General features: G+C 46.0%; 2 protein-coding genes across 2 annotated transcripts; both read left to right on the top strand.

The window, feature by feature from the left end:
* Positions 1 to 39,284: 39,284 nt before the first annotated feature.
* On the top strand, positions 39,285 to 49,266 carry LOC117001677 (hypoxanthine-guanine phosphoribosyltransferase-like). Its single transcript, XM_033070140.1, has 9 exons — positions 39,285 to 39,302; positions 44,664 to 44,770; positions 45,197 to 45,374; positions 45,716 to 45,778; positions 46,330 to 46,347; positions 46,541 to 46,620; positions 47,612 to 47,661; positions 48,332 to 48,407; positions 49,218 to 49,266. The coding sequence occupies exons 1-9, from the start codon at positions 39,285 to 39,287 to the stop codon at positions 49,264 to 49,266; spliced, it is 639 nt and encodes a 212-aa protein (XP_032926031.1).
* LOC117001520 (hydrocephalus-inducing protein-like) lies at positions 49,132 to 129,691 on the top strand. Its single transcript, XM_033069935.1, has 67 exons — positions 49,132 to 49,182; positions 51,347 to 51,463; positions 52,209 to 52,307; positions 55,250 to 55,384; positions 56,741 to 56,940; positions 67,423 to 67,547; positions 68,850 to 69,054; positions 71,515 to 71,704; positions 72,785 to 72,884; positions 74,107 to 74,225; positions 75,422 to 75,645; positions 77,552 to 77,619; positions 80,729 to 80,961; positions 81,745 to 81,845; positions 83,835 to 83,970; positions 84,417 to 84,581; positions 85,444 to 85,596; positions 86,946 to 87,184; positions 88,292 to 88,532; positions 88,790 to 88,930; positions 90,252 to 90,392; positions 90,868 to 91,184; positions 92,692 to 92,854; positions 93,334 to 93,429; positions 94,132 to 94,341; positions 95,188 to 95,316; positions 97,612 to 97,789; positions 98,318 to 98,502; positions 99,226 to 99,359; positions 100,316 to 100,452; positions 101,092 to 101,213; positions 101,301 to 101,492; positions 101,890 to 102,042; positions 103,113 to 103,352; positions 103,605 to 103,797; positions 104,275 to 104,442; positions 104,742 to 104,906; positions 106,837 to 106,964; positions 107,408 to 107,536; positions 107,835 to 108,039; positions 109,093 to 109,234; positions 110,462 to 110,786; positions 111,030 to 112,328; positions 112,810 to 112,968; positions 113,397 to 113,584; positions 113,751 to 113,933; positions 114,169 to 114,288; positions 115,522 to 115,681; positions 115,787 to 115,959; positions 116,116 to 116,314; positions 116,980 to 117,079; positions 118,031 to 118,130; positions 118,620 to 118,788; positions 119,075 to 119,301; positions 119,607 to 119,664; positions 120,278 to 120,482; positions 120,856 to 121,088; positions 121,667 to 121,818; positions 122,743 to 122,935; positions 123,485 to 123,593; positions 124,145 to 124,435; positions 124,765 to 124,907; positions 125,248 to 125,469; positions 126,605 to 126,765; positions 127,275 to 127,375; positions 127,939 to 128,518; positions 129,318 to 129,691. Exons 2-67 carry the CDS (start codon positions 51,392 to 51,394, stop codon positions 129,481 to 129,483), a joined length of 12,489 nt encoding a protein of 4,162 aa, XP_032925826.1. The 5' UTR covers positions 49,132 to 49,182; positions 51,347 to 51,391; the 3' UTR covers positions 129,484 to 129,691.
* The last annotated feature ends 13,616 nt before the right edge of the window (positions 129,692 to 143,307 follow it).

The raw sequence follows: 143,307 nt of genomic DNA, 5'->3' as shown, positions 1-143,307 counted from the left end.
TCAGGAACTGGTCCCACCTTTTCCAGGAGTAATTTGGAAAGGGTCCCACCCTGACCAAATCTGACCTCTGACTGATTGCTTCAAAACCTACACACCCTGAATGGGAATTTCTGTCCAGGACATGTAATAATGATCTCACCTGACAGAAGGGGAATGATACAACTGAAGTACCAGCCAGAGCAGTGGAAACCCAAAAAGGATCGCTTTCTTCCTTGCAGTGCTCCCTTTCTTTGCCAAATACACTCACACAGGAAGGATAATGTAACAGATGATGGCCTCAACTGCAGAAGTTACAGACCAAAGTATGTGATTCATATACACTGCAACTAGTTAAGGAGAGACATATTAAGTAACTCTGGAAGGAAAGCAGCAGTTGTCACTATCATTTTAGTGTTGATATGAGAAACCCATAGCTCTGCTTAAAACAACTGCACCATAATTTGTGTGATACACCTTTCAGGCAACTAGATGTACCTTTTCAGCAACATGACCAGAAAGTGGTAGATATTTTTAGCATTTGGTTACAATTAAATTATGCTCCAACTATCCCAACATATCAGTAAATGTCAAGTCAAATAATATTTAACCAACTGGCTTAGCTGTAGCTAATATAAATACATTGATATTTTAATCTTGTCAAAGAATATTGAAGATCAAATATTATTGACCACTATTGGATCCCATTAATTCCAGTTTGATCACAGTGGTTTTACCTAAAATTGGGGTATATGCTAACATTCTTACCCAGTTGCAACTATATGAACTTTGCACATAAAATGTAAATATTAGTATCTGTGCATTCCTATGTTTTTTATCTTTACATGTGATCAAATCTGAGCTACAGCTGAACCACTTCAGGACATTAAGTAAACTTAAAATAATGTAAAGTAGTGTCATTTAGAAGAAAAATTCATACTCCAGTGAGCCTCAAGAACTTCACTGAACCTTCAGTGTTTTAGGGATCTTTCATCATAACAAATGTTTATGTTAAGCATGTTACCTACTCAGAGTATAATTTTTCATTTTGTCAAAAATTCTGCCCTTGACCTCTGAATTGCAGACAAAATTCTTAAGTTTAACATGGATCTTTAAACTAATTCTACTGAAATTTATTTTATTGACATCAGTTCAGCAAAAACCATGAATCTGCAAATCCACAGAAGAAATGCATGACAAAGGGAAGAAACTCTCTTCAGAATCTGATGTCAGCAGATCTAGATTCAATTTTAAAATGTATTTGAAGGAAAAGTTAAAAAACCTCAAGATGGTATTTTCCATACTGCCAGAATACAAGAACTCAACATTGCTCACACTCCACAGCTCCCATTTAGTGGAAGACTGATATTAATTAAGGCAAGAGTTGGATGGGTCCAAAGGATCAACTTTAATCGTATGATTGTACTTATTTCTCACTTATTTTCCACAGAGTAGATTTTTTCACAGCTAAATGCTTGTTTCAAAACTGTTTTAGGTAGTATTATAGCCCAGCTAAAACTTGGAATAGTTGTTAAGACTTAGACAAAGCTAAAAGCAACAGTACAGAACAGAATTTGGCTCTTTGTATCTTATTTACACACTTCTAACTTCTGGACTTGTCATTGTAAAGATTTCCTGAAGCATCTTCTTAAACAGCTGAGATCTGAACAAAATTCTTACACTAATGTAAAACACTGTATTGGTCACTTGGGACTTTTTCAAAATAACTATGTATCCTAAAGCAACAAAGATTCAGATAAAGCAACTTTCTTCCTCTTAGTGCTTGTTGCACTTAGAATGCAGATACTGGGATGATATATGGTGAGTAACTATGGATACTCAAACAAAACCCACCAACACTTTGTGGATATTAAGTTTTCAATTTATCAACTTCCCTCCAAATTTCAGTCTCATCTCCTCCAGCCCCTCCTCGGGAGCTATTTTCACCGAGCTTAGTGGAATTCCACAGATAGGATATGACCCAGCCGAGCATTCAGTTGTACTCCAAAAACTGGGTAAAAAGAAGCCAAAAGTTGTCATCCTCTTGCTGAGAACATCTCAGCTCAGCAGAAAGAAAAGCCATGGAGCAAGGAGGTATTTGAGTCAAGAATGATGGATTAATCTTTGTGTGTGGTTTTCTGTTTGTTTTGTAACACTTCCACTTCTCAGCTTAAAACTGCTCTTTTAATGGATTAAGAACTGCATTTAATCAGCCAGCCTTCCGGGGATGGGCTTCAGTTACTGTTCACCTTGCTTTTAAACATGCTAGTCTTAAGCTGCTCCCAAAACACGTTTGATGTGGTTGGACTCTGTAGATCAAACTGCGCGTGCCCTCGGGCATCCTGAGCAGAACACAGCACCACTCCTGAATGGAAAAGGGACTGACAGCTCATTTAGAATCAGGTTTGGGTTCGGGTCTTTTGGGGAGTTTTTCAGGCTCACTCTAAGAGCCAGACATTCCCATGGCTTGTCCCACACAGCTCTGTGAACAATTTTACTGCAATTACCTCAAATGCTGTCTGGTAAACTGGGAGCTAATACAAACTGCCACACATCTAAGTCTTCACATAGTTAACAGCTAGCAGGGACATTTCTGCTACTCCTTCAAAAAGTATCATATTGAGTTTGCTCTCTCTGTCTTCCACACACTGCAAAATTCAGATTAGTTGGTTGGTGCTTTGTTTGTTTTACAGTCCAGTATTCTACGATTCATTCACATTTACCTGCCACAGTCTCAAATATGAGAATATCACATTTGTCAAGAATCCCAAAACCACAGAAACACAGAATATGCCAAGTTGGAAGTGCCTTACAAGGATCATCAAGTCCACCTCTTGAGTGAATGGGTCATCCAAGGACTGAATCCACAACCTTGGCATTTTTAGCATAAAATATTGAAACTCACAAAAGTTCTGTAGATTTAGGACTCATTTTAGCAAATTCAAAATTACTAATACTATCTGCTCAATTTCTGGGTACATTTCACTTAAAAACAGAAAACAGGGTTTCACTTTCATAGCTCCTAAAACTTTTGTTAATTTTGTTGGCAAACGTTTAACACCTCAGTTGAAAGCATGCTCAGCACACACACTGAAAACTGAGATTATAAACCAGTTTGAATCAGCCTGATATGAGCTACCTCCACCACTGCACACTGTGATTAGGGGAGGTAATTAGTCTCTGCACTGAGAGGTCGGTGTGAGCTGAGCCTGTAGGGTTGTACAGCCTTGGCTGTCCCTTTCTCCCTGATGATTGCAGGTTTATAATCTTGGGTTACACAGTTTGCTTCTCAAAAAAAACCCTCAAATCACAAAACTGTTGTTAAATTTTAATTAGAAACAAAATTTCTATCATCTCTTCAACGGTTTTGGGAATGTAATTTTTTTCCATTTCCACCCAGAAAATTCAAAGATCTGATTACAAAGTCCTGACCCCGGACTCTTTTCAGCTGAGGAATGGAAACTGAGAAGCTTGTCTTGTTTTATTTAATTTTGTTATTTTTCCCTTCAGTACATACCTGGACACACACACACCCAAGGCTGTTTGAGTCTCCCAGTTCAGCTGGGCTTGAGCCTGGGTGGTTCAGCCTCACCCTGCATTGCTCCGTGTCCGCTGGTCGCATTGCTGAACCGGGCAGCACAGCCCGGGGTTGCCAGGACTAGCTCCCATCCTGGTCCTAGGCCGGGCTTAACTCCCGGGACGCGGTCGGACCCGTGCCCATCCCGGTCCTAGGCCGGGCTTAACTCCCGGGACGCGGTCGGACCCGGGCGCTTTGGCTCGGCCAACAGGGCCCCCTGGTGGCCACGGGGAGAACGGCCCCGCTGCTGTAGACAACGGACATGGCCAGGAAAGGGAGAAGGGGAGGGAGAAGGAAAGGGAGAAGGAAAGGAACAAAGAAAGGGAGGAGAGAGAGAAGGAAAGGGAGAAGGAAAGACGGAGAAGGCACGTTCCGTGCATTCCCAGCAGGAAGGACAAGGTGTCCCCTCCAAGGACAGTGTGGGGATGCAGTCACACTCTGTAAACACCCAGCCCCTCACACGTGTGTCCAGCTCTGAGCACCCACAGCAGCCACGGATTGCACACTCACTCTGTGACCCTGCTGGGGTATTGATACAATACAGTCTCTATTCTCACATTTCTAATAGGCAATTCTCTAACAGAGTTGCAAACAAAATAAATTCTCGTTGGATCATTGTAATATAATTTGGGAACTCAAAGCATTGTCTCTCTGTCTGTCCTGGCTGGCAAAGTTTACCGTGAGCTTGGGAGACTCCTAAAATTATGCTAACCAGAAATTGAGCCACAGATTTAAAATACCACTTGTGAAAATATGTCTGGGTTTGGAATTACCATCCAGTAGCTATTAAGCATAGCTGTGGCTGTGGCTGTCTATGACAAGCAGAGTGAAAAGGAATAAGCACAGGAGGACTGAAAATATGTTATTTTTGCTGCAGTGTAACCATACCTTCCTGTTTGATGTAATGGTCATTTCAAGAACTTAGAATGAAGACAACAGGAAAATTCAAAACTATCAAGACCAAGCCTCAGAATGCCCAGATAAATTAAACTAGGTAGAAAACAAAGCTTGAACAAAAGTATCCAGAACATTAATAAGCAACCAGAGATTCATCATAGACTTGTAAAAGGTATAAAACACAAGGGTCAGAAGAAGCTCATTTACATGTTATACCCATCTTTGAGAAGCTGAACAGCTTTATTCTCAAAGAGCAGCCATGAAGACCCTTTGTGTTTTCAAGGGGTTCCACTACAGATTTTACTGTTACCAGTAGCAAGAGCAGCCAAAAAAGAACCAGGGCAATATATTTAGTTTGTTTGCCTTTTGGATTTGATGACATGTAACATTTTTGACTTGCTGTATTATATCATAATTTTCCTCTTGACTTCAGCTCTCAGCATGTCATGTTCTGATCCCCTTTCAAGCTTTCATGACAAAAGTCCCCCAGAGATTAATTCTTTTCATTCATCGGGTTCTACTTTAAAGCCTTCCGTGCCTCAAGGGAAAGAGAGCAAACACTAGAGGGTCAGTAGGGGGTTAAACATTCTTTAACCATATGAAACAAATGTGCAGGCCTACTGGTTGTCTTAGGCTGGTAGTGGGGAAAATTGATTAGCAAATGAAAGAAACAAAATAGCTAACTAATTCTGCACATTTATCTGGAGAAGTTAACACTTGGAGCTACATGCTTCCTCATAAAACATTCCTACAAGCTGTTCTTGCTTTAACTGCTTTCATACAGTTTCCACCAGTGCTTTGATTTTCAGCTAAGTGATTTCCACTTAAGTGAAAAATCTATCCATATGTAGAAGCAGCAGGTGTTTGTTACTATTTTCCACGCCTTGGCCTGCTGGAGAGTTTTCTTTTGGCTTACCCAGTACAAATGCCTTAGAAGTCTAATGTTTCCCGCAGTGATACGCACATGGAAGGCAAAAAAAAAAAAAAAGGAAGCAGGATCCAGGAGTTCTTACAGTTAAAAAGATAAATTTTATGAAACAGATGATATTCTAACAACCCAAGTCCTACCTTAAACTTCTTTGAAGGTTTGACTTAGTGTGTGAAAGATTTCACACAATTTATTTGAGGAATGTAAAACAAGCTACAGTAGCTCAGAGCAAGAAAACTCAAGGGAATATACTTTACTGGCACTGCATTAAGAGCATTTTCTTTTCCAGATGGCTGCAAATGATAACAGCTTGTATTTGGTTTGAACTCCTGTACCAACTGAAAGGTTTTTTCAACTTAGCAGGATTTAATTCATCTCTAAGAAGTGGTGCCATTAAGGAATTCAGCTTCATGTTGGTTTCCACTTGATTTGCACTCGACTCAGGTTTAGATAAGATTGTTGCTCTGATCTAAAGAATAATTGACTCTCCAAAATCTCTCTTGAAACATATGATCTGAGAGATATGTTTAGTGCACAACAACCGAACACCCATTTCAAGATGAAATCTACTGCATAAATACTGTACATAAACTAATTTCAAAATAAAACTAAAGAGTGAAGGTGAAAAAAAAACCAAAAAAACCAACCAAACAAAAAAACCACACACACAATAAATGACAACAACAAAAAAATCCAAAAATGCAAAAGGCAGTAAACTGAAAATACAGATACAGTAATTTCACGACCATAAGGCGCACCGGATTATAAGGCGCACCCCCCGGGAGCCGTCACATTTTGCAACTTTGTAGATCAGATAAGGCGCACCGGTCTATAAGGCGCACCGGTCTATAAGGCGCACCGGTTTTTTTTTGCAGCGAGGCTCTGCCCCCAGCTCCTCCCGTGCGCTTGCTGGTCGAGGCCCCGCCTCAATCCGGCAGCCATTGGCTCCCGGGCCTGCCTGTACCCGGCAGGGCCGGGCTATGCCCACCGCCGCTCCGTGCAGCATCCCCAGGGCCCCGCTGTTCTGGGAGTTCCCTGGCGCTCCGGGTGACCCAATGCCGGCAGGCTTGCCCCGTGCCGCCGCTGCCCCGATTCCAGCTGCTTGCCCCCTCCCCGCGCGGCAGGCGCTCCGATTCCGGCGGCTTTCGCCCCCCTCGCGCAGCGGTCGCTGTGATTCCGGCGGCTTTCGCCCTTCCCGCATGGCAGCCGCTGTGATTCCGGCGGCTTTCGCCCCCCCCACGCGGCGACCGCTGTGATTCCGGCAGCTTTCGCCCTTCCCGCATGGCAGCCGCTGTGATTCCGGCGGCTTTCGCCCCCCCCGCACGGCGACCGCTGTGATTCCGGCAGCTTTCGCCCCTTCCCGCGCGGCAGCCGATCCGATTCCTGCGGCTTTCGCTCCCCCCGCGGGGCAGTCGATCCGATTCTGGCGGCTTTCCCCCTCTCCGCATGGCAGCCGCTGTGATTCCGGCGGCTTTCGCCCCCCCGCGCAGCGGCCGCTGTGATTCCGGCGGCTTTCGCCCTTCCCGCATGGCAGCCGATCCGATTCCGGCGGCTTTCGCCCCACCCTGCATGGCAGTCGCTGTGATTCCGGCGGCTTTCGCCCCCACCGCGCAGCGGCCACTGTGATTCCGGCGGCTTTCACCCCCCCCCGCACGGTGACCACTGTGATTCCGGCGGCTTTCGCCCCTTCCCGCGCGGCAGCCGATCCGATTCCTGCGGCTTTCACCCCCCCCGCACAGGGGCCGTCCCGATGTCGGCGGGCCGGCCCCGCGCGGGGGAGGCCCCGATGCCGGCGGGGACACCCCGATGCCGGCGGGCCCGCCCTGCGCAGGGGAGGCCCCGATGCAGGCGGGCCGGCCCCGCACGGGGGACGCCCCGATGCCGGCGGGCCGGCCCCGCGCGGGGGAGGCCCCGATGCCGGCGGACCCGCCCCGCGCGGGGGAGGCCCCGATGCCGGCGGGGACGCCCCGATGCCGGCGGGCCCGCCCCGCACGGGGGAGGCCCCGATGCCGGCGGGGATGCCCCGATGCCGGCGGGCCCGCCCCGCGCGGGGGAGGCCCCGATGCCGGCGGGCTCGCACTTCCGGGGTGGCAAATGTCGCAACTTTGTAGATCAGATAAGGCGCACCGGACTATAAGGCGCACTTCCGGGTTTAGGGAAAAATTTTAGTCATAAGGGTGCGCCTTATAGTCGTGAAATTACTGTAATTTAAGTTGCATGCATTATCCAACTTTTTCCCCACAATACCCACCCAAACAGTAACTCAGTATAAATACAGTTACATGCTTTTTAGGATTCTTCATATGTTCTGCTAAAACCATGCAAAACTGGTTTTGACCCTTTTCATGGTCATCTGGCATTTTTAAAGTGATCTTGGAGTGTAAACTCTTGGGAAAGCCAGTATCATTTTAGTTCCCAGTTCACCTGCATAATTAAGAAATAATAAGAGATAATTAAGGAATTTAAGTACCTAAACCTGTAGTCATGTAGGCAGTTAGATTCTCAAAATTATCAAGGTTCCTAATTTTCACTATAAATTTGGTATCTTAGGTGGTTTTGAAAATCCTGGTAAGCCTGTAACATCAATTTTAGGTTACTTTAAAAGCTGGGCCTTCAAAACTGTGCTTACTGTCGCACAGATATAATCCATGAACTTCACTCCCATCAGGGCTGATCTGCTCTGCTGTGAGCTGCTGTTGGCTGAATTTGTCCCCAGCTGCTTTCATGAAAGCATTCATCTGTTACCACCACTTTCCTTTTGATGTATATTTTAAGTGAGCCATTTCTGGTGGTTTGTGCAAACTTGCAAAACAAGAAATTCTTGAAGCAAACTGTGTAAACATTTCATATGTACAAAACTGGAAAGGCAAATGGTTACAATAAATGCTGACCTAGCTATCTGTATGGCAATGTGGTTTTCTTTTTGTTTTTTTTAATAAAAGAACTGGTGATAATGATAATCAATTAGTTTTAGGTTCCTAAGCACACATCTGACTTCAGGAATATTTGAATAAGAATACAAGCATGGACAAAAGCATAACTGAGTAATAAATGGGATGGAGCAGTTAGAGGCTAAACTCTGGTCTTCAAGCCAGACCAACCCCACAGACAATTTGTCTGACCTTAGGCATGTGTGCTGCTGCATTTCCTGACAGCATATCAGACATAAGAAAGAAATGGTTTCCAGCCTTTTGACAATGTCTTACAGCTCCTTCCCTGTTTTGTAACTCAGCTGCAAGCAGCCCTGCTATACAATGAAATAAATTCAAGCCATAGGCACAGGTACAAGCAGAGATGAGAAAAAGTCAGGGGTCACCAGTGTTGTGGAATCTCTCCTATGGGACATGCACATCCTGCCATGCAGGGGAATGGGTGCTGAGTCATTGGTCTGGGGGTTTCTGTGTTGTCTATGCTGATACTCCATGCACTGTGTTTTCAAATAAGAATTACAGCTCTGGTGACTGACATCAGTAAAATGTGTTTTGCTCCTGCAGGCTTCACCTGAGTCTGATGCACAGCAGTGAAGTGTTCCTGACTTGCCTCATCTGAGTTTGCAGGATGAACAAAATCTATGATTCCATGAAAGCAAAGCACTTTATTCAATATATCCTCATCATTATTATACGCATCCTTGTCTGCTTTATACTCTGGTACCTTACCTTGCCCTATTCCTGCTGATTTGGTTATCAAAAACTAGTATCATCCATGCAGATGGAAGTTTCACCTTGAGATGCAGCTGAAATTGCCTCACACTTCAAACTTAAGAAATAAATACCTTTAACTTAACAGTGTGTGTGTCATTCCTTCAAATTATAGGAAACTGCCACCAAAATTCTGTTTATTTGTTTCAAAAGTATTCCAGCTGAAAACTTGTACTGCACCACCAAGCACAAGGAATTAGAGTTAACCAGGGCTATGCACAGCTCAGCCATTGTGTGAATTTGTATGTTCTGAAGTAATTGCAAAGTCCTCACTGTATTTGAATGCACTTAATTGCAAACAAATGAGTTTTTTCATGGATGCCAAAGCCTGAATGTGTGCTGCACTGAGGCTTCCTTTGTCAGGTGAATCCTAGTTTTACTGGCAGAGAAGGAGGTGAGTATATAACTAAATTACTTTGCACAACAGAAGTAATCATAACATTTTAAGATGAGTGCAAAACAGCAGCAGGATGATTTTCTAATTACTGCTTTATAGAAACTCATATACCACTAAGAGCTAAATATAAGCAAACAAAAAACGATTTAGTTGTCACTACAGAACAGAGAGATGTGTGGAAAAGCAACAGGCACTCAAGTATGATGTTCTCCTTCAATTAGAAGCTCACCAAAATGGGCTCAAGTAACTTTTTCTATCCTTAAAAGATCCTTAAAATTCCAAGAAAGTTCAACTTGGCTAAATCTAATCTTTATCTCTGAGGAAGTCTGTTTTGCCTGTGTATATCCGTGTAAGTCAGAACGTTCTGTGCTCTCACGCACTTCAAACCTTGGAGGCTATCAGTCACTTAATTTTGTTATTTACAAGGATTCCTGGACAGGAAAAAAAAGATAGAGGTTCATTCCTTGGTTTGGAATAAATGATGAGCTAACCATTGCCAAAACCCTCTTGGTTCGTTCTGGGCAGAAAGGTTTGCAAATGGATGTTTTAGTGTATTTTTAGATTCTGCTTGAATGGCTGACAAAGACAAAATAATTGGGCGCAGATGCAAAGTTAAAGAGAGGCAGAACTGAAGGAATCAGTGAATGTCTGGAAAATGTCTAATGGCGATTGGAGGAGGATGGGCAAAATAGACAGAGTTTGATTCCTAGGACTGAATTTCACATGTATTTGATTGTTACATGACTCAACCTCCGACTAGTTTTATTTCCACTTAGCATCATGTGGAGTGCTGGAACTGTGATTTTTGCTTCTGATTGAGTAATCCTGAATGTTAAAAGGTTCAAATTCAAAGCCTCGAATCAATGCTCTGAGAAAACCAGAGATTTGACATATGTGGATCCAAGACATGTAGACATTTTCTTGAATTTAAGAGCAAGTCAGGCCGAGTAACACAATATAGATCAAGTGACCACTCTTGTTGTACGGCGCAAGTGTAGAAGACGCATTCAAGACAGACGGACTTCATTTACAGGAGGGGTTCAAATGGAATTACCATGGTTACTTTTAGTCTTGGGAAATTCCTCTTCTGCTATAAGCATTCATAGAGGAATATTCATAGAGTGATCTTCATTTTTAATATACTTTCTGGCAGATCAAAAATGAACTACATACTGCCTAAACATGTATAGGTTTCTAATAGCAAAGAGCCTATACAGATTGCCTGCAGCAGTCCTAACCACATGAAACAACTCCAGTAACCTTATTTTGCTGTAAATTAATTCATCAAATGTTAGATGTTAGGCCACAGATAAATAATGAACAGTTTGGCTGCATAACATTGTCTATTAGTACAAGTTTTACCCTCTACAGCAATAAAACCCTGCCCATAGGATGTATAAAGGAACTATCAGACTTGTTTTCTTGTGCTGCTATTGAATTTCACAAATTAAGAACATGTTAAGAACAGATTGTTGAAGGAAATGCCTTTATGTGGATTGATTTTCCAGTTTTTGTTCAACCAAATGACAAGACTCATCAATGCCCATTGGAGCAGACCTTAGCAAGTATATTGTCTATATATGGAAATTGACATTATCATGATTAGTTGGTAAATTAACAGCTTGTTTTGTTTGAATCTATGTAAATTTAATCTGAGCAAGAATTTTAACTGACTTTTTATAGAACTCTCTCAATTAGAGAAATGATTACTTCGTCTGGGACTTGAAAACATTTCCAGCAATTCAACATTTTCAGAGCCTCCAGTCAAAACCAAGAGCAAACTGAAAACCAAATTTATTCTGATGTAATTCAAATGGAGGATAAATATGGTCTCAAGATTCCAGTTCATGTTTTGTGCAAGTCTGGAAATGTCCCAAGTTCTTTTTACTTATATTTACTTATGGTGTGGAACAGGATAATGGGTGGCTATGGCTGTCACCTCTTTCACAAAATCTTGGGAGCCATTCTTAATACTTGCCAAACGTCACAGTCTTTCAGTGAGAGGTGGAATAAAACTCCATATTATTCTTGATCACTTTTCATACCAACTTTCACACAGAATACATAAGGCACAGAATGGACTATTTTACCCAGAGTCTGATTTACCATTTTTTCAGCAGATAAATTCTATGGTTGTCAAGTTTCACACTAATTTAAGAGTCACACTAGTGAGAAATGGTTATAGCAGAATGGGTTCCACCTGTATTAAATTGTTAAAACGGACTGGTGAAGTCACAGAAACATTGATATGGTAATTACGAACAGCTCTTAACAGCACCTACCTATGCAGACCTTTGTGTTTTTATGGTCGTTTTACAAATTTTAAATAAAAAGTCAAGAGCAATCTTTCTTTATGCAATTTTGAGCCTACTATTATGTGCATAACTATCTGCTGAATGGTTAAAAACACAAACATCTTTCTGAAGGTGAAGCAAACACCTTATAATGAAGGGATTGAAGACCAGTTTCTTTTACTGATTTCCAAAATTCATTTAAACAGCACTTCACACATGAATCTGAGTAATTCTGACTAAATTGCAGATAGTCTTGAACTTTTTTGATTAGACAGATGAAATTTCTGCTGTTATCAAAATGATTTTTAGGATTTTTGATCAAACTGGGGTGGCAATGAAAAAGGAAACTCCTCAGATATGGCACAATTAAAGATATATCATACCAACTAAATATCCCTGTGTCCCTAACAGCAAGTCACCTCCACTATGCATACCAACATCCCAGAAGAGAAACACAGTGGTTGGGGCAGTAGCAACCAAATACAGATTTTGAGAAGTAAATAAAAAAATCTGACAAGTGCTTTAAGGGAATTAAAAGCAGAGAAGGAAGACAATATATATAGGTTTTATAATGCTTCAAAGATTCTGAAAATCTGGAATATATGTTAACATCACATGTCATATCTAGAAAAGGTGTAGGATAGTCAGGGTTTACATTTACCCAAGGTAGGAAAATTACTGAGATGATTATATTCCAAATATAATCATAACAAGGTACCTGGAGATTAAAATTCTTTGTCATTCAATCAATATTTACAAATGTGAAAACTGGGTAGCATCACATTCTCAATTTTCATACATAGCACACTGAGAAAGGCCCTATTCATGTGATAATGTCTTTTTACCACTAAAGGTCACAATTCAGGGGTTTGGTCTATTTTTTTTCTTTCCAACTTTAGAAGTTGGAAGGGTTGAGTTGCTTATTTGTGGGTTTGTTTTTTGGTTTTTGGTTTTGTTTTTTTTTCTATTTTATTATCATTTGGTTGTAATTACAGTGGTAGAAAAATCTTGTGTTCTAGATGTAAGTCTGTTCCAGCACGTACATGACTTTGAAATATCACTGTTGTATTGTGCACTGGTGATCGCAGGAGCTTAAGATATGCCTCTCGTCATCAAGTGAGTCTTCCAAACGCACAATGTGTACACCTGGACATCCCACTTGGCAACTTAAATCACTCCAGCTTGCAGACTCATTCAATTTAGTAACTCAATCGATCACAGACATTCTTACATAGTCTAGATCTCAGTTTCAAGAGTGTCCTGCAGAGAGTGTTCAACAGTTTCAACAGCCACTCAGGGAGCAAATTTGATTTTCAAATGAAGACAAGCAGAGAACAGGTGTACAGTAATTTCACGATTAAGAGCTGCACCTGATTATAAGCCGCACATCCGGGTGTCGGCAAAATTTAGGTCTTCGTCCATATATAAGCTGCACCTGATTATAAGCCACGCTTTCATTCGCAGTGAGAATGCTTGCACAACTTTCACAAAGTTGCCAACTAGTAACAGAATCGTGGGATCACAGAGTTTACTGACTCGGCTCGGGACCGTGTGGGCTTGGATTGGCCCCCTTGCGGGGGCTGGGCGGGCTTGGATCAGCCCTGCTTTTACCCTGATGGGGCCGTGCAGGCTCGGATCAGCTCCGCTTTTCCCCTGCCGGGTCTGGGCAAGCTCAGATCAGCCCTGCTTTTCCCCTGCTGGGGCCATGCAGGTTCGGATCAGCCCCACCGCCCCCTCTGCTGGGGCGGTGGGGGCTTGGATCGGCCCCACTTTTCCCCTACCGGGGCCACGCAGGCTCGGATTGGCCCACCGCCTCCCCGCAGGGGCCGTGTGGGCTCGGATCGGTCCCACTTTTCCCCTGCCAGGGCCAGGTGAGCTCGGATAGGGGCTATGCAGACTCAGATTGGCCCCGCTTTTCCCCCACCTGGACCATGTGGGCTTGGATAAGCTCGGGGTCGTGTGGGCTCAAATTTCCGGGCTGGCAAATTTCTGAACCTCATCAATACATTGACCACACCTGATTATAAGCCGGACTTCTGGGTTTGGATGAAAATTTTAGTCAAAATTGTACGGCTTATAATCGTGAAATTACTGTAAAATCAGGCATAAGGACACCCAAAGAAATTACTGCAAAATCAGGCATAAGGGCACCCAAAGAAATATAACCATCCTCATATTCCCCATGTTTATAGGTGCCCCTATATGGACACAAGCTCCTAATCTAAAAGAAAAATGTTAGTTCCATCTAACTGGACAAATACACAGTGAATGTGTCAGGGTAGAGTAAAAGCAGAACTGAGCATTGCCAAACAGGCCCACAGTTATTGCACCTTTGTTCATACAGGTGAGATCTGCCTGTTCTGAGGCCTTAAATTTACCTTCTGTCTCAGCTTGCTTGCCCATCTATGCTGTGCTGATCTGGGTCCTTCATCCTGCATCTTTCATTTATGTGTTACTTTACCTCAAGGAAATCAGAAAGATCTCAAGGATACCAGAAGTAAAAAAGCAATTGTTTTATTCTGCAGAGTAAGACCTAGGCTTTGACACAAGGAATACTAACAAAGGAGTAGATCCATAGTGATCAATTTGGTAGTAAAGCAACATTGCTTAACAAGAGAATGATCCTGTTCCCCTCTCCTCTCCTCTCCTCTCCTCTCCTCTCCTCTCCTCTCCTCTCCTCTCCTCTACTCTCCTCTCCTCTCCTCTCCTCTCCTCTCCTCTCCTCTCCTCTCCTCTCCTCTCCTCTCCTCTCCTCTCCTCTCCTCTCCTCTCCTCTCCTCTCCTCTCCTCTCCTCTCCTCTCCTCTCCTCTCCTCTCCTCTCCTCTCCTCTCCTCTCCTCTCCTCTCCTCTCCTCTCCTCTCCTCTCCTCTCCTCTCCTCATCTCCCCCCAGTCTCCCTTCCCCTCCCCCTCCCCCTCCCCTCAAAGCAAGTCCCAACTGTCTGCACAGAACCCCAGAACGGCTGGGTGGAACCCCAGAATGGAAGGGACCTCTGGGAATCATCTTGTTCAGTCACAGAACTGCTGCTCACTGTTCTTTCTCATTACATTACCCACAGGCAATGCACACCCACAATGCAGCAATTTGTTTCAGTAGTTTGTGTCTTTTCCAAAGCCTGTGTAGTTTGATGAAGTAAGAAAGTAAATGAAAAATACATACTTTACTGTTGGGAGGATATTAAGGTGTCAGGAAAAAACTGCGTAACTGGTAAAATATCACTGATTTTATTTGAAACTTGTTCATTAAAAAAAATTTCCCCCTTCAAAACTGTTTTGCAGTCAACCGTAGTGAACATAGAAATCAAGGGTAGACAGGAAATTCTGAAGTCCAGCCTCATTGCCCTTTGAGGAAAATGGGAACTAGGACCTATAACACTAAAGAAATAAAGTCCAAAATATGTTCTCCTGAACCTCCAACCTGAAATCCAGACCATGCATTCCAGGAAAGAGAAGCTCCTAATTCCTAAAGCACATTTTGCCTCTATATTGTTCTTCCTAAGAGCAAAACAAGAGCATAACTCCGTCCTGTGCTTCCCTCCTGCCCTGCAGAGCACCCAGAGCCAGAGAGCACTGCAGGCTTCATGTGCCTCATTTTCCCTCTGCTCTAGAGGCTCCCAGAGTATTCTACAGGGAGAGAAACCCAGAGAAGACAGAGCAACTACAGAAGACAATTAAGGAAGACTAATGGAATTGAGTGGTAGATTATTATTAATTTTTTTAAAACCATATTAAAAATATCCTATTAGTTCTGAATGTGGTCAAACTTGGTTTGGAATGGAATACATGTGACTGGCTTTCCATTGTTTACTGAGTGCAATAATTGTTAAAAGAGCTGAATTTTTTTTCATAAAATTATTATGAGTTTAAAGAGGTGATATTTGAAGAAGGATATAAATTGTAGAACAAACATCTAAACATTTTCATAATGTTGAAAGGGTTATTGTAAAAATGTATTTGATATAATAAAAAGCATATGTTTCATTAGACTGAATCCACATAAAATGTTCTCTACAGAACTGCACAATCTTTCACATTGAATGCACACTATTCATCTCTCAAAATGTGTACTGTCATCTCTTCCACACAACAAACACTGCTGTTTTAAGGAGAAGGAACTTGGAGTCAGAATTTTTTTAAAAGCTTTTGACAGAGAGAGGGAATCTGCTATCTGTAATTTGCAAAGACATGAAATGTGGTGAAATAAAACTGTGGACAAATATAGATCACAGCATTTTGTATACTAGAAGCTCACTTAAGCCACTGAATTCCTCTCCAGTGTTTGGAATCCAGAACTGCACAAACGGAAACCTCATCAGTAAATTCACTGGACTCTGTGTAAGCAGCAGCTCAAGACAGGTAACACAGGTTTGAACTCACAGGGCAATAAACATGGAAGAAGGTTTTTTCCACAGCTCTCACACCAATCTGTCCCATTAGTGGAGCCGAGTGTTGCTTGCTCAGCCACGTAATACTCTTCTTGACATCACTGTATCAGATAACAGGATCTGACCTTTAAAGATGATTTAATGAGAGCAATGATGAAAGACGTTTTAATGACTTCATGGTATATACTCTTCAAGTTACAAACAAAGCATTTTAATAGCTTTTTAAAATATGCTGTCTCTAAAAATCATCATCCACAGAGACAGAAGTACACTACAACCATCATGGTTTGCTGTGCTTTATTAGCATATAGATTGGATGTGTACCAAAACCTTAAAAAAAACATATTAATCTTTATTTTTAAAGTGATACATCTCTGCAAACAGGAACATTAATGTAGGAAATGTATTTCCCCCTTGTGAAAAGGGAAAATAAGTGTCCACTATGCCTAGTACAACAAAATCACAAAACCTACAGAATTATACACCCATTTTAACTGTCCTAATGATCAATGCTAATGCAGCTATGGATGTACAGTAATTTCACGAATACAAGCCGCAGCAATTTGACAAAATTTTTGGTGGAAACCCGGAAGTGCGGCTAATACTTGGGGGTGGCTAATATGTGAATAATTTTCTGACATTTACAACCCCAGACGTGCCAGCCAGGGCACCGAGCCAAGGACCTGCCAGTAAAAGTCAGCATTTCGCAATTGTTACAAAGTGTTACTCTGTTGCCCTGGCTCCCTGCAGGCAGCACGGGGGGCGGGGAGAGAGGCAGGAGAGCTCTCTTCTCCCTGCCTCTGCCGCAGCCCGGGGGAGAGACCGGGGGAGCCCCCACCGCCATTGCCGCGGCTCGGGGAGGAGGGGGGGACCTGCACCGCCATTGCCATGGCTCTGGGAGGAGCGGGGGGCTCTGCCCCCACCCTCTGCCGCCATGGAGGGAGCAGGGGGTGCTCCGTGCCCGGCCGGTGCCGCGGCGTGAGCGGGGTGCGCTCTCCGTGCCCGGCCGGCGCCGCAGCGGGAGCAGGGCTGGGGCGAGCGAACCCAGAGGCGGCGGCCAACCCCGAGCGGCACCACCGAGCTGGGCCACCTGGTCCCGTCAGCAGCCCCTAGCGGGCCGAGCCTGCACAGCCTTAGTTGAGCCAGTAAACCCCCCGCCATGCCACGGTTCTGTTAGTATTTGGCAACTTTGTTGCACGCGGGTCCTCGCTGCGAACGACAGAGTGGCTTATATTCAGGTGCAGCTTATTTATGGACAAAGAATGAAATATTTGCCAACACCCAGAGATGCGGTTTATACTCAGTGCGGCTTGTATTCGTGAATTTACTGTAATCACTTGTATCACAAGTGATAAACTGACAGCAGGGACAGACAGGTTTTAGAAAAGGAAGAGAAATCAGCACAGAAATGGCAAATGTGTCAGCTGACGAAGGCTAGTCACAGTTTGAATAACTTTAATTTCAGCAGAGGTTCAAACAGTCATTCATGTCAAAAACATACTGAGAAATCAGGCCTTAAAAATCAGTACAGGACCATTTAGGGCACGTACAAAGTGTCAAAAATATACCAAAAGCATGCACATTTATGCAAGCAGGGAGAAATGTGGCTGCTGGCAAGGGTGGAGACCAACAGTGCTCAGAACACAGGAAGAGACACACAGGCTAAAGGCTGGGATTGTCTCAATTTTTCTGTGCCTAAAAGTTAAATATTAAAGTGGGAACCTGCATCCTTTTAAAATCATGCAGTCCCTCCTGTCTCTTACTGGTGCCTATTTTAGAGTAACAGAAACATGAAGGTTAGAAAAGACCTCCAGGACCACCAACTTTTGGCTCAATACCCACTAAATGAATACCACCATGTCCACTAAACCATGTGAAGAAAAATAGCACAGAATTAAGTTTCTGTGTCTAGTTAAGACTGAGCTTACACAAAGGCATTTTAAATCAATCCTTCCCCAATGAACTTCTGGGGATTCAAATCTGTTGAGACATATCCAGTCTAAGGTACTGCATTTGCAAAAACATCAAATTACCTTAAGATCAGTAGAAAAAAGAAAGGAATACTGGTTCTTAACACAAGAGAAAAATTAGGCTCTGCCCTTTTTTCTACATCTTTAAGACTTAAAATACCATAAAAAACAGAATTAAAAGTCCTGGTTGAAGTCATATTGACAGTTGGGGATGAGCTGAAACAAGCACGTAAACCTTGGTCTCCCAGCTCAGTGTTTCATCTATCTAACTGCATATCCTTCCAATTCATCCCTCAGAGCAAATGGAGACCTGAACTGAAGCAAGGATTACTGATTGTTGTGTTGTGTTCTGTTTGTGCTGTCCTTTGTAAGATGTATCCCCATTCTACCTCAGGTTGTTCGATATTCCATAGAATAAAATAAATTTTTTTTAAAAGTTCATTACTATGCACTTGTGTTCATTACTGAGGAAAAACCTGCACTGGAGACATGCAGAAAAGTAAAACTGTGGCTCACCCTGACATTCACTGTCTTGTGCCTGGGAAGAAATTTCTTATGAAATTTTGGACCTTTGAAAGTCCCAGTAAGAGTTTGTACTCAAAAATTAATTGAGTAAGAAAAAACTGATTGTCCAAACTGACAGCAGTGAACAATTACTGCTTTTCTTTGACAGGAGTGAGCAGAATTACAAATCTCAGCTCCAGTCTAGGAAGACTCTGCTTCTGCTCCAGTTCTTTGGCATTGCTTAGCCAGTAAGAGCTGCACAAAATTGCCAACTCAAGTCCCTGCCAAGGCTGATACTGCCCAGCAGAAGGGTTGGAGGTCTGCAGCATTGCCATTCAGAACATCACAATAACTGTAAGCTTTGTGAAGTGGCAGAATCACATCTATCATAAACTATTAAAAAATGAGCAGGTCTCAAACATAAAAATGCCATAAGGTAGAATGCAGAAGATAATGTCTTAAAAGAATAACACTCATATCCCACAGTGAGACAGTTTCAATGAAACAGTCTGAAAAGCAGAAGAGTCAGTTAATCATCCAACCTGTGCACATACAACAACTCAGACTAGAATGAAATGGCTCAGTGTCAGTCAGCCTGGAAATAAAACTATTTCAGTAACCACAGCTCTGCAGTGCTTAGGGACTAAAGTAGGCATATATAATTCTGCTTCCGCTGAAGCCAAAGGAAAGATTTTACAGGTATGTACAGGTAGTAAGTCTGCAGTGTTTTGCAGTCTGAGTTTGTTATTTATGCAAATAAAAGAAGGATAAGAGATTAAAGACTTCAAGTTCAGAGGTTTCAACAAAATAAATAAATACTGGATCTACCTAAGTATATCCTTTCATTTCTTATTACTGTCTCTCCACTTTAGCCAAATGGTCTCATCTATTCACAGCTCAGGTCTACATTCATGCTCTCTTCCCATGTTCCCTTGCTAACTCCTAAGACTGCTTTCTGACCCAGCTCTTCCCTGCCACCTTGATACCCTAATCGTCCCTCCAAAGAGCAAAGTCAGAATGCAGTGGACTAGGCATTACCCTTCCCACCTCTGTGATCCTCAGCAAGAGACAGAAGACAGTATTTCACTGGGGTATAATCTTGCTGAACTTCACAGGAAGAAGTAACAACACAGCTTGTGTGTACACTGGTATGGAGGGAGAATACAAACTGCTCATGAACATCTGAGACTGTGTCCCATCTCGTCAGACAGCACAAGAAGCATTCTGTACATCACCAAGTACCTGCATTTTTTCCCCTCTGCTATCATGCAGATGCCTTCCTCCAACTATTTTGTTTTCTTTGCATCTGAATAATAATACCATACTATTTTTCTTGAATTTACATAATTTAGGAATATTCATGATATATTAGGCCCCATATGGACAACTTCACAACTTCACCCAATTTTTATCCCTCCACCACTTAATAAAATACATATATCTGAAGAAGTTTAAGAAAGCTTTCACAAGATGGTTCCTCTCAGGTTATTCTGATTTTCAAAGCTCTTGTTATTGCATTATGAGTAAGAATGTCAGGATGCAACTATCATTAGAAATTCACCTCTATTAGACACACTCATTCAATACATCCAAGCAATTACTCTTGCAGCTCTGTGCCAATTGAATAATAGCTGATTTATTAGCTCATAATAAACAAAAATCTATTCTGCCATCAAAACATGTGCTTCTCATTATCATCACAACTAAGCTAGGCTAGATCAGTGAAATTAGAACAGGTAAAACTATTGTCAGTAACAGAAGATTCCCTGTTAATGGATTTGTGAAGTAAAAGAGCCCCACCTTCTCGTTGCTCCAAAAAGGTGACACTTCTAGCAGTGGAACCAATCAAGTGGGAAACAGAGGATTAATGAAGACTTTAATGAATGCTGTCCCCCAAAGATGACACTCACCCTGAAGATGCTGTCAGCAGGTGTTAATTGGTGAGGGGAGGCTTCAATCTCAGACTTGTCCTGTATATTTCTGAGCAGTCTGAACTGCATGAACATGCAGAGAACTGAGGAGATCCTGGACACTAATCAGAAGCACTCGGTAGCTTTCAGGTCTAACCCAGCCCTTTTTGAAGTAGAATACATTTTTAAGTCACATGGGAGAGTTGACCAGGACATTTAAGGGCATTTTGGCAAGTTCTAGAAGAATATATTGTGACTGTGCAGCACGGATAACCTCTTTGAAACTCCTTTAGCTGACAATCCCATGCACAAGTAAACCAGGACTGGCATACCATCACGTACACAATGTTACCGAGCACTCTGTGAGGGAGGGCATCCAAAGCCTCCACCCTGTCTGCCCCAGGAAGCATCACTAAAAGTGTCTGGAGTTGAATCTATTACCTGTTTCACAACAAGTACAAGTTATGATCATGAATGAGAGCCAAGTGATCATTTCAGTCCTCCAAAAGTCAGCACACATAGAACCTGACAGAGACATTTTCCAGTGGGGTAAACAACCCTTGATCTAAGTAAAAACAGAGCAACCCTTCAAGGGCAGGAATAAAATGGGATAGGTTCCTTACAGGGTACACACTTTTCACTTGTAACTTGGAAATGCTATGATTTTTTTTTTCCAGCAAATATCACCAGGAGTAGGTAATGAAAAACCAGATGCTATATGAAAACTCTTCCCACTAAACCCACAGCTTTGGAACAAAGCAAACCTCAAAGAGACAAAACCACCACTGACACCAAACAGTCTAAAATACGTTATCCTGAATCCTAAGGTTTCTTGTAAAATCATGCAAAAGTGCATGTCAGACCCTAAGATACAATAAATAATTAGTGTTGGGATAAACTTTAAAAGAACCACTTTTATAGATCAGACAAAGCCTGGAAAGTCTCTGGCCCTGCAGTAAACCACAGTAGGTTTCACTGAATTTGTTTCATCTTCTCAGATTTACTCCAGCTAATGTCTAGTTCACTTGTTTATTCAGACATCTTGATGTCTCTGTCTCTCCCCTTCCGTGCAAAACCAGGATGATTTTATGCTCTTCTGACCCTGTCATTCCAGGCCTGTGACTACCAAATGGTTCAGAGGGAAACCATTTCATCCAGCCAGCAGAATTCCTTTTCCCACCATCTCAGAAACTAAGGCAAGGTGTGATTTTGCTGAAAAAATACAAAATGCTGTCACTTATTCAGCACGGAACACTGTTGATACTGCTCAAAGCACAAATACCTGCTATTGTGATTTGACATTTAAATGGACTAACAAAGCCTTGATTCCACTGAAATCAAATAATCTTGCCACTGATTTCAGCAGAACCAGACTTGCATGCATAAAAAATGGTAGTTCTTATTATCCCAAAACAGATACTTCATGTGCTGTTGGAAATAAAACTATTTAATCAAAATGCAGCTGGACATGTATTGCTACACTGCAGATGAAAGACCCCTCTCTATAAAAAATAGTGGGTTTTATCCCTGAGGCCAAAGTTGACATTAGGGATTCTCATCCCATTCTAGTGGCTTGGCTGCTCACCATCTGCTGCAGAACTATGGTTAAGCAATTGAGCTCCTACACTCCTGGAAGCAATCACTTCCAACAAAGACATTTTTATCCAGTTACTCTTCCTTCAAATATGACTCGAACATTTAATGCAGACAATACCTTTGGGGCAGAGAGGACAACATAAATGCTGCACTACAAACCCATTTTGCAACTAATTTTATTAGGAGAATGATAAAATTGTATTGGTTTACATGAATTAGGGCAATGAGTTACTCAGTGGTGAAATCTACAGGCTAGACATCTTGTACTGGGGCTTGCCATACAACCAACAAAAGCATTATAATCTATTTACAGTAAATTCACGAATACAAGCCGCACGGACTATAAGCCGCATATCCGGTGTGTTGCCAACATTGTTGCCTTTGTTAACAGATAAGCCGCTCCCGGAATATTAGCCGCAATTTAGTTCGCTGCGAACTTTCACAAAGTTGTCATTTAGTAACACAATCGCGGGATCGCCGGGGCTTACTGGCTTACTGCCGACCTCGGAAACATTGTTTCCAAGTGAAAAAAGACACACCCTTTATTTACAAGCCGAAAAAGACAGGAACAATAGTGTGGTCATTTTGCGAGCATTCCCAATGGATCTGCATTGCCTTTAAACAGCTGCTCAGCCGCGCGGGCAGGCAGCTGAGCTCTGAGCGGAGCCACATCTCTGTGCTGGCACAAACATCCCGCTCAGCCCCGCGGGTGAGCGACCCCCCCAGCCCTGTCCCAGCAGGGCGAGCGGCTGCTCTGCCCCTCCCCCTGTGAGCTGAGCGGCCCCCCCCAGCCCTCTCCCAGCAGGGCGAGTGACTGCTCTACCCCTCTCCCAGCAGGGCGAGCGACTGCTCTACCCCTCTCCCAGCACGGTGAGCGACTGCTCTACCCCTCTCCCAGCAGGGCGAGCGGCTGCTCTACCCCTCTCCCAGCAGGGCGAGCGGCTGCTCTACCCCTCTCCCAGCACGGTGAGCGACTGCTCTACCCTTCTCCCATCAGGGCGAGCGGCTGCTCTACCCCTCTCCCAGCACGGTGAGCGACTGCTCTACCCCTCTCCCAGCAGGGCGAGCAGCCGCTTCATCCTTCTCCCTGCGAGCCTAGCAGCTCCCTCAGCCCTCTCCCTGCAAGCCCAGCCAGCCCCGCAGCCGCACAAGACTGAAAACACTTTAAAAAGTACAGAGAAATATCACACACTTTTATCGAACTGCCGAGGTAACTCGCCGAGGTAACTCACCCCGATAACAACCCCCGCCCCTCACTAACGCCGCCATCCACAGGCAGGCAATAAGCTGTTCTCTGATTGGTTCATCGTCCGAACAACGGGAAACCATGGATTTCAAAGTGTTTCGGCTCGGGACTGGACTGGTATGATACTAGGTAAGGGCAGATATCACATTTTTGTCCATAGATTAGCCGCACCCAAATATTAGCCGCACTTCCGGGTTTCCACCAAAATTTTTGTCTAATTACTGCGGCTTGTATTCATGAAATTACTGTAACCATACTCCATTTCCAACATTATTTTTAGGATCACATTTCCCCTGTGCTAATTAACTGCATTCACAGTTTTATCACTATACAATACTGTATAATTTATATTGCTTAATTTCCTACTTCTATACGCATTGAAACAAAACAAAAAGTGTATGCACAAAGTAGCTTCAATATTTTTTCTTGATACTTTGACAATAAGTTTCTTCCTTTGACTTGTAACCAATGCAGTACTTTAATCATCAGTTTTATCATTATGGCATAAGATTGATCACCTTACATTAAGATGATCTGCTCACTAGCCAAAGACAGCCCTCATTTAAGAAGCTCATATCATCTGAGAGAAGGAAAAAGGGGTTTCTTATAAAAAACTAAGACAGAGTACACAGTAATTTCACGATTATAAGCCGCACCATTTTGACTAAAATTTTGGTCCGAACCAGAAGTGCGGCTTATAATCAGGTGCGGCTTATATACGGACAAAGAACAAAAAGTTGTTGTTTTAGTTTGGAGGACAGGTGTCTGCTGAGAAAAGCAGGAACTTCTCTTTGAAATGGTGAATGTAAACCCCCTCCCTCCAAATTATTATAATTTTGAAATCAAGGGGCTTTCAGGCAAAAATATGGGAATTAGGAATAACAGTTCTTTTCTAGGGAAATTAAAATAGAAATACAGTATTACAAAGAAACAAACTCCAAATCCTGACAAAGTCAGAGTACAACCTGACACCCCATCAGGCAGGGTGTTGGTAGCAGTCCCATTCAATGGTGGCTGCATCCTCCTGCAGTGACAGATGTGATTCAGCTGAAGCAGTGCTCTTGCAGAAGGTGCAGTTTCCCTCCAGAGGTCCAGCGGTGATGTGGAGAAATCTGATTTTCCTCTGGAGTCCAGTGGAGAAAAGGGACTCCCTTCGTGTCCTAAAACCTCTGTTTTTATCTTGGTAAGAAATGTTGGGCTCTTCCCCCTGGTTGGAGCAACTTCCAATGGGATGAAGTAATTTTATCAGTCTGTCCTGTAAGCCCAGCACTGAGTCCATGCATACATATTGTTACACAGGCAGAGGAACTCCTTATTAAATGAGACATGTTAATGGAACTGTAATGTCACTTACAGCAAGGTATCACAACATGGGCTAAAGTTATCGCCAGCTATGACTAAGAGGAATTAGGTCAATCCTTGTATCACATTCAGATGTATCAAACAGGTTTCTCCTCCCTTTGGATGGCAAGTAAGGAAGTTTATCCAGAGATGTTCAATAAAACACACATATTACTATATATACAGCAAGCCTGAGAATCAGATGTATTATTCAAAAAGGCAAAGAGTCCCACTAGCACTGAAGAAAACCATAGAAAGGGAATAAAAAAATCAATATCATCCCATATATGACAATATATACAGTGTCATACAACATACAAGTTACGTTTAGTACTGACAGAAAAATTGGTCACCACATAAATTATTTGTTGGATACCAATTGCTACTCTTGTCTCTTAGATACTGGTATTGAAATTCCCTTTTGCAGCTATGATCTCCCATTTCTCAGGGAGGTGCTTACATGAAGTTTCTCTTACAGGACTATTTCAGTTTTGAAGTTGCCACTGTTCCAGTAAGTCCTGGGAGCTATGGGAAACCTGCCTCGTCTCTTTTAAAAGGTTGTTGAACACAGGTACCAGATGCAAAAGTACAGTAAATTCACGAATACAAGTCGCACTGAGTATAAACCGCACCTCTGGGTGTTGGCAAATATTTCGTTCTTTGTCCATAAATAAGCTGCACCTGAATATAAGCCGCTCTGTCGTTCGCAGCGAGGACCCGCGTGCAACAAAGTTGCCCAATACTAACAGAACCGTGGCATGGCGGGGGGTTTACTGGCTCAACTAAGGCTGTGCAGGCTCGGCCCGCTAGGGGCTGCTGACGGTGGTGCCGCTCGGGGCTGGCCACCGCCTCTGGGTTCGCTCGCCCCAGCCCCGCTCCCGCCGCGGTGCTGACCGGGCACAGAGAGCACGCCCCGCTCCCGCCGCGGCGCCGGCCGGGCAGGGAGAGCACGCCCCGCTCCCGCCGCAGCGCCGGCCGGGCACGGAGTACCCCCTGCTCCCGCCATGGCAGCGGAGGGGGGGGCAGAGTCCCCTTCCTCCTCCCCAAGCCACGGCAATGGCGGCGCGGGCCCCTCCCCTCCTCCCCGAGCCACGGCAATGGCGGCGCGGGGCCCCCGTCGGCTCCCCGAGCCGCAGTAATGGCGGTGCTGGGCCCCCGTCGGCTCCCCGGGCCTCGGCAGTGGCGGCACGGGGTCCCCCCATCTCTCCCCCAGGTTGCAGCAGAGGAGGAAAGAAGAGAGCTCTCCTGCCTCTCTCCCCGCCCCCCGTGCTGCCTGCAGGGAACCAGGGCAACAGAGTAACACTGTAACAATTGCGAAATGCGGGCTTTTACTGGCAGGTGCTTGGCTCGGCGCCCTGGCTGGCACGTCTGGGGTTGTAAATGTCAGAAAATTATTCACATATTAGCCGCCCCCGAGTATTAGCCGCAATTCTGGGTTTCCACCAAAAATTTTGTCAAATTGCTGCGGCTTGTATTCGTGAAATTACTGTACACATAAAAGACCTGTCATAATCCAAGTTAGCAGGGAAAAACTCGGGAATGAAAGACTAAGTTGATCTTTTTTAATTTCTTTCTGAAAAAAAATTCACATAGAAATATAAATGACCTCTCTGACAATGTCTGGGAGGTATGTAGTTCCACACATTTGAGAGCTACATCTGCTTTCTGTCAACCTTATTATGGTGGGCTGTCTGAATATGCCTACACAGGAATAATTGCTCTAGTGTTCTTCCAGCATATATGGGCACAAAGATCCAAACCAGCTGCCCTGTGCTACGCCATGGCATTCATCTTCTCACTTCCTCTAAAGATACATTGCTGTGGAAGTATTTCGTGGAAACAAATTAAGATTGTTAATTACCTCACTGCCTCAGTGCTAAACCTGAATGGTTAATGTCAGATGTCAGTTTTTGGGAATTACTATTTCCTCTAGGTTTGAACAGATCTTGTGTGATCTTGTAACTCTCTAGGTAAATAAAACTGTTTGCTATTTTTTTCAGTCTTTCCGACATGCACAAGTATAATGTTAAAAACCATGAAAGGTTTATTTTTTATTTTTTCTTCTGACTGACTGTAAGTCTGACTCTTCAGGGCTTCTTTAAAGAGAAAACCTGCTGTGAGGGACCCCTGTGTGCCCCACCAGCCTCACTGGCCATGGTCAGTATCATGTGGGATGCAGTGGATCCTTTCAAGCTCAGGACTGGACTCCCATCCTTGTCAGAGCCCTGTCCATGTGCACCTGTCCCCAGCCTGGAGGAATCTGTCTTGCGGCTGTGGACTGGCCTGGTGAGAACTAAACCTGAATTGTGGATTGACTTTCCAGCTTGATCTTGGACCTGCAGCATCACCATGGCCATTCTTCGTCTCCTGGTTGATCCCAGTCCCCTCCCCAGACCTCTTCAGCTCACCTCAGCCCATATGTTACCCTGTTTGGCTGCTTTGGGCAGTAGCTGTCCCCTGCTGCTCCCTGGCAGCCTATTCCTCAACTGTTTCTAGCTTCCAGATTAAAGAAACAGCTTGAAATGATGGATTTTTTCTTTTTTAAATACACTTAAACATAACAATATACTGTGTGTTTTAAGTCACAAAGCCTTTGCTTTGAGTCCATTGACACAGCTGTGACAGGACTATTATACCCCCCAGCTGTCCAAAACTTACTTTTCTTTTAAGGGTTTGTCGTGTTTTTCCTGAGCAGACTCGTGGTATGCACTGTATTATCCATACAAAAACTCTGCTGTTACAGTCTCTCATTGACAGCATGTGTGTGGAATTTTTTGAACTGGAAAAGGGAAGTTCTCAATCTCCCAGTTTCCAGTTATGACACCTGGACAGGTCTCCCTTGTGTCACTCTCACACATATCCCACCAGGAGATGAGAGGCAGTAAACCTGCATATGAGAGGTTTTCAGTTCCAGTTTATTCTGGAACTTCAATCATTTGAGCTTCTTTATCACCATGAGTCAAGCTAGACTGAAACCTCAGCATAGGCCTGAAGTTTCAGCTGCCTTCAAGGGGGATAGTACCTAATGCAGAGTTCTGTGTTTTCCCAAACTGGACCCCTACTGATTAAAAGGCATTTTTGAAAAGCTAGTCATGGTGGATGATGTTTTACAATGGAAGATGTTTAAAAACATAATTAAAAGAATAATTACTATAATGAAAATTTAACATGCTTAAAAATGACCAAAATTATCACAGCTGTTTTCCAAAACTTTAAGTTTCTTCTTTTATTAAAAGCCAAGATATTAAAGGTTTTCCAGCTTTACCACACAGTGCTGCATTTTTAGATTTGTGGACAAACTGAGTGATTGTCAACCAGCATCTGAACCTACGGCCTTCCATCCTGGTTTCTCCTCATTACCACTACAGCATATCTTCTACAAAGTCAGATTTTTCCAGTCAGTGCTGCAGGACCCTTTTTGAAATGCGTGTTTACAGCAGCAGCAATGCACGAAGACAAGTAAATTGACATGTCACATAAGGGCATTGCACGGTGTTACGTAAGGGGGCTCCCTCCGAGTTATTAGTTTTATGTCAGTTCTGGCACATGCTCAAATGAAATGTGGAAACGACTGGATAAGGAGTGAAGAATGAATTGCCTTCATTAATATTCAACCACAGTTTCAGCTTCATTATGGCCTACTCTTGTGAAGAGCTGAACAGAGCGAAAGCCAGTCAATGTGTCCACTGTGCCATGACAACTTACGTGGCTCTGATTAACAGGCCTGGAAGATCCTTCTGGGGACACACAAGGTCTCTGCTCTGAGCCAGAGTGCCTCAAGGAGATCTGGAAACAAACTTAACTTGTTCACATTGAATAACACACTCACTGTCATCATGACAGTGAATAGGGAATTAATTTTGCTAAGTTTGGGGCACACAAGAGCAGTGCAAGTACAGCAGAATTTCAGACTGGAAAACGGGATAAACATTTTTAGATTAAACAAGACTGTTTATAAATTAAAAATGTGGATTTTATAAATCTCTTTCAAGCAAAACAATTTAACATAAACAAGCACAAACCTTAACTATTAGATTTTAAATATTAGTATCATTTGAGGGTTAAAATTTAGATAACATTAATTGGACTCTTTAAACGGACTATCCCATAAGTTTAACTACCAGTGAATACACATCTCAAACTAGATGTGGGTTAACTACAGTAGAACTGCATTAATTTTCAACCATTCAGATTTGGGTTTTATTACAGTAATTTCATTATTATAAGCTGCACCCTTTTGACTAAAATTTTAGTCCCCACCTGGAAGTGTGGTTTATAATCCGGAGTGGCCAATATATGGACGAAAGTCAGAAATTTACCAACCCGGTAGTGCGAGCAGCAAGCCAATGGGGAGCGGGAGCGGGTGGTCACAGGCAGCTCCAGCCAGCAGGAGCCATGTGGGGAGGGCGAGACTGGGCAGCCATGGGCAGCCCCGGCCAGCAGGAGGGTGGGAGTGGGCAGCCACAGGCAGCCCTGGTCGGCAGGAGCTGCGCAGGGAGGGCGGAGCGGGCGGCCGCAGGAGCCTCAAACCACAAGCTGTGGCCACCCTGAGCCAACCCAGAAGTGCGAACTGCGAGCCGCAGCCACACCGTGGCAGCTGTGAACCGCAGCAGCCCCAAGCCGCAGCCGCCCAGAGATGGGGTCACCCTGAGCCAACCCAGAAGTGTGAGTTGTGGCCGCAGCAGCCCCGAGCTGAGCCGCAAGGGGGAGGCAGCCCCGCAGTAGTGCCAAGCTGTGAGGGGCAGTGCCGAGTCGAGCCCACACGGTCCCGAGCCAAGTCAGTAAACCCCGCGATCCCACAATTCTGTTACTAATTGGCAACTTTGTGAAAGTTGCATGTGGATCCTTGCTGCAAACTAAAGTGCAGCTTATAATCCGGTGCGGCTTATATATGGACAAAGAACGAAAAGTTGCCAACACCCAGAAGTGCGGCTTATAATCATGGAATTACAGTAATTTCACGAATACAAGCTGCACGGAGTATAAACCGCACTTCCGGTGCGTCAACAATGTTGATGTCTTTGTCAATAAAAAAGTCGCACCCACATATTAGCCGCACTTTCATTTGCAGCGAAATTTAACAAAGTCGTCATTTAGTAACACAATCGCGGATCGCTGGGGCTTACTGGTTTACTGCCGAGCTTGGAAATATTATTTCCAAGTGAAAAAGGACACAAACAATAGCTGCCGCAGCGTTCCCTGCAAGTTTTATTTATAAGCCGAAAAAGACACGAACAACAGTGTGGTCATTTTGCCAGCATTCCCAACGGATCAGCGTTGCCTTTAAACAGCTGCTCAGCCGTGCGGGTGGGTAGCCGAGCTCCGAGCGGAACCGCATCTCCCCTCGTTCATCTGCTCGAGCCCAGGGCCCCGCCCCCCGTGTGAACTCAGCGCCCCCCGCCCCCCCATGTGAGCTCAGCGCCGCCCACCCCCCGTGTGAGCTCAGCGCCCCCCCCAAACCATGTGTGAGCTCAGCCAGCCACGCAGTCGCACAAGGAGGGCCAGCTGCGCAGTCGCACAAGACTGAAAACACTTTAAAAATACAGAGAAATATCACACACTTTTATTAAACTTTTAAACAGCTTCATTTTTCATTCATCAGCCGCTTCATCGGTGGCTTCATCTTCCATGAAACCTTCGAACTCTTCGTCCTCCATATCGGAAATCAGCAGTTGGGCAATGGTGGGATCCAGCGAACCCAAATCAGTATCGCCCATTTCTTCACCGTCAAGAGTTATCACTTTCAATACTCTCGATGGCATTGCTGGTCATTCCAGGAATTATGTCAGCTTTGGCGAACCCTCGGATGATAGTTGTGGCAGTTACTTCAGCCCAGGCATCCAGTATCCACTGGCAGACTGTAGCATAACTCGCTCTGCGCAGCCTCCCGGTGTTGGTGTAGGAATGCTCCCCTTCCATCATCCACTTTTCCCACAGAAGTCACACTTTAGCCTTGAAGGAACGAATAATACCTATGTCCAGAGGCTGCAGTTCTTTGGTCAAACCACCCGGCATTACAGCAAGTTCCTAGTTCTTCTTTTTCACAATTTCTTTCACACTTTCCGTCATGTGGGCAGGCATGGAATCAAAAATTAGCAGTCCCGGCAACTGATTAAAGAACCTATCCGGTGTGTCACCATAAACTTCCGTTAGCCAAGTCTGCATTACGTCTTCATCCATCCAACCTTTTGAATTAACAGCAACCTTTATTCCATTTGGAAATTTGTCTTTAGGGAGGGTTTTTCTTTTAAAAATTACCATGGGGCGGGTAATTTCTGCCCATCTGACGAAACGCCGAGGATGACTGTAAATGACGTCTTTTCGTTCCCTGTGGTTCTTATTGGTACCGTCAGTGTTCCGGTGTGCTCCACGGTTCTCGTAAACAGCAATATTGAACGTGAGGGGGACTTCGTCCTTATTGATTATACAATGTGGCTGTATATTTTTTTCAGAGATCTTGTTTTTGCAGTAACTCTGGAAGGTGGTTAACTTTTCCTCGTAGTCCGCCGGCAACTGCTGACACACTGTGGTCTTCATACGAATGGAGAACTGCCGTCGCTTCAGGAAGCGGAAGTACCAAGATGCTCCTGCTTTAAATTCTTCTATATGCAATTGATTTGTAATTGCTTTGGCTTGTATCCGAATGGCAACAGTTGATAAGCTTCGGCCAGCTGCCCTTCGCTCAGAAATCCAGTGGTAAAGTCTGTCTTCCAGCTGTGGCCATCTTGCTTTACGGCCACGGGAACTTTTCTTTGTCTTTCTTGTAAGATAAGTTCGTCCTCCTGCTGTCTCCATCTGCGTACCATGCAATCATTAATGCTGAATTCTCTAGCTGCAGGTCTATTCCCATATTCTTTTGCATAGTCAATCGCTTTCAATTTAAACTCAGCATCGTACGCTAGTCTCTTCTCCGCAGTCATGCAGAGGGAAGAACTTGCCAAGGGGAGAACACGTCAAGGGGAGAACGTGCCGAGAAAAGAACACGCTGAGAAGAGAATGCGCCGCGGGAACTCACCCTGATAAAATACCCCCCCGCCCCTCAGTAAAACCGTCATCCACAGGCAGGCAATAAGCTGTTCTCTGATTGGTTCATCGTCGGAACAACGGGAAACCATGGATTTCAAACCATTTTGGCTCGGGACAGGACCAGTATGGTACCAGGTAAGGGCAGATATCACATTTTTGTTAATAAATTAGCCGCCCCAGAGTATTAGCCGCACTTCCGGGTTTCCACCAAAATTTTGGTCAAAATTATGCGGCTTGTATTCATGAAATTACTGTACTGTACTTTTCCCACAGATTAAGACCCCCATGAAACAATGTGTTTCATTAGGAATCTTTTATATAACCTACTCTCTGTGTGTAATCACAAAACTACATAATCATTTTTCAAATTGTGGTCACAGTAAAGGTGATACAAAAGTCATTCCAAGACTTAGGCCTTAAAACCTGGGGCATACTGGCTGGAGAATAGGAACTGGCTGTCAGTGGAAGGCAAATGAATTCAGAAATGCTGAGAGGCATGCTCTAATTTGGTTAAATCCCTTAAAAAAACAACTGATATCAATGAGATTTGCTTCTAGCAAATATTCCATATGTAATCACATGTTAAATGTATGGTTCTGCATAGGATAAATCCGTATTTCTCTTATGACCATGTGTGACAGGCAATTTAAATAATACTCCTTTATACATTTTACATAAAGAACACTTACACCAGATTAAAATGATGGCTTCAGAAGGAAAGCAGAGACAAAGACACTTGTTACAATGATTGGGGTTCTTCTAAACACTAACAAAATATTTTTGAAAAGTCAAGTAAGTCAGTTTCAGAAATATCAGAGCTGAGAACTTACTCTTTTTCAGAATCACTGATTTTTTAAAAATTTGCCTAAAGACACTTCATGAGAAATCTATATTATTTATTAACACTGAAGGATATACCTGAGAGTAATCCGAGGACAAACATAAGGAGACTCCTTAATCTTTCCAGTTTCCTATCCTGTTTCTGTGACGGCTGTCAACTGCCATGAAGCAGCCATGTTTAAGTTAGTAAATATATGTGTTAAGAAGATATAAAATCTGCCAGTTTGAGATAAACTGAAGAAAAGCAATTACCTGAATTTGGGTATATTTGCAGGATAAAAATGTGGTGAACTGCACTGAATTTCTGGACATTTTGCTGCAGAGGACTCCAACAGAAACGTACATTCAGGGCATAATCCCTTCATTTCAGCTAAGGAAGGACTTTCTGTTATCTCTGATGGGGATAAAAGTGATCTATGTTGAAAGCAGATCTTTTGTGTCTGACAAAGGCATTGAAAACTAAAGAATCAGTAACAGAAACTTTCTCTTTGTTCCCTCCACTGTCTTAGGAAACTGTACTGAATTTGCTTTTCACATTGTGGGCAAACCTGCACAATTGGCACTGGAGGTGGGTTCCACAGCCTGTAAGGAACCTAAGTAGCAGCAGTAAAATCTTCCTAAGTCAGTTCCTACAAAAGTGTCATCTTCAATACTGAACATCTTGTCATAGATCAGTAATGTGACGGATCGGTTCTCACAATTAAGGGATGAAAATTGCGCATATATTAAGAGAAGTTCCATTGATGTATGGTTATGATATCGTGGTCTTGTTTAGACATCCTCTGTGCTCCCCATAGGCCCTTTCTCCCCTGGGTATTGTTGGCACCAGACAGCCTTGGGTGTGACAGACTTGTGGAGGGAGGGTGTGCATGTGTGCCCCTTGCATAGAGCAGCTGGGAATGGGGAAGGCTTGTTGCTAAGGCGGCGTGGCATGACAGCACCGCACCTCCAATCCAGGTGCAAGAGAATCTCCATCAATGGATGGCAAGGAACAGTTGACTTTGGCTGATGCAACCCCAGGGGTATAAAAGGCAGAGCAGTCATTTTGTAGGAGCACATGGCAGTTGAGTCCTGTGCTCCCAGCACTGCTCTTTCTCCTTATTTAGATTTTTCTTTTATTTTTGTTAAAGTTTAATAAACCTTTGAAATTCTAAAAGTGAGTATCATTTCTCACAATCTCAACAGAAGGCATTGGAAACACTGAAAAAAACAAGTTTATAAAACTGAAATTTAGAGATGAGTTATCTTTACTTGAATGCAGTAATTGCATGGTATTGCAAAAGGGATTTTTTTTCTTTTATCTTACTAATATGCATAGTCCACATTTTTCTTACATGCTTTTATGGGAAGATGGCACTTAGCTCTCCTAAGAGTCAAACAGGGCTTTGCAGAATAGAACAATATTAACAGTTAAAATAGTGATTATGAAGAAAAGTTTTAGGATCTTTCAAAATGTGGACTCTCTGTGTTAAGTATTTTTATACTGGTTTAACATCTCAAGTAATAAAGGAATCATACCAAGTTAATACAAGCAATCTGAAATCCACTGCAAACAGTTCTATTTTAACTCAGCAATTCACACCACTCTGAGAATGAATTCAGGAAAATAAATATCCAAGGAGAAATATGGATTTAATTGTTATTGCTGCTATGTTGCTAAAATAAAACAGCTGTGATCACACACTCAGATAAAGCCATTGTTTAACAAATATTTTTATTACACATCTCTGTAGAGGAGATGAGTCCAGCTCCCCAAGAGCAGAGCAGGCTGCTTCCTGGACCACCCATTGCTCCCGAGGTGAAACAACCCATCCAGCTGTTGGGGGGTGGGGGAATGGGATCAGACACACTGCACACCATGGCAGGCATGGAACAGCTCCTGTTTGCTCACAGACACGTGAAACTGCAACAGATGGAGTTTCACATGCAAGGAAAAAGATCACAGTCTTTTATCAAATCATGTATCTGACCACAATGGGTCTTCTTGGAAGGCATGTCCCCAAAACTGACAAGGACCCATGCAGCCCAGGGCAGAGAAGACTCAGACACTGAGGTCAGCCGATTACAAGGGGCAGAAGAGGAAAGCGAGCACAGAGGGAGGTCAGAGGTACAACAAGAGCAGTCAGGAAAATAAACTGGCCACGGGCATACAGTAAATAAACTGTGTGTCTGAGTTGGGAATTAAATCCAGAAGTCCTGATTCCTTGTCTCTGCTCTGTTGCCCCAGTCCTAATCAGATTCTCCCTCAAAATGACTCTCTAACATAGACAGCCCAGGAGACTGAAACACCTCTTCTATCTACAAACCAATTGCAGCAAGAGATATAAAGGTTTCCTTCATATAGTCATGTCACCAGTTCTGTTAGGGCCTCAAAGACTTCGTTAATAAATACTGAACTTTTCATCCATGTTGGCTATCAGAATTTCTGAGCTTGCAGAATTTATCATTCATCTACTCATGAACTGGTGTCAGGATATTTTCAAGAATTATTGGAATTTAAAATCTAGGTAGTCTTCTACAGTTCTGACATCCAGAAGTCTGTGTTTCCTAGGATTATTGACGGTTTGTTGGGGTTATCAGATGAGTTGTAAAACCAAAATATTTTCATGCACAACATTTATAAACATCCAATAGTAAATGTGATTTATATCACTTTTCTATTTCAGTGAAATAATAAAATTTCAAGGTAGAGAGAAAATGGATTAGGAAAATATAAAGGTTCATATTAATGAAATTTTCTACACAAAAAAGCTACACGATCAGGGAGTACATAAGGATACTGAAATTTGTGTAACTGCTTCTAGTCTTTAATTGTAAACATTGCACTGTTTGCCATGGAACGTGCAGTGTGGTTTTCCCAAACAGATTTTTTTACAAATCAATTAAGCAGTTGGTCTTATCTAAGAATTCAAAGTGACAAAAAAAAAAAAAAAACAAAACAAAAAAAACCCAAAAACAAACCAAACCAAACAAAAAACAAAAAAACAAAAACAAAAAAAACCAAAAAAACCCCAAAAAAAACCCAAAAAAACAAAACAGTTTTAGGATGGGCATATACAAACACTAAGTTTTGATTCAAGGTTTTAGCAGCCACTCAGAACTGGAGCCCAATGGGTAAGGTCTTCAGTAGTGCAGAACAAAATCAGAGCAGATTGCCTGTAATCCACAATTACACAAGTTTGGAACTGCTGTAAATACTTCAGAGTATCTTCAGAGCTGGAAGGGACCCACAGGGATGACAGACTCACAGAATCATAGAATGGTTTGGGTTGGAAGGGGCCTTAAAGCCCATCCAGTGCCACCCCTGTCATGGCAGGGAGACCTCCCACTGTCCCAGGATGCTCCTAGCCCAGCGTCCAACCTGGCCTTGGGCACTGCCAGGGATCCAGGGGCAGCCACAGCTGCTCCAGGCACCCTGCGCCAGGGACTCATCAACCTCTGTTGTCAAAAATTTCTTCCCAATATCTCATCTAAACCTACGCTCTGGCAGTAGGAATCCATTCCCCCATGTCACAGGATCACAGAACCTTCTGAGTTGGAAGAGATCCACAAGGATCAGCAAATCCAGCTCTGAAGTGAATGGCCCATACAGGGTCCAAAACCACAACCCCTGGCGTTATTAACACCATGTTCCAACCAACTGAGCTAATGTCCTGCCATTGCACATCTTCGTTGCAAACAGTCCCTCTCCATCCTTCCCTGCGGGATCATCCAGCCCAGACCCTGTCCCTGCAGACCTCCCAACAATCCCCCTGTGCATCCCAAACGCTCCTGGAGCTCTGGCAGCCCTCGGGGTTGTGCCCATTCCTGGGGAGCCTGGGCAGTACCAGCACGCTGTGGGGGAGCAGAACCTTTCCCAAATTCCCAGGCTGATCCCAAGGCTCCCCTTGGCCGGCGCTGCCCTCTGGCGGCGCAACCCGAGCTCGCCCTGCAGGGCGCGGAGCACAGCAGTGCGGTAAGCGGAGCACAGCCCTGCAGCACAGCCAGCTGCACGTGCCTGCCTCCTGAACCAAAAGAACTAACACGAAATGCCCCTCAGGACTTTATTCGTGTTTATACTATATTGCTGGAGAAGCTTTAAAATGATCACAGCAGTCTCAAGGCCGGTCACTCCAAACTGTAATACTATGCAAACCTGTTTAAAAAACTCAGGTATGGAAACAGCAAAATCATGTCCTGAAAACAGTAGTTACTGATTCAATAGTTCTGGGAATAGAAGCAAGGCCAAGAGCACTGTATTGAATGGTTGCTCTTTACCAAGCTATCAGTGCTGATCTAATTAATTCCCAGTCTGCTTGTGTGGGCTACACTTATTGGCTCTTTCAGCATCCTGTTATCTAGATCAGGGCAAGAGATTGAAACACAATTTGGTTTCCTTGGAACACTTAATTTTAAAAATATGCACTTGGGGTTCCCATATGGAACAAATACATATACACCTAAACTTTTTTGTTTTTTCCTATGGGAGTATGATCACACAATTTACCACAGAGAAGCCATCCAAGGATGCCAGCTGTCTACATTCTATTTTCATTATTCATCAATTTAAAGCTGAAACAGTTGGTTTAGCATGAACATTTTACCTGTCAGTATTTTTTTTTTCTCAATGTGACAATAAAAATATTCACTGTAGCCGTAACTTTCGTAATGCAAATTACTAATTGATACCACTAACACATTTATTGCTGTTTCTAGTACATGCCAGGTGATTGTATGGAATTTACTGAGAAGCCTGAATTCATTTGAACAAATATGATCTGGGAAGTAGTTTTCAAATAGAGTAGGCAGAGACTTTCTGAACCAGCTTAAAGTTTAATGAAAGAGTAAACAAGGGCTCTAATTAATAAAGTCACTGCTCATTTGTCATTCAGTTAATATTCCCCATGCAATCAAAACACAAAAGTAAGTCAGTGAGAGGGATTTTCTACAACCCTTTTCTGAAACAGAATTAAACAGGACTTTAGAACTAGACCCGGTTCAGGTAAGATCTAAGAGTACAGTGCCTAAAGGAGATACAAAGATTTGCAAGCTCCAATGCACAGTTTATAGAAATATCAGTAATACGGAATCAAACTTGCCTCAAGTAAAAACTTCAGGTGGTTATAAAATTTATACAGCAAAGATGGCCTTCTAATATCCAGAACCAAAGCAAATATATTACACGTGGGAATATTTTCAAGTGGCCTGTTCAGAGAGCAGGCTACCAAGGAGGAGTAATGTGTACTCAAGATTTCCCTATACAAAGATTACATACACAAAAAATTCATAATACAGAGAAGAACAGGGCATTTTGAAACAGGGCACACTAAGCTGGGAGCCACAGATCATATCAGATATGTATACACAGTATTTATTTCTTCAGTATAATTCCAGACACTGTGCTCAGTTCAACTGCTGGAAATGGCAAACTGAGAGTAGTGGCAATAATTAGTGCCTTGATTAGAAAGGGGCTTTAAACAAGTAGTTGCATTTATGCAACTAGGCTGAATTCTGTTTAAATGCAGAAAACCAACAAATGTGTCAGCTAGAAATTAGAAAAGTAAGGCCTTTCTCATGATATAGAGCTCACGGGTGTAAAGGAAATACAGTAGGGAATTCATAGAAGGAAAGTCCTGCTAACTACATAAAATAGAGGTCAGGTAGCCTCAAGGCACAAACAGTTCCCAAACAGAACTACTATTTAATGTATTACTTAAGACTGTGGATATGTCCATGAATCTATCGGAAGAGATTTTCTACATTATCCCAAGTGTCACCAGCCACAATCTGAAGAGCAACTGTGAGACTACAAAGAAACAAGAAAATTCTCCTTTCATCAGCTACTGAGTTCCCTCACCAAGAAAACACTAAACTAGTTGAATTAATAAAATGTACCCCATCTAGTAAGAACATCCTGTAATATGTTGGATGCAAGCTGGTTTTAGCTCATTTTGCAAGTAGGATTAATTTTTAGACATTTCAGACTTTCCTATTAATCCCAGATAATAGTGCAGTTTGGTAGACTAACCAGATTACAGGGACTATCATCACGATTTGTTTTTAAATTATGCAAAGCATGTTACTGGAACTATCACCCTCTCGTTTCATGAAAGGATGACCTGGAAGAATGACAGACAGGGTTCACCATGTCTCAACAACTGCGTAGACCTCTCTTTCAAGACCCTATTAAAAATATGCTTTCTTTATTCTGCTTTATCTCTGACTGATATTTTCTGACAGCAAGTTGTAACATGAATTTTAGAAAGACATGGACTTTGTCACAACAATGAATTGTAAACAAACACTGTGTAAGAAAATTATATACAAATTTATACATACACCACTGATTTACCATCTGCTACAACCAAATATCTGATGGGTGTTTTCAGTAAAAAGCCCCACTATTCTACCTAGTCCTTCCCATTAATTTGACTCGTGAGTTTCCCTTTTGCATCTCCCTTGTTCCCCACATTTTTACTCTCATTGGTTACAGCAGGGCTCAAGCCCATTTTATTTCTGGTTAATCTGATTGGGTAAAACCCTGGGATTGTGATGTCACTGCATTAGTAGAAGAAAGTAATGCTTCCTGCAGGAAAGATGGCAATTTTGACCTCTTAAAAGCAAGTCATGATCTAACTAGAAGATTAAAACAGAGCAAGCCAAACTACAGCAGTAATACCAACTCATTCTGCAAGAGTATATAGTTCAAAGAGGGATTATGGCTCATGGACTACAGGTAAGAAAGCATATTGTCCCTGTGTTTGGTTATTTGCCTGAATGGAGTGTTGGCTGGAAGGGAAAGGTCAACTTCAGCAAAAATAGCAGAACATTAGGAATACTGACTAATTAAAGGCTTTGGTTCTTATATTTACTCTGCAGAAAAGATGGCTTTCAGAGCAGAGCCTTTCCTACAAATGTATGACATTACTTGACTTTAACGTACCTATATTCATATTCTTTCATTCTGTGCTGACAAAATAATAGTTATGAATTTCTCTACTGTACAAAATTGCTGTAGTTAATTTTGTTGTTTTTTCCACTTAGAAACCTACATCAGTAATTGAACAACAGATGAGACTGAAACTAAACTAAACAACTAATTCCTCAAGTTATAAACTCATGATTGAAAAATTAATGATTTTCCGTGATAGTTTAATAGATTGCTTTGTTATTATGGGCTGTCACTGTATTTCATCACGTGCCACAATGCAAAGGCTTTAATGAGCCTGTAACGGAAGGTTGATATGAAGCTCAAGCTGATGCAATCCTTAAAGTTCTGGTTTTTAACTTTTCATTAGGCTTTAAAAAATGCTTCACACAGAAGATATTGCTGTAGCAGATACTGCTTGTACTCAAGACCCTCAATGAGCAGAGTTGTTAAACCAAGTAACAGGTACAAAGCTGCATTGCTGGAGTAGCTCTAAGTAGTAAAGACTATTGACACCTGTATGCCTCAGGATTACCTTTATTCCAGTTACAAAACTCATCCCTCACTTGAGCTGAAGCAGCTGTGCTGTCACTCATCAAGTGCAGCAGGAAGCTCAGCTTTGACAAGATGCTGACCTTTAACTTGCTGTGCAGAAGAAATGCTCTGCATTTATAAAAGCAAAAGCAGATTGTAAAGCTCAAATTCATTAAATGCTGCAATCAGTATAATGATTAGGGAAGATAAACTGCTCAAATTGCAGGGAGCATTATCACTGCATTTAAGTTGCAGTTAAGCAGAATGCAATAGACATGGGAATCTTGGAGACAAAACAAACCAAAACCCAACAACAAAAACAAACAGCACCCTTTATAGTGGTGTCAGCGACTATCATTAAAGGTGGTTTTTTTTGATACTTGAAATGATAATGACACTAATGTGTTCTACTAGTAGTCTCAAATAATCATTTTCTTTGACCAATGCTTCTAATTAAGTCAGAATCTCATAGCTTGCCTGTGTATTCATCAGTAGCAGCCTCCTAGAGGCAGAAATGTGTCAGATTTGAGCTGTCCAGCTGGGTCAATCAAACATCAAGCCATGAACAGCTCTGTACTCACTAAAGCTGCTCTCAGTGCTCTGGCACAATCCGACCCATAGCCAATCTCAGTGTCACTGCCAGCATCTCTCCACCATCCACACGGCACAAACAAACCTGATCTAAAAGCAATCCTGTACTTAAGCTTTCACTTCACTGACTTCAGCCACAAATAAAATAGTAACTAAACCAGGCAGAACAGCACTGCTGCCACCCACCCAGGGCTCAACTGTGAGGTCATTTGGCATGTTCTGGGACCATAAGGGCTGATCAGTTTTGAGTACTTGCAGAATATGCTCAATCCAGCAAGGATGAGTTTCTATACCCATTGCCTTCGGCTACTATAATCTGTTCTCTGAAATTTTCTTTAACCCAGTCTCTAGTTTTATCTATAAATGCAGGATTAATTAAATTGCAGCCAATTTAAAATAAATGGCAGTAACTGGTTATTCCATTTTTGGCTACCATGAGTTTTGCAAGTAATTACATACTCCTGTTTCCTACAGTTAATTTTTCTTTTCTTCCTAAGTACAGTAATTTCACGATTAAAGTCGTACCTGATTATAAGCTGCACGTCCGGGTGTCGGCAATGTTTAGGTCTTCATCCATATATAAATCGCACCGGATTATAAACCACATGTTCGTGGCAAACTTCCACAAAGTTGCCAACTAGTAACAGAACTGCAGGATGATGGGGGTTTACTGGCAGGTGATGACCTTGGAAACATTATTTCCAAGCAAAACGAAGATACAGACAATAGCTGCGGCAGTGTACCCTGCAAGGGTTATTTACAAGCAGAAAAAGACATGAACAATAGTGTGGTCATTTTGCAAGTATTTCCAACGGATCCGCGTTGCCTTTAAACAGCCGCTCAGCCTCGTGGGCAGGCAGGTGGGTGGCTGAGCTCCAAGCGGAGCCACTCATCCACGCCAACCCGACCCGGCCACCCCGCTCATCCGCATGAGCACCGCCACTCCGCTCATCTACACGAGCACTGCCACCCCGCTCATCCGCACCAGCCCAGCTCGGTGCCCCCTCCTCTGTGCCAGCGTGGCCCAGCTCCCCCACTCATCCATGCAAGCATGGCCAACCGCGCAGCCACACAAGACTGAAAACACCGAATAAAATGCAGAGAAGTATCACGCACTTTGATCAAACTTTTAAACAACTTCATTTTTCATTCACCAGCCACTTCATCAGTGGCTTCATTTTCCATGAAACCTTCGAACTCTTCATCCTCCGTATTGGAAATCAGCAGTTGGGCTATGGGGACATCCAGCAAACTTGAACCCACATCGCCCGTATCTTCATCCTCAGAGTCATCAGTTTCGGTACTCTCGATGGCATTGCTGGTCAGTCCAGGAACGATGTCGGCGTTCGCGAACCCTTGGATGATAGTTGTGGCTGTTACTTTACCCCAGGCATCCAGTATCCACTGGCAGACAGTAGCATAACTTGCTCGGCGTAGCCTCCCGGTGTTTGTGCAGGAACGGTCTCCTTCCACCATCCAGTTTTCCCACAGAAGTCGCAGTTTTGCCTTGAAGGAATGAATAATGATTATGTCCAGAGGTTGCACTTCTTTGGTCAAACCACCCGGTATTACAGCAAGCTCCGAGTTCATCTTTTCCACCAGGGCTTTCACACTTTCGGTTTTGTGCACACGCATGTAATCGAAAATCAACAGTGCCGGCAACTGATTAAAGAACCTATCCAGTCTACAAGCATAAGCTTCCATTAGCCAAGTCCTCGTTCTCTGTTCATCCATCCAGCCTTTTGGATTCACTGCAACAACTATTCCATTTGGAAATTTGTCTTCAGGGAATGTTTTTCTTTTAAAGATTACCATCGCGGGTAATTTCTGCCCATTTGACAAAATGCCGAGGACAACTGTAAATTATGTCTTTTCGTTCCCTGTGGTTCTTATTGGAACCGTCGATGTTCCGGTTTGCTCCAGGGTTCACATCAGCAGCATATCGAATGTCAGGGGGACTTCATCCATGTTGATTATACAATGTGGCTGTATATTTTTTTCAGAGATCTTGCTTTTGCAGTAATTCCTGAAGGTGGCTAACTTTTCCTCGTAGTCCGCCGGCAACTGCTGAGACACTGTCATCCTTGTACGGAGAGAGAGCTGCCACCCTTTCATGAAACAGAAGCATCAAGACGGTCCTGTTTTAAATTCTTCGATATGCAATTCATTTGCAATTGTTCTGGCTTGTATCCAAATGGTGACAGCAGATAACCTTCGGCCACCTGCTCTTTGCTCAGAAATCCAGCAGTGAAGTCTGTCTTCCAGCCCTGGCCACCTTGCTTTTCTGCCGTGGAAACTCTTCTTTGTCTTTCTTGTAAGACAAAGTTCATCCTCTTGCTGTCTCCATCTGCGTACCATGCATTCATTAATGTTGAATTCTCTAGCTGCAGGTCTATTCCCATATTGTTTTGCATAGTCGATTGCTTTCAATGTAAACTCGGCATTGTGCGCTAGTCTCTTCTCCACAGCCATGCTGAGGTAACTCACCCTGATAACACCTCCCACCCTGCCAGTAACGCCGTCATGCACAGGCAGGCAATAAGCTGTTCTCTGACTGGTTCATCGTTGGAACAATGGGAAATCATCAATTTCAATCCATTTTTGCTCAGGACAGGACCACCGCGGTACAAGGTAAGGGCAGACCTCAGATTTTCATTCACATATTGGCCACTCCGGATCACTAGCCACACTTCCAGGTTGGGACTGAAACTTATTCAAAATGGTGCAGCTAATAATGGTGAAATTACTGTACTCATCTCTCCTATGCCAAAGAAAAGGAGAATTAAAAACAATTCATCTGACTAAGGAATTTGCAGGTGTTAACTTGTTGTTAGCAATACTTTATGCTATTACTGCCAAATCCACAGCTCTGTGCCTTTAACAAGATGCTTTACTGGGTTCTGTGGAATGTAACTGGTATGTAGATAACCTATTTTTCACTAGTGAAGCTTTGAGCCAGCTCTGACTTTTTTCTTTCAGGTAGTTCTGCATTTTTAACAACAGCAGGGCAGTATCAGGTGGGACAAAAATTTCACTAATTTGAAGGAGTTTTTTAAATTTATTTTTAAAACTTATATATAAATCTTATTCACAATTCTACTTCCTTATATTTTTCCTTGCCTGGTTTTGTACCACCACTTTATAAATGAACAAAGCAGCTATCAAGAATGGATGGATCTTGAAGGGAGGTAGAATCCAAAGACACAGATCTGCTTGGGGCCAGAACAGAAACCCTAACAGAGATTATGGAGCTTCTAGACATACAGACACCTCTGGGTGCAACAGCCTGAAACCAGCATGTTGAATAAAGAATTTTAATCCTAAATCCTGGTAGCAAAAGTGTTAAGGTCCAGATCTGTGGGACGTAGCCATGGCCAGTCCTCAGACACCATGGAGCACTCTGCTCCAAGGGCAAACAGCACAACTGCTTCCCACCTACAGGCACCTTCTGCAGTTTCGCTTCTTCCCACTGCCTTCCCAAAGCTTCTCCTTTGGGATGAGCCATCTTCCCTGTCCTCTGAGACAGATAATGGCTGGAATGCCAAACATTCAGTTGTGAATTCATGCTTAGGAGGCAGAGTTTTCTCTTTTACACAGTGGAAAACGATAGTCAAGGTAAAGCAGCACCCCAAAGTCACATGCTGACCTGTAATCCCAATCTCTTTGCTTTACATTCTAATTTTTGCTTGTCTACCACAGGAGCAAGCTACTGAGCTCTGCAGAAAGGCAAATGGAATAAGAGGGGAGGTTGTTATTGTTTGGGGTGGCTTTTTTAATGAGTCCATGATGGTCAAGAATTTATCTCATAATGACTTGGGCAAAGTACTTGTTACCGATTCACAACTCCATTCACAACTCAGCCACTATTTCCTGAGTTACCAGACTGTAAATTGTTCTAGAGAAAGATTAAAAACTCTCAGAAATATTTTTATTTTGACACATTATTGGGGGGGAGGAATTTTTTCTTCACACTATCAGAGACTGAAAGCTTTTTCTTGTACGGCTTGGTTGCTAGTTTTAGACCTACTTCCCTTTACCTTGCAGATAAGAGATGAGGAAAGCGGCTACAATGAAAATCTGTTTTGCATTCCTAAGCATTATGAAGAAGATTTAGAAAAAGTCTTCATTCCTCATGGACTCATTCTGGACAGGTGTGAGGGCAAACAAAAAGAGTAGGGACAGTGATGCCAATTTTTGTCCCTCCAAATGAAAAGACTGAAGTCCTGCCCTGTGCGGCCCATGAGAAACATGGAAACCCTGCACCTCTTACACTTCTGTCCTAAAGTCTAGTACAAGAGGGGATTTATGGAGCGGCTTCCTCTACAAGCCCAGTTAAGCTTCCATGATCCCTCAAATATCTTTAAGTCCACCTCTCCTGCAGTATTTAGGTTTATGGATTAAATCAGTTTGTGCTGTGCAAATACATAACTTGCTGTGGTCACAATTAGCTACTTATAAAAACCAAACAGCAAGATCAGAATTTTTACTTGAACATTGCTTAATATATGGACAACCAACTATGATATACAGAACACTTTCCAGAATTTCCTCTTCTTTTTATTTTTTTTTCCTAACAGGACAGAGCGTTTGGCTAGAGATATCATGCAAGACATGGGAAGTCATCACATTGTTGCACTCTGTGTCCTTAAAGGAGGCTATAAATTCTTTGCTGATTTGCTGGACTACATAAAAGCACTAAATCAAAATGTTGATAAATCTGTGCCTGTTACCGTGGATTTTGTCAGAGTAAGCAGAGTAAGCAGCTTTCTTTTTTTCAGAAAATTGACTCTCTCCATAGACTGGCATTCTAAATACTGGTAGTTTGCATAAGAACCCCACAATAATTGTGTTTATGCGAACATTCTGTTCAAATCACATATTAAAAAGGAACTGATTTACTGATCTGCCCCAAAGGGTGGAAATTAAACATTCACTGGAATAAACATATAGCAGAATACTCAACATGACAAAGCCAGGGGGAGATCCCAAACTCCCTCTTCTTGCAAAAAGCAAAAGTAGCACACCTTTCCAACAAATAGAGCATGACACTTTTGGGCGTGCTTTATGTGACTTCCATCTCTTCTTTCTCCTTCTAGAATGATTCACCTGCAGAAAATATTAGTTTTGATGGAGAAGAACTGTCTGCACTAAATGGGAAGGTATGAACCAGCATCTTCAGCTTTTCAAGAGAAACAACTGTTCTTGTGTATTTTCCAGGAAATCAATCTTTCTTATAAAGATTTTGATATTGCATACTTCCAGCCATTTAACATTGATTTAAAACAGTTGCTGGGCTTTGAAACAGTGAGTAATTTCCACTGCTCTCAGTGGAAACTTGACGTGATCAGTAATGAGTGCCCCCAAAGATCCCATTCTCCATTTTATCCCATAACTCCCAGAAATGAACCACACTAAACTGACTCATTCAGTGTGGCTCTAGAATTCTAGTGCTATACATAGAGCAATATATAGACCTGACATAGGTACCTTTATCACCATATTTTAAGCTTTCATAAATACTTACAGAAAGACTCTTCAGAAAGCACCAAAGTAAAGTCAGTAGCTCAAGTGACAATCTCCTTTAAAAATCAATGCAATTTTCTTGTAACTCAGGGTTTTAGTGTGCTTTTGTTGGCTGTATAATTTGCTGAAAATTGCCATTTAAGTATCTTCTTTTCTCTCCCTTCTTTCCCTGTGTAATCTCTTCCAGAATGTGTTAGTAGTAGAGGTAAGTAATGATTGAAAGAGGGGTAGAATGACATGGATTTTTTTCTCCCCTTTTTTCAAATTAATACATATTACCTATAAAATTGTAATTAATTGTGTTACTGGGTTGCCAGGTTGGTATGATCTAGTTTAATCCACTGACAGTCTGGTTTTCCTCTCAAACTTGAAGAATAATTTATTTTTTTCTCTTTCAGGACATTATTGAGACTGGTGGAACAATGAAAGCACTGCTTTCAAAAATAAAAGACAAGGAACCAAGGATGGTAAAAGTTGTAAGGATATAGCCACTAACTAACATATTCAAATCATCTGGGTGAATAGTTAGTGTATGCTGACAGGTGCTTGTTTGGCTTGAAGTTTGGGGGGGAGGAAGCAAATGCAGGAAGTAATCCTTTTCCAGCTGCTTAAAAATTAAGTGTTTCTTAAACTGGGAAATTTACCCATGCACTACCATCTTCACTGCTCAAATTAATAAAAAAAGGTTTTATGGCTGTTTCTGTGTAGTCCATAATATCTGATGGATTCCCTGTTTCTTACTTTACGTTTCAAAGAAATTCATCTCTCTCCATAGGTTTTCTAACACCACCTCAGTTGCCTCAATACTAGAATGATAACACACCAAATATTTCTTAATATCCTCAACCGTAGAAGTTTCCAGAATCTAGGAGTCTCTCAGAACTTGGGAGATGGCTTCAAGTGGCATTCTAGATCTGCTTTTCTCTAAATAGAAATTTTGTGGAATATCCCTGTATCTGTCAAGTAATCACAGTGCTTTATGGAAACAGCTGCTTTATGCACCATTTATTCAGACAGCCCTTCTAGTGACTGTCCAGGAGGTCCTCAGTTTCTTCTGAAGTGCATAGGCAAACCAAGAATAGAAATGATTTTGCAGAAGAAATTGTCCTTTTCTCCCTCCCTGCCTCCCTCCTCACTAAAATCACTGCTAGCCACTTGGACATGCTTCCCCCTCTATGCTGTTCTATTGTCCTGAGGCATTGCTACGTGGAAGGGCAATGGTCTGAGACACGGGACTGAAGGGAACGGAATACAAAGTAGAGCCACTTGGACATAAAGAATGAACTCAGATCAGAGTCTTTGCTTCTCCCTCCACTACAAGGCTGAACACTAAGTCCTTCTGTGCAACAATCTCACTGTTTCAATTTAAGTGCATGATTTTAGAAGCATATGGGGAGGAGTGGCAAAAGGGAAGTCTACAGCTTAGAGCAAGACATACTTTAAAAACCGACCTTCTCTGCTCTGCCTTACAGCCTGCTCGTTAAAAGGACACGTCAGAGTCCAGGTTACAGACCAGACTGTAAGTATCGTGTTTTTCTAGTATTTTTTTTCTGTATTTTCCAAAACAAAGTCTTAAAATTTCACTTCAGGCAGCACATCTGATGACTGGCACATAAGTTTCAAGAATGCCAAGAGAAAGGGAGATACACACTAATAAAAAGCAAATACAAATTTGTGAACTAATGATCAGCTATGCTATCCTGAGACCTCGTGACTGTTTTTTCCCCTAGTTGGCCTGAGTGTAGGTTTAGCTACTTGATATACAAATTTAACTATTTAGATAATCAAACCTCAACTTTGTTTTGCTTTGCTTTGATCTTAGAGGGCATTTGTTTTGACATTTGGCATTATTAAACTTGCCTTGTCTCCAAACTGAAAAGTCCTACTGAATCACAGTTCATCTACTTTCACTCAAGTAAAATCTCAGTCCTGTCTCTCCCCAAGGACCAACTCATAAGGAGGTTTTAAATAATTATTTTGTTAATAAAAATCATTCTCTTAACACCCTAATTATATTACTGCCTGATGGGAATGGTTTAGATTCTAACCTCTGTCATCAATTTACAGCTCAGATTCTCAAGGAAAGATTATGCCTATTACTCTTAGCTCAAGTATGTGTTGAATGCAAACTGTGCACTTAAAAGCTACTTACACCACTGAAGTATAAAAAGAACTGTATTTTCTTACAGATACAGGCTTTGAAATTCCAGATAAATTTGTGGTTGGATCTGCTCTTGACTATAATGAATATTTCAGAGATCTAAATGTAAGTACATTCACATTCCTCCACTGCCAAGTGTTCAGTACCTGCCTACCAGAGGTACCCAGGAAGACTATTTGGTTCTACTCAGAGCTTCTGAACGATTAAATGCCCTTCAATTCCAGCTAGAAACTTCCATTAAAAGAGAAAAAGCATTTTTAAGGTGTTGAGTTGGTAATGCAATTGGAGGTGCACAAGAAATGTTTGTCTTTCACCTTTTTATAATTCTACTCCACAATTCTCATGGCTCAGCCATGTTGCAGGACAATCTGCAACCCCATCTGAAAAGCAAATAACTTGTAAGTTGACTTTAATTGGATATTTGTCTGTTGCTCTTCTGTCACCAGCGGCCGGAGCTGGGTGCGAGGCTCTGCCGATATCGGCGCTATCGAGACGTGATCGAGGGGGAAACGAGACGGGAACAAGGCGGAACCAAAGAGTGAGTGAGGCGAGACGGTAGGAAGGAGCGAGGCCCGCCCAGCTCCGCCGTCCCCAGCCCGGCCCGGCCCGGCCCCGCCCCGCCCCGCCTGCTGGGTGCCGTGGTTGCCCGGTTACCGCGAACGCGGCCCCCGCGTCTGTGACGTCCCTGCGGCCTCCGCTCCCGCTGAACGCGCTCCTGGCTCGCGGTTCGCAGCCGGAGCGTGTACGGGCAGCTAAACTGCGTCAGTTGCCAGGACTCTGCGAGCGAGTCCTGAAATCGCAGAGCTTTGGTCTCTGCGAGCGAATCATGAACTCGCAGAGCTTTGGTCTCTGCGAGCGAGTCCTGAATTTCAGTTGAAGGTAAAGACTGGCTAAAGTTGTACTTTTTGGTTTTGTCACATCTGTGCTCTGAAAGAGAATGCCAAAGGGAAATACAGGATGTGATAATGCCAGTCTTTGGGTGCAGCTGTTCAGTGGCATATAGAGCTGAGTGGATAAGCAATATACGGTCTACTGATTAGGCTTTTTTTTTTCACTGAAGAAATGCGACATTTCCTAAATATACTAGTCTATACGGTTTTTTCCCTATAGTGATTACTTAAACTGCTTAAAGGTGGATGAGTTCTGTTCAAGTTTCAGTGAATCGTTATGATCTGGTTATTAAAATTATTAAGGAGATGCCTCTGAATTAAGATGCAAATGAGACCATATGCCAAAGTGAAAAGTCTGGATTTTATGTAACAGTGAATGTGAGTGTCAGGGAAATTAATCCACAAACACTAGAGGTCTATGTCCAAAAAGGAGACAGAGGAGTCCCTTTTGCTTTATTCAAATAAAAGGAGAGGCCATGGGGCATTCCCCTGGGATCTCTCAGATTTTTGGAGGATGCAGCCTCCTTTTTAGCCTATTTCCCCGGCTGCATTTCCCTCTCTCTCTCCCCATTGGCTGAGGTACTTGAGAGGCACAGACTTCCCAGAACACCTGAGACCTGAGATTGCCCTCTAATGTATAACCCTTCCTTTTAATTTTTAATTCTTACAGAATTCATAGTTTTTCCCCCATTGTTTCTTTCATCTTCCAATACCCAGTTTCATTCATCAACAAACCTACAGTTTGTTTGTAAAGGCAAATGTCTTTTCCCATTCATCAATCAGTGGAATGAATCCCATTGTTTCTTCTGTCTCCCAGTGCTAGTCTTATCTACCAGCAGACCCACAGCTTGTTTGTAAAGACATGAGGAAGAGAGAGAAAGAAAGAAACTGAAAAAGAGGGGGTTGGGGTTGGAGGGGGGGAATAGGAAGGGAGGGAGAAAGAGAGTGATAGAGACAGATTAAGTAGAAAATATCACCTTTCCATGGATCCCACTGGCATATGATTAAATCCTCTTCTGGTCTTTTCTCTAGTGAGGTCTTGCAAAACAGGACTCCAATGGATTAGTACAGACTTGGGCAAGGTGGGACTGCCCAGGGGCGGGGCAAGTTTGACTGTCTCTTGCTACTTTCAAATAATATAAAATCTTTAGCACCAGTACATCTGGAGTCTGCCATGAATTGGGTTCTGGATTTTCAGATCTGTTGTGTTGCTTTGCATTCCATGCAGTCATCTGGTCCAAGGCCTCAGGCATGGTCTGGGGGCACTTTGATGGGTCATGACACCCCCTCAGCTGTCCCTCACGGGAATGTCCCCTAGATGTGGCCTTCTGGGGGTGGGGAATTTTAGAGCCGAGCCAGTTTGTGTGAGGGAGGGTGGGTGTCCACTGCCTGTTACCAGAGGTTATGCCACACACCCAAAATTTCCTCCTTCTCCCTCTGTTGATAAAAGGTTCATGTACAAACCTGGCCTCAGCAGATGAGTCTGTGGCTATGATTTCCCCACCCTGAACCCAGACAGAGCTGATTTTCAGGACAGCTGCTGGGCTTGATTTTGTTGTGAATAACTTTTTCTCCCTCAGCCTTGTTTACTTCTCCCCAGACCTGAGATAATCGGACAATAGTGTCACTGTTATCTCAACTTAAGTTCCCTTAGGCGGCTTAACTCACAGTCCAAAGTTCCAGTCAGGAGGCATTTTCAGGGAGAGATGGGCTTTGGTGGTCACAGCTTATTTTTACACTTTTGTCACATTAAGCAAAAAGTCTTTTATAACAATATTTAAGCCATTAGGCATAACATTCCAGTCTCTCACAAGTCCTGTGAGGAGCAGCTGAGACAGCAGGGGGTGTTTATCCTAAAGAAGAGGAGGTCCACTTAAAAATACTTAAGTAATATTCAAGCTACAGCTTTGTCTGTTCTATTATTAATATTCAGATTTTTAGGTCGAGGTTTCAGTATGATCCATCTTTGAATTGCACAACATAGCCATATAGTTCAAATAAAGTCCAACTGGAGGCCTAACAATACTATCTACTTACACCAAACAAGCACTTAGCTACTTTCAAATAATATAAAATTTTTAGCACCAGGATATCCCTTGAGTCTGCCATGAATTGGGTTCTGATTTTTAAAGTTCCGTTGTTGCTCCTTGCAGTTTTGTTGAGGCATTGTCACTCATCTGTGACATCCTCCCTCCAAAATGGCTTCTGCATTCCCGAAAAAGACACCGACACCTCGTCTTTTGTCCAGGGAAAGACTACACTCTATTACTGTAAGTACCCACTGTGTTGAGGCTGGAAACTCCCGCTGTGAAGCTGCAGACCCCCCTCCCCACCTCTTTGTACTGTGCTCCTGTCGGTGGGGGCTGTCCTGGTGCAGTAGGGATCACCGTGTGTTGCTTCAGGGACAGTCCAGCATCTTGCCTGGCTGTGCCACCGGAGCCAAGTTAAGCCAGGTTCAGCCAATGTAAAACTGAAGCCCTGAGCACGTGCTGCTTTCCCTTTGTCACAGTAATTCCTTCTGTCAGGCTGGACACTCACCTGTGCTGCTCTGACCAACCTGCCCTCGGGCACATGAGGCTAGGGAAGCTCCAACTCTGCCCAAAGCCTTGAGAGACATGGCTGGTCCCAGCTAGAAGAGGTTCCAAACCAGCTGCTGTCTGGTTAAAGATGCCCCAGTGCTGAGGTTCTGAGAGCTTCTCCCCACTCTCCGAAAAGGTCACTGCCTCAATCCAATGACAATAAAGAGGAAACAAATGCCCAAAGAGCAGAAATCCCCGAACGTGTCACATCAAATGACGGGGAAGCTAATGGGACAGAGCCATGTGGTTGGAGTATCTGCATTGCAATCTGTATTATTAATTTACTGATGCTAAGTGTTTCAGCAGGTAACTTCCAGAACTGTCCTAGACAATGAGATCACAAATTACTCATCAGTAGCAAGTGACCAAGAAAAGCCTCTGTGGTCAAGAGTATTTCTGAGACTCTAGCTGTTTTTTGGGTTTTTTTGCCTTTCAGCTACTTCCCTCTGCCTTCCTAAAAGAGAAGTTTCTCAACAGGAAGAAGCAGGCCAGCACTGAGGGGAGATTTCTGCCCAAAATTCACTCATTTTTAGAAGTGAGTAAGACTGGTCAAAAGGTAGGCTTTTCCTGCTCTTTTCCTTTCTGTTTGATAGGGAAGTTTGAAGAGGGTGTGTGCTTTTGACAGGCTTGCCTCCAGCAAAATACCTAAGTGTCCAAGTCCTTTTGTCACTGCAAACTGCAGGTAGTGGTGGACTTGGAGTCCTGATCTGCACTAAGCCAACACAAATAACCTCTGCTGAAGCTGCTGGGGTTTGCTGGAGTGTAGCTGCCATTGCTAAAACAATGGGGAGAAGGATGGGGACACAAAGATAGGGACACAAAATTGCCATTTGCCATTCTCCTGCTGAAATAGCCACCTCTTGCTTTGATGTGGTCACCATCAAGGGACCTACAGGAATTCCTTCAGATGTAACAGAACTAATTGGATCAGTGTAAGATTCTCCTTCATGAACCTTCCTCCCAGCAGCTGAACCTCTCCCTGCTTTCTTTTGCCTCTCCAGTTGTCATCAGCTCCCCCGAAACAGAGCTGCTTGTTTCGGGTTTCCCCATCAGAGATAGTATTTCAGAACTTCGTCGCTCATGAAGTCTCTGAAATGGTACTGTTTCTCATAAATAAGGACAAGGTAAGTGCTGGAATGTGGAGCTTTAACTCTGTGCTGAAAGAGGAGAGTGGTGTAATTCCCATAGAGTGCAGCAAAGCCAAGTTATCTGCTGCAGCACATCCAGAAGAAAATGTCTCGGAACCTTTGCTCTGCAAGATGGTGGAAGTCTTCCTGTGCTGGGAATTTTGGCATGCTTTGATGGTTGATTGTTGCAGTGGGCAATGGTGCAGTGCTGCAACCCTCTAAAAGCATCTCCAGTAGTGGAATAGAGTCGCTTCAGTAGCACAGGCTCACTCACGGGGGAAGAATCATACACACTGAATAACTCCTACAACAGACAAAGGAGAGACAGGAAGGGTCTTTATGTAGGGTTCTGCAGGGTAGGTTCATTCCAGCACAGGCAAAGGGCCCAGGAACAAAGACAAAAGGACAGTGAAAGGTCCAGGTTTAAATATGGGGAACAGGGGGCAGAGCAGAGCATCAGGGCCAACGGGCTGAGGGCTCAGGGGTAGTACAAAGGCAGGGTAAAGGGTGACAACCAGTAGGGTAAAAGGGGATGGGACACTGTAGCAAAATTGGCCCAATGGATAAGCAGGGAAGAGAGAACATTCTAGGGAGCATACATATAAGGGGAAAAGGGATGGAGAGGCCAATGGGCCAGCCAGGGAAGTACAACTGGGGTACATTAACATAAAACTGCAAAGGACTGTGGGGAGAAGCTGTTCTTCTCTAGGCCCTTAATGTCCCTCTCACAATTTAGGGCCTTTCTCTCCAGAATATGGAAATTGCTGCCTCTCAGGCAGGCTCCAGGGCCTCCAGAGTTGATGACATCTATCCTAAAGGAGTGTTCTTCTCTTGAAAGCTCTGGATTGATAGGAATGTTGAGAGTTGTATAGTTCTTACCTGTCCTCAAACCTTGCCTTGAGTGTATACCACATCCTGTGTCTCCTTGGCTAGTCTTAGTTCCTGGTAGGAATCTCTGCCTCTCTCAGCCTGTTTGGCTCCCTTTGTGCAGGTCACAGTCAAAGCTAAGGGGCTGAGTCTTCTCCATTTTATGCTGGAATCACTTATAATTAATGGCATTGGTACTGCAAGAAATGTATTCTGAAACAGTTCTGGAATCAGATTGATGTAGCAGAAGCAGCAGGAGGCCTTTAGGTGCCACTTCAGGCTCTTGCTAAGCTTCATCCAACTCTGCTCAGGTTTTCCAAAAGCAGCATGGTGCTCTGCTTTCCGTTTGGAGAAACACAGTGCATCCAAGGCTATGTGCTCCTGAGGTTTTCACCTTCACTTGAAGAAATTGTGATTGTTCTGCAGTTTCCCAAGATAGTTGAGAGGGAAAGAGTTGAAAAACATCAACAGTTGTGTTCCAGTGTAAAAAGGAAAACTGAAAATCAGAAACCATTTGAATTTCAGTAATGGAAACATTTTCTCAGATGAGGCTTGTGCCATGAGTGGGCTAGTGGGAAGAGACAGGAGAGAGTCAAATTCATCCAGTTTCGACTTTTTGAGAGCATTTTGGTGCTCAGAGCGTGATAGCTGTGTGCTAGAAAATGTATGTTTGCCGTGTCTGTGTATCCCAAAGGGTAGAACCTGTCCTGCTGGCTGCAGGCAGGAATACCCAGCAGCCCAGCTAGGCTGCATAGGCAGCAAGAACCCCTGGAGGGCCAAGACCGGCTTTTAATACTGGAACCACACTGTGAAAATGCCTTTGAAGCTCACAGTCAATAGGCATAGCCTGTCTGTGTTTTTGTCACCTTTGGCAAGCTGATTGCTCTCATCGTTATGTGATTCTTCCTTGCTGCTTTATTGCCAATTTAAATTTTCTTTGCCACCTCCTTGTTTTCAGGATTGTCTTGCTGTGTTCCTTCTGCTTTTCAGGTTTGCTTTTATTCCCAGTAAGGCCACAGTGTTTGGTCTCCTGTCTTGCTGGTCTGCCTGTATGACTGTATCCCAAGAACTGCCTTACCCAAACCTGATCTGCTAGAAGGGAATTTCTTCCTTCCCCCAGGATAATGTGCTGTTTTGCTTTCAGGTATCACATTCGTCCTTTGGAACGCAACTGTTTGTCTACAAGCAGAAGCCAGCAGGTTTTTTGGCCTTGTTGAGTATGCAGATGACTTGGTTCTGGTGCTCTGTCTCCATCCTGCTGGTGCTGACCTGCTTGGCCCTTCTTTCCTACCAGGCACTGCCCTACTGCCCCTGGCCAAAATGCTGGACCCAGACAGAAGGGATTCAAGTTCACCCTTTTGAATTATGTGCCTGTACCTCCACAGCTGCAAGTGCTTTGGAAAAGGGGTCAAGGAAGGATGTCACCAAGGCACAGACAGGTTTACACAAGAGGCAAAATCTTCATTTTATCTCTTTTCTGCAGTTTAATCGGCTGGTGAAGATCTCCATGGCGAGCTCGCCTTATTTTGAGCTGGCGTGCCCCAATGAAGCATACCACATCATACCACCAGGCACATCTTCTCCTGTGCGCATCCGCTTCACTCCTAACAAGAACCAGGTGAGACTGGAGGAGCCAAAACAGAATTATCTCCAAAGCCAATGTTTTCCCTGCACTCTGGGTATGGCCCATCCCATGCTGTGAGCTTAGCTCCAGGCTGTGGGCAGGCAGCCTGCAGCCAGTCACACTTTGGTATGTGCTGTCAGGCACTGCACCCAGGCCTGACAGGCTCTGCCTCCCCTCCTTGCATGTTGCTGAGTATTTCCAAGGGAAGATGTACAGGGAACAGTATGAAAATGACATCTCTAGGTGGCCATCTCTAGGTATAGTGAAAGGGGTTTAATTATTATGGAAAATAGTAGAGGAATTAAGAGCTCAGAGAGCTTTCCTCCTTCCTGACTGGCAGTAGCTTCCCTGCCTCACCCTGGGCTGGAGCAAAGATGGTGCTTTTTCACACCCTCTGTTCTCCAGCCTTGCAGTTGTGCTGTCCCAGAGCACAACCAACCATAGTACAGCTGCAAGGCCAGGGCAGAGGATGTGCTGGCACAGGCACACTGAGCTCTAGGGGCCCTTAGTCAGCAGGAGGTTGGTGAGCTTCGGGAACTTGGATACCTGCCTGAAAGAGCTCGTGTAGTGCAGGTACAACCTGCAGGCAGACCTGTGATGCCAGAGCCTGTGACAGTGACACTGCTGTGGCTCTGTCTTCATGCCTGTCACTGTGGTTGCTGTTAACTGGAACCCATTCCGTGCCAAACGTGCTTTTGTGTGGAGGTTTGAATACCAGTGCTGAGGCCCTGGCAAGTCTGATCTCAGTGCTATGATCTGGAGGCTTGTTCATGCAGAAGGGCTTAGGACATGGCATGGAAGGGAGGAGGGAAACAAAGATAGGCTCTTTGGTATCTCTTAGCACTGTTCTCCTGCCTTGGTAGGAGAGGCAAAGTTAGAGGGGAGTTCTGAGCCAAGTGATGTTTCTACACCAGGCCAGAGGTGCAGGAGCTCTTTGGTTACAGCTGTTTTCTCATCTTCCTTTTGCTGTTTAGAGTCAGTTTAACACTTTGCCCTATTCTCAAACAGCTGGAATAAAGAAACCTAAAGAGGAATGTCCTGTGTTCCCTAGCTCCATGTTCCTTAGAAGGGACTTAGGAATTATTTAACATCATTAAAATATAGAGTAAAAATTATGGTGGCCAAGGGCAGTTTTCTGTATGACCCAAGTGACACAAGAGCTTAATGCCACTGAGATAGGTTTTGTAAAGTACATTGGTACCTTTAAAATGTGACATATTAGTAGAAGTTAGCGTTCATTTTGGGGTGGAATAGGTAAATTGATGCCCTTGAAGGGTTATAGGAAATGGGTTTTTTCTGCCATGGGGATGCACTAAATGCTCTGTGCTGAGCTAGTTTCTTTTCCTGTAGGATTATTCCCACGAGCTCATCTGCATCACTGGAATGGAAAGGATAGTTGTGCCAATTCGGGCCATTGGTACCCAAGCTATGCTGGACTTCCCTGACCAGCTGGACTTCTCGAAGTGCCCAGTCAAGTACAGCACCCAGAAGATTCTGCTGCTTCACAATGATAGTAACCTGGAAGCTCATTACCAGCTGAACACCCACAGGTGAGGCAGCTCATCTGTCGTTGTGCAAAACACCTCTGGGTGATAACAGAGCTGGTAAAGAGAAACAAAAAAAACAGAGCATGCTAGCTGCTGCCCTGCAGCCCTGGCTGGGAATGGACAGGACATGTGGGGTTTGCTGTTGCTTCTCATGTTTTATGCAGGATGCAGCCTTTGAGCTTTCTGTGTCCCACATTTCCTGGAGGCTGCTGTAACATGTGCCCTCCTGGGCACAAGCAGCTTCTGAAATGGTTCCTCACCACTGTCAGCCAAATAGACCCATTCTCTGGGAGGCCACAGGCACGTGGCTTTCCTGTGGTCCCTGCATCAGATGCCCAACATGAGCTGTGTTGTGGGCAGCCACTGCAGTTCCTCTTACTTAAGGATGATCTGATTTCCCTTGTCAGCTGAGGCTATGAGTCACCTCTTCTGTTCTATGACAAACCTTTGAAAGGCACTTCAAAATTTCAAACACATGATTTAAGTCTCTGAACAAGGTCACGTCCCCTTTCATTGAGATTTCTTTTTAAATACTCTGTTATTCCCATCCTGCCATCTGAGAGCAAGAGTATGTAACATGGGGCAGGAGTGGGAATGGAATGGAATGGAATGCAATGCAATGCAATGCAATGCAATGCAATGCAATGCAATGGAGGGGTGAAGTTTGGTCAGGGATTCCCTTAACTGGCAGCTCCTCTGTTCTGGTGAAATTTCTGGTAAAAGAATAAGAAAAAAATCCTTGCCCACCCCAAGCCCCAGCAGAGACCTGCAGCAGTCCTGGTGTCACGCCGGGGCAGATGTGGGAGCACACACAGTAATCCGGATCTGGGGCTGGTGGGGCCTTGTCTTTCCTCCCCTCTCTCCAAAGTCTTTCGTCCAGCCCATAACCATTGCTGGCCCAAGGCTTCTCCATCAGCCAGTAGTGATGTTCTCACTGGTGGTAATGGGAACAGGTCAGGCCCATAACTGCAGCAACAGGTCCTTAATGACCAGAACCTGAAGCAAGTTCATCAGCTGTCACTGCTGACATGAGTAAAGTTCAGCTTGCCAGATGTTCTCTTTATTTTTGCGTGTGATGCATTCATCACCAAACTCCTGATTTACCAAAATATGAGCATTGGTCTAGTACCGATACTCAACTGTGATGGACAAAAAACTCTCTAACAATTTAAAGTTAGAAAGGGTATGTTTATTCAGTGCTGGGCAGCAGCGTGGGGTAGCCCCCTAATACGCACTGCAAAATTACAGGTGGTCACAGAGTCTATTTATTGACAAAAGGTTTAAATAAATACATATTCATAATACCAGCCCCTCCCATCCCCTGCTTCTTATGGTAATTAGCTTCAATGGCTAATTAGCATGCGTGGTTGGCTTCTTGAATTAAGTCTGGGGTTCGTTTTTATGGGGAGGGGTCCTAAAAGGAGGAAGTAAGGCGAGTCTTCCCCGCCTTGAACTTTCGACCCTTTTCTATTAATGACAATACAAATTATTTCTGGGGATATTTCAATTTTTCAAAGAATGGGTTTCTGGTTGTGATTGTTCGTGCTTCTTCAGGCCTGCTTACCAGTTTCGTCTTTTCCCATTGTAAGCACACCTGAGCAAACATGAGATGACAGATGATCAATCAATTATTTAAGTTTAACTAAAATCTTAATTTTTCTAAGATTAGCGTTTCATTCCCCACTTCTCCTTTGAAATGAGTAAATTCTTTTACTCAATATGGGGATTCCTCCTCATCTATCCAAGGCGCATGGCAATGATCTCTTAAGACCAAGCCATATGCCTTCAATAGCGATGCTAAATTTGCCACTTGCTGTAGTATCTTCCAATTCTAAACAAGCATTGCAGTAGACAAAATTAAACTTATGCTAACTAAAATCAGTTGAAAACTCCTTTTATGGTCTCCATGTCATGGTGTATCATGATTAGAGTCATTTTCCCTGCATCTTGAATTTCCTTTAAAATTTCTCTTAATTCTTGATGTTTCAGTAGCTGAGTGACTACAGTTAAGTTCATTCTTATAGGCACAGGCAATATTTTCTGCACAGTAACTAGGTTTGCCTTTATGTACTGATGTGATATTACAGGTGCCCGACAGGAAAAGTCACATCCTTTAATTTTAGTAAAATTGCAAACACATAAATTGAATTGAATCTCATCTACGATTTGGTCGTCTATTATTATGATAGGACATGCTGTTTTGAGACAGACACAGCCTTGTCTTATATACACAAGTGAAGTTGTCTGGTTGGTTAGATGCATTTCAAAGTGGCAAATGCTTTGTTTTGTGTTCTGGCAAATATTTTGTCATATTCTAAAGTTCTTTCACATATATATCTCAATTGTTTCTTCATAGAACAGGGCTCTAGGTTAATGGTTTGCCATTTTCTCTTAATTTCTCATGCCTTGAACATTCTATGTTCAAAAGTGTACAATACAGTTCTTTCATGATTTAGTCTTAGAGCGAGTACTGTATGTATCAAGTTCACAGATGCATTGTGTATAGTTAAATTGAAGGCTGCTATCATATTTGTTACAGGGTCATAAGTGAAATTGACCAAGACCTACCAAGATTGAAGCTCTTTTTCATTTCAGAGGCATTATCCCAAACAATTTTGTAAATTTTATCAGGGAATGCTCTTTTTTTATCTTCTTTGATAACTGTGGCAGCAAATAACTGCATCCACATTTGTGCTTGAGTGCATTTAAGAGCTAGAGAAATGTTCACACTAGCTGTGTTTAGTGCTTTAATTATTACTTCTTGGTCTCGCTCTTTTATATTTTTCTATTCTGGTAATATTTTGGTTAATTGTAATAATTGTTACTTAATGCTAACAAAAAATATTGCAAAAGCTGCTATAATATAGCCAAATTACTTTCCATCATAGCTAATTTGTTCATTAACACTTTTGAATCTATTGTGTTTAAAACTCTTAATTTCATTCTTAATATCTCAGTGAAATGTCTCTTTTTCTTAAAATTAGAAGGCCTACAGCTTTGAAGCTAAGCAGTCTAATCAGTACAATCTATAAAAAGAGTTTTGAGAAATGGGGCACATTCTGGCCAAATGGCAGAAGTACTTACTTGAGTTCTCATTTTTCGCTCAATTTTTGTTCTTTTTCTTTTGAAATAATCAGAGTTTACATTGTTACAGTCCTCTTTGACACTGGTGGAATTGTTTGGCTTTGATTTGTCAAACTCAATTCAGTGATGTTAAAATCAAGATTAAAACCTTTTGCTGCGCATCTTTCAATTTTAAGTTTAAATTTGGGACACATGATTAAGCATTTGTCACAGCATCTAGGACTAACTTGGATGAGTTCCATAGGTGGATGGTGAGCTTCATGGAACCCATTTTTATGAATGCAAATTCACAGACTTTAAACATTTTTTCCTTTCTCACATACTTGCATTTGTGACCATTAACGTTCTGCTAAAAGCCCTATGAGAGTAGGGATTGTAGTTATAGCAATGACCACAAGGGTCACAAATGTTCACATTATGTCCTTGAAAACTTAAGTCCATTACTCGCTGTTCCTGGTGAATTTCAGCTTCAGGTCTCCGTCACCTGGTGCAATCTTCTAAATTTCTTTAGGAGCTTTCTTCACTCAGGGGTGATGGATTCAAGCTTTCTGTTCTTTGATCTTGACTGCTATGAAGGTGGCGAGGACTGGAATAGTCCTTCTCACCGTGGTTCCAAAATTTTCTCTGCAAAAGACATATACTTAATTTCTAGCTTGTACATCATGTACCGGCTCATCTAATTATCTGCTTTGGGCTCCAGTCACATATCTTCCAATTTCTTTAAGTTGTTTATTTAGGGCCACCATGTAAAATGTGGCCCTCTCTTGGAAGATATAGTGACTGGGACTCTAAAGCATGGTATTATTTCTTGTAACAGTGCTTTGGTCACATCTCATGCCTTACCTGTCCGGGTAGGGAAGGATTCTGGCCATCCTGAAACGGTATCTGTTAACACTAATAGGTAGCAATACCCCCCTTTCCTGGGCAATTTCGTAAAATCAATTTGTCATTGCTGCCCAGGTCTACAATCTTTCCCAATTTGTCTAACTTTAGGCTTTGGAAAGGTTTTAGGATTAGTTTGGAGGCAAAATCACACTGACGAGATACTTGTGCTACTGTGCCTTATAATTTTCTAGCTAGAATTCTATCTTTTAAATAATTGCATAGGGCATCTATATCTTAATGTGTTTTCTCATATTCTTTTAGCACTAATGACCACAACAAGTAGAAAGGTACTACAATTTTCCTTTTTTTGTTACAGCCCACCCCTCTTGGTTATAAATTGCTTCTTCTTCTTTAGTAAGTTTCTTATCCTTTTTGTTATATATTGGCTTACCTTCAATAGAGATCTTTCCATCTGGAGTTAGTGTTGACCTCACCTTTGGCTGCGTCTTTTGCCTCTCTGTCCACCAGCATATTTTCTTGTTCTAATTCTGAGCTCACTTTTTAGTGTCTTCCCTTGTGAGTTCAGCAGTTTCTTTTTTTTTTTTTTTCCCCCCTCAAAAGTTTTGTGTGTATAGACCATTCTAAATGCATACCTTGAGTCTATATAAATGTTGATTTCTTTTCTTTTGCCAGCTCTAAGGCCCAGGTTAGGCAATTATTTTAGCTTTCTGCATGTGGTAACCACATACCCAGCATGTCCTTTTCTACTGATGATTGGTGAGCCAGGTCTCAGCGTCTTCAAGAGGGGTGTTCTTCAGATCCAGGCACTGGAGTAGGTGGCTTCAGTGGTCTCCAGGCAGACGTGGATCACTGGTTCTCCCTCACTCCCGCTGAGGAAAGAAGCTGGGTTCACAATGTTAGTTACTACAGTTTCAATATAATTTTATTCTACTAGTATGGCCTGGTACTTTAAAAATCTTTGTGGGGAAAGCCAGTGTCTCCCTTTTGCTTCCAGGACTTCAAACACTGTGTGGGATACTAGCACGGTCATCTTCTGGCCTGGGGTGAACTTGCATGCTTCTTGGATGTTCACTGCTACTGCTGCAACAGCTCTGAGGCACCCTGGTCACCCCTTGGCTGCCATGTCCAGCTGTTTGGAGAAGTTGGCAACTGCCCTCCAGTATGGCCCCAGGTCTTGTGCTAGTACTCTCAGAGCAATCCCTTGTTTTTCGTGAGAAAAACAGATAAAATGGCTTACTCACATCTGGAAGTCCCAGGGCTGGAGCTGACATAAGAGCCTTTTTTAGTTGGTCAAAGACTTGTGTTGTTTCTGTTGTCCACTGAAGATCCCTGCTCTCTTCCATGATTAAGGCACACAGGGTTTTAATGAACAATCCACAGTTATAAATCCACAGTCTGCACCACCCCGTCATGCCTAGAAAGGTTCTCAGTTCTCTTACTGTCTGGGGTTTTGGGGTTTGGCATATTGCTTCCTTGCAGGCTTGCCTCAAGGTCCTTTGTCCAGCACTCACTTCATAGCCCAGGTAAATAACTGTTTGTTTTACCATCTGGGCTTTCTTTTGGGATACTCGATACCCCTGCAGGCCCAAAAGTTTAGGAGGCTTACCGTCTAATCCACACATGCCTTCTGGATCTGGGTGGCTATTAAGAGGTCATCCATGTACTGAAGCAGTTGTCTTTCTCCTGGTGGGGATTCCCAAGACTTCAAATCCTTTGCCAACTGTTCTCCAAATATGGTAGGGGAGTTCTTGAACTCCTGGGGTAGTACACACCATGTGAGCTGAGTTTGAGATCTAGTTTTGGGATTTTCCCATTCAAATGCAAAAATTTTCTGTCTGGCTTCATGGAGAGGGAGGCAAGAGAAAGCATCCTTTAAATCTAAAACAGTAAACTAGGTTAATTAAGGTGTCAGATAAGTTAACAAAATGTCAATTGTTTTATTAACATCTCTTAAATTTTGTACTAACCTGTTTGAATTTTATTTCTGTCTTCCCTTTTCAAGGGATATTGTTCAACCTTTATCAATTGTTTTCCTTCTTTAAGCCAGATTTGTGCTGGTAGAGCATTCTCTGCTCTCCCTGGCATATGAGAGGCTCACACTTTAAGGAACACTTGATTAATATTTTCTTAATAATTTTTCTTTATTTTCAGCTTCAATTTCTTTGGTTATTAACCTTAGGCTTAACAATTTTACATATTGTTGATCTTTTACCTCCAAACTAATTTCCTCATCTGTAAATATTATTTTTGCTTCCAGCAGATCTTTGCCTAAAAGTGCAGCTGGAGCTTTAGGCATATACAAAAATCAATGAATTTTCTACTGTTCCCCCAATTTATACTTTAGTACTTTGCAAAAATATGCTTTTTCAAACTGGCCGGTAGCCCCCTTTATTATAGCATAACTATTTATTATAGGTATCTTTAATTTAACATCAAATATGTTGCTTTTGTGTTTACTATAAATTCAATTTTTAGGTATACTTGACTTATATATTTATTAAACTTACAGTTTTCAACAAACTGCACAACAAAACACAACTTACGGGTTAAAGTCACAGCTCTTTCTTGGACAGGGAAGTTCCTTTAGCTTGGGATCATTCTCTGAATTTTTTTATTCTCTGACATATAATTATACCAGCAAAGAGAAAAGGAAAGAAATTAAAACAACCAACAAAAGAGGGGTTAATATAAAAAACCAGTGAACCAACTCACCTAAAACAACTCTTTTAAAGCTCAGGTCACTGACCAAGATAAATGGTTATTCTTTTTCAACACAAATTTGCAATCATTTTTGTTTCAAAATGTTCACTACACACACTGCACAACTGAAGAGAAACTCTTTTTATTCACCTCTAAGGAAACTCATATCACAACCAAACACTCTCAAACACTTTACTTACAAAACTTACATGAAATAACAAAGCAAAAATTTATTTTTTTCTTTCTTTTAAATTGCTCATTACAGGTTGCTAGTAAACCAAACCTTTCTCATTATACCTTGGGTTAAATATTCATAAAGCCACACCAAAAATCTGTCAATTTTTTTTTCCAAGACACATTTTCTTTGCGATGTGGGGAGGGGGGGCGGGCAGCAACTTTGGACTCATGTCGCTGCTTCACCCCTCTGCACTTAGAAACTAACTCTTTACACCAGCAATTCTAAAACTTCACAAATAACTAGCTATATTTTTCTCAGTTAAAACAGCCAAAATTAAAACTTTTCAAGGTTGAGCAGAAACAAAGGTATTGTCTATGCAAAAAACTCAGATCACCCCACCAATGTCTGTTGCCGGGATTACACTGGACTATGTTGGGCATAATTTTTAGATCGTCTCACACTGCTCACTTCTTTTAAACACAAAACAAACAGCTTAATTACAAGTGCTGCTCTCACTCAGTAATACGCTGTCCACAATTTTGCTACTTACACACACACAGAGTTAAATTACACACACACAGCTTAGCTCATGCAATTCACATAATGCAAGTGCTCCAAATTTCTCCATTTTTTAGGTGTTTACTACTCAGGTGTAAATTTCAAAATTTTTTCACAACTTACACATACAAAACTTTTGCTAACGCACTCTTAAAAACACACAAAATAAAACACACAGCGCGCCACTAACTCACAGTTTAAGCACACAAAGCTCACAAAAACAAGTTGCACACTCAAACACACACACACATTCGGCATGCACAAACTGCGATCGCTGTATTTTGCAAACCCAAAATGCAGTCATCACACCCCAATGCCCGCAGCTGGTGCCTCAAGCTGGAAATCACTACCGTGCTGCTTTAAACTACAAATAAAACTTCCACCGACCCACTGTTGCATGAGCTCTACTGATGACAGCTGCCACTGGCCTGCTACTACACCCCCACTACGGGGCACAAGTTCCAGCTTCACCTGGAACACAAGCCAGCTCGAGCTCCGCCAATCCACTACCGCATGAGCTCTACCGATGACAGCTGCCACTGGCCTGCTAATACACCCCCACTACGGGGCACAAGTTCACAAGCCAGCTCGAGCTCCACCAATCCACTACCACATGAGCTCTACTGATGACAGCTGCCACTGGCCTGCTACTGTATCCCCACTACAGGGCACAAGTTTCAGCCTCACCTGGAACACAAGCCAGCTCGAGCTCGGCCGACCCACTGCCGCACAAGCTCTACCTTTGACAGCTGCCACTGGCCTGCCAATACACCCCCACTACGGGGCACAAGTTCCAGCCTCACCTGGAACACAAGCCAGCTCAAGCTCCGCGGAAACTTACAAGCAAATCCACTTTAGGCCTTTTCACTGTGCGCACAATGTCTTGCAGTGTCTTATGAATTTGCTTCTCTTAAAGGTACCTATCTTTAATTTTTAAACATACCTTTTTGTCCATGTCTCCGGCAGTTCTAGTTCTGCTTCCCGGGGTGCTAGCGAGGAAAAGGAGCCCTCCTCCTAGGAAGATCCCAGGTGGGCGCCCTAGAGGGGTCCTGAACCCCGCTGGCCCCTCAACCAGAGAGAAGTGTCCCACCAGAGTTGCCAAATGATTTACCAAAATATGAGTATTGGTCTAGTACCGCTACTCAACTGTGACGGACAAAAAACTCTCTAACAATTTAAAGTTAAAAAGGGTATGTTTATTCAGCGCTGGGCAGCAGTGTGGGGTAGCCCCCTAATACGCACTGTGAAATTACAGACGATCAATCAATTAGATTGATCAATTAGAATTGGAAGATACTACAGCAAGTGGCAAATTTAGCATCGCTATTGAAGGCATATGGCTTGGTCTTAAGAGATCATCGCCATGCGCCTTGGATAGATGAGGAGGAATCCCCATATTGAGTAAAAGAATTTACTCATTTCAAAGGAGAAGTGGGGAATGAAACGCTAATCTTAGAAAAATTAAGATTTTAGTTAAACTTAAATAATTGATTGATCGTCTGTCATCTCATGTTTGCTCAGGTGTGCTTACAATGGGAAAAGACGAAACTGGTAAGCAGGCCTGAAGAAGCACAAAAAATGGCAACCAGAAACCCATTCTTTGAAAAACTGAAATATCCCCAGAAATAATTTGTATTGTCATTAATAGAAAAGGGTCGAAAGTTCAGGGCGAGGAAGACTTGCCTTACTTCCTCCTTTTAGGACCCCTCCCCACAAAAATGACCCCAGACTTAATTCAAGAAGCCAACCATGCATGCTAATTAGCCATTGAAGCTAATTACCATAAGAAGCAGGGGATGGGAGGGGCTGGTATTATGAATATGTATTTATTTAAACCTTTTATCAATAAATAGACTCTGTGACCGACTATAATTTTGCAATGCGTATTAGGGGGCTACCCCACGCTGCTGCCCAGCGCTGAATAAACATACCCTTTGTAACTTTAAATTGTTAGAGAGTTTTTTGTCCGTCACAGTTGAGTATCGGTACTAGACCAATATTCATATTTTGGTAAATCACTCCACAGAACACACTCTTAAGTGACAGATTGACCACCAGCAAATCACCAAGGCCAGGAACTTTTGTTTCCTCAGTGGGGCTGTAAAAGAGCACAAAGCCCAGCAGCTTCTAGGCAGAAGCACATTTCATCTGAGACGTCCCTGAGCATCAAAGAATCTTGTGTTTGTCAGACAAGAGCTGTTTACCTGGTGACAAATCCTAACTGCTCCTGTTAAATCTAGTGCACACAACAATTTGCATAATTGTTTCCAACACATTGCACAGAGTTTGTCTGGTGGTACAAGCAAACAGTTACCAGCCTGGATGACAACCCAGAGTCCCAGACTGCATTGCTGCTAAATACACAGCGTTCTGCTTCTTTGATGTGCTCCTGCTAATGATGCTTCATTTAGCTGAGATCTGTCCTTCAGACTGTAAATGGCATACTCCTTTTGGGTCTTGTTTCCATGTCACTGTATTGCTCTAATCTGCATTTGCACTCTTTCAGAGTTTTGATTGCTCCTTTTCTTAGAGCAACTGTCATTGACAGGCTGATAAAATGTGCTCTTTTTAGGCTAAATCAGGATGTCTTCAAGGCAAAATAAAGCAAATAATCACATTACAAATTTAACAGTAACTATTCCTTGGTCTTCAAGGAAAAGTTCCTTCTCCCTGTCTGATTCCTAACCTGTAATCTCACAGGACAGGTAGTGCCCTAATATTTGCATCTCTTGAGATGAAGTTTATAGGCAGCAAGAAAAGAGAAATTCCTGAGGCAGTCAGTGTCAAGTTGTGCATCAGATAGCTCTTAACCCTCTCTGTACTTTTCACAAACCATTCTCTGATGGGATTCCTGGCAGTTGGACCCTTGAGTCTCATTGCAAAGGGCTGGATGCAGAGTATGGGGGAGATGAGGTCATTTTATCCCCCAGGATCTTCTGAGGGCTGAATCTCCTCAGAAGTGGATCAGTAGCTGTTTCTGATCCTGTCTGTTCTGTCTTCTGTTGACTGTGATGTGTGTGCTCCTTGCTTGCCCAAGTGAGCTGAAGTGACCTGCACTGCAGAAGGAGTATCATCCCCAGATGTCCCCCTGAGTCCTGATCCCTGTCTTTGTGTTGCAGTCCTTTCTCTGTGGTTCCAGCCATGGGGACTCTGGGTGCTGGTGACACCATGCAGGTGACAGTGGGATTTCACCCGCTGAAGGTTGGTGACCATTCTGGGACCCTGGTAGTTTGCCGCAACAGAGGTGAGTGCTGGGCACTGCACGGGGCACAGGACAGTTCTCCACCATCACTCCCTGTTGTCCCATGCCCCTCAATTCCCTCTAGATGTACATCCCCTGTTCCAGCTTTACCCCAAAAATACTGAGAACTCATTGATGTTTAGGGGGTTGATAAAGTGGATGCCCTCTAACAGGGCTAAGATTTTTGGAATCTTGTTTTGCTGGGAGTTGCTGAGTGGAGGAAGGAGGAACCTTGATTCTCCACTACCATGTGGCTATGCCTGGGTGAAGTTTTATTTTATCGCTGGGCAGTGCTATATGTGAGGTCTCCAGCAGACTCTCTCCAATGCAATGTATTTCTTGCACACCTCTGTCCTGTATGCTGCCTCTCCACTGGCTTGTCACAGACCCTTTTTCTGTGTTGCCCTCTACACATATATATAGTTTCTGTCTAAACATTTCCAGGCCCTCGAGTTCCTGTTTGGTGACAAATCAAGACAAATTTTTTCCACATCCCCATTTCCCAGGCCGTTCATGCTGTTGCAAACCTCATTTCTATCTCCTATTTGATTTCTAGGCTGAGGAATCCCATTCAATCTTCATATAGAAGCTGCTCTGTACTATTAATCTTTCCTTTTGTCCCTTGTTTATTTAATTTGAAATGCTCAAGCTTGGTTTTTGAGATCAGAACAATATAAAATATTTCAAGACTGATGTGTCAGTGGGATTGGAGAGGGAGATTATGATGATTTTCATGGTGTTCATTTTTTAGAGGTTTGTTATATTGCAGAGCCAGCTGGTTGTGTTTCCTTGCCTGTGTCCCCTCCTGCTGTGGGCTGTCACTTCACTTGTTCCTCTGGGCTTTCCTCTTCTGCCCACATGCCCCCAGGCATATTTGCTTGTCAGCAACAAGGGCTCCAAGGGATCAGGAGAGACAGGAGTCTCATGGGATGCCCAGAGAAGACCCACCCTGGGCAAACCAGGACTGAACAGGGTTCCTCAGCGTCATCTGAAGGACTTTGATGCAGAAATTCCAGAGATCTGAGTGGGTGACCTGAGCACATCTGACCAATCTCCCTGTACATACTGTCACCTTGGGGCCAAATCTTTACAAACACACTCAGAAATAAGGTGTTTAAGGAAGTACCCAGGACATCTTCATGCTGTACACGCAGAGCTGTCACGATGTGATAAATGTACTGATCCATAGAACTGCTCATTCAGCTAAAAGCTGTGACACTTTCTTCTGTAATCTGTGGTTTACTCTGTTCCTTGTGCTTCCATCAGCAAATAAGCTGAGCAAAGACTCCTCTTTGCTTTTTCCAGGTGAAAAATGCATCCACACAAAAGTTCAAGGAGAAGCTGTAGATGTTGACATTGCGTTGAGCACAAATTCCCTGAAGGTTGGGAAGACTTTCATCACCACATCAAACTACAAAATCGTGTTAATTGAAAACAGGAGTAACATCACAGCCCACTTCCAGTGGAAGGCTTTTCTTACTGAGGAAGAAGAGAATAAAAAGAAGAGGAGGTTGGTTTGAAAGATGCATTTCATTATGATACGTGAACCAAGACTAAAACTAATGTATGGCCTCAGGGGGGTGTTGGTACTTTTTAATGGTTTAGGCCAAGTAAACCATCCCTGGCACTAGGGTGTGTGTTCTAGGCTTCAGGAGCTCAGCACTTAGCATTCCAGTTCCATTTATATTCCAGCCAAGGATGGCACTTTGAGAAAGAAAGGTTGATTGCAATGACTGGATTTCCTCAAGTTCTAATTGGGCTTTTGCCTCTCTAATCTTCTTCCTACCTCACCTGGCAACATCCTTAAACATTTCCTGAGTTGCCAGACCCCCTTTCCAAAGGTGATACACCATCTTTTTTTTTTTTTTTTTCTTCCCCCTTAGTTCCTTCAAAAGCTCCTTGCCCATCCAGGCTGCTTGTCTTCCCTGTCAGCTCATCTTTCAGCACACAGGGACAGTCTGTTCCTGTACCTTCAAGACTTCTTTCTTGAAGTATGTCCATCTTTCCTGGACCCCTTTGTTCTTAAGGGCTGTTTCCCAAGTTACTCATCTAATCAGTCTCTTGAACAGGCCCACGTCTGCCCTCCAGAAGTCCAGAGGGGAAGTTTTGTTGATGCCCCTCCTTGTTTCACTGAATATTGAGAATCCCGTTATTTCACGATCACTGTACCCCAGACAGTGGTGAACAGATGAAGTTAATTAGTTATTAAGGAATCTCCTTGTGATATCCAGTACCTGGATCCCAGGGAGGCAGCAGACTTCCCTGTGGAATGGATCTGGTTGATACACAGGGCCCTCAGTTCCCCTTAGAGGGGAGTCACCTACTACCACTACCCTTCTTTTCTTAATACTTGAGGCTGTGATCAGCTGTGATCTGTCTGACAGATGAAGTGCAACCGGGAGACTCTCCAGACAGAATTTTTTCTATAGTGTCATCTGCCTGACCCGCTGGATCCAGGGGGTGTGTCTTGCACTATCCTCTGATATTAACACCAGGCTCAGACCCTCCCTGCAGCCAGGGGCCTGGAAGGTTCTGTTTGAGTTAGTACACTCTTGCTGGCAGCAGCAGCAATGGCTTTTGATCATTTGTTAACCATTGCTGGGAAAAAAAAAAAAAAAAAGAAAGAAGAAAGAACTACACAAGGAGGGTAGGTGGTTGCACCCTTTCTGCTCAGCCTGCTTGCATGAACTGCTGTGCAAAAACAGAAAAAACACCACGCAAACTGCCGTGCCAAAACTGCTGTGCCCAAATTGCCATGGCAAGCCCCTGTTTTCTTTGGGCCAGGTGGGTCCACTCCCCAGAGCCATTTTAAATCACCTGCAAAGGACCAGATTGACCCTCACCGCCTTGAATGGCTGGCAAGAGGGTCCTTTAGTGCCCTGGGCTATTTGGTTTTCCAATGTTATCTATCTGCTTACAAAATGTCTGACTTCCATACAAACTCTCTGTGTTAAAAGATAATCCCATTACCTTTCCTGGGCTGCTTATTTCCATTTTTTCCCACTTGGCTGCCTCAGCCTGGACCCCAGGTGATCCACTTTTACCTCTGAAGCAATTAGATTTCCAAACTTCAACTCAGTTTTGGTTTTGCGGGGCTTTTTCCAATTACCTCTGTTTTCATGCCAATTTGTGTCCTAGACTGTCACCAGGACATTTTGTTCTTCCTTACTTCCAGTCTTAGGGATGGTTTTAGCTCCAAGGCCACTGCACTCCTGTCACAGAAGCTTTTGAGATCTCAGAGCAGAGAGGATTTTTTCATGAGAGGAGATAGTGGAGGATCCTTTCCCTCTTAGGACATTCTGCCGCCATGCACTGGGATGGGACCCAAAAAGCTCTGGATCATGAAAAGGTCTCTTCAGGAGTTTGCTGTCTCCCTCCTGCACAACAAAGACCCTCCGCCTCTCAGAGCCTCTATTTTCCTGCCTATAAAACCTTGAATGTCACTGAAGGGATGCAGTGCCTGAATTAATCAATTTCCTTTGGAAGTGCTCTGGGATGCTCTTGTGAAAGACAGAGTAAGGAACAAGGGAGGTCCAAAATGCAAGAAACAAAGAGTGATGCTGGTAACACGTAGCTGCAACCCAGCTTTGTCTCCACTTCCCAGGGAAGTCCTGCAGTGGGTGCTCCATTACCTTTATCTGCCTCCCCTGAGCAGCTCAGTGGTAGGAAAAGCCAGCTGAGGTGGCTAGTGGATTCTCCCTTGGTTTTGGCAGAGGCTTTGAGCCAGGAGGTTCTCTTGAGGAATGCTGGCTTTCCAAAACTCTCCTGAGCTTGCAAGTGTGGAATAAAACTACCTGCTGTGCCAGTGAACAAGTTATCCTCTGATTCATTTAGGGCCCCCATGGCTTGGGGTCAGCACTTTCTGGGGAGCTTCTCCCCAAGTGCTTTGCTGTCCTGCACTTAAACTTCTCTCTGCAAATATGTGGCTTATTAAACAATCTGCTGGCTTTGTCTCTCCATGTGCCTGCAGGCAGTGCTATTTGCTGCGGTCACAGAATGAGGTGTGGCTGGAAAACTCAATCGAGGAGGAAAATATAGAGAAGAAGGACTACTGTGAAGATAACACTGCCATCCTGAGCCACATGGTCCAGGAGAAGATGGCAAAGGTGCAAGAAGACTCCATGCCGTTCTCCGATGACGTTTTTTCTATTGAGCCAATGGTAAGTGGTAGCTGAGAGCCTCATTTTTCTCCTCTTCCTCCTCCTCCTCTTCCTTCTCCCACCCAACATCCCCCTGGATGCAGTCACTTGGAAGATCCTCAGCTGGCTCCATGTGCTGAGAGGGAAGACATCAAGTTTCTGGTTCAGCTGCAGAGCTCGCTGCTAAAAGCATTTCTGCCCTGCAGGCTCAAGGCAGGACTGGGAGCCTGACAAAGCCAAGCTCTGCTGCCAGGGCTCGAGCTCAAGAGCACTTCATGTGAGCCCTTGCAGTGCTCACAGGGATCAGTTACTGTAGGTAGGGTCCCCTGGCACGTGGTTTGTAGGGTTTAGCAGAGTGTTGGAGCACTGCCAGTTCACATATTGACCTGAAGCATGCAATGGTTCATTGGGAAAAGGAGGCCAAATTCAGCCCAAGGTTGATCATAGAAATGCCAATCCCTTCCTGTAACCATGACTTGTACTATATCTGAGTCTCCCTTCCAGGGTCATCTGTGAGCCTGGACACAAGGGTGTAAGGTTTAAATGGGCCTTTTATATTCTCTTGCACACAGGAACAGAAAACCTTTTCCTTTGCTGTTACACAAGCAAACCCTCATGTCCTCCCATCAACCAGAGCCCTGATTCTGAGTATTGGCATTGTGAGAGATGATGAACGCCTGGAGTCTGCACAGTGCAAAATCCCTTCTCATCTTGGAGTAAATCCTAGAATAATCCTAACCGTCTGCTTTCTTTCAAAACAAGTTAAACTAATATTTTTATTTCCAAGGAAGGGGATCATGTTGTCTTGTTGAGAAGAGCCACCAGTGCACAGTGGCAGTTCCACACCACTGTAGCTGACAGCAGCATGATGTGACCAAGAGTTTGTGTCAGAGCAGTAGGAATGTTGTGGAGAGTGAGAGCTGATCAGCTGAGCATTAAGAGCTTCCAGCAGTGTGTTGAGCCGGGTTTGGAATGTTTCCTTGGGTTCCTTGTGTTGTTCACTCATCATTGACGCTCTGAATAAAGTCTTACAGGACTGTCATTGAAAACAAGAAATGTGAAGTTTGAAGATAAATGTTTTGCTGTCTCTTTCTGTTTTAGGAGGGAGAGATTGGGCCGAATTGTTGGGCTGAAATCAAGGTGACCTTTAAACCCCTAGAAGCTCTAGAGTATCAAAGTGTGGCTTACTGCAACATCTCAGGTACAGCTCTTTTCCCCTGTTTGTCTCACCCCCAGTGAAGCCATGGTGCAAGCCTGAGCCCACTGGGCTCCCCTGTAACTGCTGGGAGGAGTCCCTAGTCAGCAGGGCAGTGCTGGCACATCCCCACTGTCGCTGCAGCTTCCGGGGAGTCTCTTGTGAAAGGCCAGGGCTCAAAACACCTGTGTCTGGATTACTGATCCCAGAACATCCCAGGCAGTGCAGGGAGAAATTTTCATGCCATGACTTAGTCATCATTTCCACAAAGGCCAAAGAGCAGAACAGCTTTAGTGAACCAGCACTAAGCCCCTCTAGACCACTGACCTCCAGGATGGGTCCATTTGACATGGATCCATCATCAGGTGATAGGAGCTGAGTTAGAAATGTGCTCCCTGACCCTGGATCACATCCCACTGCCTAGACACCACCAGACCAGAACTGGCTGAGCCCCGGCTGAGCCATGGGTGTTTGTAGAAGGACCACCCTTGGCCAGCAGCTCCTTCTCTCCCCATGTGGGAATTGTCACCTTGCAGCTCTGTCTGTGGAAATAGAACACAGTGCTGAGTGTCAGAAGTTGAGGAAATTGGCAACAAAGTTGTGTGCTGCTGGGCCAGGTAGTTTGGCAATTGCCAAACTCTTTATGAGCTTTGTGCTTTCACTGAATGTATTTCAAAGTTCCTCTAAGTGCATAGGAAGGAAACCATAGAATCATAGTATGTTTAGGATGGAATGGACCTTAAAGATCGTCTGGTGCCAAGGCTCCTGCTATGGGCAGGGACACCTCCCACTAGACCAGGTACCTCCAAGACCCATCCATCCTGAACTTTGAACACTTCGGGGCTGGAACCTGCACAACTCCCCTGGGGAACATGTTCCAGTGTCTCAGCACCCTCACAGTAAAAAATTTCTTCCTAATATCTAACCTAAATTTCCTTCCTTTCAATTTATACCCATTACTTCTTGGTCTGTCACTACAAGACATCAGAGATGTTTTAAACTCAGCAAACTGGTGGCTAAAATTGGAAAGCAGCCCAAGGAATGGGTTAGAAATTGGAAGTCAGCCCCAAGGTATATCTCCTGAGGGAAGAGAAGGGTCCATATCTTCTCCTGCAGCATCAGGAGCTGGTTGCATCCAACTCAGAGTCAGGGACTAGCATTGAGGCATCCTGGAAAAATACAGTATAACAGAGGAAATCATTGTACTGAAATGGACATCTCTCCCCAGGCCGTGAGAGCAGGCTGCCCCTGCACCTCACAGCGCAAGGTCAAGGACCTTTGGTTGAACTCAGCTCTCGTACACTGAACCTTGGGAACATTTTAGTCGACACCCCCCACATCTATGAGGTGAGCGGCAGGGCTTGGGAAGGATCCTGATGGCTCCTGAGGCAGCCTGGTGGATCTGTGGAATTCCTGCCAACCTGGGCAGTTGTGAGCAGGGAGTATTTGATGTACTGATCAAATCTGGGGGGGCAGTCAGGAAGGTGTGTCTGTTGTTCATGAAGTCCCAGTCTCTGCTTTTGGGCAGCCTTCCTTGGGGATCAGCTGGGAGGCTTCCTGCAAAACAATCCCCTGGCATATGAAAACAACACTGGGTCAAAAAGCTGCATGTTCAGAGGCTTTTGTGGCAACTCCAGACACAACGCACCTTTGTATTGAGCTGTTCAGAAGCAGCTGGAACAAACTGGCTACATTTGAGGTTCAGTCCATTGCAAACAATTTTCTCCTGCTTATTCCTGGAAGCCACAAGAAAGCTATCCAGCCTCCTGGCTCAGTACTGGCCCTTACAAAGCGCTTGGGAGTTCTTCCCCTTGCTGACCAGTCCCTTGCTATATTTCAGCCTTGGTGCATCTCTGGCTCTGGAAAAAGAGTGTTCCTGGGAATAAAGCAAAGGATTTTTATATTTGCTCCCCTGCAATAGTATCAAGTTTGGAGGAAAAACAAAACAAAAAAAAACAAACAAACAAAAAAAAAAACAAAAACAAAAACAAAAATGAGAGAGCAACTGAAAGTGGTAGAAAGGGAGGCACTGCATCATGCCAGACACTTTCAAGAGCTTGGCTGTGGAAGAGAAAGAAATGCTGAGTTTTCCTACCAAAAGATGGTGCTGTCTAAACATTTTGATGCTGATGACTCATTATCAATGTATTGTTTTCATGATATGGAAAAGGTGAATGAGTAGATGGTACTGTTGGAGCTGTGCTAACTGGGGCAGCAGCAGCTCTGTGGTGATTCACTACACAGCTGCGATCACCCCACGTTGCTCTCAGGGCCAGGTCTGAATGAGCTTGGTGGTGCTGACCAGAGGTGAACTGCTCTGTATGCATGGGAAAACCTCAGGGTGGCTCTGGTTATGTGGAGCTACCACTGCTTTGTATGAAAACCCAAAGGCAGAACTTGTCCTGTTGTATTTTTTGAACTCTGGCATTCAGCAGCACAAAGCATCTTCTGCCTTTTCTCGGTGTTAATTGCATCATTAGACAATAATTCACATAAAGGGAAGATTCCACATGTATTTCCATTTTGCTTTCTTGCTGCTGCAGGTGAAACTGATTAACTCAGGAGCTATTGATGCTCCCTTCCGCTATATCCCTTCAACCAAAAACCTGGGCTACTGCTTCAAGTTTGTACCTGAGGCGGGCATCATTGCACCAGGTCGGATCCAGACCATCCAGATCTCATTCCATGCCACCACAGTGGGGACGTTTGAGGAAGAATTCCAGTTCAGTGTGGCTGGATCTCCTACTCCTGCTATCCTGACAATCAAGTAAGGACTCTAGGAGCTTGCTGGGCACATCTGTAGCTGTCTCTGGGACATCCCCCCCACCCCACCTCATTCTGTGGTGGAGCAGAGAAAACAAGTGTTGCCTGAGGTCCTAATCTTGGCTCTGGTTGTGGCATCCCTTTAGTGTGGGGCTGCCTGCTGCTCTGTGTGGGTACCCGGGAGCTGGAGTGACTACTCCCTGCAGGGTTGTCTCCTGCTTAGGCTGTGGCCTGCAGTGGGATGGATCAGCTTTGGGCAGTAGCTGCTCTGGGATGTCCCACCTGAACAGCCAGCAAGGCCCCCAGGGCTTTGGAGATGGGCCAGCCTGGGTGATTTGGCAGCAGCAGCAGCGGTTTTCAAAACTTCCCTTAATAATCCATCGCCAATGGGCAGCAGCAGCCTCACCTCACCTCTCATGGCCATGCTGTGGGGGACAAGCTGTGCTCCTGCTCCTGAGCAGAGAGTGCTCTGGTACCTCCTTTCCACAGCCAGGAAAGGGCTGATGTGTTTGACAGGGAACTGTACAGCAGGAACTGTCCCAAGGACATGGGCATCATCCTGTGGGCTCGTGCCAGTGTAAGAGGTAATCCTGGCCCAGCAAAAGGGAGAAGGAGTGATAATAGGGGAGCAGAACTCCGTCCTCAGGACCACAGCAGCATGAGGGCTTGTCCCTGCTAGTCTGAGCCATGTGCTAGTAGCATAATATAGTGTAAGCAGGAAAGCTGATGGTGGCTGCTCTGGAGCTTTGGACCTAGGCTGTTGCTGTTGGGAGGCCCTGGATCAAGACAGTAAAGAAATGAAAACAATCTGCACTCGATTATACCAATAAGATAAGGGAGATGGATTAAAAAAAACCAAGAAAGTTATTACTTAGCAAGAGAAAAGTGGTGAGTAGGTCTGCCCATAGTAGAAAAGCAATTATGCCGGCTTTGTTTTTGTATGAAAAGTGCTGCTTTGTTATTTTGGAAATCAAGATGGAACCTTCCACCATCAAATAACTGATTCTCCTCTGTCCTTCCCCCAAAGGTTATGGGATGTTTTTGCATAAGCAGCTTTCTCCTTGAGCAAGGGCAGGTGTCTCTTATTGAGATGTGTAGAGCAGAACCATTAGCAGTCCTGTGAACATAACAGAAGACACAGTTCACTGGTCCTTGATTTTTAACAAAAAGGCAGAGTGGGCATTGACTGGCATCAACCATGAAATAAATTTGTCAGTGTTGTGCAACTTCAAGTGCAGATTTCAGTGGATATTGGTGACTTTTGGAGTCTGTCTGCTGAGTTCATGGACAGATGAGGTAGTGTGGTAGATTCAGGACATCCATGTTTGGTTGTTTAAGTTATTGCTCTTGGCTGTGCTAGCTGGTGCACTGGTGAAAAGCTGATCCTTTCTTCTAAGATTCACTGTTGTTGCTCTTTTCAGAGGAGGTTTGGGGCTCCCCTGGCTTAATGTCTCAAAACTCTGTCAGTAATGATTGTGTGGGTCAAAATCTCCTGAGAAAGCTCCTCTATGGGAACACCAGTTGCAGCTAAGAAGTAGCAAAGCAGGGAACCTGTGGCTGGAAACGCTGGTTGCAGAAGTTTATGGGGACACCTTTATGTCTGTCACATTACAGATGGGGAAACTGAGGCACAGAGGCACATCTGGGTGTGTATTCAGGGTCCTTCATGGGACCACCAGCAACTCGGGGGCTTTTCCCACCTGACCTATGCCCAAAGCCCCATCAGTGGCTGTTGACTGCTGGCCACTGGGTTTGGCTGCATCCTGTCCACATGGACATTGTGCTGGTGGTGTGTTGATCTGAAACCCACAATGCCCCTGACCAGGTTTTATGCCCTCAAGCCATGACAGCTGGATGCTTTGCAGTTCCCTTTAAGCAAGCCATTTCCTCTTCTGTTCTCTTCATTGCAGGGGATGTGTCTGTGCAGCAATTGTACACTTCGACATTGATGAACTTGATTTTGGTGACGTTTCCTTTGGTGAGTGCTGCCTGGGCTTGGACACAGCGTGAGGGATCTGTGCGTTCCAAAATGGACCATGTGAACATGAAAGCATCTGTCACTCATGTTCTGCCACAGCTGCCTCTTCAGGGTGTGAGCTCCAGGGCTGCTCATGCCTCAAGTAGCATTTTGCCATTGTGAGATCAAATAATACCAAAGAATAGACAGGCAGTATTTTCTGGTGTCTCTGTCCTGGTTTAAAAGACAGATGTCTGCCAAGAAAGGTGGGAATCTTCCTGGAATGGAAAGATGACCCCCTCCCTCCAAATTATTGTACCTTTGCAATTACTGGGCTTCCAGGCAAAAAATATGTGAAAAAGACTAACAGTTCTTTACTAGAATTGATCATGACAGCACAGACAGCAAGGCAATAACAGAAGTTTCCAGCCCACCAAGTACTGTTTTTCCTCTTTGGTGTAGTTACGATCACAGGCAGCAGGAACTGCGGGATCTGGCAGGGCAGTGATCCCCTCCCAGCTGGCACTGGCAGGGAAGGCAGGAAGGCAGGAAGGAAGGAAGGAAGGAAATGGCTCCTTCTGCAAACTCACAGGCAACCGGGGATCTCGGCAGTGCCAAATGGCAATAGGCAGAAGCAGGGAAGGCAGGCAGGTTCAATCATGGTGCTGAGCTGCAGCCTAGTAAAGTGCCAAGGCCAAGCACACAACCTCCCTCAGCACCATGGGGCTGAGCTTCCCTATCCCTGAGCAGAAGGAAGGAAAGGTCTGCTCTGTGCAAAACCTCAGGTCCAACTTCACAACCATCCATGGCATCACGCCACAACTCCCATAAAACCCTGAACAGAAAAGCCCACCTCCACAGCCAAAACCCCCGAAACCCCCCATCGCCCTTCCCAGACCAAGGGGAAAATTCACTACGAAGCCTAAACCTGTAACAATGAAGTCCATTAACTTTTTAAGAAAACCAATTGCCTTTCCTGAGCTGCTTCTTACCCATCCTCCATCACCACTAAGGCACTTGTTAAGTTGCCTTTTGAATAAATGAAATAAGAAAGGCAAGAGGTAGAAATACTGTTCTGTAACAGGAGATTCATCCTGCTTAATCTGATTTCATTCCTAAGGTTTCTTCAGCTGAAGGCAGCTGTTGTATCTTTGCTTCTTTTTAACTGCTGATTGTTGTCTGCATGTGGTTACCTCAGTCTCATTTGAGGTTTTGACATCCGTGTTTGTCCATTTTGTGCCTCACTTGCCTCCCTGCTGCAGTCACTGCTGGAACTGGCAGTGATCACTGTTGATGGTCACTGAGAACCTCTGGGCTGTGCCTGCAGTTGGTTTTTCTTCAATCTGTGTTCAAATGACTCTTGGTGAGCAGGCCCAGGGAGAAGTCTCCTCCACACAGAGCTGGCCAGCCAAACCAGATGTCCACTGCAAAGCAGGTTGTGGCTAGTGTCTAGACTCTGCAGGACATCCCCACCATGCATGGCTTTTCAGTATGGAAAGCAAATCTCAGAGCTAAAGCAGGGTAAACTCTTGGAGGCAGCAATCACAGTGAGCAGTATGGGTGCAATGTCCGGGTTTCTGGGTGAGGTGGGACATGGTTACTACAGTAATTTCACGATTACAAGCCGCACTGAGTATAAGCCGCACTTCCGGGTGCCAGCAACTTTTCATTCTTTGTCCATACATAAGCCGCACCTGACTATAAGCCGCACGTTACGATACAGAGTGTGATAAAAGGTATCTGTTCTATCACCATCTGTTGAGGGTGGGGACGGTGATCCTTATCTCAATGGCAGATATTCTGCTAATGGGCCATCCATTGAAACCAGGCAGGGCATTGTTCTTTATCTTTTCACAACCCATCCTTCCTCCAGCCAGTCATTTTCTGTTAATGGCCCATTGAGTCCCACTGTGGGACTGATAAAATTGCTGCATCCCATTGGAAGTTGCTCCAACCAGGGGGAAGAGCCCAACATTTCTTACCAAGATTAAAACAGAGGTTTTGGGACACTCAGGGAGCCCCTTTCTCCACTGGACTCCAGAGGAAAACTGGATTTCTCCACACCACCACTGGACCTCTGGAGGGAAACTGCACCTTCTGCAGGAGCACTGCTCCAACTGAATCACATCTGTCACTGCAGGAGGATGCAACTACCATTTAATGGGACTGCTACCAACACCCTGCCTGACTGGGTGTCAGGTTGTACTCTGACTTTGTCAGGGTTTGGAGTTTGTTTCTTTGTAGTACTGTATTTCTACTTTAATTTCCCTAGAAAAGAACTGTTATTCCTAATTCCCATATTTTTGCCTGAAAGCCCCTTGATTTCAAAATTATAATAATTTGGAGGGAGGGAGTTTACATTCTCCATTTCAAAGAGAAGTTCCTGCCTTTCTCAGCAGACACCTGTCCTCCAAACTAAAACAGCAATTTTTTGTTCTTTGTCCGTATATAAGCCGCACCTGATTATAAGCCGCACTTTGGGTTCGGACCAAAATTTTAGTCAAAATGGTGCGGCTTATAATCGTGAAATTACTGTAATTGCTAATCTCAAAGCAAGGCTCGCGTTTACCTCCAGTTGAGTGGGCTCTGAGCTGTCACCTGCTCAGTCTCTTTGGCCCAAATCAAGAGATACCTTAAGGATCCTGCAGAGAGAAACTGCTTTAGGGTGGTTTGCATCATGTTCTAGTTCCTAATTCCATCCTTACTTTCTTTTGCTGTAGTTTCGATGACAACTCATTGTTATATATCTTGAAAATGGTGGGAGTGTTGGCAGATTTAACAGGGAATTTTACAGCTTGAATTTTCAGAGAAAATGCTCAGTCTGGGTGCACACTCATAAGAGAGAAATAACTGGTGCTGGTTTGGGGCAGGTGAGGAAGCTCCTCCCCATCAGAAAGAGAGAAGCTTGCAATGTTCATCAGGGCTAAGACTGAGCATTTTCACGGCTACAGTCTGGAATCAGTGTCAAAGGGAACTAAGTGATGATTCATTTCTCATGCAGCTTCTCAGTGAGCTGTAATTCAGATAATAAAGAGCTAAACTCCAATCACATTTTTATCCAACCAGGATATTCCCACCAAGAGTTGTGACATAATTGGTACCAAAATGGATATTTGTGTCCTTTTCCTAGGCTTTCCCTGCACCAGGAAGTGTCGCCTTATTAATGCCTCGCCAGGGTCCCTGACATTCAACCTCCGCATGTCTCAGGACGGAAGGCAGCCTGCTGTTAGTAGCTTTGATCAAATACACAAGCATAATGACCCATCCTGGAAGGATGGAATTAATTTTTATTTGGAGCCAAGGGAGTTTACAATTAATCCCAGCCAAGGGACCATCCTTCCCCACGGATACCGGGATATTGAGGTATGGGAAGAGTCCAGCTGAAGCTTCACTGCAGTGTGGCAGGGCTTCAGCTCTGCTGCCAGCTTTGAGCATCATCTGAGGGAGAGATCTGCACTGGTGTGAGGCCTCTGTTAGCTGGGTTACTCAGGATATTTCTCAAGGAGCACTGTTTTGTTTCCAAAATCACAAGCTGTGAAATCATGTACCAGATGGTCAAGTACTGCAGCTATTCTTATGTTTATGAGAGCAATTTCTTTGATTGCAAGTGGGCAGAGGAAGGATGAAGACACAAGGTGGCTGTTAGAGAAATGTCATTGTACAAAGCAGTTTGCTTTTCTTCTTGGTCTCATTTCTTTTCTCCTGCGGAGCAGAATGATTTGTGTTCACTGCAGGGATCTCCAGTGGAGACAAAACAAACACTCTGCAGCCATGAACTGGCCAGCACCTGCTGGGCCACACTTTTCCTTCAGCTTCCTGCTTAAAGTTGAACTCAGTCTGTTCAAGTCAGCAGATTTCCTCTGCGTTTATGTCATTGTAGTCCGATGAAAAATTGGCTCCTTAATTTGAATACAGTGCATAAAGCTTTGTCTAATGTTTTAATTTAGCTGACCTATGCCCTGAGAGCAAGGTGTGTTTAACAAATCTTGTACTGCCAGAAGGCTTTTGTTACTCTCAGAGACTGGAGTAGCAGAAGAATTAAGGCAAAATCCTCCCTTTCTTTACCATGAAACAAGAACTGGAGGATATCACATGTAGGTAATGATCTTTTTTAAGGAAGAATTTACTGCTCTTCTCTTCCACCAGGTGACCCTGTGTGCCAACACTGTGATGACATTCTACCGGAGATTGCTGGTGGACCTGGAGGGTTTTGGTAATGAAGTGGCATCACTGACCATCACAGCCAGGTATCAGCACTTCCCTGGCCTCCTCCAGCAAACTGCCTTGACCAGGGTTTGCTGGCTGCAGCTCCCAGTGAGGGGTTGTTTAATGACCTCATGTTCTGCCCAGCTGGATGTGAGAAGAGCAATGCTTGGAAAGCAGCCTGTGGTGAAAAACACCCCTGCTCACAGCTCAGCACGGTCCTGGGCCTTTTTCTAAAGGGGCCAGGAATGATGTACAGTAAGTTCACGATTATAAGGCGCACCCTTCTGACAAAAATTTTGGTCTGAACCCAGAAGTGTGCCTTATAGTCTGGTGCGCCCTATGTAAGCACAAAGTTGGGAAATTTACCAACCTGGAAGTGCGAGCCCGCAGCAGCCCCGAGCCCAGTGGAGTCCGCCTGGTGGCGGCAGGGCAGCGCCGGGCCGGGGCAAGCCTGGCAGCATCGGGGTAGTGCCAGGCCGGGGTGAGCCTGGCGATGGCCTGGGCACAAGCGGGAAAGCTGGTGGCAGCAGCCTGGGCATGAGGGGAAAGCCAGCAGCGATGGCAGCCCGGGCGCGAGGGGAAAGCCAGCGGCAGTGGCAGCAGCCTGGGCGCAAGGGGAAAGGTGGTGGCGGCAGCAGCCCAGGCACGAGGGGAAAGGTGGCGGCAGCCACAGCGGCCGCGGCAGCCGAGCCACGAGCCGAGCTGTGCCAGCCAGCGCCGGGCGGGAGTGCCGAGGCCCGCAGCACGGGGAGGGCGCTTGGGGCTGCATTTAAAGGCTACACCAATCTTTGAAAAATGTTTGCAAATTAAGCACCTGCCAGTAAACCCCGCAATCACACAATTCTGTTACTAATTCATTACTTTGTTGCCCGCGGATCCTCTCTGTAAAAAATAAGTGCGCCTTATAGTCCAGTGCGCCTTCTATATGGACAAAGTTCAGAAATTTGCTGACTCCCAGAGGTGGGCCTTATAATCCGGTGAGCCTTATAGTCATGAAATTACTGTAATTTATTGGCCTGGTTTTTGGTGCTTGAGGTGGAACAAATTTCCTGAGGGCCTCCTCTCCTTCCTGCAAGAGGTGGAGTTGTGCTGGGTTGCAACCACCCTGCATTGGTTTGGGACACACCAAGCAGCCTGCTGAGAGTCAGGGTCTCATTCTGTTAATAAGGGCACATGACAGTGGGGAAGTAGCTTACAGCAAGAGTGGTGAGGGCAAGATCTTACGAGGGCAAAACAACCCTTTATGTGGCAGGCCAGCTCTTGTTTTTCTCCTTCCCTTTGCTTCCCATTTTGAGCTTTAATGTTCTCGGACTTAAACCAAAAGTTGTTCTTGCTGCATCCAAATTCTATCCTGCTGTGCTGCTGTGGGCATCGGTAGAATGACAAGAGAGATGCAGTTCCCTGGTGCTGTTCCCTGTCCCAGGCAGAGCCATCTAGTCAGTGCCTGGGCTGCAGTTTTGTCAAGCAAGTGCAGTTGGGGACAGTCAGTGTAGAGACACGTAGGGTAAAGAATCGAGGGAGCTTTAGGAACTGGAAGAGGTTGATCACCCACTCTGTAGGGCAGGTGGTGTCTCATGCCCTCCAAGGCTGGGGCAAACAGCTGAGTTCTCAGGCAGGGCAACAGTGCCATGGGAGAGAAGGGAGTAATTTTTACTGAGACACTAGTTGTGTGTTCCTCAAGCTTTGGTGAGCACTGATCCTTGTTGGGAAGGCTCCCCTAAAGCTCATGGATCACTGGGAACTGTTACAGGAGTCCTTGCCATCCTTCTTGGGTAAAGGAGGGGCTGAGGCAGCTGTGGGACAAAGTGCTCTGCCTAGGGCACTTGGCAGCCTCTGGGTGCTGCCTCTCAGGGTTTGCCCCTCCTTGACGAGACATGTTTGAGTGGGCAGACTTTGAAGGCAATTTATCACTGTAGGGCTGTTAAACGTCTCTTTGACAGTGACAAATGTCTTATGCTCCATTTCTCAATCTTCAAGGGTAAACATTCTCTTAGCATCTCTGATTCCCTTGGGGTCATCTCTTTGCCCAGATGTCTCGTTCCTGAGCTGCGAGTGTACCCCCAAATCCAGGACTACTCTGACTGCCTCCTGAAGGTGCCATACAAGAGGAAGTTCATCATTGGGAATCCCAGCCACCTTCCTGGCTGCTACGGGCTTGTTCCCCAGGTTTGGCATCGCATCCACCTCCTCCTCGCAAATATTATTGAGGAAATTATTAGGGGAAAAAAAGGGTTTGAATAAGAGCTTGCTGGTTTCTATTCAGTCTTAAACATCTGCTGAGAAGAGGATCCTACATAAATGTAAACTTTAGGATGCAGTGTAACCTCCTGAGGAAACAGTTTATGTTCTAGTCTTCAAAGTGATTTCTTGGGAGATCTTAGAGGGCTGTGAATAGCTGCTGCCTCCACAGACACCTGTAGCTGTGTTGACAGCGTCCTTGCAGGACCTGCTGAGAATGTTAAGCCTACAATTCTTGCATTTTATTTGTGCCTTTTACCTTTGTCCTGGGTACTTTTAAAAATGTGTGTAAGTTGTTGTTATGGTGGATGTTAAGGAGTTTAAAGTTTCTTCAGAGGTCCCTCTGAAGTTGCATTTGATTCTGTCCCTTCTAGGATCGCGAGGAGGACACTCCTGTGTTCTACTCCAGCCCCAAACCCTGTGGGATTGTCCAGCCTCACACCATTGCAGAGATTCCAGTTGTGATCGAAGTCCAAACATGGGGCGAGCATCGGACCGATGGTCTTATCGGCGTGTTTGGGGATGAGAGAAACCCACGGGTGAGTGCAACAGGAGATGTGTGCCTTTGTGCAACTCGTCCTGGCAGGCTGCAAAGTGTACAGGGATTCTTCTGGGGAAAACAGGCACAGGCTGCTGTGGAGGACAGAAGGGACTGGTAACATAAACAATTCATGCCTTATAGGTGGTAATCTCAGTGTCTGACACAGAATGTAGTTCATCTAAGCTGGAATCAAGGATAAATTCAGTTAATTAATCTTTTAAACTTTGGTAACATCTTTTTTAAAATGTCTTATCATCTCTCTGAACACAAAAGAGGATGTCAGAAGACTTCTGGGAATCTTGTAAAAGAAAGGATAGCTGGCATTTGAAGAGTAGTTACAAGGATTTAAATTTATATTAAAACATATGGAAATGATGATGCCAAATTCCCTGGATGACACCAAACATCTAAACCTGGGCCATTGTGGCACTGCATGTGAATCAGTCAACAGGAAGGACAGGCAGTGCAGGCTGTGCCAGGGAACCTGAAGTTTGACAAAACAGTTGCTTTCAACTATCACGCTGCTTACCTTAATGAGGAGGGTTTCTCCCCACCAGCATAACCAGTTGTTTCATTGTAGCCTGGTCTTAACTAGAAATTTCTTGCAAAGCTTTTACCTTTGGGCCAACAATTTCTAGTTTGAAATTTTCTCTTATGTTAATCCATTTTAATTTGGAGGTGAACATGTTATTCTTTTTTTTTTTTCCCAAAAGCCCAGCATTTCAGCTGGAGAGTGGTAGCTGTCCCTAAAGAAATAACTAAAGCGGGACTGAGCTGTTTAAGCTTTTTTAGGTTTCCCTGTTGTTTTGTTTTGTTTTGTTTTGTTTTTTTTAATCTTTCTTACCTGCTTCCTGGAACAGAGTATAATATTACGGAGCTCTGGACGGCTGGCAAACATCTACACAATTCCAAGAGATATAGAGTTTGGCAGGATCCGAGCACTAGAGCCTAATTCACAATGTTTAACTCTCTTCAACGAAGGTCTTGCCCCTGTAGACTTCAGGATACAGGTGGTAAGTATCTGTGGGGCTGTTTTCCAGGGAATTTGACTGGTCAGTAGCAGCCATGACTTGGTTTTTATATACAAGATTTCCGTATTGCCCTGTGTGAGAGGAGGCAAGATACTCCAATATTCCATCTGAGTGAGGCAAGAGGAACCTGACTCTAGAGTGGCTGGGACATCCCTCAGTGAAATCAAGTGCAGAGATGCTGGAGGAGAAATTTGTCTGGATTGTGTTCACAAGTTCTCCCTTAGTTTTATGGAAGGTCTTTAGCTGTGCATGTCACATTTTTGGAGCTCTGAGATAAAGAGAAAACTGTGGTCCTTTGCTCCCCAGGAAGCATGAATTTCCCTGTGGTTTCCCTGTTCCATCTACAGTAATTTCATGATTATAAACCGCACCATTCTGACTAAAATTTTAGTCTCTAGATGCTTTTCCAGCTGTCAGGGGATAATGCAAACTTAAAGTGGAGGATTTTTCCAGGACAGCTTTCCCTAACTCAACAATGAAATTCTGCCTTCAGCCTCTGCAGGGAGCATTGCACCTTGGCTGAGTGGGCCTGGCATGTAAAGGATGTGTTTCACATGCTCGTACCAGGGCTGGACCTGCAGAGCTGTGTCTGTGCAGCTGTGCTGGTGCAAGGCCTTTCCTCCCTCCCTTGCAGCTCTCTTGCCCCATTTGTAGAGGGAGGTGAATGAGAAACCAGAGGATGAGATGCTTGGGAAGGCCATGCCACGTCCAGAGGGCTTGTCTTGCAGAGTTTTTTCTGCTTCCTGCTTACCTGCTCTGCTATAACCATTCAGAGGTGACTTTTCCAAAGCAGAGCATGCCGGGGCACCTCTCTACAGCTGATGATGGGTGGGAAGTGAGGGCTTCAGTCCTTTAGGGGATGTTGAGAAGCACTGATGGCCCCTCAGGAAAGAATTGTTTGGTGTTGTAGTTTTGCTCAAGTGGTTTTGCAGAGTTATTCTTCAGCAGTGTCCTCCAGCTGTGTGTTTTCTGGAGTGGGATTTGAGCCGTCCTGGCTTCCTCTGGCCTTGAGCCTTTGTGAAAAGCCAGGAGAGAGAAAGCAGCTTTCCTTGGCACATACTCCAGAGGAATACTAGGGAAGGAGCACTCTCCTGAGGATAAGCATCCCTTGGGTTGGCCCAAAAGTGGGTTAATTAGGTGAGTCCGTTAAAGGAGGGGAAAATATAGGTTGTGTAAGCTCTGCTGTTGCCTGATACTGTAGCTTAAATTTAGAGAAGTTAAGGTTTTATGATTTTTATCCTCCCCCGCTTTAGTCTTTCCTTTTCTTATGTCCCACAAGAGACCGGGGTGTATGGTTTCCATCCTAAATGCTTATTATGCTTGTCTTACAGGCTTGCAAACCCCACTGCTACGTCATTGAACCCAGAGAAGGAGTGATCCCTGCTAGGGGTGAGGTTCCTGTGACTATCACAGCAACCCTGGATGACACTGGGGTTTTTACGGACGCTATCCAGCTTTTCATTTGTAACACCCTTTGGATGACCTGCTCAGTCCGGGCTGTGGGCATTGGCACCACAATTGTCATAGACAAACCATTCAGCCCGGTACTCAACTTGGGATATCAATTCAGGTAGGAGATCTCTCCACTTCCACCGCTCCTCCTGTCTCAACAAGGAGTAGTTTTGCTGTAGTCCTTCAGGAAAGATCTGCTTCAGTGTTCAAAGCCCTGACACCTTCCACAAAGGCAGACGTTCCTTTAGAAACATGTGATGGCCAGTTGAGAGTTGGTAGATACCCTCAAAAGCCACTGAAAGGGAAACCAGTTGCTAAATAGCCACTGAATTGTCTTTAGTTCAAATAAATTTATGTCCTGACTTGATCAAGTAATGCTCTCGCAGGGTCTCCCAGAACAGAAGGTTCCCAAAATGGCACCTGGATGAGGCAGTCCCTCCATGTGGCTGAGGGACACCCTTCCCTTCCTAAATGGAGCCTCCCAGGCAAGCAGGGGCTCTGGGAACAAAGAGACAGGAAAGTAACAACCCCCACCAGGAAGAGAGGAGCCCACAGAGCTGTTCCAGAGCAGATGGAAATTTGCTGGTTTGTGTGGGGTCCACAGCACCGCTGCCGCTGCTTCCTTGTGCTGTTCATGGGCTCTGCTGTGGCCATGCTCTGCCCAGGACTTGTCTAGGTTTTTCACTGCCAGCAGAGTTTGCAAAGTTCACTTCAAAACAGTTTCTAATTTCAAAGTGAAGTTTATACAAATGGCTACCAGTGCAAAACCAAAGGTGCTAGGAACTGGAGAGGCCCTGCTCCCCTCGTTTCCTTTCCTGAAGCAGGCAGAAACTGCCTTCGAACTGCTTTTTAAAAATGCCTGCAATCATACCCCCACACACAAGGTCCCCAAGTGCAGGATCTCAAACATTCAGTAACAGCTTTGCGCACAGATTAATACAAAATACAGTAACAGTATGAATCATCTCAGAACAAACCTTTTGGAGAACACCAGGTCCTGTCAGCCTGGCCTGGAAAATGCTACATTGCCATTATAAACATACTTCTCTTTGCAATAATGACTTCAGAAGAGTGGCTTATCAGACACTCTTTCTGATCCACATTAAGAGCTGGAAATGAAGACAGTCTCCAAGCTCTTAACACCTCAGATTGCTCATTGGGAGCAATCTGATGACCAGGGAAATAGCTACTCCCATACTATTTTCCATCCTGGCTTCTATTCTAGCTTCCTTCCCTGTATTCGTCGGTTCAAAGTAACAAACAGGGGCCACCATTTCCACGGGCTCTTCTGGAGTGTGGAACATCACAGCCACAGCATCTCAGCTCTCAGTAGCCCCAAGACTGAAGATCATTCCCAGAGCTCCAAACATACCAGCCCCGTGTTTGGGCTTGAGCCATCATCGATGGAGCTGCAGCCAGGCGAGTCTGCGGACGTGGTGCTGCAAGGCTTCTCCCGCATGGTGCAGGTGAGGTCCCCACCATGGACTGAACCTGGAAAACCATCAGATCCTCTCCCTGGGCTTGTCCCTTGATGTTGGAGTGCAGTGTTACAGACAATTGAGTGCAGAATAAAGAAGCTGCATCACAGGAAGAAAAGGGGGCAGTGACCGTAACGCTGAGGCAACAACAGGGCCTGTGGTGGGTGGTGGGTGCTGAGCCAATGCAGGGTATCTGCTGGATGCCCTGCCACCACCTACTGGTGACAAGTGACTCTTGCATGCAGGAGGTGCAGGATTATGTGATGTGTGAAGGTGTCATGAAAGGCAGAAGGAAGGAGAAGATAATAGAAACAACCATTACCTGCAAGTTTATTGATCCTTCCATAGAAATATCAGCCAGACAAATCTCTTTCCGGGTGGAGAAGGTAAGTGTCTGCATTGCATCCTGGCATTTAACAGCATGACTGAGCAGGGGATGTGCTTATGTTAAAGCCCCTCTTTAGTCTTCCTGAGGCACTTTGTTAAGTGAGTGTGAAGATGCTTTTAGAGATGAGACTGGCATTTAACTTCCCCAATGTAAAATTGCAGTTATAGATACACTGCCAAGGGGGATCGTGGCCACTTTCAGAGAAATGCCAGTTTCTCTGCTCACTGTAAAGAGAGGTTTTTGAGGATCATCCAAGGCATGGTGGTGTCTGTACACTGATGCTGTAGGGAAGCTGGGAAAAATGGAGATTCCTGTGAATTCCTCAGGCTGACAAGGAAAAACCGATAATCTCCTGTGTCTCTTTGCCCTTCTCTGCTGTTGGCATGGATTCTTTACAGTATAGCTATGTTTATAGCTCTGTGCATTTCTCTAAGCCTCACCTGCTTCAAAGGACCCACAGACATCCTGCAGCTGCAGTGATGGCAGGTGTCCTTTAGTCTCTGGATCCCAACTCCAGCATCATCTTTACCCCTGCTGCAAATTGTCTGAAAAAAAGATGATGTTTTGTGATTTGTTTTTTGTAGTTTCAGGCCTCTTCTCTGGTTCCCACGCTTCCACTGAAGTACAAAATCCCTGGAACAGGCAGTTCAAGTGTAACAAGAAGCTTTTCAGCTCTCCCTGATTCTGCCTGGGTTCTGCTTGATGCCACACACACAAACTGATTTATTGCATATGATGGCACAGCACCTGCCTGATATCAGTACATCCAGAACTAGTTTCCCAAAGTCTCTGGTTTCTCTAAACCATGCAGGAAGACCAGCACAATGCATAGAGAGGGAGGAGCTTAGGCTGATCATAGCTTTGAGACCAGACACCTTGTCCCTGCAGCAGGGGCTGCGGGACACATTTTGCAGATGAACTGCTTTTTATGAGACTGCTAGAGGTTGCAAGGTTGTAAGGTTGTCTGTGTGAGTGACAATCATCTAAGTGCTGTTCTGCCCAACAGAGAGACAATACTGGAGACAAATGGTCTGGATTCACTTTCTGCTTTAGATCTTGTTCAAGCAGCCACCTCCTCTCAGGGGCCTATTCCCTCACCTGTACATGGCAATGTTTCTCTGTCCCCTAGAGGATGCTGTAGTTTCTGAACATGAAAAGCATCTACTACTAAAGAACAATCTCCTGGAAAGCTAGACACAAAGAGAAAGGGTAAATAGAGATATATGCAGTTCTGGGGCTGAAAAATGTGAGATACAGCAGAAGCAAAAGGAGGCCTGCGGCTAGTTGAGGCCGTTGTTCCTTGTCTCCTGTTTCCATAGAAAGCCAGTGATGTCCTGACTCTGCAGTACAAGCCTTTGGCTTTAACAAACACCTGCTCCCTCCCACTTGATCTCATGCTGGACTTGGAGCAGCCATTTCTGGTGTGCGATGCGGACCGGCAACCCCTCCCAGATGGCCAGGTGAGTAGACTGGTGGACTCCTCCAGTGGGGTCTGAAGAGGAGGGATGTAGTGGTGCCTTTCTGTTGGAAGCTCCTTGAGTCAAGAAGTTTATTTTGTAGCATCAGTAGTGGGCTGCATCAGCAGAGCTGCTGAAGGACTCAGAATCTTATCTGAATTGAGAAGATCCATCCTGGCTTTAAGCCACAAAGAGAAGGGAGCAGGCAACTAGGTCTGGGCCAGCCAAAGGTGTCTCCTGGAAAGCATCCCAGCTCTCCAGCAGCCACCCCCTTGTATTGCTGCTGAGCACAGAAACATAGGCCTGAGGGAATCCTGGACTAGACAGTGGTGCCTGCAGTCAGACCCTTGCTGTAAAGAAATGAACGATGAACTGAGAAGCCCATGCTGGGGTCACACTTCAAGCATTTACTGTTTCATGCTGTCAGACCTTGGGATGTCATCCCACAGGTGATTAATTACTCTTCATCTACTTGCAGCCTGTGACAGTGGATGTAGGGCAGACCTGTCGTCTCTACATCGCATTTGACCCAGCTTATAAAATGGATTTTCACAGCTGGAAAGAAAAGAAGGATCTGAAGATAAAAATGGTCAAGGACCATCCTTATGTGGAGTATATCACTCTTCTGGGAGAAGTCCACTTCCCAAATCTCCAAATCCAGGCCAGCGCCCTGGAGTTTGGCTGCATCCTAGCTGGCACTGAAGAAATGCGTTCTCTGCAGATGACCAATTGCAGCCCACTGCCTGTCCAGTACCACTGGTCATTCCATGCGGACAGCCAAGTGAACAGGCTGAGGTATGTGCACTTCTGCCCTCTCCTTGAAGCTCTTCTTCCTGGTGTCCTGTTTGTCCTTTGGAAACAACAAAGCAGCTTACCTAGGATCTGGCAGACTCTTCTGACTTCTTGTGCAAATAATACTGACCAGCAGTGGCCAAGCTGGAAGCTCAGGGAATAGGTTTTCCACCAATCTGATGTTGCATAGCCCCAATAGTGGTTTCCCCTGGGAAGGAAAGCTGGAGTGAAAGCTGCTTTCTCAGACCTCTGTGGCCTGAGGCAATGCCCACCTTGATGAAGGGCTCCTAGTCCCGGCTCCCACTGCTGCAAGCCCTTTTGGCCCCTCTGCTTGGGATGGGTCCTCTCTGCAGGAGCTGCTCTCTTTGCCTTCCTCCCTTGCATTGTGCTGGAGAATGCCCAGAAAGTCCCAACACCAGAGAAAGAGCTACTTAGTGCCTGGGCTGATGCTGAACATCTTGTTACCTTCCCTTTCCTTCTTTTCTGAGACAATTCCTTTGGTGCCAGGACAATTTCTTCCCCAGGGGTCAGCTTTCAGTGGACATCTTGGACTCTTCACTCCCTTTTTCTGTGACACTTGTTACTCATTTGACTTTTCCCCACTGCAACATGTCCCTTATGGGTTCTGTACTGCTTGACAGCAGGATTTGTTCATCACATCATCTCTTATCCCTGCTTCCCAGAGAGTTTCTACTTTAGAGTGAAAAATGTAATTTCCCATGGTCCTGGGAAGTTGCCTCAAACCATTCATCAGTGGAATAAATGATTAGGGATCTCGGAGGTTATGATGAGAGAGCCCCTCATCCACAAATGAAACCCAGCCTTAAGTAACTAGCTACAAAACTGAAGACAGTGATTCTTTGGGGAGCAGGTCATTATAGGCACTGAATGCCTGTCTGGGAATGGAGAATCCAGGTTCTGTTTGACTGTGTGGGGAGCGCTTGCAGCTCAACAGGGTGACAGGCAGGCATGGCTCAATTGTGTCCCTCACGTGGCATTAGAAACACAAGCAGAGTTACCCTGAGCACCTGTTCCAATTTAACATGGGGAATGTGACCTGCATCACCTGGGAGCGTTGGAAAATGTTAACCAACCCCCCCAACATTGTCAGGGAAACATCCCTGATAAATATCTGACAGAGCTGCAGAGTTTATGGCGTTGGGCACTGGGAGGGCTGTGCTGGCTCATCACTGGCCCTCAGATCTCACCTTTTTGCTTGCCTTCTCTGTCTTTTCTTCTCCCACTGTCCTTGTGAGGTGTTAATCCCTGTCCTCTGTAGTTCCTCAATGCAAGCAGTTGCAGCTGCCTGCACCACTGCTACCTCAGTGTCATCATCCCTGGGCTGCCTTTAGAGCAGACCTGCACCAGCCTAGATTGGGAAGGGCTGGATCAAACCATTTCTCAGTTCAACCCATCAGCACCCACCTAGCAGCTGCATCTTGACCAGGAGCTACTCGGGCAGGTGTCCCTTCTTCCCACAGCAGATCCCTGTCCATTGTGTTATTTTCAGACATGAGCTTCACCCACCTAAGTTCCAGCCCCAACCACCAAGGGTGAAGAGAACCTGTTTGCCTTTGTCATGTCAATTGAGACGCTTCAAGATGATAAATAGGGAGGAGACAGCTTCACCCCTGAAAGAACTGCAGGATCTTGCCCAACCTTCAGGAGCAGAGGTAGATTTTCTTGTACACCTACTGCTTGTGTTGCCTCCCAAGCCTGCCACCAACAAGTCCTGCTTGTGCTGACCTCCCTTTTTGCTGCCGTGCCATCCTGTGCCCTGAGAGAGGGCTGGGCAGCAGGGCCGGTGGCTGGACATGGCGTGTGTGGGAGGGAGAAATGGGAGAGTTTTCTTTGGAGAAGACTGCAGACCTGTCTGGAGTGTGGGGTTTTTTTGCCATGTTTTCTTCACAATGTAAGATGAGGCTTTTATCTGCATCATGATGATAAGACCTCCAGCTTCCTTCCCAGAGCAAGCTGTGATGAGTCCTCATCTCCATGTGCCCTCTTCCCAATACAGCCAGACCACCTGTTTCCAGGACTCTGCTTTCACCAGAGAGCTGGTATTGCAGTGGTGGCCCTGAAGCTGTCTTAACTGAGACTTTGCAAAGTGGCTGTCTCTTCCTCCTAGCATAGAAAATGGCTTGTTTTTCAGGTGCCACCATGTACTGCTGAAAGCCATTGCCCACTAGACTTGGAGAAATTCAGGTTATCCATGGATGTACCATACCCTCCCCTCAAAGTGGAGAAGGTAAGAGGGAATCTGTCTCACTTTCACATTTTCAGTGTGGCAAACAGGGCTGCAGCTCCCAGTCCCATTGGTGGCCCTCAGCATTTCCCACAGAGGGGCCTCACACCCCTCCAGACCCATCACAAAGTGCTGCTGAAGCAACCAGTTGTTGGAAAGGCTATGCAGGACATGTTGTAGGGTTGCCCAAGGACACTGTGCAGCATCTATGGAGGGCATTGCTCCCCCTGGACCTCATCAGGTGGTCCATAGACACTGTGGAGGAGCTTTTGCTGTAGCATCTTGAGAATGCAGCATAGAAATCAGAGAGTGAGGGGAAAAGCTTCGAGGCTCAGATGAACTGGATTGGAGTCCTTCACTGAGATCCCTGAGCTCCAAGAGCTCTGAGTCTCCTCCTTTTCTAAACACAGCAAGAAATTCTTTTTAAAGGCAAGTTGGGCATCAGAGAGAATTTCTACTGCCAAGAGACATCCCAGTTCACTTTAGTGTAGTGTATTAATTAATATATTGATCTGTGAGTATGGGAGATTTTCCCCATAGTGCCTCCACTGGTCAGTGGCATAGACACAGCATGAGATTAGGGTGATTCTGGCTTGGTGTTTGGAGAACAGGCCCCTCCAGCTATGACTGTACTTTATTCCAAGGCACAGCTGCTCTTCTGCATCCATTTCCACACTCAATCTATCAATTTCTCCTGTCCTCCAGGCTTTCAGTATCCTGCCGCAGTTGGGTAAGCTGCAGCCAGGAAAGAGCCAGAAGGTGTTCTTCACCTTCTCTGGCCACCTCGACACCATGGCCAGTGTCACGGCTCTGTGCCACGTGGAGGGAGGCCCAACCTACAAGGTGGAGCTGACTGGGGAGGCCTCACGCATCAGCTACTCCCTGAGCCTCCGGGAGATCAGCTGTGGCTCTCAGGTACCACACTTGTGCCCTGGCACAGCTCCCTGCCTTGGAACCATGGCCAGCGGGTTCCTGCCCACCTTGGTCCAGGGTTCCCTCCCCTTCCCAGCCCCTTTGTTGGCTCTGGGACTTGGAATTACAACCTTTGAGGGACACATCTGGCATCCAAGCTGGTTTAAAATGGCCTCTTTGGGAATGCCTCTTTTTCAGGGTACCTAACACTGCCTCCTGGCGCAGGCAGGGTCCCAGTGGGGATGCTCTGAGGAGCATGTCCCTGAGACATCCCTTTGCTGATCTGCTCCTAGAGCCTGATCTCCCAAGGAGATGCTCTTGTCTAAAGCTCTTGCTTAATCTGCACAATAATCAAGTGAAGAAGTTGGGCTTCCAGTCACTATAGTTGGAGAGACTGTCCCAGAATCATCCCCACTTCACTCTTTCAGTTGAAAGCCCACAGATATTTCCAGCTGCTGGCCCTGTTAGTGTTGCCCTGTGACTCCTTTGTTGCATGTATGTTGCTTGCCAATATTTGCATGCAGGTGCCTTTTCTTCTGGGATGCCTCAGTGGTGTTCTTTGTTTCTCCTGACTATTGGTGACCCCTCAGAGTGCAGAGGGCCTGTATCCCCTGGTTCATTTATTACTGGCCCTCACATGGTTGTTACCACACCTCTGTGTGCTGCCAGAGCTCCCTGGTCCTGTGCAGGTGCCTTGTGCCAGGGGGTTCCTTAGGTTCCCAAGTGCTCAAATCTCCTCCCTGGCCCCTGCTCCCAGGATGTGTCTGCTTTCAACCCCAGGAGAGAGGAAGGAGATTCCCAGCAGCAGGCCTGGGTCTGTAACTTCCCACTCCTATGCCTTCTCTCCAGGTGTTTAATGAAATTCATCACAGCAGCGTCATCCTGGCAAACACTGGCAAGATTGAATTCAACTGGGTGCTAAACCTTAGCATTGCAGAGCAACATCTGCCTGGCGTGTTTCTGGTCAAGCCCACCCATGTAAGTAGCACAAGTGACTGACCCCAGCCCTGTGTCAGGTGGCCCAGGAGATCGTTAAAGGGAAAAAAGGGAGGGAAAAGTTAGACAGGAAAACCCCAAACCCAGCCATGAGAGAGGACTGTAACTGATTTCTGCTGGGGGCAGAGAAGGTCAAACAAGTGATCTCCTGATAGATTCCCTCATGGCCTTGGCTGGTGGGTGGCTCTGCTGTCACAGGGCAGACACACAAGTGTGTTCGTTACTGTCCTGTCCTTCTGTAAGGAAAGTAGTGTTCTTTTTGATAGATTTCTTGGATTTGATGAGACACCAACACAGCAAGTACTATATCTGAAATGTGTTTATTGTTAAAGAAAGGGTATGGTCCCGACCAGAAGGGGAAAGAAAAGAGCAGAGAGAGAAAGTGAGAAACGGAGAGAGTAGCAGAGGGCAGGGACAGAGCGGTGCTACTGTAACCCTGGGTGCTCTGTCGGTGTCCTGCTCGCACACGGAGCGTGTGTGCAGCCAGCCGCCCCGAGCGGGCGTGCCTGCCGCGGACTGGCCATGACCCGCAGCCAGCGGCAGGCGTGGCTCGCCCGTGGGCAAACAGCCCAGCACTAGGGTGCCATGGGGAGCGGGGAAGCGGCGACAGCAGGGTAGACAGGCAGGGAGAGTGGCTCTGCAGAGAGCCAGACTCTCTAGGTGGTCCCAGTCCAACAAAAAACCAAAAATGGCAGGGGAAAAACTGGCAGCGTTTACTGCTTTCGTATGCTAAGATTCCTCCCATAACTCAGCCCTTTTAGGAAGACTACTGGTCAGATGGGCACGATTTCCCCGGGCTTCGGGATCTGCCCACCTCCAAGGGGGAGGTCGCTTGCAGCCCCCCAGAGGCAGAGCCTGCCTGCATTTTCTCCTCTCAACCTCCTTTACACGTGGGGTGTGTTAAGGGTCCGAGCACGTGTACAGCCCCTATAGTAACTTTTCATCCCATGTCAGAAAGTGGATTTATAACATATGTTGAGGCATAAATTAAAATTTAATTGGTTCCTCACAGTGACTCTGGGGACCCTGACGGCTGAGATCTCAGGCTGTGCTGGCACCGGAGTTTTGCTGAGGGTCACCTTAGCCAGGCTGTGTGATCACACAGGACATGCATAGTCCCTGGCTCTGCCTCCCCGCTGCCAGTGCTAAGCACCACTTACATATCCCTTACTAGCTTGCACTCCCTGTCTCCTCCAGCTTTGATGCTGTGCAGCGGCTTTGTGGGGCAGTGAGGGGGCCAGGGAGCAGCAGAGCTGGAAGAGCAAAGAGAAAAATTAGCAGCATCCCACCACTGCCCAGGTTCTCAGTCCTGCCTGGATGTCTTTGAGCCAAAGCAGCACTTCAGCACTCCTGCCTTTGTACTCTCCTTGCAGTGGGAAGAGGAAGCCGATTGGCCTTCCCATTTCTTTCATGCCTGTATCCTACAAGGGATGAGAGGAGCTGCTGGCCTTGCTGCGTGCAGGGACTTCTCTTCCACAGCGGCAGCAAAAGAGCCTTTTTTTATTGAGATGGGCTCTTGCTGGCAGAGGGCAAACCACATTAGCAGCAGAGCTGTGCTCATATCAGGTTGTGTGGGGCTGCAGCCTTATGAGACCTTGGGGAAACACACTCTACCCCGGGGTCAGAGGCTCGACCTTTTGGGCACAAGAAATATGTAGAAGGTATCAGAAGCAAAGCCCACTCCTCAGTTAAAATTTAAAAAAAATTTAATAAGAGACAACAGGGGACAAAGTCAGTAAAGCAGAAGTAACTGTGCCAGATGCTTAGCCACATTAGCTGCAGCCAGAGGCACACCAGTCAACACATGAACACCCCTTATGTACCCTGGGTATTGCATCAGACACAAACATATTTACAAATGGTTATATGTATTCAAACATTTTAACATAGTTCCTCCTCCATCCCGCCTTTTTGGAGCATGTGCAGTTGTCCCAGTGGTGGTCATTTTTGACACATTCAACAAGTTTCCATTCCTTCATTGGTTAAATGTTAATATTACATCAATTCTTCACCAATGTTGGTATCACAACACAGCATAATGTTCACATTAAAAGAACTCTGAACTTTAGCAAAACTTCTTTTACAAAAGTCAACATTTAAAAGACACATAGTATTTAACAATTGCAAAAGTCAACATTGTAATGTATTTATCACGAAGATGATGTGGTGTGATGGTTCCTTCTAGATGAGAATCTGTCCTCTCAGCCTGTCTGTCCCCTGAGCCATCCCCCATCAAACACTCTGATGCATTCCCTGCCTCTTCTCCCATCCCTGCAGGGCTCCATTGCACGTGGTGAGAAGCAAGTACTGAAATTCTCTTACATGCCAGGAGTACCAGGACCCTTCAGCAGGACTTTCCAGCTTAAAGTGGCAAAACTGGACCCAGACAATATCTGCCTGAAAGGAGAAGCATCCTTTCCCATGATCAGTGTGAACCTGCCCTGGAATATCGAAGGTGGGCACTGCCCGTCTGCCCCTAGGAAGGGCCCCTCTGGTTTTGTTCCCTACCATATGCACATAGGGTAGCTCATGCCCACCTCCACCAAGACTGGAGGGTTGCAGAACTCCCAGACCAACTCAAGCCCTCTGGTTGCTTTATGAGTCTTGAGCAGAGGATCTCATGTGGGCTTTGTCCCAGGAATCGTCCTGGAGAGCTTGCCAGCGTATCTGGCAGGGTCCTGAAGGATGATGGCTGGACTGAAAGACTTGAGAAAGCTGTAAGAGAGACTGGCAGGGCTTCTGGGAGGGTTGCATTTGTGTAACATTGCAGGCAATGAGATGCTCCTCTGTAGGGAGGAAGATAAGTGGGAGCAAACATGAGGATTCAGAGAGGAGCAGCGGCATCCACTTTGTATAGATGGCTTCTTTCTGGAAGAAGGATTTCTTTCTGGAAGAAATCAGTGTTGGGAGGCAGGGACTTCCCAGCTTAAATGGGATTGGCACTTTTCTCACACTTCTCATTGTGGATGTTTTCTTTTTTCAGGAAATGAAAAATATAAGAAGCTACTGAAACAGCACATAAAACCCCTGCAACAACACAGTCAGAGAAATAAGTCAGTTGTTCAGAAGAAGACTCGGAGCTCAAAGACCTTGAAGTCTCAGACCCTGAAGACTCGGACCTTGAAGACTCAGAACCTGAATCCCCAAGTGCTTGGCTCTGGCATTGTAGTAAGAGCAGCTGCAGCCCTGTTTGGCACATGACACCACCTCCATGGCACCTGAGCCCCTGGCAGCCCACAGCACTTTCCTGGTGCCCTGATGGCACCTAGAACCTCTCTGCCCACTTACAACCATGTGTCACCTCAGCATTGCCCCTAGGGCTTCCACTCTGGGCATGGTCTTTTCTGGGGTTGCACCAGCTTCCTGGGTATCCCAGGGAGAGATCCTGAAGGCCATGCTCAAGGGAAGGAGTTGATGGTACTTTGAAGGAGATGCAGGTCGTTTCTGGGGAGTTTTTTGGTCCCAACCCAAGCCCTGCCAGATTTACAGACCTGAGCAGCAGCTGCTTGATTGTGCCCTGGGACTGTGCTGGTGGTGCTCATCTCCCAGAGGCACCAGCTTGGTCACGGTTCCCTTTCAAGACAGCTTCTGTCCAAGGTGCCTTGGTACTGGCTGGGGGCAGGCAAGTATCTGGAGCTCTGGAAGGTTCCTGGTTTGTCTGCCTGGCCAGATGAGGCAAACTTTGCTAACAGTGGCTGGGCAGGCAAAGATGCTGGAAGTTGCAGCTGGAGATGAGGTTCTGGCTAAGACAGCAGGAGGCATCACCGACACTGAGCAGCCAGACAGGAGGACCCCACATCCCCTCTCAACAAGAGCAGGGTGGGATCCTTTCTCAGATGCAAACCTTGAGAAAGACCTTTGCTAACCAGGCACTGTCTTCTCTTTCCTCAGTCAAGTATTCAGCTGCAGATGGAGTTGGTGATGAACCTGGTAAGGAAGCCTGCTCTGGAGCTGCAGAGAAAGTTCCCATCCCATCACTCAAACAGCAAGTTCCCTGACAAGGAGCTGTGCCAGAATCTTGTCAAGTGAGTACGGACTCCCATCCCCATTTCCAGGTGCCCCATGAAGAACACCCAGCAATGTCCCCTTGTCCTGAGAACTCCTTGTGTCTGCAGAGCTGGGAATAGCTTGGACTTCAGAAAGGGAGTGGTCCTGGAGGCTGTGACACACTCGATGTGAGCAGCAGAGTGTCCTCCCTTCCCCCACACCATGCTGAGCTTTGGACTGCTCAGCTCCCCACAGGTGTGGGGTTCTGCTCCGAGAGCTGAGGGGACCCAGTGCAGACCTTAAAGCCCTTCCAGACAGCATAAATTCTGTCCCTGCTCATTAGACTCTCAAAGAGACAACTCCCAGCTCATGTCTTGGTTCCAGATAACAGAGCACACTCAACAAAAAGAGAAGGGAACTGCACATGTCAGCAAACCCTTTAAAACCCAAAATCAGATGGCTCAAATCCTGGTGGGGTTGCAGGGCTTATCTAGGTAACTTGATCTGTCCCTTTACAGCATCATGATGCAGCACAAGTACAGGACGCTTCAATTCAGAAAGAAGATGCTCTGCAGAACAGATCATGTGAACTGGTTGCAGAGCAGTGAAGACTTCCTGTGCAGGCAAATGTTATTCCTAGGCCCCAAAGCAATTTCAGGCTCAGGTTGTGCACCAGGTTAAGCAGTTTCATTGAGACCAGTGGAGGCTCAGTGTACTCACCTATACTGTCTTTTCATGGCAGAGGAGCTGTGGCCAGGGTCCATTTGAAACTAATTTTATTTTCAGGTACCATTAGTAGCTGATAAAACCTAGGACCTGCACTCCTCCTGACTTCCCAAAGTCATTGCCAGGTTATCAGGCCATGGGTGTTCATGGGCTTGAGCTGAGTTTTTACAGCAGTGAATGAAGAGCTGGCCACTTTATTTGTATCCCCCATCTACTTAGACATGTAGCCAGGCTGTGTTTTAAGGACTGTCCTTACTCCTCCTTGCAGAGTTGAGCTGCCTGAGTATGTCCTGGACATGGGCACTGTCCTTAAGGGTAACACTGAGACACGCACTCTGGTGATCACCAACCCTGGGCAGATCCCAGTGTCCTTCCAGGCTGATATATCTGCCCTGCAGAAGACAGGTAAGCAGTGCTGGAGACACTTCCTGTGGGCTTGAAGGAGGTGTCTCAGACAGATTAGCTTAAGCCACTGAACTTGGTGAGGTTTTTGAGCTTTTTCTTCTCAGTGCCCCTGCTGGGAGCTTTAGAGGCAGAATTCTCCTGGCTAGCCATGTCCAGGGGACCTGGACTGCGTGTAACTGCCCTAATGCTTCAGTGCAGGGCCAGATGGGCTTACCACCCTGGTCACCTCTCAGCATCTTCTGCCCTTGGCTCCCATGAGCATCAGGTCCCTCTGGGCACTCTGAGGGCTTGTTTTGCAAACCAACGGGGTCTGCTGTGTTTTGGAAGTTCTTTGTTTGGAGTTCACACTGTCACAGCACTTGTATTCAGCCTTTATTGAGGAAACAGCCTGTGAGATCCTCTGGTGGATCAAAAGAGGCTTCCAAAAGAGGCCTTGAAGCAAGGCTGCATTTCCATCACACAGTGGCTCACTATGTCTGAGGGGTGTTCAGGTGCACCCTTAAGTTTTTGTCCAGGTCACAGCATGGCACAGGGTTTTTCCCAGACCTCTCAGCCAGAACACCTGTAAGGCCTTAACATGCTTATAACACATTTCATGTTTCTCGTGTATCTCAGCTGTTTTGTTTGCATTTGTTCAAGGTTTCAAAGTGAATCCGGACCAGGTGCAGGGCCTGCCCCACCACCAGACCAGAATGCTTGAAGTGTGCTTTGAGAGTGCTCACCGGGCAGAGGGTGGCGTGGATGTGCTGCTACCCATAGAGGTACCACAGCTCTTGGGGCAGGCAGCAGGCTGGCCACAGCAGCAAATGTCACCTGCACCCTCTGCTGACTTCTCTGTCCTTCTCCAGGTGGCAAAAGGCCCCACATATAAAATCCGCCTCCGTGCCGCTGTGTTGGAACTGTCACTCAACCTCTCCAAGAACACACTGCAGTTCTCTGATATCCTCGTTGGGCAGTGCCAGATTCAAACAGTCCGGCTCTACAACAGGTTCCAAGTACCCTGCAAATGGTTCATTAAGGGCATTGAGCCTGTTACGAAGGTAAAGCACAGGCGACATTAAACACGTAACTTCTTGATTGGGTTTTCTTTGTGTCTCTTGCCGTTTTTCCTCCTGTGGCTGCCTGAGCACTTGGATCTACAGCACGTTTGAGGAAGCTTCTGAGGGTCTAGATCAAGACTGGTTTGCCTGGACCTGTTCCATTAGCTGATGCTTTGCTTTTCTGCCATCTTCACCCATCCTTCCTCCTTTGAGGACAGTAGTTCCCTATCTGCCTGCCCTGTCTACAAGTTTTCCCCCCAGCTCCAGGCTACGGGGGCCACATTTGGTTTGGCTGTGGGTGCTCTCAGCACTGTATCAGTGTCTCAGAGCACTACAGGAATTGAGGCTCTGTCCTTACAGACTGAGGTGCCCTCACAAGATTTTTTTCTGTGCCCAGGACAAGCAAGGCAAATACAGGACACCAGCTGTGGGTCAGAAGCAGCAGGCACTGGAGGATGAGCCCTGTCCCTTTGAAGTGACACCCTCCAAAGGAACCCTTGATCCAGAAAGGTGGCAGAACTTGCAAATCCAGTTTACACCCAAGGAGCAGGTGAGATTGGCAGGTGTCAGCACAGGAGGCCTGTCAGGGCTATCTGGAAATGAGGGCCTAGTGCAGAGAGTGTGGTATGAACTCTGCTTTCACAAGGAGCTTTCTGCAAGCCCCGTTCTCAGTGTGGCTCAGTTCACCCCACAGAGCACTCCTGTGAGATGTGCTTTGAAATGCCCACAGAGAGCTTGCACAGAGAGCGTCAGAGCTCTGTGGCTGCCTCCTGGCACATGGGGGGAATGTGCCCAACTCCCCTCAGCCTCTCCCTTGTTTGGCTGTATTTGCAGCTGCGACACTCGGTGCACAGCAGCTGCACACTTGCAGAGGATAATCCTGGAATGGCCAGTCGAGGCTCATTCTACTGCAGAACTGACAGACAAAACAGCCACCAGACCCCCTCCTGGGCACAGCAGGACAGTCACCTGTAGTGGTGTGCTGCCAGCAGTCCCTGGGGCTCTGGCCTGCCTGCACATCCCCATGCAGCTGGATATTCAACTTAAAAGATGGAGTATTCTCAAAAGTAGTTTGCCTGTGGCTGCTGGCTCTTGCAAACTGACAGCGTGTACCAGTATGGACACAAGGGCTTCTGTGCCCGCTAACAGTCCCAGTGATCTTTAATTGCTCGAGAGATGTAGCCATCTTGTGTCTGGCTTTGACCAGAGTCAAACACTAAGCAGAGAAGATGACCCTTGTTTCTAGCTAGCGAGAACTCACTTGCTTCTCTCCTGGAGCTGGCGTTTGCCTGATGCAGCAGTGCCAGGAATGTGTCTGGACACTGTAACCCCGAGGGCCCTTCTCATGAGCATTGTACTCCTGCATGACTAGGTGAAACCCCTGACAGTCTATTGTACATCCATCTGATACCCAAATACCCAGTTAGAGTGCACACTAGGATTCATCTCAGTTACTCAGACCCAGGACACAAATGCTGTAGTCTCTAGCATAAGTAAATACCTGTTTTCCATTCACCTTGGAGGGACTGATTAACACCCCGACCTTGGGGCAAGCAGTGTATTTGGGGTCCTGTCACATGGGGTTTCATGGATAAATTTTATACACTTTTCTCTTTTCAGAGGTCTTACAAGAATGAGCTGAAGCTTTACATTTGTGACAGCAGCCATAGTTTAAAGCTGCACCTCTCAGGACAAGGTTTGGAGGCACGGTTGGAGTTCAGCCCCCCAGCACTAAAGATGGACTGGGTGCTGGTGAACAGTGATGGGGTGGACACCACAGTGGTGGTGAAGAACCCATGCAACTTCCCTGTTGAGTTTTACTCATTGGATTTTGATGAGCAATACCTTGAGGAGGAGAAGGTGAGAAGGCAGGTCTGGTCCCCACGGACACGCTGCCCAAGCTTCACAGCACTCCAGCATTCCCAGGCGTGTGCCAGGGAGATGGAGGCAATCCCCAGGGCAAAGCCAACTCTGCTGATGTGCTGTGGGAGGACTTAAATAGTTTATGTTGTTGGGAGGAAGGGAGGAGACACAAAATGGATTTGTTGAGTGTGTACGATGAGAAACGACAAAAGGAATCTTGTGTATGATTTCTCTTCCCTACGTGCATAGATCCTGCGGATGGCAGTGGGGTCTGAGTACCAAAAGAACTTTTTGATGCCTCCACGTGCCGTGGGTGGGACACTGCCCCCAGAGGTGCTGGAGGACTATGAAGCACAGAACAGGCTGAAGGCTCAACAGGCAGAGCTCAGGGCCACAGCAGAGACCAAGACCACAGCTGAGGCCATGGACAAGGCAGCACCAGGTCAGAAAAACAGCGAGGGTTTGGCGGTGTCTGTCTTGATTGTGGTCACAGCAGGGAGTCCAGCCCACACATCCTGAACTCGCTGTCACCTTGTTCTCCAGGGAAAGCCCATGCTCTCAGCAGCTGTCTGTTCCCCAGCTTGGTGGAGGAACTCTTGGGTGAAGGGCTGTGGCATCCTCTACCAACCCTAAGAGTAGCCAAAGCAAGCTCCTATCTGCCTGCCACAGACTGGGAAAACAACTGGGATATTCCCTTGTGTCCCCTAGCCACTAAGACTAGGATTGGATGAGTTCTTCAGCCAGTAGGACCAGGTCTACTATCACTAGCTCTTTTCTATTTGCACCTTCTTAGCAACAAAAGAACAAGCTCATGTTGCTTTCACCAAGTCTCCTTTTCCTGGGATCTGAGGAGATGGGGAGGATGATGAGGATCAAAGTAGGCAGGAGGCTGACTTTAACCCCTGGTTTTGCACTGCAGTTTATCACGGGGCTGTCACACCCTCTCCTGAGCCCATGGTGGAAGTGACTGGGAATCCTGTATCTCGGGCTGTCATGCGCCACCTGGGCATTGACCCATCTTCAGACAGGTGTGAAGCACAGCAGGACAGAGGGATTGTTGTCATCATCCATGGGCCACCCCAGACAGGTATGTGAGCTGCAGCCCTGGGTTGCAGGGAGAGGGTCAGGCAGGAGGAACACATCCTGGTGGAGCATGGTGCTTAAGGCAAAGTCCTCAGCTGAACAGGAGGTAAAGATGATCCTCTCGGCTCTAGAATTCAGGGCTCGTACCCGTGCTCCAGCTGCCTCCCTCATGGCATCGCCAGAGGAACACTTACTTTCCCATTTTCCTTTTAACTTTGAAATCTTGTTCAAAATTTTTCCAGGGCCTGTCCCTGTAATGCCCCATATGCAACTGTCCCCAAGCAGTCCTCCTCTCTCTCTCAGGAAAGACAGAGGTAGCAGTGGCCCTGTGTCACTATTATGACGCTGCCCACTTGTCCATTGACACCGTGGTGGAAGAGGCCATTGCCAATGATCAGAGCGAAGCAGGGTGCTGTGCCCGGGAGCTTTGCACCAATGCTGCCATGGAGCTGAAAAGCAAAGATGAAGGTAATGCTGGTAAGGGGAAATGCTGCATCCAGAGCCAGTGCTTGAGAAACCCACCATGACTTTTCACTTCTGCTTACTCAGAGCAACAGTTTTTTAATCCTTATGTTTCTTAGGGAACAGGGGTGAAGTGGATCTCTGACCTGTCCGAAAAAAAAAAAAACAAATAAATTTTAAGGGCACAGTCAGGGGTTCTTTTATAGCCCCTCTGCTGCCATTCTTGGCACACATTTGTTTTTCTAGGGGTAGTGAAGCACATCTGTCTCTTTCCCAAATATGTTTGCTCTAAGCTGAATCAAGCTTGCTCCTCATGGGCAGCAGGCAGAACAGCTGCCCCCTTTAACAAGGAAAAACCCTTCTGCAGTGGCTGATTAAGCACTGGAAGACTGACTATGACTGTAACTTTGCAAACAAGAGAAAGGACAGCCTCCCAGAAGAATTTCCGATGAGTGACATGCTACAGACGAGCTCTTTTCTCCAAAGATTTACCTGTGCCCACTGCCAGGGTACACATCTCGTGTGTGTTGGGCTGTTCTCCATGTGACACTGGAGACTTTAATGAAACTCACTGAGCAGTTGGTACCCTGAGCTCTGCAGGGTGAGGCAGACCTGGCTCAGTGCAGGGGGAATGACACGGGCTGCTGGAGCCCAGGCTAGCTCTTTGGAGCACACCGGCACCATGCCGGGAACTGCCCCAGGGTGACATTTCTCAAAACAGAACCCTAAGAGCTGGTAGCTCTTCGGTGTGGCCCACGTAAAGGATTGGGTAAAGAAGGCCAAGGAGACCCTCTGCTTGTGGGGTTCCAAAGAGCTTGTCAAAACTGGAGGGTCCAGGACCAAAGAGCCCAGAGCAGTGGTGTGCTCAGGCCAGATCAGGGGGTGGATACAAACAACTGACCAATAAGGGATCCTTAGGGAAGGAGTGGAGGGCAGGGTTTTACAGGGTTACAACCAATGAGGGAAGCAGGGGGAGGAGAAAGGGTCACATGGACCAATGGGACATCGAGTAATAGGGGATTTCCAAAGGGGTGGAACAACTAGGGATTGGTCCGGGGTAAGACTGACAAGGAAGGTGCTGGAAAAGGGGTGGGGTTACAGTGATGGACAACAAAGGGGCTGGAACAAGGGGCAGGGCTACAATGGTGGACAAGGAGCAGGGAATGCCAAATGAGGTAGTTTCAGGGCTGGATACAGTTTGGGGACAGATCAACTGGGAAAAACATAGGAGAACGTAGGAACAAACCATTATAACAATAAGTGGGGTTACAGTGATGGACAACAAAGGGACTGGAACAATGGTGGACAAGGAGCAGGGAATACCAAATGAGGTGGTTTCAGGGGTGGATACAACTTGGGGACAGATCAACTGGGAAAAACATAGGAGAACGTAGGAACAAACTATTATAACAATAAACTGAATAGAATAAAATAATATAAACATGTACTGCAACAGGGGAAGTTTTGCATTGCTCAGTTTTGAACCTGGCTGGGTTGGGAGCTGGTGGAAGGAAGAAGAGTCTGGGTCCCAGCTGGGGTTTTCCCACAAGGAGGATTTAGCTTCAGTGGAGACAGATGATGTAAGTGGGGTAGGGCTGCAGGTCTCCACATGAGAATGCAGGATGGATGCAGTGTATGAAAAAATGGTCCTGGAGGACAAATCTTTGGCTTGATCTGTAGGGGAACTGCTGTGCAAGCAGTGTCACCTGCATGGACAGTTGTTAGGAGGGACATAGTGCTGGCTTTGAAATCAAGGATGGGATGGTGTGCTTTACCATGCTGGTAAGAGAAGCAGGGGAGAAGATGCTTCTGGGAAACAGTGCTGCCCTGCAGACTGGGGGAAAAGTGCCATACTTCTTCCAGGGCCCAAGGTTGTGCCCATCGCAGGGAAAGGTTGCTTTTCAAAGACCCCCTGAATCATCTGTCCCCTGTGCAGGTATAAAGTCTCAGCTCACTGCTCAGAACAAGAATAAACTAGCCTCTGGGGAAAAAAACAAGAATGCCAAAGGCAAGTCTCCTTCAACACAAAAGAGAAAGGAGCCAGCCAGCAAACTCAACAAAAAGGTAAACACGATCTGCCCTGGCTGATGCCTGGACCTTTGCATTGTCTTTGAGAGGGGCAGGGGCTGCTTACAGTGGAGGCTGTGTGCCAGCCAGGCCTGGTATGTGAGTCCATAGTGCCAAGCCCAGCTGGTAGGCTGGATATGACTTGGGCTGGGAATGTGCTGCACTGGTTTTCAGTGGTTTGCTGGTGAGGTGTAGTCCTGGCTAGTGTGGCTGCAGGCAGTGACCAAAGTGCTGGGAGGCTGCACTGGAAGCTTGCAAGCCTGGGTCTCTGCTGGCCAAGGCATGGGTCCTCCAGGACCGTGCCCTGGGGCCCCTGCAGCCTGCAGTGTAGAATTGTTCTGGTCTCCACTAGTGAGAAACCCCAGCTCCAAGCCCAGCAGTGGGAGTTGTTCAGGACTTTCCACCGTAATTTATTTTCCTTACAATGGTCCACATTATAGTTCACAGTTTCCACTGCTCCTGCGCCACAGCAGCTGAACATCATCAGCAGTCGTAGGGAAGAGCTGAACTGCTTGAGCTGTGTGCTGCCTGAGGACCTGCTGGTGGACATCCTCTGTGAGAGGCTGAAGGTTTGTGGGGTGGGGGAAAAGAAGACATTCCTGCTCTGGAGAGACAGGCAGTGAGGTATGACTCAGAGAGGAGGAGGAGGATGTCTGTACATGCTGTTGGAGCATCCTGGACTGTGTGCAGGGAACCCTGGGGGAAACTGCAGATGCCCTTGTTCGCAGGGCCTAAGGACATATCCAAATTGGTCTTAGGTAATGCACTTGGAACAAGGATAGCTGGTGCCCTGTGACATCTGGGTTTACTGTCCAGCTGCGAGTGCCCTGCGTGCAATGTCTGACTTGCTCTTCCCTTTATTCACAGCGTGAAGACTGCTACAAGGGAGTGGTCTTTGATGGCTTGGAGAGCCTCTTTGCAAGCAGCCTGGAATCTTCTCTGCTCTGTGTATACAAAGCTGTCAAGAATCATCGTCATATCTACATGGTGAACCTGCATCAGGATTGTGCTTCTTGGATAACTAAGGAAGAAAATGAAAGAAAGAAGAGGGAAGCTAAAAGAGAGGAGGAAGGTGAGATATCTCCTTCCCTCTCAAATCTTTTTTCTCAGGCCCTCAACCTTATCTCTGTGTATCTGGTTTTGCAACAGAGCTTGTAAGAAATATTTTTATTAATCTTTCCACCTTCTGTCTCAGTGTATATTGGGGTTGAGAGTGGTTCCCGACAATCTCTTTTAGAGTTTGCAGATATTAGGGCAAAAATAAAAGAAGAGCAGTATGACTTAGTAACATAAAAAACTTTAATAATAATGAAAGTAAACGTGGGACAAGGCCCAAAAATTTGAACATATGTAATAACCAAGGGGATGAGGTTTCTTTAGGAGCCAGTGGTCGAAGACCAAGATTAAGGGAGGTCCAGAGTATAAATGTGGGGCAAGAGAGGGGGTGGAGTTGAGATTGGGTCTGATTGGTATAGGGGAAATGGTGCAGAGGCAGATTAAGGGAAGGTAGGGTTGAGTGGGGTAGGTTAGGTGGAACACTGCATCAGCTGAGGACCAATGGGGATGCAAGGAAGGGAGAACATTCTAGGAACTGGGAGTGGTGATAATTAACTGGGAAATGAGTATGGAATATGTATGAGGTATTAACATAGGCAATCTCATAACTCTTTGAAATTTTTTTTCTGGGGTCACCGCAATTTAAACAAATGCCCCCCAAGGTTTAGGGTTGGGATACAACCCCTCTTCGGCAATGGTTGCCTGACCTGGAATACTGGTCAGGCGGACTCTTACAAGTGTAACCAGAACTCAGAGTTGCAGGAGATGTGAATTTTTAAGACTTTCCCTAATCTCTAACATTAAAGCTTGAGCACAAGTGCAAGCTGCTGTAGTTCAGTAACAAATGACTGTCCTCAGCCTTGGTGCACTTAAGCCAGGCAAAGCACAGGAACTCACTGCCCAGCCATAGTTTGGGGGATTGTCTGAATTTTGCAGCAGGCATATGAGCTCCCAACATCTCCTGATATGATAGGCTGGGTTGGGAAAAGCTGTGAATCCTTGCAGCTGACCCAGAGCACCCAGCTCTGCTTGTAATCACTCATGGTTTCTCCTCTGGTTTGTGCTAAAGGACTGCAGTGGAAAAAAGCTTTTCAGAGGAATGTGGGACATATCTTGAAAATGGATGATGATAAGTATTATGCCCTCCCTGAGGAGAAGAAAGCTCTAGTGGATAAAATAATCCAGGGAAGGAAGCATCTACGGAGGGAGAGGTGAGTAAGCCTTCCATGAGTTACTGCTCAGGGTAGTGTCCCTGGAGGGTTTTCCTGCTCCAAGGACTGAGCTCAGAGGTGTTTGATAGCAAAGGCCAGAAGCAACACAGGGATGGCCACTCTTAGCTCCCTGGCTCTCAAAAGAGGAAGAACCTTCTTCTGTTGAGATAGAACATCTCTATTTTAGTGGTGAGCCCTCCTGGTTTAGATGCTACCTGCAGGGAGCTGGGCTGTGGGGCTTGCCTTGGCACTGCTTGTAGAAGTGTCTTTAAGTCTATGATTTTGATTTGCGCCTTCTTCATCATCTCTCCACCAAAACAGTGGGATGGTGGTACAGGCAGGTGTGGGGCACAGACAAACACTTGGTTTGGGTCCTGGTCCTGCTACAGATAAAGTATTTGCAATGCCAATCTGCCAGGATTCTCCTTATGGTGGGACACCACCCATAAAAGCTGATGTGATTTAGGCTTCCTTGCAGCTGCAGAAGTAGGCAAGCTCTGCTCCAGCAAGGCAGCCGAGCTCAGGACACACAGGAAGAGTGTAGAGCTGGGAAGTGATGCTGCTTAAAGCAAGCCTGTGTATCAGGACTTCTTTCAGCTCAGGTTGAAGTTGGTTTCATGGGGAGGAGCTGGATGAAGCTGCTTCAAATCATTTCCATGGCAGATAGCACTAGTTTGCCTTGGTCACAGCTGGGATCCAGCAGGAAATTTGGCTGTGAAGAGCCTGTCTTGCAGGAGAGAAATTCCTACAGCCTTTGCTTTCTGACTGATAGGATTATTTTCATTAAGGAGCACACCATGCCCAGGGAGAAGGGGGCTGAATGAATCGAGAAAGAATTGTAGGAGGGACAAGCAGATGTTAGCAATTTGGGATGTGGTTTAAACTGGGAAATCAAGAGGCAAAGGGTGTTTTCAGGCATCAGTGCAGAGAGCTGGTGGACCAGCCTCGGGCAGTGGGCTGGAGGTGTCTGGGTGTGCCTTAAGAGGGAGGTTGCACAGTTGAGACCTTATAGTGGCAAGGCTTAGATTTGTCTGGTCCTAGAGGTCCCCTTCCACAATTCACTTGGGATGTTCCCAACCTCTGTGGGTTGAGGAAAATGCAGGGAAATGGCCTCGCGGTTCTGCCTGGCCTCAGGGTCAAGGAATAAAGTGCAGGGCCAGCCAGGACTAGTGAGCCCAGGTTTGTGGTAGTGAGTCTCAGAGATGTTTTCTATTTTGTTTGCTGAAGGAAGCTGAAGCAGCTGGCTCAAAAGCTTGAGGAGGAGGCAAAAGCCTTAGAGGCGGAAGAGAGACAGAAAGAGGAAGAGAGGCAGAAGAAGCAAAAGAAGCATGTCTCCTTGGGGAAGCAGCCTGCAAAGCCAGAGAAGAAGGAAAGCAAATCCCCAGAGAAGAAGGAAATCAAACCCCCAGAGAAGAAAACCAAGCCTCCAGATAAGATGGAAACCAAAGCCCTGGGGAAGAAGGAAACCAAAGCCCTGGAGAAGAAGGAAACCAAAATCCCAGAGAAGAAGGAAATCAAATTTCCAGGGAGGAAGGAAACCAAAATCCCAGAGAAGAAGGAAATCAAATTTCCAGGGAGGAAGGAAACCAAAATCCCAGAGAAGAAGGAAATCAAATTTCCAGGGAGGAAGGAAACCAAAATCCCAGAGAAGAAGGAAATCAAACCCCCAGAGAAGGGGGTACCCAAAGCCCCAGAGGAAGGAGAAACCAAAAACCTAGAGGATGAGATAACCAAAATGCTAGAGGATGTGATAAACAAAATTCTAGAGAATGAGATAACTGAAATCTTAGGGGAGGAAACTGAATCCCCAGAAAAGGAGGAACCCAAAGCCCCAGAGAAGGGGGAATCCAAAGCCTCAGAGAAGGGGAAAACCAAAGCTTCAAAGAACAGGGAGCCCAAAGCCTCAGAGAAGGGGAAAACCAAAGCTTCAAAGAAGGGGGAGCCCAAAGCCCCTGGGAAGGGGGAACCCAAAGCCGCAAAGAGGGGGGAACCCAAAGCACCTGGGAAGGGAGAACACGAAGTCCCCGAGAAGGAGGAACCTGAAGCCCCAGGGATGGGGGAACCCGAAGCCCCAGAAAAGGGGGAGCCTGAAGCCCCAGAGAAGGGGGAACCCAAAGCCCCTGGGAATGGGGATACCAAAGCCTCTAGGAAGGGGGAAAGCAAATCCCCAGAGAAGGGGGAACCCAAATCCCCAAAGAAGGAGGAACCTAAAGCCCTAAAGATGGGGGAAACCAAAACCTCAGAGAAGGGGGAACCCAAAGCCCCAAAGAAGGGGGAAACCAAAACCCCAGAGAAGGGGGAACCTAAAGCCCTAAAGAAGGGGGAAACCAAAACCCCAGAGAAGGGGGAACCGAAAGCCCCAAAGAAGGGGGAAACCAAAACCCCAGAGAAGGGGGAACCGAAAGCCCCAAAGAAGGGGGAAACCAAAACCCCAGAGAAGGGGGAACCCAAAGCCCCAAAGAAGGGGGATACCAGAGCACCTGGGAAGGGGGAACCCAAAGCCCCTGGGAACGGGGATACCAAAGCCTCTAGGAAAGGGGAACCCAAATCCCCAGAGAAGGGAGAACCTAAAGCCCCAAAGAAGGGGGAAACCAAAACCCCAGAGAAGGGGGAACCCAAAGCCCCAAAGAAGGGGGATACCAGAGCCCCTGGAAAGGGGGAAACCAAAGCCCCTGACAAAGGGAAAGCCGAAATCCCAGAGTACCCAGCTGAGATGGATAAGAACTTGATCCAGAGGTTTCAGATCTATGAGTCATCGCAGCAGGACATTGCACAGGTTCTCACCTACTTTGACGGGGTTCAGGCTACTGTGCAGTTACCTGTAATCCAGAACGGAAACACATCCCAGCCTTCAGATGAAAACAAAGGTCAGAAGACCAATAAGCCTCAGGAGAAGGTGGAGAAGAAGCCTGAACAAAAAAGTGGAGGCCAAAGGAGTCTTCAGTCATCTCAGCTAGAGACACAAAGCGAAGTTGCAGAAGGAGTAGTCAGAGACAAGCATGTCAAGGTGTCATGCTTGGACATCCAGGTCAAAAATCCAAAGGCCATGATTAGGGAGATCCTGAGGGATGGGAGGCTGCCAACGAAAGACGAGGTAAAATCTTGCAAGGCTCAGATTTTGAACTTGCTGTGGTCTTGGGCCCTGGAGCATTGTGTACCCCCAGTGATAATGGCACAGAGCCTTGTCCAGGCCCCTGATGACATTCCACAATGACTCTCTAGCATCTGTGTGGATGGGAAGGTTATCACCATCCCTCAGTGGGCAGAAAGTGGGAGTGCTCTGCATACAAGTATCCCATCTGTTCAGACTTTCTCAGCCTGGAAATGATTATAAGTGGTCCCAGGACAGGGCAGCTCACGATCATTGTTTTCTTCAGCTGAGTCACTTGGGAGAGGTTTCTCTCCCGGTCCTTCTTGTCTCTCTCTTGCCTCTGCTCTGGAGCCTGCTCACCCCACTGGGCATAACAAAGTACTTGTATTTCATACAAATCAAAAACCTCATTGCCAAAAGCTCAGTGCCTTTAAAGAGGATGAAGGTGAGAGAAGTATAAACAGGATTTTCTCTTCTGTTTTAGATGCTGAGATATTTGGGACTGCATCCTGAAGGGCCTCCCCTTCCCCCTGCTGCTGTCTTCTCTGTAGTCAGCTACCCAGAGGAGCGGTTGGGCTCTGCAGAGCATGTGAAGCCCTTCACCATTGCTGCACCGGAAGGTGCTGCTATGGAAGACAAGTTGGTGGGTGCTCCTGTAGTGCTGGCACTGAAGGTTCCAGGGCAGGGACCAGGCTAGATGGGGGCTTGGGGGACAGGCTGGATGGAGAAGGATCATTGCAGAGAGGTAGTGAAGATGTGATGGGGCCCTGTGTCTGCAGGTCTCCTTTCTGTCAGGGATGGGACAAAAGAGACAGCTCTGAGGGACACAGAAAAGTTCTGTAAGATGAGGGGAAAAAATCACCTAAAACTGTTAATTTCCTTTGAGGAGAGAGTCCTGAGTAAGAAGGGGTGTCCTAGGTAAAACAAACATCAATAAGAAATACCAAGTCCCTGGGCAGGTGGACTGACTTATTTATTCTCTCTTCCATTGGTTAACAAACACCCACTTTGCTTTCCAGGATGGGGATGTCTCAGGGCTCACCTCTCCCTCCCTTGTCTCTCTCCCCTTAGGCCAAGGCCCCAGATGCGAAGGGCGGTTCTGCTGAGGGCCAGCCAAAGACAGGTAAAGCGGCCAGCAGAGACAGCTCTCTAAAGGAGAAACAGATCTCCATAAAGAGAACAGAAAGTCTCCAGGATTCCTGTGCAACAAGATCCAAAAGTGCGCTGAAAAGAGCCTCAATCCCCACAGAATTCCTCAGGTGAGCCACACAGGAGGAGGTGATGCATCTGCTTCTTGGTCCTCTTGCTAAACACAGTACATCATCCACAGCGACCCTGTGCCAGTGCCTCCATGGGATGGTCAGTGCACCCTCCTTGTTTCATTTGCTCCTTAGCAATATCTGAAGCCCCCTCTTTAATTGCCAGGCTGAAACGGTACCGGTGGATAGTGCCTAGCCACGGTGAGGTGGAACTGAAGGTCCACTTCTCCACCAGAAAGCCAGGGAAGTTTGAGCAGACATTGAGGTTTGAGCTTGTGGAGTCAAAGCGCCAGTACGAGCTGCCCTGCAGTGGCACCGGTCTGTACCCCAGCATCATCCAGAACCCACGGTAAAGTTGGCCCCTGGCAGCCTCCCACTCTCCCTCTGAACTCACAGCCAAGGCTGCCCCTTGGGGCTTCTGGCCTGGACAGATCGTGCTGCCTGAGGTCACCCAGCATCTCTTCCTGTGCTGAGAGCTGGGAAGGCAGATGGTACCTCAGCCACCAGGAAGGGTTGTGGCTTTCTGGCTACATTTCCTTCTTAGAGCATCTCATAGCTCCTTCTTCCCCACCTTTTCTGTCCAGGCGGGTGTTTCCAAAGTGCAGAGAGACCATGGAGGCAGATGAAATCATCTTCAAGGAATATGTTGAGAGCACAAAGCAATTCCACTTCGGACCTCTGCTGTGTGGGAAATCAAGAGAGTGGTATGTGCTCCCTGCTGGGCCTTGTACCTTTCTGGACATGATTGGAGAGACATGCTGTCCTGGTGGCACAATCCAGGGCAGTCCCTGGCAGAGTCCTAGGAGACACATGGGTTTGAAGGACCACAGACATGTGAACTTGAGAAGATACGAGGCAAACGAGCCTTGGAGGAGCTGCTCTGCCTACCCGGTGGGTGCCTTGGTGGCCACCCTGATGGCCAGAGCCACATGCTACTGCCAGTCCAAAGGTGACTTGGGGGACAACTTCTGTCCCCCCCATATCTCAGCTTTTGAAGCTTTTGAACTTTTCTGAAGTGCTTTGAGATCTGCAGGTAGCCTGATCAAGCAATTATTCTATAGATGGTTTTGTAAACCTTTCATTAATGTGTAATTATTAATAAGATTTTATGGTTGACCTGCCAATGGATGTCAGGGAGAATGTACAGGAATTTCCTGTAATGACATTGCATCCTCTCTGCTGGATAAAGTCTGCCTAAACATATTGTCATTGAAACTATTGTGTATTTCTACTTTTACTGTCACTTGTGTTTTTTAATAATATTTAACATTAAGTTCTTGTCTCCATGGGAGCTCAGGAGGCCTAGGTCTGTTTTGGCAGCCAAAGGAAATTAAATGGAAATAGTTTAAAAAAACATATAATCTTTAGCTGGGTTGATGGATGGTCTGGGATTTCTGTTTTCCTTTTCAACCCTTTCACTCCAAAGTCATTTCCACACCTGAGAGAAGGGTCATTTGTTATCTTTTTGCATTCCTCTTGGGAATTGATGCTTTATATTTCTTTCTCAGACTTTGAGCTAACCCGTGAAATCCAAAGCAGTTTCATGATTTTTATAAAAGAGATTAGCTAAACTCTTTATCCAAAAGCCTTTTTTTATATCCTGCAGGGAAGGCAACCCAAGAAAGAAGGGGAAAGAACCCATGTACCTGGTGTATTGTTGCTTTTCTAGGCGCCTTTGAATTTACATTGTATTAAAAACTCTTGAAGTGGCCTGAGCATCATCAGGCTTCTGGGGTGGAGGCACCAAGTCCAGGGGAAGGCATCAAAGTAAGGCAAGGACAAGCACACGTCCATGCCCCTGACTGGGATCCATTTCCCTCACTTATTTGTCAGAACTGGGTCTTGCAGCACCGCTTCTTCAGGTGCACATGGTGCTCTCCTTGACGTGTGGCAAAGGAAACAGTCTCCTCTGCAGCCTTTTCCCCTTTTGTGGACAGGTACAAGATCCAGAACTGTCCTGGCAACTCAGAGAATATAACCATCCTCAACAACTCCCCCATGGATGTAGAGGTCCAGTTCTCCTTTGAGAATGATGGGAAAGCAGAGACGTTCCTTTTGGACCCTCCCAGAATGACACTGAAACCAAAGGAGAAGCAGGTAGGAGAAGGGCATGTAGAGCAGTCACTGTAGAAGTGCCCAGGAGCTTCTCCTCCTGCTCACATGCAGTGCTCTTTCTATTTCTTTCTGTGGGGCCACATCCAGGAGCTGACCATATGGGCATACCCCACTTCCCCTGGCTTCCTGGAAGACAAACTCATCTGCTGCATTGAGAAGAACCCAGACCCAGTGGTCTTCAGCTTGTGCTGCCATGGGGTGCACGTGAAGCTGGAGGTCAGCCCCCTGGAGCTGTCTTTTGACAAGCTGCTTTTGCACAGGTCAGTCATCCCACAAGCACTCCAAGACTTGTGACAAAGAGAAAATGCTTGACTCTGGTTTCCAGGGCATGGATGGAGCTGCTCCGAGTTGCATTCAGTGGTGAGGCTGGTGTCGCCACCCAGCAGCTAATGCCAAGTGCCTTCCTGTCTCTGCAGGACTGACAGCAGGACCTTGGTCCTGAGAAATGACACCCTACTGCCCATGGCCTGGCAGTTCAGTGGGCTGGATGACCTTGTTGAGGCCTTCTCCTTGTCACAAGATAACGGCATAGTTGATCCCGGCTCCGAGTTTGAAGTGACACTGAATTTCAAGGCTGAGAAGATTGGCATCATTGAGAAGATCCTCCGACTAGAGGTGAGAGGGACTGTGCCCTGCCCTGAAGCCAGTGCTGTTAGGGACAGGGTCAGGAAGAGCTGTACCTGACAGGCACAAGGGTGCTGTGACCCCAACCTCTGCCTCTACAGTGTTTGCCAGGATGTGCAGTGCATCCACATCTCCCCAGATAACCAGATACTGCATCCTGAGTCTGTACCACAACCACCTTGTGGTTGAAGGTTGTTGTTTGGTTGTACAGACTGCAGTGTTATCTCTACATTCCTCCTGGAATCTGTATGAACCTTTGCATAATGCAACAAATTCTCCCCTTGGGATTTTGTTCCCCATGGTTTAGGGGCTGCATTTCAGAGAGGGTGCTAGGTGATTGGAGAGGGTTGTCAATGCCATTTGCTCTGAGATACCTCACACTTCTCATGGTTGTTCTTACATCCTTGTGCCTCTCAAGGATGCTTTAGCAGCAGCATTCTCTGCTGCAGGAACACAGAATTGGGCTGATAAGGCTTTTTACAGCAACAGAATCCCACTGGGGCAGCCCATGAGATGAACAGGTTAACAAAGCTTGGGAGTCCACCAACACTTGAGAAGCCAGGGAGGCCACAGAGGAAGCAGCCAGCAGAGACAAGGACTTACAGGCTGTCTACCAAAAGAATTATCTAAACAGTGTTTTTTTCTTGCTGCCTCAGGTTTCAGATACAGAAAACATCCTGGGGATTGTTCAGGCTGAAAACATCGAAATCTCTGCAGAGGTCTACGATGTTTCTCTGAGCATCGACATGCCTGAAGGTCAGTGGATGCCTCCCAAACAAAGCAGTCCAGGTGCACTGCATTACCTTGGGAGGTGGGTGACCAAAACATGGGATGGGATGGGATGGGATGGGATGGATACATAAAGCACATACCCTGCAAGCTGCGTGGAATAAAACATTGTCAGGGCTCTGACAGCTTTAAGTCTTTCCCCTCTGGACTTTGAAGTGTGTAGCTTCATGTGCAGATTGGATCTGGGGGCTTGGAAACAACAGTGACATGAACAGGCAGTTGGCAACTGCCACAGGCCCACCACAGCATACAAAGTGCAGTAATTTCACGGGTATAAGGTGCACCCTTTTGACTAAAATTTTGGTCCGAACTGGAAGTGCCCCTTATACCCCGGAGCGCCTTATATATGGACAAAGTTGGGAAATTTGCCAACCCAGAAGTGCAACCCGCAGCAGCCTCAAGCTGGGCAGGAGCCGGCTGGCCCCAGGCGAGGCCGAGCTCGCAGCAGCCCCGAGTGGGGCCAAGGTCCCCCGGCCCCGAGCCGAGCTAGTAAACCCCGCAACTGCGCAATTCATTACTAATTGGTTACTTTGTTGCACGTGGATGCTCACTGTAAAAAAAAGTGCACCATATACGCCAGTGCGCCTTATATATGGACAAAGTTCGAAAATTTGCGGACATCCAGAAGTGCACCTTAGACTCCGGTGTGCCTTATACTCGTGAAATTATTGTAATTGGATTTGTGCTCGGAAGTGAGGAAATGGAAGCAGAGCTACTTAGGTACTATGCCTGCAGATATTTTGAGTGAGAAAGGGCAGACAAGTAGCTGGAAAACACTTTCAAGAAAACACTTTCAACCTTTTCAGATACTTGCTGAAAGGGGTTTTGTGCCGAGACCTCCATGTAGTTTGTGACCTGGTGTATTCTGCAGCAGCTCACAAATACCATGTTTCACTTTGTTCTGGGGGTTTTCTGCAGGTCCAGATGGAAGCTTGGAATTTGGAACTATTAATGTCTTGGATAATGTGAAGAAAGTCCTGACTCTAAAGAACAAAGGGATATACAACATTGGGTACCGGTGAGTCCAACTGCCTGGTAGTGAACATTCCCTCAGGTTCCTAGACCTGCCTTCTCCCTCTGTCAATGGCTAGAACCTGTTTACATGCTGGCTACCTCTTGGAAAATACAAACCCTGGGCTCTCTAATCTCAACTATTTTACCAGAGAATCCAGCCACAAACCAGCAGTTCTTCACATCTCAGCAGGAACCCAGAGGAGAGCCCCAGATATTTCAGCCACTGAAATGCTGAGATTCATTGCCTTTCTTTGATAGTCACCTCCTTTCTCTTTCTGAGACTCTGTAAAGGAGTGAATGAAAAATTTCAGTCTCAAGATTTCTTGCAGTAACCTCATGATTATCTGCACACTCTGTCAAGATCCAGGAGTCCCTGAGCAGAGTTAGACACTCCCTTTGCTATTTTTCTGGTCCTACGTGAAGTCCTGGCCGTGCTGATGGCACCTATACTTTTAAATTCAGAGATCTCCATTTCTTCCTTTCTCCCCTTCAGTTTCATGCTGAAGGGTGCAGGTCCCGGGATGCAAGATGTGACATCCCACTTCACTGTTGCACCTCAGTCGGGCATGCTGATTGCCTCCCAGCCTGGTGTGAATATTGAGATCCTCTTCCAGCCCAAAAGGGAAATGCTCCTCCAGAGCAAACCCATCCTGTACTGCCAGGTGAGCTGCCTGGGCCAGGCTCTGTTATCACACGGTGTTTTGGGAGCATAAACAGGAGAGGTGTCTAATGGAAGGAGGGCTTTAACCGGAGAATCCTCTCTCCTACGTACACGAACAAAGTCTTTCAAAACCATTGAGAGGCTTCCTAAGTGGAGCTGAGAATCTGACTCTGGAGGAGGTGCTTAAACAGGGAGGGGTAAACTGATGGAGGCCTGGGGTGGAGGCTGGGGACTGGGGTAGAGGCTGGCCTCTTTGCTTTGTTTATCACCCCTTCCTGTGGACGCAGGTGACAGATGCCAGCTCAGAGGAAGGAGGCCAGACTGTTGCCGCCATCCCAGTGAGGGTGTCGGCGAAAGCTGTGTACAGCAAGTACAGTATTGAGCCTGCTTCACCCATCAACTTTGGGGCCTTGATCAGGGGTGCCAGGAAGACCCAGATTGTCGTGCTGGAGAACAAAGGCATGCTCAACTTCAAATTCCACATCCACCAAGCCCCCAAGGAAGCATCTGCAAGGTACAAGAAGCCCTGCACCACCCTTCCTATCTGAGAAGGCACCACCCCATGCCCGGCAGGCAGCCAGGAGACCTGGGCCCATCTGCATCCCTGGCTTGGAGAGGGAGTGAAAAAACACCTCAGTATCCCCATGTGTAGTATGAAGCTGGTGATAGAGCTGCTCTGTCCAGCAGTGGGTGCTGTACGCTGCTCCCTGGGAGCCATCAGGAGCAGGAAGGCTTTCCTCTGTGGGGAGGAATGCCAGCTTTGGCCTCAAAGAAAGGCAGGGGAGCTCAGCATGACAGATACCTCTGCTTTCTCCACAGTTCAAAGCAAGGAGAATCTGCTGCATTGGCTACAAAGCTGAAATCAAGCTCCTCACAGGTGGGTGACTCCTGCTCCCCAACAGTGCTGCTGCAGGGGATGTAAGATACTGCTGTGCCCAGGCTGCAGGCTCATGGCCATAGGGTGGCATGTGGTCTGCAGGATGGAGTCCAGTATCTCCTCAGTCCCACTGACAGTCCTGTACTCTGGCTCTGACCTGGAGTTGTGGGGTCAACAGAGGGGAGCAGGTCCTGTGTTTGGTAGCTGCTAGCCAGCATAGGTGTGTGAACACCACGGAAGAAAAACATCTCCCATTGAGCTCCCAGTCCACAGAGCTCAGACAGCATTGCTTTTTCTTCTTCCCAGTCCCTTACCTCTCTCCCATCCTTTCTCACAGCTATTTCTGCTTTCCTGTGTTACCTCTAGAGGTTGAATGAGCATAGCTACCACCTTCATTCTTTACACTCAGACTCCTTTCTCTCTGCCACTTGTGACAGGTTTGCGGCTCCTCTTGTCTTATTGGTCTCAGCCTGGGGCTGCCTTTGGGCCATCCTTCACTGCCCTGGGACTGGGTGCTTGGGCCCAGCTGGAGGCCAAGGCAGGATATACTCTTTGCTGGGATGCTCAAGGCACAGCTGTTAGCCATCAGCCTCTCCTGGAACTTTTTCTGCAGGATCACCTCACTGTTGGCATGTTCATGGTGTCCCCCTGCTCTGGCTCAGTCGCTCCATGGGGCCAACAGAAGATCACCGTGGATTGCCTTGCCGGGCAGGAGGGGACATGTGAGGAGCAGCTCTACATTGACATCACAGGCAGAGACCCCAAGGACAATCCCCTGGGCATTCCCTTTACCCTGATTGCTGAGTCCTGCCTCCCAGGTACATACAGGCCACAGGTTCCCTTGGTCACACCTGCTGCTCATCAGCACCTAAACTTGCTGATGGAGATAGAGAGGCACACTAGCCCTGGTGTCCCACCTTAAAGTCCTCAGATGTTTTAGCCCTCTTCAGGTCCACCAGTGGATTCATCCCTCCCAGGTTGAGATGGATGCATGAAAGGATAAAAGGAAACAATGCTCTCTAAGACTGAGGTTGACTGAGCTCCATCCTCACAGCCAGCTCCCCCACCCAAGCCTGGCTTTAGCAATCATGGGAGCAGAAAGGACTTACCAAGCCTGCTGAGAGGCCAGCAGGGTCCAGATAAATTCATCAGGGAGGTATCTCCATGCTCATCCCTCTGGTCTCTCCACAGCATTTGTTGAGGATGTCATGTTAACCTTTGAGGAGTACCCAATCTGCAGCAGCACCAACCTCAGCCACAAGCTGCAGTCAGTGAAAGGCACAGGCCTGTTTGTCAGAGATGAGAACAAATTTGTCTTCACCAAGGTTCTAGTTGGGCAAGAGTCTGAAGCTCATTTCAATATCTACAATGCAAGTGGTCTGCCATGTGACGTGGTCCTCTCCATCAAACCCCTGCCTGGAAAGGTAAGAACAGGAGGCCAAGGTGATGGTTGCCCTCTAAGGGCTGTGTGAGAGCCTGTGTTTTCTCCAGATGTATTGCTTCCTGCGGCCCAGAGAAGTCTAGCTCAGTGCAGGTCAAACTGCAGGGGAGAGCGTCAGAGCCAGGGAACAGTTGTGTTGAATTTTGCATGTCCTGGGCAAGGTTTTGGCTCACACATCTGGGTCTTCAGTGGGAGAAGGCAATCCTTCTGAACCTTTCTTGGAAGCACACTCAGAGAGTGGCTAGTATGAACTGACATGCCAGGGTTCAAAGCAGAGCATTTCCACAGACTCCTTGGCTTTTCGTTCTCTTTGAAGGCCAATTCTAGGTTATTTGCAGGCTTTTCCATGCAGTGCCCACCTCCCATATATGCTGAGCAGCTGCCAGCACTCAAAACACACAATGCTTTTGCACAAGGTCAGCGTTACCTGGGAGGGAGCCTGCCCAGGGAAGCAGGAAGGAAGACACACTGTCTGAGGCTGTTCTCGGTAATGCATTTGTGAATAAAACTGTCATGTTGAAAGGTGTTTTCTCCTAACACTGCTTTCTGGGTTCCCCCAAGGAAAAAAGCCATATCAACAACATTTTCAAATTGTGTCCAGCCACAATGTCCATTCCCGGCTCATCCAAGGCTGTTGCTACGGTGACCTTCACCCCACCGGACCAGCAGAACTACGACTGCACTTTCAAGGCTTCCCTTGTCATCCCAAAAAGGTTACTGACCCTGTGAAATACTGGGGCAGGCCTCACTGACAGCTGCCTCTCCACTGGGAAGGCACAAATCTCTTGTTTGCTCTAATGCTTTCAGTAGCTTTAGGCAGAGTACTTGGCATGAGTTGATCTCGGAGGCAGTAACTGTTAGAGCAGAATAATGAGGCTGATGGTTTAGCTTGTGTGAGGAACCATGAAGAAAGGGAAATATTAGGTAGCCAAGTGGAAGTTACTGAGATGTGGTGCAGCTGAGCTGCAGGTTTCCAAGTACAAAGGCTTAGAGGAAGCAGTTTTGATGCCAGCAAGTCAGCGGTCACAATTTCCTCTTTGTTTCTGTAAAATTAAGTGATCCTCTGTAATTCCCTGACATTCATTAAGCTGTTTTATGTGAGAGATTTGACCTGATATGAAAGAGGAGCCCAGTTTCTCTGCCCTGGGACCTGTGGGGCTTTCACCTGCCCTTCCTCAACCCTTTGGTGGCTGAATTGGAACAAGAGAAGTCTTAATTGCTAATAAGCAATTGCTTTTTCACTGTTCTTGGAAATGATCTTTACTGGTGGTGACGATGATTTGGTTTTGCCTTCTTGCTTTTTTGTACTGCTTTCCTGCTGTGCTTTTGCTTGTTGCATATGTCTCATCTCACTGCAGCCAGGGGATTTGCCATATCTCATCTAGTGCCTCATTATTTACCTGCTGTACTGCATGATTCAATTAAGTGAAATTATTAACTGTTATTGTGGAAGGCTCTGCCTCTTTGGAACAGATTCCTCTTGTGAATGGCCCTGTGTGGATTGGGAAGAGGCTGATGGGGGTCTGTGTTGTGGAGCAGCAGGCAGGGAAAAAATTGTGGGTGGCCCTTGCTGCTTCACTGGCCCAGTGAAAAATGGGTTAGTGCCAGCTGAAATTGTTTCTGTGCCTCTCTTGCAGCTTTGTGAAAATTAAACCCCAAACCCTGACCTTCACCATCAGTGGGAAGGGGTATGAGCCACAGGTGGCAGTGGTGTGCCCAAGTGCTCGCAGCAAGAGGGGAAATGCTGTGCTGCGCTTCAAGAGGCTCCGGGTGGGGGATTCAGAGATGCTCCCCCTGGTCATCCGTAACAATGGCAGCATACCTGTCAAGGTGAGAACCTGCTCAAGGAATGGCCTGGTTTGGGAACAAGTGCTTGTGGCACAGGAGAAGGGTCCCAAAAAACAGCAGACCTAGGAAGAGGTGTCAGAAATTCTTTTGAAGCAAGTGACTGACATCCAAGAAGGGAGTTCTTGGGAATTTTCCATCCCGTCTTTCTTCTTTAAGTTGAACACAGGAAAGGTGGTGGAGTATTTTCCCCGTGTCTCAGGTCACCTTTTGTTCTCATGAACATTGTGTGCGATTTCCCAGTTTCATTAGATTGTATTTGATCCCAGTTTACCACGTTTTAAGTAAACTTAGTTGTGGTTTAATTACCTTCTGCTCCTTACTTTCTGTCCTGTTTGGTTCTGTCAGTTCTATCCAAATGCCTCTGAAGGCCCTTTTTTTCCTGGCTGGTTTGACTGAACTGTTGTGCTAAGAGCTGTTTGTAGTGGGAGAGGTGCTGGGTTCCCATGCGGGACCAACAGCACTGCAGTGTCAGTCCCTGTGCCATCCTGTACTCACACCAGTATCATTGTGCTCTGTGTTCCCTTTTCTCAGATTATGTTACACCTGGAGGATGAGCATGGAGCATTCTTCTTGAAAGACAAGGCCTCCACACTTGAGTTTTTCCACACTGGAGATGTGGAAGAGGACTGCGCTGGAAATGGTAAATTCATTAACCATGAAGTGTGATTATGCACAGAGGGAAAACGTGTGCCCTGCTCTTGGCTTCTCTGAGCAGCAGCCAGGTGTTAGACACAGTTCCTTTCCTTGGGCTCTCTGTCCGCCATGCTTTTCTTGGGGACTTTTTGCAGGGTTTCCTCCTAGCAAGTAGTAGGAAGTTCCTCTGTTCCTCTAGAATGGTGGGTTGAGTTGTGGGAGACTGTCCCTACCTCAGTGAACCCTCTGAGGTATTTGCTTCATTGGGAAGGTACCAGCCTGAAGGGGTGCAGCCCTTGAGCACACAGACAGCCAGCAGAAGCCAAAAGCACTCTACTCAGCTTTCCATATGGCTGGAGCTGGCTGGAAGCAGATGGAATGAGGGCTAGGCATCAACACAAGGTTAAGCTGCTTAAGTGGTTATGTGCCTGGAGGTGGCAGTCTTGTGAACATACGAAGAGCATCTGGAAGCAGTAGGGGTAGAACCTGTGCTTAGAAGGCAGCTGGTTTCAACCTCTTATCACTCATACATCCTTTGGAAATATTTCCTCTGTACAGCTGTATCACTTAGCTCTGATTTCCACTGCTGTGCAGAGAGCAAGCCCCCAAAGAAGCCTTTCCTGCTTCTGCTTCGTGGGCAATCAACAGAGTTTGATGCCATTTTCAAACCCACCCTGGCTCAACGTCTGGAAGGGAAGATTCATGTGTTACTGGGGGACATCTACTCTGACAAGATCCTAATAGAGCTCGTGGGTGAAGGCCACAAGGATGAATTCACCCTTGATGGACTAGAGGAAGACACAGAGGAGAGGAATGCTAACAGCAGTCTGAAGAAAGACATCATTGATGGTAAGAGAGGGGAGGCTGCCAGGTGGAGCAAGGAAGAGCAAAATGTCTAATCATGTGTGTCCTCTCTCTAGCCAGGCCTGGGCTGTCACCCACAGGACTTGGTGGCCTCTGGGCGTGGCAGCCATGTATGCAGAGCAGTGTGTGCTGGCTTAGGGATGTGTCAGGGTGTTTCCCTGAAAGTGGTGGGATGGGGAGTGGCCTGGGGAACTCCCTCCCAGAGGGAGGAAGGCTTGGAGCAAGGAAGTGTTGAATGTGTAGGTGTCTGTGCACATGAGGGGGGTGGGTGGAGTTCCCTGCATGCTGAGATCCCTCGCTCTCTTCCTTAACAGCTGTCAGAGTGAATCACATCCAGTTTGGGGACTGCCCTGTTGGGAAGCCCTGCCGCAGAACCTTCACCATCACCAACCACAGCCGTAGGCAGGCCATGCGCTTTCAGTGGAAGGCACACTCCGCATTCCAGTTCTCCCCCAAGGTGAGAGTGGACTGCTCTGCCTTTCCCCATTGCTCAAGTCCTGCCCTGCTGTTCCTGGGAGCTGGCAGGGAGTCCTTGCATAGCAAGGATAGCTCATTTCAGTGCCGTGTAGGAGATGCAGTCCCTGGCTTGGCTGGGCCAAGGCTGCCAGCCTTGCAGAAGAAACTTCACGTTATGGGAGATGGCACCTTCTGTTCATACTTTTGTCTATCAAATTTCACATAAATGCACACTGAGGTGCAGATTCCGGCACAGCTGCTCACCACATCAGTCCCTTTTGCTGTCAGTCCTGCCCTTGGCTGTGCTTCCAGTTTGGTCTTGACTCCCTGATTCTCCCTAGATGGGACACCTCCATCCTGGCTGTGCCAAGGACATCACAGTGACCTTGAAATCAGATGTCCCAGCTGTCTTCAGGAGGCATCTTGTGAAATGTAAGGTGACCAAGATCAACTTTGTGCTGCCACGAAGGAAAGTTCAAGACTGGGATGACCAAATGTCCATTGTCACATGGAAGTATACCACCAGGAAAGACCGGGCAGCCAGCTGGCCTAAGAAAGAGAAGGTAAAGAGCAAAAACAGCAAAAAAAGCCAACCCAGCTTTTACAAAAAACCCACCATAACACCATCACTGCTGGCTGAGCAACTCCTGCTTCCTCTGGACATTGGACAGCCACGGGGCTCACCAGCAGTGCATTCCAGGGGAGAGGTGGATGTGCAGTGACCAAATACACTCACAAAAGAACCTTTTGACAAGAGAACTTGAGTCACACACAAACTATCAGTCTGTGCCACAAGTGCAAGTGTTGAATGGAAGGCAACGTTTTATGATTTTATCCCATTTTTCTGGGTTAGAAATATCCTCATCTCGTTTGGTGCCTTTTCACCAACAAGGAGTTCTGTCTGTTGTTGCACTCTGTCTCTTCTTTTGAAGTGGAGAGAAATAACACTTCTCCTGCATATGCTGAACTCCAAGTTTTGTCTCCATAGATACCAGTGATTTTGGTTGTGGTTTCTGTATTCTGTGGGATATCTCATCATGGAGTAGCCCAGGCACTGTATGCAAGTAGAAGGATCATCTCCATAGACTCCTGCTTTTATTGTCACTATTACTCATCTTGGGTGAAGGTTCTTTCAGAGTTTCTGGACCATTTTAAAGCTTCTAAACCATTCTCTTTTCTATGAGAATATCTGCAGTTGGAGACTTTCCTAGTGAGATCTTTCACACCCTAAAATGCCCATCCCCAGCTCCCAGCAGTGTGGCTGTTGCTCCACACATGACATCTGGAGAGCACTTGCTCCTAAGACAAGAAGAAAAAGGGGCTTTCTAGACTTCTTCAGTCTTGGGGTTCTCCATCTATAGAGCTCCAGCATGGGAACTTAGCCCCAGTTTTGAGACCTGCTGGATTTACAGGGGACCAGGAAAAAGGCCAGTCAATCTAGAAGGTTGAAGTACAGGCACTGGAATGCAGCTGTAGTCTCCATCAATGTATTAACAGTTGTGGTAGTGACTGCTTTGATCAGTGGGTGGAAACAACTACTGTAGCAGATCAGTCCCGATTTTATTATTTTTCCAGGGAAGTAAAAGTGAATGGTCCTTTCTAGTCCCTCTATGAGACTGCTCTTGGAGGCCAAAAGATTCCCTTCTCAGCCTGACTTTCTGGGCTCTTCTCAGTGATTCTTACCTCCTCTGTTTGCAGATTGTCATGACAGCCCCAGAACCAGCTTACACAGTGGTGGAGGAGAGCAGCCAGGAGGCTGAGGTGTACCTCAGTGCCTTTGTTGCCTACACCCAGTTCAAACTGGACACGATCGTGGTTCAGCTCAAGGATACCTTTCCCAACCAGACAAGTACAGCCACGTGAGTGCTGGAGGCCAACAGGGCCCTGTGAGTGGGAACTGCCTCTGCAGGGCTGACCCAATGCCTGCGTCCCAGAACTCTACCCCAGCCAAAACCAGCACAGACCCATTTGTGAGCAGACAAAGCCAAGGAGGAGATGGTGGTCAGGAGAGGTTCAATGCTGCCATATCTTTCTGCTGGGAACAGCCATGGGTTTGCTTTCACTGCATGTCACCTGTCTTCATCTGCTCAAGAATCAGTTTGCAGTCAAACCAAGACATAAAGTCCAGAGAAAGACTCAGCTTCAATGTCATGGGTGCTATGTTGGCCTTTTCATCTTAAACTTCCAGACTTGGAAATTCTTTTTTGGGCTACCCAGGGCAGCAGTCTGAGCATGGCAGGGTTTCCCGGGGAAGAAGATGCTCCTCAGGAGAAGTGGTGCCAGGAGTCCATCAGACAATGTTACTGTACTATATGCGTTATATTTATTGGACTTTTTTTTATTATTATCCCTCCTTTTTGCTTTTCAGTTTCAGCATGCACAACACGGGGAAGGTAGCCCTGGAATACACTTGGATGGAAGCTAGAGATAGTGAAGCAGTGACAAAGCCATACTCAACCACTCTGATGCGTAAGGGCATTTTTCACTTGGTGGCTGAGGGCCTGGGGAGAAGACCATGCCACTTCGCCCCAAAACATGAATTGCTTTGCATCCTTGCACTTGCACTTTCATCAGTATCTGCCCTACTGCAGCTGAAGAGTTTTCTCCTTGTCCCCCTCTGCCATTCAGCCCCTTCTGTTCTTGCTCTGCCAAGGAGCTGAGCCAGGCTCTGGGGAGAGCCACATACTGGGTCAGGACTGGGAAGGGGAACATCATGTCAAATCTTTGAGAAGTCTGAGACTGGGAAAAACAATGGTGTGATGAGCGAGCTGCCCTGAAGCCACTGTCTGTGTGCAGTTCCCCACTCCAGGGCAAATGCAAAGTCACTGTTTAAAACCAACTCTCCTGCCCTGACACAGGAGTGTGTGCTGCAGGCAGAGACCCTGCTCCCAGACATTCTAGTTCCTGCTGAAAGTACTTGGCTAGAAATGCTCCATGTGCATCCCAGCTCTGTTCCACCTACCGCAGCAGGAGGCAGAGTTGCTGGGAACATAGGATTTTGTCTTTGAAAGGTGTGCTCTTCCTCTCTGCAGGTCAGTTCCTCTCCTCTGCTACTCTACAGTATCACAAAAAGCTGCTGCGTCGTTTCTGGTGGGAGCAGGAGCATCCTTTTGAGACACATCCTTCTGAGCTGCGGCAGCTGCAGCAGCTTGCCAAGCAGCAGCAGGATTCTGAGCAGCCGCAGCAGGATTCCAACGAGCAGCAGCAACCTTCTGAGCAGCAGCAGCAGCAGCCTTCTCAGGAGGAGCAGCTGGATTCCAAGCAGAAGAAGCATTCCAAGAAGCAGTGGCACTCCAAGGAACAGCATCTCTCTGAGCAGCAGCAGCCTTCTGAGCAGCACCAGGAGCAGCCCAAGCAGCAGGAGGAGCAATCCGAGAAGCAGCAGCCCAAGCAGCAGGACCATGCCGAGAAGCTATGCCACTCGAAGCAAAAATGCCTCTCTCTGCAGCGTGTCAGTTCCTCCCTGGAAATCTTCCGAGATGTCATCCATGACCTGCCACTGTTCTCCCTCAACCCCTACCACGGCATCATCGCTCCTGGCCAGAAGCAGATCTTTCACGTCCTGTTCTCCCCAAAGTGCACGGGGACGTTTGAGACCACCATGCTGTGCAGGTGAGAAATGTCTACACACTTTCCCAGAACTCACGCTTCTGATGGGTACCACTGAGTCACAGGGTGGGACAGGGTGGAAGGGACCACAGTAGGTCATCTGGTCCCACTTCCCTGCTCAAGCAGTCATCCCAGAGCACATGGTACAGGGTTGTGTCCACAGGGCTCTGGAATAATTCCAGCGAGGGACACTCCGCATCCCCTCTGGGCAACCTGTCACCTACACAGGAAAGAAGTTTTTCCTCAGGTTCAGGTGGAATTTCCTGTTCAGGCTCTGCCCATTGCCTCTTGTCCTATTGCTGGGCATTACCAAGCCACATCCTGGTTCCTCCCCTAACACCCTCCTTTTAGTCCCTCTGACGGGGATGGGGAGATGAGCCTGCAGATAGGCAGCCCCAGAGAGGCAGCAAAACACCCAGAGGAACACAGGAAGATCATCATCTGGCCTTGGTAGGGAGATGCTGAGAAGAGACGCTGTATGAAATATTAAGCTCTTGGAAGGTTGCAAAATCTGTAACTAGGTCCCTGTAACCAGGGACCAGCTAGTCCCTAGCTCTGCTTCCTTTTGGTACAAGTGGGGCCTGCTTCTCTATATGGAACCCCATGTGCTGTGGTTGGTCCTCGGGCACTCAGCTGGTCATGTTCTTGCCCTTGCACCTCTGCAGCCTCCATGCAGCGAGTGCAGTTGTTTAATTTGCTGCTTGCACAGAGAGAGGATGCAACTCTGTGTGCTCTGCAAGGAGAGAGAAAAGCAGCTGGCTGGAAATGTTCATCTGGCTAATACCAGTCCCTGTCTTCCTAGGATTCCTAACCTGAAGCCAGCTCTGAAGAAGGCATGGGTGATTGTGAAAGGCAGAGCCCGGGAGCAGAAGAGTCTTGACAAACCAAAACGCTCTGCGTTACGGCAGGCAGAGAAAGGTCAGGGACCCAAGAAACGGGTGCACTGGAAACCAACACTTGAGTGGTAGCCTTTGTGTTAGCTGCAGCATCCCTCAGGAGCTGGCAACATCGTGTCTACTGCTGCTGATAGCCTGCCACCCTTCACCAGAGACCTCTGCAGCTACCCTTCCAAGCTCCAGTGAATACCTTTCTCTTATCTTTAATTACCTACATTAATTAATGAATTGTTAATTCATTGTTAATTAAACAATTGGTAACAAATTGTTAATTGTCAGCTTGTCTTGGTTGGAAGGACAGGTGTCTGTGGGACCTCTCTGGAATGGACAATGTGATCCCCTTCCCTCCAAATTATTATAACTTTGAAATTAAGGGGCTTTCAGGCAAAGATAGGGGAAAAGGAGTAACATTTCTTTACTAGTACGTATAACAAGGCAAACAAACAGCAGCACTGGCAGCAACAGCAAACAGAACCAGATACCCCAGCACAGCCTTCTCTCAGCTGCAGGCACTTTCCCTTTGGTGTAGTTCCAGTCACAGCCGGGCAGGGAAGGGAGGCAAATAATGAATAAAGCAAGTGCTAGAGAAATTGTAACTAAGCTACATCAAGGAATACACTGGAAAACTCAAGCACTGTGTGGTCAGTTCTTAAGAGCTTATTGCTGTGAGGGAGTCTATACAACAGCCAAATAGCAACTGAATAATGCTTGATTTGTCAGATAGATTGCACTGAGTTCCCCAAAACACAGAAATGGACGTATCTTCTTGTAATAGTTGGTCACCTCACCCACTGGCTAGAAGCCTTTCCTACCTCAGCTGCAACTACCTCCAAAGTGATTAAGATGTTATTAGAACAAATCTTTCCCAGATATTGGATAATTGAAAGAATGCACTCAGATTAGGGAACACACTTTCCTTCAAGAATTTAACACTCTATATGTGTTGTATTAGACATGAATTGGAAATTTCATACCCTATGCTACTCTCAATGCTCTGGATGTGTGGAGAAAATGAATGCTATCCTTAAGAATCGTATTACCAAATGAATGACTGAAACCAGACTGGTATTACTACAGATCAGACAAGAAAGATTACAAGAAAGGGAGTTTCTCCTTATGAAATGTTATTTGGGTTACCTTATCTGGGAAGGGAGGGAGGGCTGCCAATGGCTGAAACTAATGAAACTTATACCTCAGAAATTATTTGCAGGCAAGTACACTTTCTTTTTACATGGATCTTAGAAGAAAAGGGTTGTTATCCCCAACATCACTTCTAGACTTTCACATACACCAGGTAAAAAACCAGGAGATTTGGTTCTAATAAAATTTTGGAAAGATGATACCTTAACACCAGCTTGGGAAGGTCCCTTCAGGTACTTTTACAACTAAAACAGTTATCAGGACTTCAGAAAAGGAGTGGTCTCATACCTCTCAAGTCAAAGGAACAGTGGAAGCTCCTCCCCAAACTTGGATAGTGATACAAGGAAGTGATCCTTTAAAGTTAATCTTAAAAAGATGATTTAATAGTAAACAGTCAAGACTGGACTGACCTCTGTATCTGACACCAGAGAGACTTTGGCTCCACTGTGGCCTACAATCCCTTGGGTGTTGAGCAGTGCGAATATAAATCATACCAGACCTTGACAGAAGAGGAATGATGTTCTAAGACTCTGGAAATTGCTGCTTGGAGTGTTACAGCTTCTGTGCTTCATCTCAATATCCCTACAATGTGATGTTCTAGTGCACAGAACTTAGGAAGCAGGTATGGATAATGAGGAAGGTAATCTTTGTTGCCACAGTTACAAACTTTGCTTCATCCGAGCAAGCACAGATGTAACTACTGATGGGAGGCATTGCACACAAGTATACCTACAACTCACTTTACTTGAGTTGGAGGAGAGCTGTGGACAGCAACGTGAACTGACAAATCAGAAACTTTTAAATAGACTGAATTTAACACCAACCCAATAAAAGTCTGATTAATCTTATTTATAACAGAATCCATAATTTATTTTTCTTACCTATTCTCAACTGATCAATGGCCCTGGGGATTTGTTTGTAGGAAGAACTGCGAAGTGTAAATACACACATGTACAAAACACTTATTTACATTTAAAGCTAGATCAACATACTATACCTATAAATGCCTTTGCAAACAAGAATACAAAGTACAGGAGTCCTTTAAAATCACTACATTCAAAATAAAAGTGCATTGAAATAAATTTCAGTAGTATTTGGGTGTAACACAGGACTAGTGAGAGAGAGCCCTTTTAAGTTTACTTTGTTTAGGAGGGGTGCAAGGTTGGGGGATTCGTGTTCTAGTTCCTGCCCCAAAAACTGTGGAAGAATTTTATCCAAAGCTAGCCCAAGGAAAGAATTTCCCATTAGTAAATGTGTGACTCGCAGAATTGCAGTTTTACTAACAAGCACTTTAATTATTTTTGTGCTCAAAGTAGTTTTCTGGGCACTCAGATCCCAGATGGGATAACAAAGACTGAGTGTTTTGAGTTTAAAAAGTACTTCCTAATTATCCAAATTAGTGTCAATAAATCTGTAAGATGCATAGTGGGAAGCATGAAGCCCCAGTGATTTTACTGCAAAACACTCTGCAGTTGGACCTTGAACAACACCCAGGGGGCCTCACACTGCACCTCAAATATCCTGCGGAGCTGGCCTGGGGTGCTGTTTCATGTAGAACAGAAAGATATTAGAGGCTCTTTATCCCAGGGTTGGTATCCTGTTTTATTCTTAGGCTTCCATGTGAGCAGAGCGGGAGAGGGGATAAAAAGAGAAAGTCCACACTTGGGCTCAGGTTTTTCTATGGGTCAGGAAAGGGGAGGGGTCAGCCTTGGCTTCAGGCCAATCCCATCGCAGGGGTCAATCCATTGGTCTTGCAGGGGTTACAGGGTTAAAGGGACATACCATTCTTAAAGCAGTAGGGTATTGGGTTACAACATCTCACCCTTTTTTTGTTTAAAAGAAGAGAGAAGGTTATTCTGGATACAACTTAAGATCTTTCCTGTGGATAGTTTCACTGAGCAGTGGTTGAGAGACAAAGGACATATGGGATAATAGCAGACTGGTTAAAGTGTGAACAAGGGTTGCAGCAAGGACAGAATGCCCTTGCAGAGATAGAAGAGGAACGATATCAAGGGAGTGTAACAGCATGGTGTGGGAAAAGCATACGAAAAGAAACAATTGTAATGGCAAGGCTTTTGCTATGCGCCAAAGGGCTGATAAATACTTGTACCAATCATGAGCTATAGTTTTACAATATGCATGAGCTTAATTATTTACTGTATAAAAGGACAACAGCATTATAATAAAGCTGAGACTTGTTGACCATGATAGCATGAGACTTGTCTCCCGCGTCGTCTTTCAACAATTGGTGACCCCCGACGTACCTCGCCCTTTTCGGAACCGGGGGAGGCCGTGGGCAGCCGTGCGGAGTACTGGCGACGCGTTGGGTTCGGGTCCTGCAAGCAGAGGGACGGCAGAAGGGCAAGCGGAGCCCCGTGCCCGAGGTGCCACAGCGGTGGGTCTCGCCGATACGTGCCGCCGAGACTTGAAGAAGCTGCAACAGCGCTGACGTAAGTATGCACAGGCAAGCGGCATATGAGTTATTTACAGCCACTTTGAAACATAGGCAGGTTAAGGGGATAGACTTAGATAAGGAACTTCCTGCTTTGCTACAGCACGCAGTATCTTATGGGTTTTTTGGGAATCCTCACTCGGTACAGATGCTGACTGAGTGGCGGAGGTACGGGGATAAATTGTGGGAGTTAACCCTAGACGATGATAAGACAGCAAAAAAATACGGGAAGCTGTGGAAGATAGTGAATAATGAGTTACTTATGATGCAGGCTGAGAAGAGGGCTGCAGAAGGGGCACGTAGTGCACAGGAAAAGAACAAGAACTATAGTATAGACTGGGGTACGGTGAACCCTCCCATGTTCACTTCAGTTACCCTGCCTTCTGCTGTGCCTTCAGCGCCCTCTAGCGAGGAAATGGCGGAACGGCCTGATCCGTCCGCTCGGTCTCGGGGTGGGACGGAACGGCTCGACCCGCCCGCCCAGCCTCGGGGTGGGACGGAACGGCTCGATCTGCCTTCCCAGCCTCAGGGCGGGAACCCCGTCCTCGATCCACCTCTGCCGCCGCCTCCGGAGCCCTTGGGTCCACCCCTGGATGATTTGGGGGGGAATGTGGCCAGGGAACGGCAGCAGATGTGGAACATGCTTGCCCGTGAGGGTCTAGATAAGGGGGATGAAGAGATGGCGGAGGCAGCGAGAGATATGTTAGCATTCCCTGTAACTTACACTCAGACTGCAGGCGGGCTACAAGCCAACATTACGTCATTGGATTGGAAGCTGCTTGCTCAGTTTCGCTCCACCGTAGGGGCTTACGGGGTGGCTAGTGAGCCTGCTAGGCAAATGCTGGATTATATATTCTCTGCATTTGTGCTATTGCCTACTGACATTAAAGGCATAGCTAGGCTAATGTTTTCAGCACATCAGAAGTTATTGTTTGATGCCCATTGGCAGCAGGAAGCTATAAAATCGGTTACCACTCAACGTGGCCCTGCGGATCCCCTTAATGGCATAACCCTTGACGAACTAATGGGTTTAGGTGCATATGCTCGGGTAGAGGCTCAGGCTTTGATGGGGCCAGAACACTGTAGGGAGGCAATGGCTGTGGCCAGACGGGCTATGGATAAGGTTAAGGCCCCAGGGGGAGTGCCTATGTATGTGGGGATAAAACAAGGGAGAGAGGAGCCGTTAGGGTCATTTGTGGATAAGGTGATAGAGGCTATCACAAAGGCAGGAGTACAGGAATTTATGCAAGGAGGGCTGCTGAAGCAGTGTATACTGCAGAATGGCAATGCCCATACACGCTCTCTTGTTAGTACAATGCCTGGGGATTGGACTATAGCTGATTTGTTAGAGAAAGCATCCTCAATGCCTGTAGGGCCACAAGCATTTCTAGACAGTGCATTAGATAAGATAGGAGAGGGAATGAAGGTGCAAGCTGAAGCTTTTCAAGAGCAGGCTAAAGCAGCTCAGAGTCAGGTGTTAGCTGCTCTTGCACCTCTCCAAGCGGCTGTGGCGAGCCCCCGCTCTGAAGGTCGCATGAAATGCTTCCGGTGTGGCAACTTCAGCCATATGTGTCATAATTGCCAAGCTACTGGGGTATGGTGCGGAAAGTGTCAATCGAATACCCACAACACAAGTGCCTGCCGAAGGAAGTCGGGAAACAGCAAGAGCAGCGCGAACAGCAGCCGCGCAGGGACACAAGTTGCAGCTGTCACGTCACCATGCAATCACTGCAGCCAGCCACCGCAGGGAGCCTCGGCCTGGACCTGGCAGCCGCAGTAGACGTCACCTTGTTCAACAACCATCCTGTTAAAGTATCCACGGGACTTTATGGACCAATCATTGTTGGGGAACAGCCTGCTGGAGGACTGCTGCTTGGACGATCATCAGCCAGCATGCAGGGTTTGTTTGTGCTGCCCGTGGTGATTGACTCTGATTATACAGGGGAACTTATGATAATAGCGTTTACTCTTTTTCCACCATTTACAATAACCAAGGGCCAGCACATTGCTCAAATTATTCCACTCCCTCAACTGACCAAGGGTATTGCTCCCCTCTGTCGACAACCACGCCAGGATAAAGGTTTTGGATCTACTAGGGGTTTGGTTCTCCTTACGCTGGATCTTACATCGCGGCCCCGAAAGACTTGTAAAATTACGCTCCAAGGAGAAAGCATCACTGTATCTGGACTTTTGGATACGGGAGCAGACACCTCTATCTTAGCGCCTGAACATTGGCCAAGTGAGTGGCCTACGCTCCCTTCTGCTACAACTGTCGCTGGCATAGGTGGCATGACCTTAGCTCGTCGTACCCCTGTGGCGCAGCTGGAGGTAGAGGGTAGAACTGTTCCTGTTACATTCTCCATTGCACCCCTACCGCCAACGGTACAGTGCCTCCTTGGGCGTGATGTACTGTCTCAATTGGGTTTAGTCCTCACAAATGACCACCCTTTAACGTGAGTGCCATTGCTTGGGACTTCCCGCTACCACTCACGTGGAAATCTGAATCCCCCGTGATGGTTAAGCAATGGCCACTAAAGCGGGAAAACCTCCAACAAGCTCACCTGCTGGTGGAGGAACAGTTTCGGCAAGGACACTTAAAATTGTCAACCAGCCCATGGAACACACCCATCTTCGTCATCAGGAAGAAATCCGGAAAGTATCGACTTCTGCATGATCTTCGGGCTGTTAACGCACAGATGGAACCCATGGGGGCGTTGCAGCCAGGGTTACCGAACCCTGCCATGCTTCCTGAGCGATGGACTTTGCTGGTAATTGATTTAAAGGACTGCTTCTTTACAATAGCCTTGCATCCCAGTGATACAAAGAGATTTGCGTTCACCCTGCCTACTTTGAATCGAGGTGAACCGGATAAATGATTTGAATGGACTGTGTTGCCCCAAGGTATGCGCAATTCACCCACACTCTGCCAGCTATATGTCGATGCAGCTCTACAACCGTTGCGCAGACAAATGCCAAGGACTATTATATATCATTACATGGATGATATCCTCCTCGCGCAAAAAGAACAGTTCACACAGGCGCAGATTGATTTCATCATCCGGATGCTGGCAGAATTTTCACTAGTTGTGGCCCCTGAAAAGGTACAAAAATCGGCACCGTGGAAGTACCTTGGGTGGACTATCACAGACCAACGGATTACGCCTCAGAAATTGGACATTGCAACAGAGATTTCCACCCTACATGAAGCTCAGAAACTTCTCGGCGATCTCCAGTGGCTTAAACCAGTGGTAGGAATACCTAATGATCTGCTGAGTGACCTGCGCCCACTACTCAAAGGGACTGATCCCTGCACGCCTGTAGCGCTCGATGACCATCAGCGGCAGAGCTTGGACAAGATACTGCACCGCATTGCTACTGGTTTTGTGGCTCGATGGGATCCTACAGTCCCTCTCGGCCTCATGCTTTGGGCCTCACAACAGCATTTGCTTGGCGCCATAGTGCAAACAGTAAAGAAAACGGGGGAGATACGGGTACTAGAATGGTTAACCCCGCCTCTTCAGCAGAGACGAACAATATCACCAAAACTTTTGCAACTGGCGTCTTTGATCAAGAAGGGTCGCATACGGACAGTGGAAATCAGCGGCATGGAGCCTGCGACGATACACCTCCCCATGGAACGGGATACTTTGGACTGGTATCTAATAAACTCGGCAGAGTTGGCCGACACGCTACTCGCTTCAGGAGCCACTGTTGATACAGGTCCTGTGGCGCCAAAAGCATTGCAGTGGATAGGGGAATGGAACTGGATCGTGAAGCCGCTGAGGAGAGAAAAGCCCATTGCCAGAGCAATAACAGCATTCACTGATGCGGGAAAGCGTAGCCGCCGAGCTGCTGTGGTGTGGAAAGTCAAGGGCAAATGGTATCAACAAATACTAGAGGCTCACCCTGATGATAGCCTCCAGACCCTGGAATTGCTTGCTGCAGTATGGGTTATGTCTAACATACGGGAGCCTGTGAATTTAATCTCAGACTCCTTGTATGTAGTTGGAGTTGTAGCCAGAATTGAAGACGCCTCCATTAAGGAGGTGGAAAACAAGCGCTTGCTCGAGTTGTTCTTACAATTGAAGCGCGCTATCAAGGACAGAACAAATCTGTACTCTGTTATCCATATTAGAAGTCACAAATGGGAGGTTGGGCTAGGGGAAGGAAATGCGCAGGCAGACAGGCTTGTTATGGTTGGCGCAGATCGAGCTACCACTAGCCTAGCTTCAGCTAGAGAGGCTCATGGACTGTTTCATCACAATGCAAAAGGCCTAGTCAGACAGTTCAATATAAAAATGACTGATGCGCAAGTGATAGTGAGGGCTTACCCTATATGTAGTCAACATAATGGGGGCCTGGGCTTAGGACTTGGAGTGAATCCAAGGGGTCTTAAATCAAATGAGATCTGGCAGATGGATGTCACACATGTGGCAAGCTTTGGTAGACTGCAATGGGTGCATGTTACCATCGACACCTTTAGTGGGTTTATATGGGCGACCGCTCAAGCAGGGGAAAAAGCTCTCCACGTCATAAGACATCTCACTAGCTGTTTTGCTGTAATGGGGGTCCCTGGGACAATAAAGACAGACAATGACCCTGCTTATGTGGGTGGTAAAGTAAACAGGTTCCTAGATATGTGGGGAGTCAAGCATATAACAGGGATTCCACATTCCCTCACAGGACAAGCGATTATAGAAAGGGCTCATGGCACGCTGAAGCGATATATTAATAAGATGGAGGAACAGAGCGATATCCATACAAAACTTGCCAAGGCGTTGTATGTTATCAATTACTTGTGTGTGTTCAGGGAACAGAAGGAGCCGTCAGCCATCCGTCACCAAGCCGGCATAAATAGGGAGGCTCCCACAGAGGAAGTATGGGTTAGGTATAAGGACCCCAAGACAGGGGTATGGCAGGCGCCAGCCAAGGTATTATATTGGGGCAGAGGTTACTTATGTGTTTCCACCCCCTCAGGTACTCTGGGTCCCTTCCCAGTGGGCTCGACCAGCTGATGTTTCTGGCAAGCACTGCCAACCCGGAACTGAACCTCCTGCAGAATAAACTGTGTCTCCAGCATTGTGTGGACGAGCTACAGAGTCTCTCCAAGAGACCATTGAACTGGAATTGGGAAGATATTGCGTGTGACACTGTTAGAGGCATTTTGGATAGGTGTGAACGTGAACACTGGGTACTAGACGCGTTGAAATGTCTATCATGCCAGGGCCACGGCAAGTGTTGTAATGGTAGAGCGCTGGTGTTAATGATTTGTGGGGGTTGCGGGAAGAAGGCGGTAAGGTCACAGTGGGGTTGTACGCTTCTGCTTTGTTACACGTGCGTGTTCCGTAAGCAGACAGAATCGTGGCAGAGAGACGCGCAGCAATTGACAGAAACTCGTTCCCTTGGGGAAGCCCTGTTGATTTTTGAGAACAGAGAGGACTGGAACAGGTTACGAATCAAGTGGACGGTCCAGCATACGGTGAAATACATAAAACAAAGCAGGGCTAGTAAGATCCTTGCCGTCTGTTGTCGTTCTCCACGCAACAGGCTAAGCAACCACGAGTTAGAGACCCTTCCGGACAGGAATCCAGACCTAGTAAAAGCCCTGTTCAAATTATCAATATGAGTCCTGCAAGTGCCATGATACTCCTTATAATAGGAGGAGTAGTCACCCTAGTCCAGACAATTGATATTTGGGCCCCAGTACAGCCAAAAGAAAACGTTTGGGTAACATTAGCCAATCGAACAGGCCAAGAGGCTATTTGTTTGTCCTTGTCCTCAGCTGGTAACCCTTTTTCTACCTGTTTGGTGGGGTTGCCCTTAGACAATTTGCCTTGTCCTACCGGTACTGTACCTTTATGCCAGACCAATAAATCACGGTCGTACGCTGACCAATGGGATTTAGTGGTCCCACATTTCCCACGGGCGGCCCAGGAACCACAAGAGCTAGAAATTTTGGGTACAGTAAGGGCTGATTTCTGTGTTCGATTTAATTGGACTAGTGCTTACCAAGGGTATGGAACGGGCCAATCACTGCTGATCAATGCCAATCCGATTTTAAAAGTGTATCAGAACGCATCCATGTGGTGCAATTACACGAGTCCAAATATCTCAAAATCCTCCAACATGCCCATACAGTTACCTCAAGGAATATTTTTTATTTGTGGAGATCGAGCCTGGCCTGGTGTACCTGCAAAGTTAGAAGGAGGTCCATGTACTTTAGGGAGACTAACCCTATTGTCACCAAATACATCTATGATCATCCAACAATACAAGAAACATAAGCGAGCCAAAAGGATGACACATGCTTTCCAACATGCCTTCCAACCTGAGTGTAATGATCAGGCTCAGTTCTGGTCACGAGGGGAAAGGATCCTAGGATCTCTGGTACCAGGGGTAGGTACTGCACATGCCTTGACCACCTTAAATAAATTGGGTTGTTGGTTGGCAAAACAAAGTAATGCAACATCAATTGCTCTATCTGGCCTCCTGACGGATGTGAACTCAATCCGTCATGCAACATTACAAAATAGAGCCGCCGTAGATTTTCTTTTGTTAGCTCATGGTCATGGGTGCCAAGATTTCGAAGGAATGTGCTGTATGAATTTGTCAGATCACTCTGTGTCGATACATGCCCAGTTGGCCAAATTGACTACTCTAACATCGCACTTGCAAGAGGACACAGGGTTTGGCCTTAATGATTGGTTAAGAAGTTTGGGTCTTGGACCTTGGCTGACTTCTCTCCTGCAACATCTGATCATTATAGGGATAGTTTTTTTTGCACTTATGCTAGTTGTGCCTTGCTTTTGCACATGCCTTAGAAAAACTCTAAATAGAATGATCACAGACAGCACAGCCACTGCTCTGCTAGCACATAAAGAAAACGGGGGAAGTGTGGATAGTTTCACTGAGCAGTGGTTGAGAGACAAAGGACATATGGGATAATAGCAGACTGGTTAAAGTGTGAACAAGGGTTGCAGCAAGGACAGAATGCCCTTGCAGAGATAGAAGAGGAACGATATCAAGGGAGCGTAACAGCATGGTGTGGGAAAAGCATACGAAAAGAAACAATTGTAACGGCAAGGCTTTTGCTATGCGCCAAAGGGCTGATAAATACTTGTACCAATCATGAGCTATAGTTTTACAATATGCATGAGCTTAATTATTTACTGTATAAAAGGACAGCAGCATTATAATAAAGCTAAGACTTGTTGACCATGATAGCATGAGACTTGTCTCCCGCGTCGTCTTTCAACACTTTCCCACCACTTGGGGTTAGTAGGGGCTTTAGATTGTTTCAGGGTTTTCATCTCTTTGTGATTTACCATGGTGACAGAAGGCATGAGACCACTAATGGCCTTGAGAACCAAGTGACGAAGGATTCCAAATGCCACTATTACAAGGAAAAGAATAACAAAGAGTAACAAAATAGTTTTGACTATTGAAGTCCACCACCCCGTGAATCTCCAGCCCTTGAACAGTTCGTTGAACCAGTCTTCAGATTCTTGCTTCACTTGTCCGATCAAGGTTTCCATGTCTCGGAGGGCAGCACGGACGTTAGGAGATTTCGAGGTCAGGTTCATGCAGCAAAGTCCTTCAAATTCCTGGCACTCATGTCCATGTAGCAGCAGGAGAAAATCTATGGCAGCACGATTTTGGAGTGTGGCCTGCCTGGTAATTTGTTCGTCTTCTAGGAGGGAGCTGATGGCAGTGGATGTCAAATTTGCCTGTTTGACTACCCAACACTCTAGGTGGCCCAATTCACCCAGAACCTTGGCTGCTGCTGCCCATGGAAGAAATAGGGATACACCAACTCTTTTGGATTTGGCCCAATGGAAAATTTCAGAGTCACAATCTTTGTCCACATTGTCCACACTTCTCTTTTGGATTTTATTTACTGATTTGTTTTTATGAGTCCAATCTTTAATTAAGGTTTCATTGGGTGCCAACAGGGACAACCGCCCAAAGGTACATGGTCCTCCTAAAAGCTTAGAGGGAATTCCTGCCCATGCCTGATCTCCACAAATCAAGAACAACCCCTTAGGGAGGCTCTTGGGACCTGTGAGAGATGGGGAGTTTGCTGCAAGGTGACTCAAAACCCCGCACCACTTTTTGGCCGTGAATTCCTCTCTATATTGTATTACATTGTGGAATTCTTTGGTGTCAGAAGGTTTTGGATAAATTACAAGCTGAATGCAGTATTGTGCCGGATAGGAACCTAACAGTTCTAATTCCTGAGGTTCCTGAGCTGCTTTTGGCAAATTGGGCAGCAGTTCCTCCATAGGGTTCTCTTCTGTTTGCTGCCTATTAGTTTTGTATACTGAAATTGTGTGTATCCCGGGAATTTCATTGTGCATCTCCATTGCAAAGCTGGCTGAATATTCTCCAGCTTTCAAGGGAACTCCTACCAGGCAGGTGGACATAGGATTTTCTGCTGCTGCCGAGGACAGGCATATGTTTTCCTGTTGGAGTGTCTTTGCCAGGGTCACCCAGACGTTTTGATGCGACTGAGGGACAATCCATGCAGCTGCCTGACTGTTCAGTGTTAACAGGATGACAACTTGGATGGGGTTCATCACAAGTTGAGTGGAAGGGAGGTATTCTCTAAAAAGAAAACAAACATTTTAAAACATGTTAAAAGTCTCTGAGTCTGCCGGGAGGTCGTCTTCTGTGTCAGTTCTCTCTCCTCTCCGGCGGCATCTTCTTTTCAAAGCAACTGCGACTTGCTTCTCTTCCTCTTCAGCTGGAGCTGGCTGTTTAGGGACATAAGGCTTCACCCATTTCTGGGGAATCCACCGAGGGCCTGAGGGAGTGGATACGCATGCATAACCACGTCCCCAGGTAACAAGCTCATAGGGACCTTTGGTTTCCCAGGTTTCTGGATCCCTAATCAAAACTGGTGGATGCTCAGACAGCTTGAACTGTTTGCCACTGTTAAAATGACGAACCACAGGAGGATTCATGTTTTCAAATGAACAGTTCAAGAAATTGATAGTGAACAGGGCTTTGCACAGCTTCTGCTGTGGAGACATCCACACAGTTGAAGTGCTGTCTAGCCAGAACATGCTTGAGCATCTGATGTGCACACTCAATCACAGCTTGGCCTGTGGGGGAGTGGGGGATGCCTGTCTTATGTTCCACTCCCCACTGCTGGACAAATTCCAGGAACTCCTTGGACACATACGCTGGGCCATTATCTGTTTTGATTTCCTTAGGGATCCCCAATACTGAAAAAGCTTGCACTAGGTGTTGTTTGGCATCCACAGCTCTTTCTCCTGCATGGGCAGAGGCATAAACCGCACCTGAATATGTGTCAATGCTTACATGAACATATTTGAGGCGACCAAAACTGGGAATGTGTGTGATGTCTGTCTGCCACACCTCACAGCTGCCAAGGCCTCGGGGGTTAACCCCTGCACCTAGCGAAGGCATGGCCTGGAGCTGGCAGCTGGGACAGGTGGCCACAATGGCTCGAGCCTGACTCTGTGTTAGCTGGAACTGACGGATCAGACCTGGCACATTCTGATGGTACTGCTGGTGGCTCAGCTTTGCCTGTTGGAAGATGTCTGGGAGGCGTGTTTGTTCTGCTGGGGTGGCAAGGGAGTCTGCCTGACGATTCCCTTCTGTGATCTCACCTGGCAAATCGGTGTGTGACCTCACATGCATCACATAGAATGGATGTTCTCTATGAGAAATCAGATAGATTAGTTTGGACAGCAACCTGAAAAGCTGCTCATTGTCAACCTCTTTGAGCACTGACTGCTCCGCCCTGGACACTACTCCCGCTACATAAGCTGAGTCTGTTACCAAGTTGATTGGCTCTGAGAACTTCTCAAAAGCTCTTACCACTGCAGCCAGTTCAGCTACCTGAGGCGAACCCTCCACAAACTCAACATCATCTTCCCAATGCTGAGTCTGAGGATTTCTCCAAGTCATCACCGACTTGTGGGAAGCCCCAGAAGCGTCTGTGAACACTGTGAGAGCTTTGAGTGGTCTCCGACTCCTCTTCTCACGAGGAATGAGGTGGAATTCCTCATTGAACAGCTTGTGAGACGGGGCATGGACTGATATTTGTCCACTATAGGTGTCCAGAGACAACTGGAGACTGGCATTGCTCTGGAGCAAGTGCTCGAACATCTCCTTTGTCAGCCTCTCAGGAGAGTTCCTTCCCTCCTCAGAGACTTTGACTGGAAGGTGAATACATGTGAAGTCACAACCTGACAGCTCATACAGTCTCATCCTTGCCTTACGAATCAGCTGAGCTGTGAGTTCTTGTGGCTTTGTGATGGTTTTGGATCTTTGGT

Source organism: Catharus ustulatus, chromosome 11 (assembly GCF_009819885.2).
Source record: "Catharus ustulatus isolate bCatUst1 chromosome 11, bCatUst1.pri.v2, whole genome shotgun sequence".
NCBI classification, from domain to species: Eukaryota; Metazoa; Chordata; class Aves; order Passeriformes; family Turdidae; genus Catharus; species Catharus ustulatus.
This window is presented reverse-complemented; position numbering and strand designations above follow the sequence as displayed.

What these genes read in the sequence shown, in the direction of transcription:
- LOC117001677 (XM_033070140.1), top strand. An exon ending in ATTTTGTCAGAGTAAGCAGA is followed by an intron (nt 45,375 to 45,715) that starts GTAAGCAGCTTT and finishes TTCTCCTTCTAG; the next exon opens with AATGATTCACCTGCAGAAAA. An exon ending in CCAAGGATGGTAAAAGTTGT is followed by an intron (nt 46,621 to 47,611) that starts AAGGATATAGCC and finishes TGCTCTGCCTTA; the next exon opens with CAGCCTGCTCGTTAAAAGGA.
- LOC117001520 (XM_033069935.1), top strand. Translation starts at nt 51,392, where the DNA reads ATGGCTTCTGCATTCCCGAAAAAGACACCGACACCTCGTCTTTTGTCC. An exon ending in CCCAACCTTCAGGAGCAGAG is followed by an intron (nt 92,855 to 93,333) that starts GTAGATTTTCTT and finishes CTTGTTTTTCAG; the next exon opens with GTGCCACCATGTACTGCTGA. An exon ending in AATACCTTGAGGAGGAGAAG is followed by an intron (nt 103,353 to 103,604) that starts GTGAGAAGGCAG and finishes CTACGTGCATAG; the next exon opens with ATCCTGCGGATGGCAGTGGG.